The sequence below is a fragment of the Cupressus sempervirens genome, chromosome 9 (assembly GCF_028749045.1).
Source record: "Cupressus sempervirens isolate cs-2001-9-10 chromosome 9, ASM2874904v1, whole genome shotgun sequence".
Lineage (NCBI taxonomy): Eukaryota > Viridiplantae > Streptophyta > Pinopsida > Cupressales > Cupressaceae > Cupressus > Cupressus sempervirens.
Genome location: NC_143126.1, coordinates 708,831,571 through 708,975,749, shown reverse-complemented (window position 1 = coordinate 708,975,749; position 144,179 = coordinate 708,831,571). Strand labels below are relative to the sequence as shown.

General features: G+C 34.1%; 1 protein-coding gene across 1 annotated transcript; it reads left to right on the top strand.

The window, feature by feature from the left end:
• Positions 1 to 67,243: 67,243 nt before the first annotated feature.
• Positions 67,244 to 129,782, top strand: LOC149540689 (medium-chain-alcohol O-fatty-acyltransferase-like). The gene is made up of 7 exons (XM_089799690.1): positions 67,244 to 67,505; positions 69,404 to 70,000; positions 70,469 to 70,541; positions 70,653 to 70,732; positions 70,822 to 71,019; positions 129,149 to 129,286; positions 129,391 to 129,782. Exons 1-7 carry the CDS (start codon positions 67,314 to 67,316, stop codon positions 129,532 to 129,534), a joined length of 1,422 nt encoding a protein of 473 aa, XP_089655816.1. The 5' UTR covers positions 67,244 to 67,313; the 3' UTR covers positions 129,535 to 129,782.
• Positions 129,783 to 144,179: the final 14,397 nt, after the last annotated feature.

Here is a 144,179-nt window from a genome sequence, read left to right as displayed (position 1 = left end):
TAGAATGCTGAGTCAAGGTCATAAGTATTAGGTGCCAAGTTGCCCTAGAAATAGAGTACAATTCAAAGCTCATTAATGTCATATGATTTTATCAAAAGCATTTATGATGACACGACATGCAAAATATATTTTGAGTGTTTCAAATCTGATTATTCTCTAACGATATTTAATTTTTGTTTCTGTGATTTGATTTCCTCATGTGACTAAATCTGAGTCATTAAAATGCATCATCATTAGTACTTTTTCTAGCTCTTTCAAGGACATTTTCTGTGCGAGCATAGATGGCTTATATCATGTTGCATTGTGTAATTTATTGCTTGAGGAATGACATCTTCAATTGTACGTATATGCAAGAGTTCAATTCTATGATCTGTGCTTGTGTTTGTGTTACAAGATGAGTTGTAGGTGGGATATCACTTTGGTTTGTGAAATGTGTCACAAATAGCATTTTGTCATCATGCCAAAGAATTTTTATATATGCTTGCCACCGGCATTAGAGGAAACTGTGTTACCGAGTATTATTTTGGATGAGGTGTTGGACCAAAGGTTTTTAATTTATTCACTCATAGTCTGAAGAGCTATTTGACATATCATTGGTGAAGAGTTTTTATATCCTTCGACACTTCTATTTTTCTACCCATCTTAGCTCATTTCAATTTTCCTTTCCAATGCTATGGATCGCTTGTAGTATCCTGAAATGCTTCAAGCTTTGGCCCATAAGTGGGTCAGGCTATGATTGATTTGCAGAAGGAATCTAATGTTTCAAACTCCAGGGGTATGAATGTAGCTTCTGTGCAGTCGATTGAAAAGAATTTTTGGGTTTCAATTGATGAGGTTAACTTGGATTTTGATTGGATTCATGGCACTTCAAAATTATGTTTTGGCTAGGGACCTATTCCTGGTGGGCTTGGGGTCAATTGAAGGCGGATTTGTGTTTGATTGGGAAGATTTGTAAGCTAAGTGCTAATTGCTAGGATAAGCTTGTCATGAAGATAGTGCTTGGAAAAGTCTAAAGAAATCAATGTCAAGGCACTCTTTGGCTCATCGTTGGCTAGTAGTTGATACACCCCTTGTAATTATTTTCTTAAACTATATAAATCTATTTATATATTAGGGACGATGCTGGGTTTTCTTCATTGAGTCTTTCCTAGTTGACCTCATTGAATCAGAATTAATAAAATATTATAGTGGCTTGCCACTTTTGCCTAAAAAAAAACAAAAACAAAAAACTAATAAATACCAAAACAAGAGTTAAAAGTGGAGTGAGATAAAAATAGGTAAATAATTATCGGGAAGGATTTGCAATTTTCTAGTCAAACTGACAACTTTTCTAGTGAACTGACAACTTTTCCATCAAAATTTCAATTTTTAGGAACAAAGTTCCCACAAATAGCCTATCAGCTAAAAAATGGCTAAATTTTTTTCACTTTTTGATTTAGTAATTAAATAAATTATTTTTTTCTAATAGTTTATCATTAAAATAGTTAACTTTCATTATTTAAGTAAATAAATTAATTTTAAATTATTTTAATTAAAATAATATTAATTAAAGGCAAGAGCCTACAACACAACGATTACTTGTGAGCCTCTCATGTGGGAGGTCTTGGGTTCGAATTCGCTTAGTACATAAAAATAATTAATTATAACAAATAATAATATTAATCTAGGCTTTGGCCGTTTACCATCCAAAAAAAAAATATTAATTAAAAAAAATTAATCATTATATTTACATCAAACAAATAAAAAATATAATCAATATTTTATTAAATTTTTAGAAGAATTTTAATATCTCTAGGAAGAAATTATATGAATATTTCTCATCATTATCTTTACACCTTTAAATAATTTTTACTATTATCTATACAGGTATTTTTCTAGAAATAAATAAAATAATTTTTCCTAGTCTTTCATAATTAAAATAATTAACTTTCATGCATAAATTAATCTTTTTTAATTCTTCACCATTGAAATAATTAATTTTAAAATTTATTAAAAATAACTTTTCTAACCATTATATTTACATATATTTTTCTACAAACAAATCAAAAACATAATAAATAATTTTTAAAAAAATCAATACTTTCTTTATAAAAATAAATTATTAAAATTAATTCATAAATCCTAAATGAAATACAAACCCTTATATTAGATTATGAATGAATGAGAAAGCATAAAAACTAAGTATAAAAAGGCAACATAGTCACTAGTTGCCTTAATTAGTTATAGTATTAAATATAATTAAACTAGCAGCTGCATAGTTTTGTGCTTGCAACAATAAGTCGATAGGTGCATCATCAATAGTTAAAAGTGAAGATTTAAAATATAATCTTAGGTGAATAAATTAGATTATTGATAATTTTCAATTTAAGTAATTTAATATTTACTAAAATCTTTAAAATAGATTATAAATATTAAAAATTCAATTTATCAAATACGAAAAAAATAATCCTTTAAGAAAACCCATAAAAAATCTATTATGAAAAATCAATAAGAGAAATACAAAAAAAAAAAGAAAAAATAGCAATGTCTCTAACAAATATTCTATTGACTAAATAAATTATAGAAAACTAAAAAATAATATTATTAAAAAAACTTAAATAATATATATATATATATTTTTAAAAACTAAAATCTAAATCAATTTTAAAAATCAAAAGTTAAATAAATAGAGATCACAACATGAACTAATGTGGAGATCACAACATGAACTATTGTGGAGATCATAATTAATTAATTTTTTAAATAAATAGAAAAAGAAAAACAATACTTAAAAGTGGAGATAACAACTAATAATAAAAGAAAAACTTTTCTCTCTGCAATTTTTCACTGGTTTCCCACTCCTCTCACAATTTGAATTTGGATGTGTGGTAATGGCTCCTAGGGGCTAGGCCTAGTCCCGAGTTCTTGCTCAGACCTACAACTTGTACTAACCTCATATGCGGTAACCTTGAGAAGTGTTGATGCAAATCGTTCTGATGGTGGGGTGCCAATGAAGTCAACGGTGGCACCAATTTTGGGCTAAGAGGATAACACGAGTAACACTATGACTCTTAGATGGAAGGATGTGGTCCTTGTAGAGAAGTGGACTCATGTCCTGCTAGAAGCCCCTAGGGTGATTAGTGGTGATGAGGGAGTAGAAATTATTGTTCTGGATAGCCTAGTTGATAGTGTCTCTACCAACCTAAAACTCTACCTGATTGGCAGGTTTGTTGCCTTTTGCCCATCGATTGAGATGGTCAGGAAGTGGGTTAGCCAGAGATGGAAATTAAAGGGGAGTGCAACGATTTCAACCATGTTGGGGGGTCTATTATGCTTTAAATTCATGGCTAATGAAGATATCACAATGGTGATGGTCAGGTCTTGGTCATATGGAAAACATATTTTGGTGGTGGCTAAGTGGCACCTAGTGTTGGATCTGGTGAAAGAATTGAATAGGATGACACTAGTATGAGTAAGGCTCCTCGGACTCCCACTCAAATTTTGGGATGAGAGGATCCTTAAATCTATTGGAAACTCTTTTGGACATTTTGTTGTGGTAGATATGGTACCATACAAAGGTCCAAGTTGGTGTTTGCAAGATTCAATGTGAATGTGGCTGTGGGTACTTCCCTACCTAAGTCTATTACTCTGAGCTTGAAGTGGGGTAAAAAAGTGCAACCCATCATTTATGAAAATGCGAGGCTATTTTTCCAGAAGTGCTCTTCATGTGGGCATGTGATAGTTGATTGTAAAAAGATAAATAAGTCGATTGAGGAGAAGAGAACAGGGGAGAAGGAAGGGGTTTCTGTTCCTTTGGACATGTGAGAAGAGGGAGTCACATCTCTAGAGAATGGGATAAGAGAGTTGGAAGGGAAGGGGAAGATGTCTTCACCGTGGAAGGATCTAGAAGATAAGAAAGTTACCCATCAAGGAGAGATGGAGAGTGTTAGGACAAAAGAGAAGGTGCCCCACAAAGGTGAGGGGGCATCTTATAGGACAATGGCTTCTGAGAAGACCTCTGAACTAGAAAGGCAGTAGGAAGGGTTAGAGGAAGGGGAAGTCTTCTGTGAAGAAGAGACTCTACCCTTTCTTCAAGGTATTGAAGAACTACTTAGTACTTCTTCGAGAAATGTGGTGATTGAGGAGGTACTCGAGAATGACATGGATAAGGCTTTCAAGAGAGGAAAAGTGAAAGAATCAGAGGGGGAGGTAGCAAGAGAACCTTGTTGGAGTGAAGAGGTTCCCCTAATTCCAAAGAAGGTTGAATTACTAGCCTAATTAGAAGAAGAGGAAGGGAAGTGGAAAACATAGAGAAGATAGACAAGAGTATCAAAAAATTCTAAGGAGGTATTAGAATTAAAGACGGATGGAGGGAAGTCTAGGAAACAAAGTAGACGAATGAAGTAGATGGAAAGGGAGGTGGCTAGTGGCATTCAACCTACCTTGGAATCCCTAGCAAAGGGTAGAAAATGATTTTTCTATCATGGAATATGATGGGGTTGAAAAGCCCTCAAAAGAAGTTTTCTCTTAAGCAATAGCAATCTAACCTTAATATTGATATCATTTTGATCCAGGAAGTTAAAATGACTATGTCTAATTTGAAAAGTATTACTAGTTATGTTTGGCTAAGAGATAATTTTTGTTATAGTAAAGAGGAGGGGGCATCATGAGGTGTGGCTACCTTCTATAACCCAAGTGCTGGTAATGGAAATTTAATCCACTATTCTAGATATTATCTTATTACTAAGCATAAGAAGGGTGATAAGATATGGAATATTTTCAATGTGCATGCACCTAACACTAGGCAAGGAAAAAATTGTCTTTGGGAGGAGTTGTTTGTCTATCTCTCCTATAATAAAAATACCTTTTGTAAGGGTGATTTTAACTCACCTCTATACCCATCGGAGAAGGTTAGAGGAATGGTGGATTTCAATAATAGTATGAAGGATATGGCTGAATTCATTAATAAAAATGACTTGATGGATATGGAAATGTGTGGAGTGGAGTTCACCTGGTCAAAAAATTAGAAGAAAGTTGACCTTATCCAAGTCAAACTAGATAGACTTTTGGTTTTAGCTAGTTGGGAGGGCCTAACTTCCTCTTCTCTCATAGGATTATCTAGGATGGTCTCGAATCACACTCCCATCTTTTTTAACTGGAAAGAAGAGTCCTAGGGGCCCCAAGACCTTTTAGATATGAAATTATGTGGCAATCCCATCCTGATTTTAGCACTAGGGTAGTAGAGTGGTGGGGGATTTGTGTGGAAGGAATTGCTATGTATAGACTTGCTACTAAACTAGAGAATGTTAGAAGATATGTGTGGCCTTGGAAGAAAAGATATTTTGGTGATATCTTTGAAACTAAGGAAGAGGTGGAAGAAAAGTTAGAAGAGCTTTAGAAAGAAATGGGGGAAGGCCTCGCCTTGGAGAATATGATTTAGGAGGAGGATAAATATAGAAAGGTCTGGAAGGAAACAATAATCAAAGAGGAGACCTTCTGGAAGAAAAGATCCAGGGTGTTATGGTTCAGGGTGGGTGATAGGAATATTGCATTTTTTCATAGATTGGCTTCAATTCATAAAAGGAGGAATATGATTGATAATATCAAAAATTATAACAGTGAGAAGCTCACTAAAACTGAAGATATAGGAAACTAGGCTATAGATTATTTAAAGAACTCTTATTTGGAGGAGCAAAGAAATATAAGGGAAGAGGATAGATGATGGTTGATTAATTTCATGCCTACTATGATCTTAGCTAAAGAGAATGAGGAACTTGCATAGTTGGTGACCGAGGAGGAAGTTCGCAGAGCTATCTTCTCTATGAAAGCCTACAAATCATCAGTACCCAATGGTTCCCCCCCCCAACATTCTTCCAGTACTTTTGGTAATTTATTAAATTAGATCTCCTTCAAGTAGCTCGTGACTTTTTCATAACTGGGAAGCTTCTCAAAAAACTTAATAAAATGTTTATTTCCTTAATCCCAAAGGTCAAAGACCTAGGGGTCCTCTCTAATTTTAGGTAGATTAGCCTATGCAACATTACTTATAAGATTTTCTCTAAAATTTTAATGAATAGGTTAAAATTGATGTTGCATAAATTCATTGGGAAAACCTAGAATGGCTTTGTACTGGGATGCCAAATTCTTGACATTGCCATAACAACTCATGAAGTTTTGTACTCTATGGAGAAGAATGGTAATCTGGGTATGGCTTTGAAACTTGACATCTCTAAAGCTAATGATAGGATTAATTGGATTTTCCTATATGAAGTTATGGTAAAATTGGTATTAGTCAAAAGATTATAAAGATGGTTAAATTGATGTGTGAAACTATCAATTACTAAGTGATCGTGAATGGTTCGTCTTGGGGGAATTTTGATGGGGAGAGGGGACTAAGACAAGGTGACCCTATCTACCCCTCTTTGTTTATTGTGGTTCCTAAAGTTTAGGGAAGGGCGTTCTTGAGAAAAATGGAAGGGGGGGGGGTGATTAAAGGTGTCAAGCCGACATCCACGCTTCCACCCCAGGTGATCCAGTAGTTTGTGGATGACACCTTTCTAAGTGGGGAAACCTTAGTGGGCAAATCAAAAGCTTGGAAGTCTATGTTGGAGACATATGCGGCCAATGTGGGATAGGAAATTAATTTGGACAAAAGAAAAGTTTTCTTCTTTAACACCCCCACTAATATACAGAGAAGTATTGTTAACATTTTGGGGTGTAATACTATTGTGTTGCCAGACACATATTTGGGTCTCCCCTTAATAGTGGAAGATGTAAGCAAAAACTTTTGGAATAGCATTCTGGAGAGGACGGAAAAGAAGTTGATTGGATGGAAAGGTAAAACCCTGAGTAGTGTGGGTAAGCTTCAACTTCTAGTTTCCTCCCTCCAAGGATTACCTGTATATTTCCTATCATTATTCAAAATTACCCAGAGTATGGTAGAGATATTGGAGAAAATATAATGTAACTCTCCTTGGTTGAGAGGAAGTGAGAAGAATAGATTGAGTTTGGTAAATAGGGATAAAAGAAGAGGTGGCTTGGGAGTAAGGAAGATATTTGATTTGAATAATGTGCTACTCACCAAGGTGGGGTGGAACCTGATGAAGGAGGAAGCCAGCTGGTGCAATATTCTAAAAGCCAAGTACTCAAGTTAGAGCATGTATAACTAGAGAAGTACAATAATATTGTTAAAGGAGAGATAAGACACACTAAGAAACAATTAGAAAAGTTATATTATAGTAGTGATAAAATTGATGAGCAACTATATTATCAGAGATCTTGCTATGATCAGACTAGTCTTGGATATTTCATTGGAGAAAAATGAGCAAAGAAATCTCAAGCAAGAAAGGAACTAGATCCAGTTGTTGAAACCCCTGAACCTAAGAAGAATGATCTAGATGATATTGAGCCTAGTCAATCTAAATATGCACCAAAAGAAGTTGAGCAAGTAAGTTAACCTGAGAAACATGATGAACCTAAGTAAACAAAGCAAGTTGTACCACCTAAGGAGGTAAGGTATGGATTCAAAGGTAGATTTTTTCTTTGTAATGAAGTTGTTCATATGAAGAAAGAATGTATAGGTAAGTCATTCAAACCTATTACAAATTTTTATTGTTATAATTTTCATGGTTTTGGTCATAAAGGAGTTGATTGTAAGAAACCTAAATTTGATAGTAATAATAGAAATAGTACAATGTTTAGAGATAATAACACTGTAGGTAATGAGAGAAGGAATTCTAGTGGAATGACATCTAAAGGAGGAGGAAGACCTCATGGAGCAAAGAATCATATTTATGTTACAAGTGTAACAACTTTGGACATATTTCTAGAAATCAAAGAGCACCAATTAATCATAGAAGACATACACAAGTATAGCACCTATGCAACAATTTTGGTCATATAGAAAGATTTTTTAGAATCGACATGAGGAACATCAATAAGAATCCAAATTTCAGAAGAAACAATAACAAAAATGTTAGAAGGAATGATATTAGGAGCAATAGTCAAAAATATGAACTAAAAGAGCATGTGGAATAATTCAAAGAGGTATTTGTCAAAGAAAAAGATCCATCAAGTTCACATGTAGTATTAGAAGAGTAGTATTTTGATGCACCTGATGATAGATTGAAGTCCACTATTATATATGATTCATCTTATTTGAAATAATCACCTTTTATTGAAGATCGAGCATCAAGGTGGTATAACTAAGGATAGAAATTGAGTTAAGAATTGTGAAGTTGATATGGGATAGAAGATGATGCGAAGAAACTAAACGTTAAGTGTGCAAATGATTTGGTGATCACATGGATTTATACAAATGAAAAAAAGTTGAATGGTAAAGAGAAACAACTTTTTACAGATTCAGTAGTTGCACAATTAATGTGAAGATCATTTAACAAGATATAAGTTGTGTGAGCAATATTGTTTGTATCAATGAATTATGTGAAGAGTTAAGGAGAAATTTAACAATTAATTGAAGGAGAATTGAAGTGATTTTGAGTGAGAATTGAAAGAAGCCCTAGTATGCAAAATTGAGTTATTTTCCAAATTTATGGTTGAGTTTCAAAGTATTAATTCTATTAAAATGGAGAACCCTACTATATTTGATGTTAGTGAGAGGCCAAGGTACAAGTTCAAGAAGCATCCCTATGTATCTATGGAAGATGATCCTTAGGAGAATATTCACAAGTTTTGCACAATGTACTACACATAGAAGAAGCCAGGGCATACATTCACTATAAATTTGAGAGTATTGGGGATAATGACATTCATCAAGACTTAGATCTTGTATCTAATGGAGACTTAACACTGAAGCAAGAGTTTTCCCATTTAAATAATTTGAATATTTTCAAGTATATATTCTACACAAAATTCAGCAATCGTTAGTGGAGTAGAATTATCTTGAGTAGAATTCATGAAGGAATGTTTTGGGTAGGAGATATGCTTGGGATGATTGAAAACAATATGAGTCATAAGCTCATTGGTTTGAGAAATGAAGGCAACAACCTAGTTAATGAGAAGAATGTGAAGAAATTGGTTGAAACAAACCTAAAGATAAAATTAGATGGAAGGAACATTAGGATTGATCTTATAACATTAACATATGTTAGGGTTATCAACAAGATTATTTGATACAAGATGAACCATAGTTCTAGAGTGAACTCAATACTATCTGAATTCATTCATGTAGCATATCTGATGACAAAGAAGAAACAAAGAGTAAATATGTGTGAAATTGTGAAGCAACGTCTATTGGACAACATTTAGAAACTAAAAAGGAAAAAGAATACGTTTTTAGGTTTGAAACCCTCCTGACAAACCTATTCTTCCAAGTGATCAGATAGTTCCTTGGTATGCTAGACCATGAATGGGGTACTGATTAGTGTACCGTGGGATTGATAACTCAATACTACAAGAAACAATCAAAGAAGAAGATAACAACAAACATATCAAAGATGATGAAGAATTTCTAAACTACAATGAATCAGAGATTAAGAACTCTACCTACTCTAATGGAGAGATATAAGGATGACATATGTTTCATGGTTGATGTCACATGTATGAAGGTAGTAGAGCCTGGAGTGATGTTAATAGGCCCCATGGGCTATATGAGATTAGATAATAAATTGTAGAAGGGTATATGAAGATTATCTTGGAGTCAGAAAGAAACAAGGAATATCCTAGATGGGGGAATATATGATGAAAAAATCAAGGAAGTTCATAGGCAACTATACAACAAAGACATCAAAAAGAAAGTTGAGAAGAAGGCTAAAACTATACTTAATTAGACTGGTATGAATAGAGAGAATATAAAGAGGTAATCAAAATTGGTATGGAAATGAGAGCAAGTAGACATACATAAGTTTAAGTAGCTACACTTCTAGCAGTGATAGGACTAGTAGAAGGAGTTATTGTAGCAAGACCTTCCTCAAAAATACCAAGTGCACCTTATGTTGTAGTTGCACAGATAAAACCTACTATTGTACAACCAATTCAAAAGAAAAAGGATGAAGAGGAGGTAAATATAATTGGTGAATAATCAATCACTCCTCCAAGCACAAGGAAGTTAGAGAGACTCACCAAGATAAAGCGAGAGGTAGAGTCACTTTCCAAGAAAATAACCAAAGAACTATCTAGTAGGCCAAGAAAGAGAAGGAAAACTCTACAAAAGATTAAGTCAAATGAATTTGATGAAGATTTAGAAGAATTAGAGGCCAAACCTATTGAGAAGGTTATGACTGAAGCTTAAGACAATCAGTAAGAAACCTTGGAAACCAAAGGTAGAGAATCTAAATGAATAGATTATAGATAATAAGAGCTTTTCTTAGTTGAAAAAGGTATTATCTTTTGTACAATGAAATGGATAGAATGAAATTAGAGAATGTAGTTGTTAGATACATGATTTTGGAAAATAAGATGTTTCAGGATATTTAGAAAGACATTCCTCAGGACCTGTATAATAGGTTAATTAATAGAAAAAGAAGAGCATTAGAAGAGGATAGAGGAATAAGGGAAAATTAGATAAGAAAACTCTGTGAAGCTAATACTGATGAGGATATGGAAAGGATAATGAAGGGTATTGAGCCCTTGTTGAGGAACAATAAAATAATAGTTTTGTTGATGGGTGAAAATTATAAGCAAGTGAATAAATAAACTAAGAAAGTAATAGTTAAATTTATGACTTCTATACCCACTATTACCAAACAAAGCAAGGATTTAGGGGGAGAAATACCTATTTCTGAGGAGAAAAGTGCACCTACATCAGTAGCAAAGACAATCAAAGATATTGCAATATCAGGATCATCACTACATATTACAATTGGTACCAATACCATGCAAGTGGATAGTACACAGATAATAGTTGATGATAAATAAGATCCTTTTGAAGATTATGGCATGAGTGTTTTTGAAAATCTCACTAGCTACTCTAGTTCTAATGAAGAAGTACATGAAGAAGAGGAGAGAAGAAAGAGTGAGGAAGAAAAGAAAAGAAAGAATGAAAAGAAGAAAGAGGAGAAAAGGAAGAAGGAATAAAAAGGAAGAGAAAATTAGATGAGGAAAAGAAAAAGAAGGAAGATGAGGAGAAAAAGGAGGAAGAAGAAAAGAAAAGGAAAGAAGAAAAATAAGAGAAAAGAAAGGAAGGAGAAATAAGGATGAAAGAGGAGAAATAAAAAGATGAGAGAGTAAAGCATAACTAGAAGGTTATGATTCATGAATCAACATTCCAACCTCAGCTCAAACATGTTATTATAAAATTTGATAAAGTTGATTTCCATCATGAGGGTGACATTCTGCTACCTATACTTGAGAAAGGAAAGTCTTATATGATAAAAATGCTACCTATTGGATTTGATGATGATAAAAAGAGACTCACATCATCCCTAAGAAAACTATTGGAGTAGAATAAAAAGGTCAAAATTCTTGAGAAGACCTTGAAAAATGTTGTTGAGAAACTTCAAAAGAAAGTCACGACCAAGGTGATAGAATAGGATCTGTAGATAAGAGAAGAAGAGGCGGTGAAACTTTTTGATGAATATTACACTACTCTATCAGACATTACAGTATGTCAAGCATAAATCAATCATGAAGCATAGTTATTTGCCACCACATGCAACAATGTGAGAAGTGATTTGCAAACCCTTGATACTAGCATCAACAAATTGAGAAGATGTTTGGAAGAAGAAAGGGGATTGTATGGACAATACGCTATGTCATACAATTATTTGAAGGATATGAATGATGAAATCAATTCAAAGGTGAATAAACTTCAAAAACTGACATCAACATTGCAACAATTGAGCACAACGATTGAAGATCTCAAGGTCACAGTTTCAAAAGTTTATAATGACATTAGAATCATTGAACTTAGAAAGAAAGGGTAATCAGACAGTTCTCTCTACTCAGAGAACATCTAACATTAAAGGTCAACAATGTGTAGAAGAAGTTGGAAGAATACTTTGCAGCTAAGGCATCTTATGGGAAGTTTGCATATGCTAGTTTAAATGCAATTGAAGTAGCCTCTTAATGATTGTGTGCACTAGTAAACACAATAGAGGCAGTTATAGATACTTGGAAAAAGTAATTTGAGTTTCTAAAGACAAATTTTTTAGATTATTGGTCTAGGATCTCAAATAAAGAAGAGATAACAAATTTTTGACTTGTATATAAATTTTGATAGCTTTGTCATTGATGTCAAATGGGGAGAAGTATAAGGAAAATTGTGTATAGCATATGATGTATGTAGAAAAGGGGAGTAATATATATGAAAAGTATATTGTAATAGGAGTAATAAGGAAAAATGTTTATAAATTGAATTGATCTACAATTTTTCAATTTTGAGATTTTGCAAAGGCCAAAATTTTGTAAACATTTTTATAAACATTTTGGACTTAGTCAATTTTCCCATATGTTGCCATCAATACCAAACAAGGAGATTGTTTTCAATATGGCTACCTATAAGATAAGTTGGTATAATGATGTAGTTATCATTTATTGAAACATATATCCTATGTGAAGAAGGCAGTATGTATAGATGAAGTTCATATAGTTAGACATGGAAAATTGTCTAAGTATTAGACAATTATCAAGTAGAATAGGAATATTTTTGATGTGTATGGATGGAGGAGTAAACATTGGCACATGCACAGTTAAGAATAAATAGTAGAATATGTCAGGATGATGTGTCTAAGTGTGCAAGTTAGTACAAACAATATAAAAGGAGTTATGAAATAATCACCAGTAAAGGCAGTGAATAGAGTAAAATAGAACATATAAGTTTTTGGGTAATTATGGGTTAAATAATTATTATTTTTACAAAATAATTAGGGATGACATCCTAGATGTTAACCCTAAGAGAGAAAGAATTAATTTTTTATTTTTCCAAGCATGTGAAAGCTTGAAGTCCAACTGAGCAGATTTTGTAAAATATAAAGGTATAAAGGAAAGATTGTATTATGCGAAGTATGTGTTAAGTTCTATGCATTAGGAAGTGATATGCAAATTATATTGATATGAATTTTGATATTTGATTAGAGGTATGTAAAGAGAAACAAAACAAAGATCGTATATTGAAGATATCAATAGTAAGAAGTTTTTGTATCCATCTATTTTGTGTAAAGGAACTATATTGTATAATTGCATGTTTGGGAATGGGCTCATCTTGCATACATTTTTTAATTTTTTATACCAACTCCTAATAGGTTTGAAGCTCTTAACAGGGCCTAGTCCTCTAACGAGGACTGAGACACTATATGTATGTATTAGACTATTAATAGGGTCAACATCCTTAACATGATACTTTGGGGTACTATATCATTTTGTGGGTACCATCCCCATCAGGGGTTTCCATTGGCCATGGTTTCGCTAGTTAACAAAATATAGTGTTATGAGTTCTCTTTGTGTATGGTTATTATTGCTGTTAAGCATTGTTAGTTTACTTTCATATGCATGTTATAAAGTTATTAACACTATTCAGTTTTGGTTGCAGAAGTTTGTGGAATATGGATTCACTCCTCCTCCAAGTATTCCATATTTCTAACAACATTAACAATTCTTTTTGTCCCCAAAATAATAGCATCTATATACATCATTTGATATATTCCTGAGCACATAGATCCCAACTCATTGATCATTGAGTGAGTTGAACATTTATTACTCTGGAACTTTGGTAATCTTCATAAAACAATGTATATATTGATGTCATGACAATCATTGTCATGAATATAACACATAAGCATAGAAAAATCTCTCCAACAATGCTAACATAGTCCCCCATAGGAATGTAATCAATGTTCATGCTAATAGATATAAATTAAAGAATCATCCATAACATGAAACACATTATATTCTTTGCTATCATTCCTTATCAATACAGTCTAAATCGATGAATCATTGATATAGTAACTTAACATCTCACTACATAATATTCTCATTACACTACTTGCACATTAATTCATTTTTAACCTCAACATTAATCTTCCATGAAATATTTTCTCATCCTATTACATATTCCATTTTTAATTTTGTAATGATTCTATCATTTCCAAGGGACCATATATAATTAAACATCATTTAGGAAATTTAGCATTTGATTACCTTTTATATATCTATAACTCACATAAATGACTAAATCAAAACCTTCTTCAGGAAACACCTAGGTGAATTGACATGTACATAAAAAATGACTTATAAAATTCCAACATCAAATTTACCTCATGGTTACTTCTTATTATAGTATGAATTCAATTAGCATTTTCTAATAGATTTGCGTAAAGATAAATATGTGACTTTATAACCAAAATAATCACTTAAGTCGACTATTCACAATGCATCCAATAAAGTATCATGACTTTATCATCAAGACCTTATCAACTAGAGTCAAATTTTATAATGTATAATTATGATGAGTCTAATAAGAGGTCTATTATAAAAGTAACTAAGATAGTATAATAGAATAGAATAAAGTCTCACACACTTCATAACATGAAAGAAATAAAAACATTGCAACATGAAGCCTAAGGATCCCCAAATTACCATAAGAATAAAGATACCCATGAAAACATAATGCTTATTAAAGAGCTTGGGAAACTATAAAATTATACCCAATTAACACAGCGTCTCACTCTTCTAATCCATTCTAATATCCTATAGGAAAATGTATTTGAAGAAATAAGATTTGTTTAAGTAACCAAGAGGATGATTCTCACACATCTTACTAGTTGAACTTCATTGCAATACTATATACTATTGGTGAAGTTATTAAAAAAAAATTATACAAAAATTTGTGCTCAATTTTGTAGGCCTTCGAGGCTCTAAAAAAAGGTCAAAATTGATTGATGATGCTCATGTAGTTAGGGCTTTATAGATAAAGACCTACCATTTCCAAAAAGTGATTATAATAGCCAATCAAAGTTGTCATTAAAATGTTATGGCATTTGGAAGTTGGGGTCCCTAAAATTATAATAAAAAATTGTTTTGAACCATATCTACGTGATGAAATGTGAAAATAATTTTTTTTAGGGTTGGCTACCCTCAAGCAGTTAGAGCTAAATTTCTAGAATCTTCTTGGGTAGTTGAAGATTGCACATATAAGGAAGACATTTAAGATTGTCTGGGATAATTCTATGTTGTTTTTTCTGGCTTTGTCTTATATAATATTGTGAGCAAATTTGCATGTGCCTTTGCATATTGTATTTCTTAAAAATTGTAATTCCATACTTTGAGAGATAGTAAGAAGCCTATTTTTTATTCTTGGAAATTATTGTTGATTCTTTGTTTTTCTTATGTAGTTGTAGTATTAAGGGGAGAACCCATCATAACTATACTATAATAGAAAACGATGTTAAAAATGAAAAAAAAATCTTGTCTAAGCATTTTTGGGCATAAGTAATAACATGTCTAGTATACATTTTTGAGAGAAGTGATAGAGAGAGTGATTAAGATGAATTTGTACAATAATCATAGAATGGAAAGAAAAAATTACGTATGTCATCTTATAAATTTTGGGATGTGTTGTATATTCATTGGTGTCATCTAAATTAAGAATAAAAATGGATGATAATAGTGACAAGATTTTATCTATTATATTGAGAAACAATAATCTTACAAATTGTATCAACATATTTACAATAGAGTGATTATGAGCAGATATTCATATTAAAGAAGGAAGAATCATGGGATATAAATTTGAGAGTATTGTCACAAATAAAGAACTATTATCTAATAGTAAAGGATAAAAATATGGTTAGTAAAAACAATTAGAGCTTTGAATTAGATTTCTTTTGCTTCTGGTCTCATCTCTCTACATGTTTTTTAACTCAAGTTATTGCATTTTTAGTGAAACTAGATTTTTAGGATAGCATTTTGGTGCACACAGCAAAAATGGGCCTCTAATTGCAATTTCCTCAGTTGAAATTTCATGGGCACTTGGGAAATGGTAGTTAGTAGGGTCCTTTTGAAGATTCCAATGTTTCAAGACTAGAGGATGTGTTTTGTGATTTTTCTAATCAAGCCCTAGGTCAAGTACCATGAAGGATTTGACCTCTTGTAGCATGTTGATTTGTGAATGGCAGGATTTTGGGAATTAGTGAAGGGCTGAGCATTTGGAAATAAGTTTATTAGTATTTCCAAACCTTCCTAAGCATTGATTTCATTTCCACAACCTGTTTCCAATTAGTTTCTTTCTAAACCAAGCCTAGCTTGAGCACTTAGGTCTGTGTTGCTTTGTGAAGGAAAGGGAATGCTAGAGTGGGGCTAGAACTTGATGCTTTGGGGTTTTAAGTTACTTTGAAAATGGTATTCAAAAAAATAATTTTTTTTGGGTCTTGTTTGAAACTTTTTGAAGTTAGACCCCAAAAACCATTTCAAGTGGGCTTAAAGGGGCTCACAGGGCTACTAGGCCAAATTGGAGTTTGAAGCTTTGTGCAAGTGTATGATTCAAACCAATGGTGTAGTCTATGGTAAATAGGTTCTATAAGATCATTTAACCTCTTAGAACCCTTGGGAAAAAAATTTAGGTTTTTTTCCTAGTATTAACCTAGTTGTGGAAGATTGGTGCAAAACCCATAAAGTGGGCAAGTTTGGTTCTTTATCATTGGATTCTTGGTGAAGTTGGAGAGTGTGTTTCTTTGATACATTGAAGGATTGTAGTGTGTTGAAACCTTGTAATAAGGTTAAATATTTGATATCTGGTTGGTTGATTTCAAGAGTTGGAAACCCATTTGAAGCTTCTTAGTTGTGTTCTCTACATCAATTCCCTTATTAGCCTTTTGGAGAATCCTTATGTTTTGGTGCTTTTGAACTTAGGCAAACCTACTGATTAGGTTCCTTGCCTTTTTTGGGTTGTGGTAACCTCTAATAAGTTCATTATTCATGCTTGTGATAAGTGTCCCAACACTAAACCCTCTTTTTGGGAAATTTGAAGGATTCCAACATTGTTTAATTGCCTAGTGGCTTTCCTTTTAGAAGCTTCCACCATGCACTATTGCATCACAACCTATCCTAAGTGAACTATCTAGGATCCTTAGGTGCCTTCTTTGATGAGTCTAGAATGGGTGCTCATGCACCAATCATCTACTTGACTAGGACATGTTTGGTAACTGACAATCTCCATTTAAACTCAAATCTCCATTTAAAGGTGGTAATGAGCTTTTTGTTGTTCTGTTAAGATCATTAATACATTTTGATGAGAGCTTAAAGGGATCATGCCCAGCTTAAGTATCCTAGCTTCCCAAGTCCTATAAATGCAAGGCCATTGATGAATAGGCATTTCTAATTGAAACATCTGTGGTGTTGGAATGAAGTGCATGATAAGATTCCTTGCCTACTAATGAGCCAATATGAGGCTTCACTTCACATTGCTCTGTGGACAATTCTATAGCACTTGTTACTTCTCTATCTGAGAATTTTGTAGCTAGTAGCCAATTGCTTATTCATTTCCTATGAATATTCATGGGAAACAAAGGTATTTGGTTACATAATAGGTCCTAGGAATCTTAATTAGGGTCCTAGAATAGTCCTAGATGGACCCATTTGACCTAAATATGTAAAGAGCAAAAATTGCTCAAAAGTTGCAATGGTTGAAATTTCTACAAAAAAGTTGCAAATAGAAGTTTGGGAAGTTGTAACTATTTATGCTCAGGTATATGAACATGGGAAACATTTTTTCAAAGGTTATAAGGTTTCTAGTTAGATTTTCATTTTAAAGCAACTTTTACAACTTTTGCAATTTTGCACAAAAAGTGCAACTTTTGCAAAGTTCACTAGATTTCACTTCTAGGACTTGGAAAAGGTTCCAAACTATTAAAAAACAATAAAAACACCTAATCCTAGGCTATCTTGACCAAAAACTCAAAAAGACCCAATTTTGCCTAATTGGCAACTTTTGCTCATATCTTGCACAAAGTGGCCTAGGCATACATATCTTGCTCATATCTCTCTCACAGTTTGTTGTGGGATTGAATTATCTATTCCATTAGCTCTAGGTAGCTAGGTAAACCCTAGCCCCAAGCTTGTCCCATCCTATTGAGTGTTTGAATGTTCTCGGGAAATCCGAACATAAATGTCCCTAAAATCGCTAAATGTCATAGGGCAGCGATATTTGACAGGGCATATCTCAGAGCTCGTGAAAGGTATGGATGCAACTTTGGGTGTCATAGGATGGTGTTTTAGAGGCCTACAATAACCTCTTCCACTTTTTGGAGATCTTATGCCATTTTGATTGTGTGACACCATCTCAGGTGATGTTGAAACTTGTAGTATTGGCCAGTACAAAGTTGCCAATTGTCAAATCTCCCTCACCATTCATCGTGGGATCAAAATATCTATTTTTTTAGCTCTAAGTGGTTGGGTGAAACCTAGCCCCAAGCTTTTCCCATCCCATTGAGTGCTTTAACGTTCTCAGGCATGCCAAACCAAAATATCCCTAAGAGTCACTAAAAGCCATAGGGTAACGATCTTTGATGGGCATATCTTGGAGCTTGTGTGAGGTATGGATGTGATTTTGAGTGCTATAGGATTGGATTTTAAAGACCTACAATAATCTCACTCACTTTTTGGAGATCTTACTCCATTTTTATTTTGTGATGCCATCTCGGGTGATGCTAAAACTTGTAGTGTTGGCCAGTACAAAGTTTCCAACTACCAAGTCTCCATCACCATTCATAGTGGGATCGAACTGTCTATTCTATTAGCTTCAGATGGTTAGGTAAGACCTAGCCCCAAGCTTGTCCCATCCCATTGAGTTCTTGAACATTCTTGGGCATGCCAAACACAAACATCCCTAAGAGACACTAAATGCCATAGGATAGAGATCTTTGATGGGGCATATCTTAGAGCTCATCAAAGGTATGGATGCAATTTTAGGTGTTATAGGACTACATTTTGGAGACCTACAATAACCTCTCTCTCTTTTTGGAGATCTTCATTTTGATTTTGCAATGCCATCTTGGGTGTGTTGAAACTTGTAGATTTGGCTAGTACAAAGTTGCCAACTACCAAATCTCCCTCACCGTTAGTCATGTGATCAAACTATCTATTCCATTTGCTCCAGGTGGCCAGGTAAACCCTAGGCCCAAGCTCCTCTCATCTCATTGAGCACTTGAATGTTCTTGGGTATGCCAAACCAAAATATCCTTAAGAGTCACTAAATGCCATAGGGAAGTGATCTTTGATGGGGCATATTTTGGAGCTCATGAGAGGTATGGATGTGATTCTAGGTGCTATAGGATCATGTTGTAGAGACCTATAATAACTCTTCTCACTTTTTGGAGATCTTATTATATTTTGATTTTGCGATGCCATCTCGGGTGATGCTGAAACTTGTAGTGTTGGCTAGTACAAAGTTTCCAACTGCCAAATCTCCCTCACCATTTATCATGGGATTAAACTATCTATTCATTATCTTAGAGTCACTAGGTAAACCCTAGCTCCAAGCTCATCCCATCCTGTTGAGCACTCAAACATTCTCGGGTATGCCAAACTAAATCTTCCCTAAGAGTCACTAAATGCCATAGGGAAATGATCTTTGATGGGGCATATCTCAGAGCTCGAGCAAGGTATGGATGTGACTCTAGGTGGTATAGGACCATGTTGTGGAGACCTAAAATAATCTCTCTAACTTTTTAGAGATATTATTCTATTTTGATTTTGCAATGCCATCTCGGGTGATGCTGAAACTTGTAGTGTTGGCCAGTACAAAGTTTCCAACTGCCAAATCTCCCTCACCATTCATTGTGGGATCAAACTGTACATTTTGTTAGCTCTAGGTGGTTGGGTAAACCCTAGGCCCAATCTCATCCCATCCCATTAAATGCTTGAATGTTCTTGGGCACACCAAACTAAAACATCTTTAAGAGTCACTAAATGCCATAAGGTAACGATCTTTGATGAGGCATATCTTGGAGCTTGTGTGAGGTATGAATGTGATTCTAGGTGATATAGGACCATGTTGTAGAGACCTACAATAACCTCTCTCACTTTTTTGAAATATTAATCCATTTTGATTTTACGGCGCCATCTTGGGTGATGCTGAAACTTGTTGTGTCGGCCAGTACAAAGTTGCGAACTACCAAATCTCTCTCACCTTTCATCATGGGATCTAACTACCTATTGCATTAGCTCCAAGTTGCTGGGTGAACACTAGCTTCAAGATCCTCCCATCTTGTTGAGCACTCAAACATTCTTAGGCACATCGAACTAAATTGTCCGTAAGAGTCATTAAATGCCATAGGGCAACGATCTTTGACTGTGACAACTAGATATGTCATCTCATCCAATGATGGAGACTCATAATAGAAGGTAAAAGTGTGATCATACACCTCATTTTGAACTTGTTATTTTTTGATGGTAATAAGGTAATCCTTGTTTATAAGGTCAACAAACTTGAGGTCACCTATAAACCCAAGTTGCCTTAGTCCTAACGATTTTTCTTTTTTTTGTTGTTTTTGTTAATAAGTTGACTCAATAAGTGTTTTGAGAGTAATTACACCTTATATAGGTCCTATGTGTTACCAAAAACCACTTGGATAAGTTCTAGGAAGAGTTAGTGCAAAAATTACATTTTGCAATAAAAGTTGTTGACAACTTTTTGGCACTTTAGCAATTTTTTGGAAAACCTTGGAATTAACCTTGTAACCAATCAAACTAATTGGTAATTAGTTGGAATGGATGTCAAATGATGAAAATACCCTCTATGAATTTAGAGGAGGCATAAGGTGTTGGTGATTATTAAGTTTTTTTAAAATGGCGAGGAATCACTGTTGATGTTAAACTTGTATATAGGATCATTGAGTTATTATCAAATATCATTACTTGCTGTTTGGAAGAAGAAACTTGTACTTTTTCAGAATGAAACACCACTTTGGCTGAATGTTATCACTGAATAGAGTTAGTGGAAGACGTTAAGATCTTCTTGGTTGTCTTAATAGCTATTTCATGGGTTTGAAACATAATCACTTCCCTTTGTGAAGAGTTGTTCGAAAATCAGAAAACTACATGTTGTTGCAAAGAAAATATAGTCATAGGATGTTGGAAGATTGTTTTTACTCATAGGATGTTGAATAATCTCTTGGAAGGATGGAATAGATGATAGACTGAAGTTTGTGAGATAGTTATTAGTTGTTCCTTGAAGTGTCTAAGATGTTAGTTTGAAGCAAGAAGTTGATTATGATCCATTTCTCAAATTTGCTCATTTTTCCCTTATTACTTTCCAAGTCTTGAATAGGGAAAGTGTTCAGGTAGTTTTTTGAAGTTGGGTAGAATTTTGTTCAATGATGTAACCAAGTTGGAAAGAGTCTTTGAAGACACTTATGAAGGTGAGAAAGGTAGTTTGCCTTAAAACTATTCTTGTTGTGAATCCACCAGATATTATTGTGAGCACTCTGCATCATTTTGGACGCAATTTACATTAAAATGAAATACATGAAATGTATTTAAAATGTAGATAAGAAAAAAAAGATATATATTATGATAACCAATAATGTCATACATTAACAAACATATAATATATAACCAATAATGTCATACATGAACAAACATATCATATATTAACCAATAATGCCATAAGTCTAATAATGTCATGCATCAAATATATTTCATAATCAAATATAAAATGTCATATATACATCAAATGTATATTGAATATGTCCACTAACATAAAATCCAAAATATATGTCCACTAATGCCTATACATGTGTGTTTATCAACTATATCTTCTCCTTCCCATGAAGGGAAGGAAACAAATCCCTAGAGGTCTTTGGTCATCGTGTGGAGGGAGATGATGGGGATGGTGGGGTCTTCCTCACATGCTCACTCATCCTCTTGTTTAGGCTCTTCTCTAACTCAAGTTGATACAAACAAAGTAGATATGAATCAATAATTATTATACATTGAAATAAAATATGTGTATACACAAAATTAACTATTTTCTTACCACCATCAAAGTCACTCTGTACATTCACCTCAAAGGATCGTAGATAATTGGGTGTAATAAGGCCCTACAAAAATTCAATAAATATAATCACTTATAAATAACATTAAATTTTTTGATACTAACTATTATAAACAACAACTAAAACCAAGAAAATTCTTTCATACCTCAGTTAATGGCTCTGAACTAGCCATCACTACAACAACTCCACGATTGATGAACTGGTGAAGATGAGGAGGAGTCTCAAACATCAATAACTGCATGTCATATAATAAAATTTAAATGTAACATGAAACATGAATCAAATATAATAAAATGAATTAAATTAACATGAAACAAATATACCTCTACAAAGCTCATATCAGGCCTAGGCTCAAAGTCTATTGTGAATGTCAATGGTCCAGTATAGAACTGATGTACATGAATAATTTTTTTTGTCAATCCTTCATATGATTACTTAATAAATATATGTATTAATTTAAATGATTAAATTGATACACACCTCTCGACTCATTGATGAGACAAAAAATGGTGTTGGGGAATTTGTACTAGGGCTGCCAACACTCTTACCCTTAATTTTCAACAATGTCAATACATGCTAATTAATTAGTCATTCACTATACATATGAAATGAAATGAAATTAATTTATTATAATTTTAATTTACCTATGTGTCAATGCCAAATGTCTTGCTCAAGAAATCATCAGCGACTAGCCCATCATCCATACTGTCTCCAGCATGACTGCCAAATGTGCATAAGGATCCACATGGTGTCCACATGTGACCGCAACACACATAAGGCTCCTCCTTAACTAATGGACTCATGAAATGAATGAGGGTTTTCATCAAAGCATTAATAGTCCCTAGGGTGCTAGTCTCTACATTTTCCTTCACAACTGAAGGAATAACCACATGCTCATGCTATGACTTGAAAATAGGTTCCCTAGCTACATTAGGGTCATGACATGCCCCCAACCTCTCAAATGATGAGCCCCCACCTCTACCCTAAGATTATAATATATCAAAATAATTGGAGATCTCCCCAAGGACAAATTCACAATACAATTTCTTTAGTAAATACATTGGAACCTCATGATTATTGTAGGGAGGGGCATCAATGACCATCCACCATCTACCCCAAAAGTTATTTCTAATACCATCATGTATGCACCAATGGATGGGGAATCTTTTAGTTGTAGTTTTAATAGTATCTTGTTCTCTATACTTTTTAAACAATGCACAAATGCTACCTTTTGCTATTTCTTCTTTTTTTACATCTTGGTATGATAGTTTGTTTGCATAATTTGTTTGTTCATCCCTCTTAACATGTTAAATATCCAACTAACCATTAACATAAGCTACATGGGTCATAATGGACTTGAGGGAGGATGTCAATTGTGCTCTCATCGGATTGGTTTGTCCACAAGCTTTCAACCTACCAATGAGCGCTTCTAATTCATTTTTGTCTCTTTCTATCTCATTCATTATGTTGTCTTGGGTGCCAGGAGGAGGTCTTCCAATCAGTGTAGGTTGTGGAATTTCTTGCTCTTGTTCTGGAGGGTTTTGATTTTCATCTTGTGGAGGGTTTTGATCCAGCTGGAGATTCAGCAGTTGATTATTCACATTTCTTGATAAGAAACCAATTACAATCTAAATAAATAAATAAATTTAAAGAAAAAATGAAAAAACCTACAAAATAATGTAAAAACTTACAAAAAAATACCAAAACATATTTAAAAATGCCAAAAAAAGGGTAGAAAACATACTACGTGATTCCAATCTTGAACTTTGGTGACGAGGAGGCATTTTGAGGAGGTGGGTGACAAAATTCTTCAACTTCTTCAATCTGCATGCACGCTATTGAGGAAAATGCAAAAGCCAAATAGAATGATAAAATGAGTTGCGGGTTTGTAGACCATTTATAAAATTTTCTAATTTTTCAAAGCGTGCACATGCTATAGTGTGCACGCGCTTTGCAAAATTTAAAAAAAACACTTTAGGTGTCATGTTTTTGGCACCACAACTTGGTACACATACCTTCTAGTAATCAAGTCTTAGTGTGTAATGTTTAAGTCATCCACTCTTTCTCAATCACATTGTCCCTCTCTCACTCTCTCCATATTTCAAACATAATATGATCTTGTTGGTAAATAATTTAAATAAGAAATCATGAAACTAGATCTCTATTGTTATTTCAACAACTTGTATAAATTAAATATAGATACATTAATCAAATAATAACTTACTATTAGTAATATAATGATAATTGGTACTTTGGGATTTCTTTCTAATTAACCATTTATGATTAAAAAGAAAATTATAGCTAGTAGGAGTGGGCAAATATATGGTCACATCAATTTGTAGTATAAGTTTTTTGTTTTCAAAAGTACGATAACATTATCATAAAAGTACATAAATAACAAATATTCCACACATTAAATTGATTTACAGAAAAACTCTTAAATTACTCAAGAAATGTCATCTAATATTATTCACTATTTTTTTAAGAAAAAGAATACCATGCAATATTATTTATTGTTCTTTAGAAAAATGTCATCTAATATTATAGAATTTTAGATACCATTATCATTTATCAATTGCATCTGTGGATGCTTGTAAAGGTGGATAAGATTGGTTTGTTTTGGTTTGTCCATTGGTTTCTTCTCTTTTTGAGGAAAAATCTCTGTTGACATATTAGTCAAATTTTTTAATTAGAGACCCACACTTAGTCAGATTGTATATAGCTACCAAGTTCATTGTATAGTTCATAGTGTTTTCCATGTGTTTCAGTTGTCATTGAGTTCTACAATTGCTACCGAGTCCTTTGGACAAATCTCAATGGTTACCAAGTAGTCACAGTTACAATGAAGATCAACAGTGTAAACCATGCATCTTAGTGTATGCCGAGTTTACCAGTGCAAGCCAAGCCATGCAGTGTTCACCAAGTTCATAGTGTATGTATTGTGAGTCTAGTGTTAACCGTGCTTTCCAGTGTTAACCAAGTGGCTTAGTTTATACGGAGCTTGAGGTGAGAATGTTTATCAAGTCTTGCCATGTAAATCAAGAGACTCAATTTATATGACAAAGTTTCACAATATCTACCAAGTCACTAGTGTAGACTGAGTTTAAGAGTACTTGGAAGTGATCAATATGGACCGAGCTTCTATTTCTACCAAGTGCATGATGATGCCAAGCGTTGACAATGGATACCAAGTATTAGAACCTCGCTATGTCAGTCTTCAGAACCTGAATATCTTTATTTGGGGCCAACATTGTAATATTTGTAGTAACTTGTATTGTGGCCAACTTTGTAATTTGTATAATTGGATTGATATATATGTATTGCATTGTATCATATCCAAAGTATATGTATGAGAATGTGAAGATGTAAATGCAAACTAAATCAGAGAAAAGCAGAATAAGTGAATTACAAAGGCTAGAGTAGTATAAGGAGTAGTAAAGTCATAACTATCATAGCAAGGTGATCAATACTTAAAGGAATCTCATTCAACAAGCCAAGTTGCAAATTAGAGATCATCTACTATTTCATCCTAATAGGTGGATGAATCAAATACTTTCACAAGGTAGACCTAAAAATCTTTTGTAAATCTCTTTACCAAGTGCATACTTAATTATATGTTTGTAAATCCTTTCACAAGGTGAATCTAGCAGTTCTTATTGCTGCTAATAGGGTAGATCATCAGAAGTGATCAATAGGCTAATTTTATATTGTAGTACTAAAGTTGTGGGTATCATCCCCACCCCAGTTTTACTTTCTATTTGGAAGGTTTTAGGGTCACCAAATCTTTGTGTCACAATGTTATGAATGCTTTCATATTTTTAGTTTCTTATGCATGCAATTAGATGAGATTATATGAAAATTATTATATGCTGATTGAATGGTTGGATTAAGGGTTTAAATTGTTGAAGTTTTAGAAGTTACTGATTCACCCCTCCCCTCTTAGTAACTTAGCTTAGTATTGGTTATTTCAAAAAATTGGTATCAGAGCATTGTGGTTCCCAGAAGAAAGCTTAATAGCTTGAGCAAAGATCAAAGCTATGGAGATATTTAGACTTGACAAAGCTATTGACAATGAGAAGCTAAATTTAGAAATGACCATTTCCCAACTCAAGAAAGCAAAGGAGAAACTCTCTCAATCCTTGAAAAGAAGAAAAAAACTTGCAATTCAAATGAATAATCATCTCTACATTGAAGAAAGAATTGAATACCTTCATTCAAGCAATTCAGATGAAGTCAATGAAGTAATCAAAGAAATCTTAGAAAAGAATGGTTCCCTACAAGAAGCAAGAAAACTAAGAAGAGAACAAGAAATTTAGTTAGTAAGGTTATGTGAAGTCATGGAACAAAGAAATAAGATAAAGAAAGAAATAGATGGAATGAACAATGAAATATAGAACCGATCCCTTTAGCAAGTAGACCTTATTGATTAGCCCTCCAATGCAAATGAGGAAATCATGAGCCCAAGATTTGAAAATGAAAGAATGAGAAATGATCTAAATTTTGAAAAGTAAATCAATGAAAGAATGATAAATGATCTAAATTCTGAAAGACAAATCAATGAAAGATTAAGGAATGATCTAAACTCTAAGAAGAAAATCAATGAAAGAATAATAAAATCTCAAGCAGACATGAATCAATTGAATGAGAAAAACCTCTATAGAAAAAAGGAAAAGCAGGAATTGGAGTTATAGAAGAAGGAGAATCATCCAAGCAAGGAGCTCAAAAGAACCAAAGACCTACTTACAATCACTGTGGTAAGATAGGTCATACATCAAACAAATATTGGAGCAATGGAAAAGAAAAATTTAATGGAAACTACTACAATTGCAATCAGCATGGTCATAGGCTAATGAATGCAAAGAGAAACCAAGATTTGAAGGCAAATGTCATAAATGCAAGAAACATGGACACAAGTCATCAGAATGCAAAACCAAGGTATTGAATCCAACAGAGAAAATTGTGAAAGCAATATTTGGATGAGACTATAACACCTAGTGCAGATGTCATTACTGTGGAGAATTTGGACACATTGGAATAAATTATGTAAAGCATCATTTAAGGAAAAGAGACACTACTAAAAGATGTTTCATTTGTACAAAACTTTGTCATCTTTCCAAGAACTGCATGAATATTGGTAGAATTGAAGATGAGAAGAAGGCAATAGCAGATAACATTCAAAAATAGATGAGACATCAATAGGTTCCAAAGTCTGCCGAGGATACGCGTCCAAGTAATGATGATCAAGTCACTCAAGAATTAGGTGACTCTATCATTTCTACAAGCTATCATTTCTACTTAACTTCTTGTAGCAGAAACTAGAACAATGCTATCAAAGAAGACATCCAAAATAGTTCCAAATCAAAAGAGAAAAATGATCCAAATTAGTATCTAGATACAAAGGGATCACTGAGTACAAATGTCTACTGAGTTATCTTCTCTACTGAGTGAGGTCGGGTCACAAACTCTACTGAGCAAGGTCAGAAGTGATAAAGATGCATATGGTTACTGAGTCACGAAGACTTCGACAAGTGTTCAATGCAAGCATTATGGATGATAGTCTATCAATGTGATGTCGGTCAATCTACCTTCATACTAAAAATTTATGGTGAAATTTTAACAAAAAGCATGAAATTAAAGTCATTTCCTACCATGAAATTTTGAGTGCTATTGTGAAAGTGCAATCTTCAGAGCTTCCAATCAATTTGAGAAAATTTACAATTAAAGTTTTAGAATTCCTTCATACCCTACCAAGTGAAGATGGCATCTAGCAACAAAAAGGTCAAGAAAGGATCTAACATGTTGGTTCATGGAGTGGAGTAGAAAGTACTTGATTTTAAGCTCACTCCTACGATCACCAAAACCCTAGATCTGAGTGGAGCTCAATCTCAAATCCCTCCAAAGGTACTTCAAGTTAACAATATTCACACTCATTTCAAATGTGTTATTCAAGAAATTGGTTCATTGGAAATGGATGATGCCCTAGGTCAACTATGTGTGAATGAAGTTTTGAAACCTAAGCACCAACATTTGGAAACTAAAGGGTTAACTCATATCCCTCACATGCCTTGTGAATTTCAAGTTAAATGGATTAGGTTTATCCTAATCTGGGTGCATAATGGTCAGTTATGGTTGGAGCAACTAGTGTTGATAACAAATAAGATGATTCACCAAATCAATAGCCTCCCAATGCTAGCCAAGGCCAAAATGACAAAAACCCTAGGTCAGGTAGAGTTGGAAAAGAAAACCCTAGTAGAATGGGATGGTAGAGGAATGAAAATAAAAAATGTTTCTAATATTGAACTGAAGTTTGGTATTCATGCCATTGCACATAATATTTATAGCTCTAGTAGGTTAAATAGTGTGTCATGTGAAGCTATGGACTTGGCATACAAGGTGGTAAAGAACAATCTATCATTTGACCTTGTCAAGCTATTGATGAGATAATCTAGTAAGAACATGGAGAGCATAATAATTTCAAAGAATAATCCATGTAAGTTTGGTTCCTTGTTGACTTATCTATTCTTTTATGTTCAAAAATTCTTTCCTTCAAAAGGCATTGTATTATGGAGAAAACATGTGCTTGTACTTTATCAAATAAATGAGTATATTGCAGAAATGGGTGAAAATTATAATAGTATCATGTAGAATTATTTTGATGTGTTCAAAGATAAAATGAACAATAGGTTCCAAATCCCCAAGAAACTAGTTGAAGATTATAAGGATGATGTATGTTTCATCGTGGATTGTGACAAAGTTTACATTCAGGCAATTAAGCCTAGAATTGCATGAGTAAAACCTCTTGGTTATGAGATCAATATTGATGAAACCAAAGATATTATTAAAGCCCTTGTCAATGAGCTAGTTGATCCTAAGGCTACATATTTTGGAACATATGATGAAGCAAAATCCAGGATTAAACTTGAGATAAAACTTCCTCAGGTGGTAAACAAAGGGAAGAAAAAAATTGGAAAACTGAAATCCAGTTCAACCCTTTTGTTAACCGAGGGAAAAGGAGAAGATGAGGAAGTAGAGGATGTGGAAGCAAAGGAGGTAGAATATAAAGAAGAAGAGCTTCTAAAGAAGAAAGCAAAAGTGATTATCACCAAGCCAACTAATCCATCCACTATAGTTTTCACAAGGAGATCTTCAAGGAAGAAGTCTGAAAAGGAAGGAGGAGACATTGTATTTAGAAAACCTCCACCCACCTTCCAAGATAGACTAAAAGATCTAGAAGCAAAGGCATGCATAAAAAATTTCAAATCATTAGAATATGAGAATAGGATAGTAGAGCAAAAGCAAATTGAAGACCCAATGATTAATAAAATGGGTAAGTGGAAATACTCACCAGACCAGCTTGCTTCTCAAATTTCAAATGAGTTATTGGAAAAGATAAAGCCAAGATGGGATTTTTCTATTCAAATTGTCAAAGACATATATGGGAAAACCTTGAGGTAGCTATTACCAAGCATATCAGATGCTAAGGTAAAATAGTCATTGAAGAAAAATATACTCTAAAGTTTAATACTTGTCTAGTTTTGATTAAGGACATTGAGCATGTTGTTAGGAAAGCAAAAAACACTTGGAAGCATATTTATCTATTGCATAAACCAAGTGATTTTCTAGTCAATGTCAAAGATGATGATGATGAAGAAGATAAGGAGAAAGATGAAGAAGAGAATGTTAAAGAAGCAATTCATTTTAAAAATGAAGAAGATGAAAAGGATTAAGGACAAGAGGTTATTGAGGAAGCAAAACCAAATGATGAGGAGACTAATCTAGTTAAAATAGTTGTAGTAGTCATTGCCTCACTTCCTCACTATCCAAGTAAACCAGTAATCACATCAAGTGTGGAGATAGCCCTAGCAAGTTTGATTATGACCATTAGTGCTAATCCAATCATCCAGTCACTCCTTGCTCCCACACAACTTAGCACATCATTGATAGAAGTGACTTCCACTTTATCTACTGACCTACAGATTCCTCCATCTATTGAGTTGAGTACTTCAATTTTGAGCACTTTAGTTTTGACTTCTCTAGTTTTGACTTCTTCAATTTTGAGCACTTCAATTTTGAGCACACCAATTTTGGACTCTTCAGGTAGCACAGGCAGTGCAAAAATTTAATGAAGATACCAAGGGACAAGAGTAGTTAGTGCAAAAAGAAGAGAAGAAATTTGATAATAAAGCATTGGAGCACATTACTTAGTAGATAGCCATTCATCAAGTAGAGCTTTCTACAATTTTGGGCAATTTAGAAGCATCTTGTACAAATGTGTCATCACTTTTTGGAAAACTTTGTGATGTATTTGAGTTTACAAAAGAAATAAAGGACAAATTGTCTAACATAGATGAATATCTGAAATCTAGTGCTCAGCAGCTACAACTTGACCCTAGTTCAAGCTCTGCACATTTTCAAAGAATATGATTTTTGTCAGATATGCAAGCAGAACTACTTAGAGAAGAAGTAAGAATAAGATCCACATTGATTGATATTAAAAATATGATTCTTCCCATCATGGATGCACTATAGAAACATATTGTACATTCAAAAGTCCTCATCCATGACAATAATTTCTCCATTGTAGATCATATGATAGAACTATCAACAGAAGTCCAAATTGCACTTCACACATGCAAAATTTTGCAAGACAATTGGGATAACACCTTGGTGATCATTCTCAAGGTATATTTAGATTTTTTTTATCTCATTTTGGTGTTACTATGTAAATAATTAGAATAAGTCTTTGACATTAATGTCAAAAAGGGGGAGAAAAGATATATTGGAGAAAGCTATGTGTCATGGGGGACTATGTTATGTACAGATAGATATATTAAATATAGCAAGAAGATGTACAGTATATTGTATGAAGGAGCCTTACCATGTACACATATATCCCTTACAAAATCAATTTTGAAAAATCTTAGTAACAATATACTCTACCGAGCTAGTATCACAGGTCATGGATAAAAGATATTCAAGAAACCTTTTTAGAATTTAGTTTTGACTGATAAGTGTTTTTGTCACTAATGCCAAAGGGGGAGATTATTGATATATTAGTCAAATTTTTTTATTAGTGACACACACTCAATTAGATTGTATATAGCTACTAAGCTCATTATATAGTTAATAGTGTTTTCCATGTGTTTCAGTTGTCATTGAGTTCTACAGTTGCTATCGAGTTCTTTGGACAAATCTCAGTGGTTACTGAGTAGTCATAGTTACAATGAAGATTAGTAGCATAAACCATGCATCTCAGTGTATGTCAAGTTTACCAGTGCAAGCTGAGCCATGCAGTGTTCACTAAGTTTGTAGTGTATGTGATGCGAGTCCAGTGTTAATTGAGCTTCTGGGTGTTAACCAAGTGACTTAGTTTATATTGAGCTCAAGGTGAGAATGTTTACCAAGTCTTGACATGCAAATCAAGAGACTCAATTTATATGACAAAGTTTCATAGTATCTATCGAGTCACCAGTGTAGACTAAGTTCAAGACTACTTGGAAGTGATCAATATTGACTGTGCTTCTATGTCTACCAAGTGCATGATGATGTCAAGCATTGATAGTGAACGTCGAGTATCAGAACCTCACCAGATCAGTCTTTAGAACTCAAATGTCTTCATGTGGGCTGACTTTGTAATTTGTATAATTGGATTGATATATATGTATTGCATTGTATCATATCCAATGTATATGTATGAGAATGTGAAGATGTGAATGCAAACTAAATCAGAGAAAAGTAGAAGAGAATTACAAAGGCTAGAGTAGTATAAGGAGCAACAAAGTCATATCTATCATAGCAAGGTGATCAGTACTTAAAGGAATCTCATTCAGCAAGCCAAGTTGTAAATCAAAGATCATCCACTATTTCATCCTAATAGGTGGATTAGTCAACTCCTTTCACAAGGTAGACCTAACAGTCTTTTGTAAATCTCTTTACTGAGTTCATACTTAATTTTATGTTTGTAAATCCTTTCACAAGGTGGACCTAGTAGTCCTTATTGCTCCTAACATGGTAGATCATCAGAAGTGATCAATGTAAGCTTTAACAAGCTAACTTTATACTGCAGTACTAAAGTTGTGGGTATTCATCCCCACCCTAGTTTTACTTTCTACTTGGAAGGTTTTTGGGTCACCAAATCTTTGTGTCACAGTGTTATGAATGCTTTCATATTTTTTAGTTTCTTATGAATACAATTAGATTAGATTATATGAATATGCTAATTGAATGGTTGGATTAAGGGTTGAAATTATTGAATTTTTAGAAGTTACTGATTCACCCCTCCCCTCTTAGAAATTTAGCTTAGTCTTGAATATTTCCAATGATCTCTTCCATGTTTGTCCTCATAATTCAATGAAAATTATAATACTGTCTATAGAAAATGCAATTACAACATTCAAAATTTAATTTTAGGGTGTAGACAACTAAAAGTGTCAATAACCCCTTGGTTGGACTTGAGTCAACTTCTTTCATACCAAAAGCACATAGCTCTGTGAAAAATTAAAATATTTAATGCTTCAAAAATATACATGGTCTATCTTTGACTATTTCAAGTAGCTACCATGATATTTTGAATAACTTTAAACCAAAATGGCTTTCTTTTCCTCATGTGAAAGAATGGGATGCCATACAACTTTTGAATGGTTTCACTGAGTTGGAAGGGATCTACTTTTCATTAGGGAGATCTACTATGACCAACAATATGCAAATGATGATACACCCTCAATAGTTGACGCATATGATAAGTGGTTGAATAAAATGTGATCATTTCTCTTGCTTTCATATTATGTAACTGGTGAACATTTCCTTTATCAACTTTATAATGTAATTATCCATGTTTCAATTTTCAACATATGTAACCTCGGTATAGACATGAAAGTACATGAAATAAAAATGATGATTTTAAATAGAAAATTGCTTCCACCAATGAAATTGGTCATAGACTAGATAATCTTGTAGGCTCATCTATTATTGATCCATACTTAAAAGTTACATCTTTATGCTCTATTCAATAACCCCATTCTACAATTACCAAATACCGAGTTCAACTTTCGGATGGTACACACACTCATTCAACTCTTCTTCTAGAAAAGTATGCATATTTAATTATTGAACAAGGTTTAGCAATGGGCACAATTATTTGTGTAAATGATTATTGTAAGAATTTTCCTAAGGGAAAAATTCACCCAAGAACTAAGAACTCAAACACAAGCACAACTGTAGACCAAAAATGGAGAGAGTATGATCAGAATAACAATGTATCAAATAACTTGATTCAAGAGAACACTAAGAGTGCCTGAATATAAAGGCCTCAAGAGAGCTTCTAGACTGCATAGAAGTTAGCACCATGGTGTGTCATACAACCAAGCACATGTCCACCAGATAGGGATTATCCTCCATTAAGCACGGAAGTAAGTGTGGTGATGTGAGGATAAGTCTACAAGGGTGGGACACATAAATCAGTGTTGTAGACACCATGTGCTCAAATAGAGTTGCATACTCCTGTGTTGTCAACATGACAACTAAAGAGGTGTGCAAAATCCCAAGTGTTTCACAAATAAAAATAATTAAATAATTCAAAATAATTAAATAATGCATTAATCGAAGTAAACTTAAGTAAGTGTAAATAGTAAAGTACTTATTTACACCAACACCCCCCCTTAAGTGCAAGTTAGGGGAATGCCCTTAAGCTTACGATCTAGGATGAAGATGCATAATGGGTCCTGACTACTAGGCCATATTAGGTACCCAAGTACATAATGAAAATACAAATCTCCCATATAGCGAGGAAAGAGGGAAAACCTCATGGGAAAAACCATCCCCTGAAAAGAGAGATAGAGAAGAATGCATCGATGGATGGAGTAATCAAGACCCCCCCATGATGACATACATCCAATATATACATAAGAGAATAAGAGAAAGAAGAGAGACAGAAGAGGCTCCCCCCCCAAAAGAAGAATGCCAACAAGTGAAAGTTGCTCTGATGAAGAAGCTGGTCCAAGAATACAGAATAATGTTCCTCCCCTTAGGAAGAAACAATGCCAAAGGTACAATCCTAAAGATGTGTGCTAGCCTTAAAACCTACTCAAGTATCCCTATACTGATGCTGAATTTCACCCCTTCCAACTATACTGAAAAGAATGAATGTAGATCTGTCAAGGATGTCTGCTAAACCTGTTCAACTACACCATCTGTCTCCTCAACTAACAAAGAGACCTCGACTAATTGTTGTTCATAAGGATCCACAATCATGCCAACCTGTGTAGATTGATCATGTAGAGAATGGACATGAGGGTCAAAGTGAGCCCTCACAACAACTGTAGAAGAATCATCATCAATGAGAAGATGTAAGTCCTCAAGTCTGTCTCCCAAGTCAACTGAAGCTAGAGCTAGAAGATGAGATGTACCATGCTGAGATGGACCTTTCACTGTGGCAATATAAGTATGTGGACTGGATTGATGTGACCTTCTGCTACAACTGTCGACAAAACCCCACATGTCTAAACCTATTGAAGCATTATCGTTGGTGTCACTATCAGTTTCCACTATGTATGAAGTGTGGAGAGGAGTAGAGGACAAGCTCGGAGAACATTCCTCAAAATGAACATCCTTCTCCACAAAGATCTCATGTGTCTCTGGATCCATTAGTCTGTAAGCCTTCATATTGTCTTCATAATTGATGAAAGTACAAGGCCTAGATGTCGGTGCCTTGCAACTCTTGGAAGAAAGGCTAGCCCATGCTGGACAACCAAAGACTCTAAGGTGACTCACAACTAGTTTTCTTCCACACCATACCTCAAAAGGAGTCTTTCCATCTAAGGCTAGATGAGGAGACCTGTTAAGTATGTGAGTAGCACTACTAATGGCTTCAACTTCTAGTGTAGGATCAAGAGACTTGGCCTTTATCATGCAACTTGCCATGGTCTTGAGAGTCCTAATCCTCATAGCTGCAACATCTATCTTGTGCAGACTGAATGTTGGTGAGTTTTGAAGATCAATCCCCTCAATTTTGCAAAATTTCTTAAGTCTTTTGTCAACATATCTGTTCTCATTGTCCACTCTTAATACTTTGATGGCTTTCCTTGACTTGTGTTCAACATGAGCCTTGAAGTCTTGAAGCTTTTGAACTACTTCATTCTTGTGATGAAGGAAGAATACCTAAGTGAATCTTGAAAAGTCATCAACAAATGCAAGTATGTAGCAGCCTTGGCTGACTGAAGTCACTGCAAACAGTCCTGCTAATACCATGTGAACAAGCTGAAGAACAATTGGAGCTCGAGAAGACTTCCCTATATCACACTTCTCCTTGAGATGCATATCCACTGAACAAGATGAACACTCCCCCTTAGAAAAGCTGATGGTGGGTAGACCTTTGACCATGTGTTGTGAGAAAAGTTGCTGAAGAGAGCGAGAGTCAAGGTGACCAAACCGCTCATGCCATAAGTTGTTTAAAGAATTAGAGTGAGTTAACAAGGCTTGAGAAGAAATCTTAGGCACAAAATGGGAGAAGGAATAAAGCCTCCTGTCATCATTGACTTTCCCAACTGCTACCAATGAATCATCTTTTAGATTGTGCACCATCATTGAATCGGGAAGGAACTCAACCTTATGACCATCTCCAAGGTGAGTGATTTGGTAAACTAAAAGGAGATTAGAGCTTAGATTTGGAACATAGAGAACATCTTTGAATTCCCCATCTTCCATTTCTACATGTCCTTTTCCTTCAGCTTCCATCTTAGCATCATCTCCCATGAAGATGTGTGGTACCTTTGACTGCTTCAATAAAGAAAAGTCTTCCCTTGAAGAACCCATATGGTAAGAAGCACCAGAGTCAAGTATCCATTCCAAAGAAGAAGTTGTGTTGGCCATAAGAGCTTGACCTTTACCTCCTTTTGAAGAGGTAGGAGTAGAATCCTTGGAAGTACCTGGCACTTGAATCTTATTCTTCTTGAGTAGGTTTTCTAACTCATCAATTCTTTTGGTTTTGCAATGATGCTTGTCATGATTTGGCTTTTTACAGTCTTGTCATTAGTTCCTTTCTTGTTTGAAGAAGTATTGCCTTGTTGAGAGGAGTCATGTTGTGTCTCAGATTGTGTTTTCTGCTTCCACTACTTTTTCTTGTTGTTTCTTTTTCCCCCTTGACTAGATGTGTGATCATCGTGAGCTACTAAGGCTTTTGTCTTAGATGAATTGAGAAGGCCAAAATCCACCAAGTAGATTTTTCAACAATCAACATGTCTGAAAATCCATCAAAGGAAGGCTTCTGGTAAGTAGATCCCATGGTCAACTTGTGAGTATTAAAACTCAAAACAAAGTTGGCATACTCAGTAGGTAGCTTCTTCAAGATGTGATGTATCAACCTATCATCCTTCATGGGATTTCCATAATCGTTTAGTAGTGCCCTATACTCATTGACTTTGATGAGATAATCCTGAATTATGTCATAATTTTTAGGATCTAAGAGAAGTAGATCATCCTCAATCTGAAATCCCTTTTCTTCATCCACTTTACCATATAACTGTTCAAGTTTGTCCCAAGCTTCTTTAGAGTTTGAACAATTTTTAATGTGGAAGAGAAGATCGCTATGTACACAACTTCTGATTACACCTAAAGCCTGTTGGTCTTGTCTTTTCCAATCAATGATTTCTTTAGCATTAGTAGGTTAGATAATTGTACCATCAACATATAAACTCCTTTTTCCATTAATCTACTCCATGCAATATCTTTCCAAGTAGCATAGTTGCATGAAGTTAGAGGTGGAAATTTAAAACCCATGAAGAAGAAATGAAAGAGCACAAATTAGAGACACAAGAACACTATACACACCCCCCCGCCTTTTCACTCAATCAAAAGACCCCCCCAAAAGAGATGCTTTGGCACTTTATAAGTAGTGCATTTACAATGAGCCACTTGTCAAAATGATCAAAGTGGTCTTTCTAATTTTTCTTTTACAACTACCTTATGAGGCTTAAATCTGTAACTTAAGCACTGTAGCATAGATTTACAACAATTCTTAAAAAGAATCAAAGCTTACAATGCCAAAGAAGGCCTAATTCTGAAAGTGAGAAATTTGTCCACACAACCCTAGAATTTGACTTCAGATCTGGAAAGTAGAAAAAAAAAATGCACTTTCAAAAAAAACAAAACCTAAAAAGGTGATCAGATGTGCCCATATGGAGCTTCTGAAGTTGCAAAAGGTAGGATTATGCAGGTACAGTCACCAAAAAATGCAAATTTTGCAAAATCGGTGCACCAAAACCAGAAAACAACACCACCACTTGAAAATTCAAGAAATTTTACCTGATTTTAAAAAAAATTGCACCTGAATCAGAGTTTGAATGACCAAGATACGAGCTCACAAAGTCAAGCTGCCAAACTGAAAAGCAATCTACAGAGGGGTCTAGAGGAGAAAATCAAGTTTAAATTTGACAGTCAAACGACCATCAAAACAGTTCAAAAATGCCCTGGAATTACATCCAGATGGGTGTCAATTTTAGGCTCATGTATAGGATGATGTCAGCAAAATCTCAGCCCCTAGATGACGTCAGCAGTATGGATGGTACAAATTCTGTACGGGACCGTACGATTGTATAGAAAAAATATGCATCTCTACTGATAGGGCTGACTACGGGGCACTAACATGTGTCAGAGTCAGATGTGACTCGGTGATGACGTGTGCTGATAGTGCATGTACAGTCAGACTGACGTGGCCGTGACTGGGCATAGGGCTGCCGCATGTTGAGATATTATTAGTTGCTGATTTTGCAGTGCCAGATGTCGGATGCCGGATGCGATTGTCGAGCTTTGCACTCAAGATGCCGGAGAGGAGATTTTTGTTGTCGATGAATTGAGGGATTTAATCCCACATTAGTGCGGTGGGAGACATATATGTTGTTTAAAATACAACGAGTGACGGAGTGAAAATAATCGACAAGCTGCCCCCACTGGTTGAGTTGATGGCTGAGCTGGGGTAGTGGAGGTCGGCGGGGCTGTTAGCCGGTGTCGGCGGCAATGTTGTTTGTCGGATTCTCTACGAATGCCAGTTAATGAATGCACCAGTTGTTGGATATGCGGCGTCGGCTATTGTCGCCGCTGGGAACAAAGATTTAATCCCACATTAGATGTGGGAGCGCTTTATAAAAACAAGCTTCGTCAATATGCAACGAAAGAGCTCGTGGAGGTAATGTTGAGGTAGGGCCTGATCAATGTGTGGGCTAAAATTCTGCAGTACAACCTTCTATGGATTTGGCCGAAATTTAGTTGTAGAGAATTATGGCCATGGCCGACAATTAAAATATAAGCCTTGCAAAATAAATACACTTCCAAATGGTAGATCCGAGGTGTCACTGCCCGAGTCTGCTAAAATATTTTCTCTGACTGTGCCCGAACGACAAAAAATTTCTACAAAATATATTGACGAAAATTAAACACAGAGAAATGAAAAATGCAGATCTAAAAATAAATTCATAAATCTGTGAAAAAGATCATACCATACTGCAAATCAGGGCCTCCGAGTTCTGATTTGCAAAAAAATTTGTCCTCACAGTCGACTTTGGGCCAAAGTAGGCATGCTTATAGTCGATTTTCATTGGTTCAACATTCTAGATGCAATGGAGAGGTCAGATCTGGTGTTGGACGCTCCCAATTTCTGTAGTACTTTGGATTCAGGCTGAGGTGATGAAGCAAACAAGAGGTCTCGAACGACTTGTGAAGAGAAAGTCTCTAAGCTCTGATACCATGTAAGAATTTGCCTAAGGGAAAAATTCACCCAAGAACTAAGAACTCAAACACAAGCACAACTGTAGACCAAAAATGGAGAGAGTATGATCAGAATAACAATGTATCAAATAACTTGATTCAAGAGTACACTAGGAGTGCCTGAATATAAAGGCCTCAGGAGAGCTTCTAGAATGCATAGAAGTTAGCACCATGATGTGTCATACAACCAAGCACATGTCCACCAGATATGGATTATCCTCCATTAAGCATAGAAGTAAGTGCGGTGATGTGAGGATAAGTCTACAAGGGTGGGACACACAAATCAGTGTTGTAGACACCATGTGCTCAAATAGAGTTGCATACTCCTATGTTGTCAACATGACAACTAAAGAGGTGTGCAAAGTCCTAAGTGTCTCACAAATAAAAATAATTAAATAATGAAAAATAATTAAATAATGCATTAACCTAAGTAAACTTAAGTAAGTGTAAATAGTAAAGTACTTATTTACACCAACAATTATTCTTGAAAATTGGTCAACAACTTCACGTATAACATTTCTTCCCCACTATCATTGATTGCTTTCTTGCTATGCCATGTTAATGTCCATGCTAAATTATGAAAACCTTTCTTCACATGGTATTGTTGCTTGAAAATATTAAGGTAGTCTCAAATAATACAACCATAGTTGGATCTCCAATTCCACTCCTCCAAATAACTAACTATCATCAGCCTTCAACTTTAGAAGATGCATCAGTGCCCTCTCAACATGTAGATTACTAAGTGTAAAACATGGCTCCATTCGTACCACTCCCCATTAAATAATTGACTCCATACCATAGACATTGGTCCTTTGAGGGTAGAATTTTAGAGAAAACTTCAATCCATGAATACAAAAATGAAAGTAGTAATGGAAAGGTTTTTGGGTTTGGATTCATTGACTAAGAAAGCTCTAAAATCCATGTCACTTGCTTTAATAAATTACTACATGAGTTCTACAATGTTATATTCAACCTGGTTATCTATACAAAATCTCAGGTGGTCGCATCAAATTAACAAATAAAAAATTTAGCAATTCACTAAACCCATATGAAATACACTTGTACATACATTGACAATATCTCCATCCACTTGTCCACACTCTACAATAACAAACCATAACTTCCACTTTAGGAGCATAGATTCACTAGACATGTTTCCCATTAACTCCCTTGTAGAAATCATTGGAATTTGTATCTTTCACTCATGCATCAACCATACAAAAAAGAAATAATATTTTGACCAAGAAATGTACAATAGCAATCAAAGATATGTCAAATCATAATATAGAGGTAACACTATGGGGTTGCCATTGTGAGGTCGGAGGGGAGATAATATTTGATTTGTTCCTACAACCAACCCCACCTATTAGTTTAATCAAATTTTCATGTTTAGTATCATGGAATGGAAAAAAAACTTGATACTACCTTCTCAACATCTATTAAAATCAATCCAAACCTTCCCAAAGCCTTTGCATTACAACTTTGGTATGTAAGTAAAGGAAATGGTCACTCTTTAGTACCCTTGTCAAAAGGTCATATTCCCCAACATGACTTTCAAAATCCAATAAAAATATTCTCTATTGAAAATAAAGTGTTCCCAAACACACCCTATTTGTGTAAAAGCTACTATTACCAAATTGCACTTGGACAACTTTTACTACCTTTCGTTTCCACATAGTTGCCCTAAAAATGGTTATACTTCAACCAACAAATTTTTCTACCCTAAATGTTGCACAAAGTTTTCTACCTTTGAATACAACTATATCCTCAAGATGGGCTTACAAGATGAGATAGGTGATTTGCTAAATACTACTACATTTGAAGGACCATCAAACAATTTGCTAGGGATGCCAAAAGAAGACTTGTAACTTCTTCTAGTAGAACTTGATGCTGCAACATACATATTGGAGTGCATTGTTAATAAACAATTTCTCTTCAAACTTAGCATCAACATGAATCACTTTGGAGGAGAAGAAACAAAGAGCATTGTTGTTATGGCTCTAAAGGGCGTATAGTATTTACAATTAGTGATCTCTATTTATAGTAACATATATGATGAAATTATTTGTATAAAGGCATATTCTTGCAATTTGATCAACAACTTCATGTATGTCATTTCTTTCCCACTATTATTGATTAATTTTTTGATATGTTGTGTTAATGCTTGTTGTAAACTATGAGCTCCTTTCTTCACAAGGCACTCTTGCTTGAAAACATTAAGGTAGTTTCAATTAATGAAATTAGATATCTCTATTTGAAATGGTCATGAACCAATAAAAGAAAATGAAGCTACTAGCCTTGAAGATAATGAAAATGTCATACAAGATAGTACCCTTACTGAAAGGCAAGTGTTGACAGGACTGTACCTAGGCTTGCCTATTCACCTAAATGACCTAGACATGCTATGAAGGGATAATTTTAAATTGAACAATAACTGGGAAGATTAAGAATTGAGTATTCTCTAAAAACATATAGCTACAACATTCATACAATCAACTTGCCTAGCATTTCATGCCCCTCAAATAGCTATTTCGATACAACAAAATGTATTGTTAATAGTGAAAAAGAAGGCTCATGATATAATTGTAGCACATTTGTATTCCAAAACTCAATAATTACCTTTGAAGATTATTTTTTAGGTAACTGCAGGCACATGAATGTCACACCTCATAAAAAACATTTAGGTATGCAATGGTCAACTCAGCTCCACATGGACAGTCACCAATGCTATTACTAGAACCTATAGGCATTGTGACATTCAACATTCAAGCACCAACAATTCATTATGCTCTCTAAATACCAATCAAGGAAATGGCACCCTTGTATGGACAAGCACTTGCAAAATTCCAAGAAAGCCTGTACTTCATTCACTATGTTCTAATAGATGAATTGAGTTTTATTGGACCAAAGTTACTAGGAAAAATTGACACGAGGTTGTGACAGGAATTCTCTACTTAGAGTATAAGTCGGGCCTTTGGAGGATGCTCAGTTGTTCTATTTAGTGACTTAGGGGACAACTACCACCAGTCAAAGACATACCCATGTATGCCTCTACCTCTTATGGTGGCACGCTATGATGCAACTTCCAAACTATTGTTACATTAGATAAAATATTTTGACAAAGTGGAGACATTATTATTCAATTGCAATTTCATGAACTCATATCAAATTTATGAAATGCAACACCAAAAATTGTAGCTTGGAGGCTTCTAATGTCAAGATCAGGCTCCACAATTAGCTTAGAAGAGAACACTCTCTTTCTATCATCCATACATCTTTTCTCCATAAATAAAATGGTATTTCTACATAACAAATACATGCTACACTCTTTAGCAAAACCAATTGCCCTATCAAATGCAAAGAAGCTTAAAGCTTTATCATGTTCAAATCTAGATGAAGAACAACTTCAATCAAAGATCCTCTTATGCACTAATTAAAAGGTCATGCTCTTTGCAAATTTATGGGTAGAAACAAGAGTTGTCAGTGATGCAATTGGACAAGTCAAAAAAACTATATATAATGAAGGTTAAAATCCACCTTAGCTACCTTTATTTGTAATTGTTAATTTTAAAATCTACATTGGGCCAATGTAGGACCATAAAAAAAAAAAAAATTCCAATGCTACCAATATGTTATGGCATTCATAGACAAATACCATTGAAAATGGCATGGGCTCTAACAATACACAAGTCTTAAGGGCTTACACTACAAAAAACAACAATCGACATTAGCAACACTAATTGCCAAGGCCCAACATTCACAACAATATCAAGAGTAGGCAAACTTGTAGACCTCTGTATTCAACCTTCATTCACATTTGAAAGATATGCACAAATGCAACAAAAGCCATTTTTTGTATGATGAAAAGTAGAGGAGATGCGCCTTCTAACATCATCAAATAAACCCCCTTCAACAAAAATAGATTTGGAACAACCAGTTCAAGTAAGTTTGAATTATTTTAAAAATACATATAATATATATTCAAAACTTGCAATTCAAAGTTCAGAACTACAAGATCTTTGTTGATTGAAATTTTGTAAACTACATAGGTTTCAACGAGCTTGCATACTAAATGAAAAGTGAGCCAGACATATTACAATACTATAAAGAAAACATTCTATAGGATGAAATGAGAATTTACAGCAACTTGTTTTCATACTTAGGGAGTAGCAAAATATTCACAAATAAAATTGTGTTATTCTTTGGCATGGAAGAGGCTTGCATCTCAATTGTTGCTCCTTTCATTCCTCGACTTAATTGACAAGGTGTTTGTTTATTACCAAATATACTATATTAAATGGGACACACAATGACAAACTACACATATTGAAATATGACTAATAAAGAAAATAACTCATTATGATATCCTATACAAGTATTAAGAAAGATAAAATTTTACACCTAAATTCTGTGTATCTATTGCACGGTAAGGTGTGATTGCTAGTTAATAACACAATATCAATATTAAGACTATAATGGATAGAACAAGAAATTTACTATTCAATTAAGACACTATATGATAAAACCTTTACAATATATATTTTTGACATGTACTAAAAAAATGTTTTTGATGATGATAACAAGGAAAGTGGGACTTAATACATATAAAATGATAATAATATTTCAATAATATTTTCTTGATATGTTTAAAAAAATTATAGATTAATTTTCTTTGAATTTATTTATGTAATAAAGTCACGAGATTTCTACATTTCATATTGCTTGTATAGTTTTTTAAATATGTAATTTATTAAACTAATATAATAAATATTTTTAAAAAATTAAATTGGTTTAAGTATACCATGCAAAGTTGTGGAGCTTGGGGGACTTATATTACAAATCTTTACTCTGGCACAAGGACATCATAGATGGTTTAATAATATTCAACCCTCCCACTTGAAAGGTGATGTGAATTATAATAATTTTAAAAGAATATAAAAAAGATTCTAAATACTTTAAAAGTATTAAATTTTAATAATTAAACATTGACAATGTATTATATATTTTTTATAATTAATGTTAGTTATCTTAAAATTTAATTTAATTTTTTTAAAAATGTATTTTAAACTTTAGTTATTAAAATATGACAACATATTTATATTTTAATAAATTTAAAATTATGTCACACTTTGAAATTGTCCAAATCTTAATTTATAGCATAATTCTAAAAACTAGTAGTTGCACGCTTTTGTGCTTGCAACGATAAGCCGATAGTTGCTTGATAATATAATTATTTTTAAACATATAATCTTATTTGAATTATATTATTAATAATTTTAAATTTAAGTAAAATAATATTTAATAAAATATTTTAAATAGATTAATAAATATTATTTATTTAAATTGAATTTATCAAATATGAAAAAAAATCATTTAGGAAAACCCATCAAAAAATATATTATGAAAAATTAATAAAAGAAATAAACAATAATAATGTGAAAAAATAATGATGTCTCTAACAAATATTATATTTGACTAAATAAATTATAGAAACTAAAAATATATATTTTAAAAAATTAAAATAATATAAAAAATAATTTAAAAACTAAAACCTAAAACAATTTTAAAAATCAAAAGTTAAATAAATATAGATCACAACATAAGCTAATGTGGAGATCACAAGTAATTATTTTTAAAATAATTTGAACATATTAGATTATTAATAATTTTCAATTTAAATAACATAATATGTACTAAAAATATTTTAAATAGATTAATAAATATTATTTATTTAAATTCAATGTATCAAATATGAAAAATAACTATTTTGAAAAACTCCATTAAAAATATATTATAAAAAATTAATAAGAGAAATATGAAAAAATAGTAACATCTCTAACAAATATTCTATCGACTAAATAAATCATAGTAGCTAAAAAATAATATTTAAAGAACTAAACTAATATAAATAATAAATTAAAATAATTTAAAAACTAAAATCTAAATCAATTTTAAAAATCAAAAGTTAAATGACATGAGCTAATTGGAGATCACGAGTAATTAATTTTTTAAATAAATGAAAAAATTAAAAAATAAAGTTAAAAGTGGAGATAACAGCTAATAAATACAAAAACAAGAGTTAAAAGTGGAGTGAGAATTATCAAAAATGATTTACAATTTTCCAGTCAAACTAACAACTTTTCTAGTGAACTGACAACTTTTCTGTCAAAATTTCAATTTTTGGGAACAAAGTTCCCACAAAAAGCCTCTTGGCTAAAAAATGGCTAACTTTTTTTCAATTTTTTATTTACTAATTAAATAAATTATTTTTTCTATTATTTTATAATTAAAATAGTTAACTTTCAGAATTGAAAAAAAGTGTCAGGCAAAGTGAAAAATTCAAATCATGCGAAATTTGTGAATTCAAATAATGCAAGTAGGTGATTAACCAAAAGGTCTCTAAAAAGCAGAAAATTAGGGCTTTCCAGAACGAATCATCCACCATGGCAAAATGTGAGCAACCCTTTTAGACAAAAATGAAGAATTGATACAAGAAATGGAGGGCAATTCAGGGATGAATTGACAAATTCTTTCACTCCTCTGGCAGGTTTAAACAATAGTGCTTCCAACAGGTCTACAAATCAATACCCTAAGAAGCTTCCTTCAAGCCAGCCAGTGGTTTTTCATAATAAGCTAGAATCAAATATCCACACATTAGAAAGCTTAGATAGGAAAATCTTCATTTTCAATGCTACCAAATATGCAAAACTAAATTTGAATCCCTTTTTTCTAAAACAAAAGGGTTTCAATTTTCATCCACCCACTGTAACTCCTCCACATCAGCTAGCTTCAGCCAAATCGTAGTTGTCTCCTATTTATATCCCACCACATCATAGAGAGAACTCCATAGACCAAGTTAAACAAACCTCCTCAAAGAACCCTCGACTCCACTTTGAAGATTGTGAAGAAAATGTTTTGATTATTAGTAATCAAGAGAGTGAGGCGTGTTGCCAAGATTGCCAAGATTTTGGCCTCTTCGCCTACTGGAATGGCCCCAAAGTAGTACTTCAACATTTGATTGAATGGCTAGAGGACCTTTTTGGCTGCCAGGTAAGTATCTCACTATACTCATAGATTAATTTTTTTGCTTTGCAAGAATGGAGAAATTAAAAAAGAATTATTGAATATTTTTGATTGTTTGTTCAAGGGACATGCGATGAGTTTCTTTAATTGGATCCCTAACTATAGAGAGGATAACTTAGATCTAATTATCCTACATGGTTTGAGCTTAAGTCTTTTCCACCATAACTAAATATCATAGGAATAATTAGAAGAATTGGTAGAGTAGTAGGAGAATTAATTGGATTGGATGCTACTTTTGAAAGCTATAACAATTTAAAACTTCTTATTAAATAGAAGGTTAATAATTCAAACCCCAAACATGTAAAGTTAATCACAAATAGATCCACATATAATCTAAATTTTCAAAGGTATGAGGGCAGAATTTCGGAAATCATCAAACTAGATGATTATAGAAGGTCTTCATTTAGATTTCTCCCAAGAACCTCCAACTTAGAATACTATCTGGTTGAGGTTGGAGCAAGGAAACAATGCTTGGAATAGTAGGAAAATTTGGGTTATCCAATTCTACAGACGAATCTGTAAATCTAAAGATAATTGATAAAGAGGATAAGCATGGCAAGAAGAACTAGAAGGTAGGAATACACGATAAGGCAAATCAACAAGTTAGGGGTTCCACTCTAGCTATAAATAGAGAAGGGTCTTCAAAGAAGGATACAAATAACTTGGCAGATGGATATGAGACCAAGGATCTCTCCTTGGATTAGACAGATCAACAGGATTTCTTAAATTTTGGAAAAGAGTATCTTGTAGGAACAAATAGACAGAGACTACAGAGCATCATAGTGGATGAAAAGAAGCTAAAGAAAAAAGAAAGGAAGCTGAAGAAGAAAAAGGCAATCAAAAGCATTATTAGCAAAGAGAAAATCTAGATAGAAGGTAACATAAAGGATTATAAGGAGCTAGCAGTCTCTCCTAGGAGTTTAGAGGATAAGGCACAAGATCTATTATTTGATGTTACAGTAGAGCAAGGCAAAGAATTAAGAGAATGAACCCTAGTAGGCCAAAGGATAGAACCTTTTGAGGTAAAGGACTCTACTAGAATGGTACCTATCAAAAGATTGACCAAATTTTGGCAAATCCCATCTCCAAAGAAGGATCATTTAGATGGTTTTAATGCTTTAGCAGTAGAAACTCCTGAAGACATTCCTATTCAAGATTTTCAAAAGTTTCGGAATCAAAAAGAGGACAAGAGAAAAGAAATAGAAACAAATCAACTAAATATGGAGGGGTATGATTATATAGAACAATTGTTAGAAGAGCTAAGTAGAGTTTTTGATTCAGATAATGAAGATAAGGATAATATGGCAGAAAAAGAGGAGCTCCTGAAGAAGGTCCTACAACTAGGAGGAGAAAATTATACATCTACAGATCTTAAAAAGGATTTGTAGGTATTTGATCAGGAGGACAAAATGGTTAGTCACACAAAGATGGAAAACATATATGAAGTGTTTGAAGATATAGAAACAATATTTCAAAAAGATCTATTAGAGCAATTGCTTCTAGAACTTGATTTAAAGGCAATCATAGAAAAGAAAGAAAGTTTAGAAAAGGCAATAGTCAAGTGTGCTCAAGAAAATATGGAACACCTGTGTATCTCAAAGTACTTGGAAGGGAATAAATTCCCTAACTATGGAAAGATAGTAGCAAAGAGAGGTAGGAAATCACTCAAGGAGCTTAGAGAAGCATATGGTAAAGCCAGGGAATAACAGAAAATCAGTCAGCTAATTAATAAAGGGAAGGGGAAGAGCCTTCCCACGGAGCCATGAAGATCACAACATGGAACATTAGGAGATTAAATGCCCCTAACAAAAAAAGAATTCTAAAACAAAACCTAAAAAAATTTGAATATGACATTATCCTATTACAAAAAACTAAACTAAATAAAATAGAAGGTATTAATTTAGTAAAAAATTAGAGCAGTAGCATGCATGAATCTATAGGAGCATCTAGAGGATTAGGGTTTATATGGAATCATAGGAAAATTTCTAGAGAAATCTTAATGTCTAAAAATGACTGGATTTGTGGAATGGTAAGTAGTGTTAAATTTAATATTAAGTTTATTTTATTTAATATTTATGGTCCAGTTATTATAGTAGAGAAAAAAATAGTTTGGATAGAGATTAGTTCTTATATGGGAAAATTTCAAAATATCCCAATAATTCTAGGAGGAGATTTTAATACTATTCTAAATCTGAATGAAAAAATGGGGGGAATTGCATGAATCTCTCAGCCCATGAAGGAATTCCGAGAATGGTGCTTAGATCATAATCTAACTGATATCCCTTGCTATAATGGGATTTTCAAATGGAATAATAGGAGGAAGGATTTTGTGTACATTACGGAGAAACTAGAGAGGTTCTTCATTAAAGGAGATCTCGATATCAATAATCTGAACATCCAAACTGAGATATTGCCTTTCGCAAGTTTTGATCATTTCTCGGTTAGATTGGAATTGACCAAACCTCAAAAATGCATTAGAAGGGTTTTTAAATGTGAAAAATTGTGGTTTCTAGATGCTAATTTTTTAGAAAATATCAAAGTATGGTGGTCTCAAGGTGACTTTCTGGGCTGAAAAATGTTTTTTTTTGTATCCAAAATGAAGATGCTTAAAGAATACATTCTTAGATGGAACAAAGATCATTTTAAGAACATTTTTAAATAAAAATTAGAAATTGAAGATAAATTAAAGGAATTAAATATAGAAGTAATTAAATATGGAATGAATAACGAGAGTTATGAATTAGAAAAGGAATTGTTAGCAAAACAAGAAGACATTCTGACAAAGGAAGAAGACTTCTGGAAACAAAAGTCCAAGGAAAGGAGATTGGAAGAAGGAGATCAAAACACTAAGTATTTCCATAACTCAACTATATATAATAGAACAAAGAACACAATAACTAGGATCAAAGGTAAGGGAGGTCAATATACTGATAACCCTCCCAAAATTGTTGAAACTCTCGTAAATCATTTTCAAAAACTTTTAAACAACACAGAGGGATCAAATAAAGTAGAGCAAGATAAAATGCTGAAAGTAATCCGCAAACTGATATCCCCAGAAGACAACAAAGCTTTAAACCAACCTATAATGCTAGAAGAAGTTAGAAGTGTGGTATTTAGCTTGAATCCAGAGAAGTCACTAGGACCAGATGGATTTTAGGTTTTCTTTTACCAAAAATGTTGGGAAATTCTCAGAAGAGATCTTTGGGAGGCATTAGAAGCCTCAAGGAAGGCTGGATCCCTTCTTTCAAAAATTAATCACTCATTTATCACCCTAATACCTAAAAAATTAGAGCCTGGAAATCCTAGTGATTTTAGGCCAATTGCATTGTGCAATACTATCTATAAAATCTATTCTAAAATCTTAGTGAATAGACTTAAGCATGTCCTACCTAAAATCATATCAAAAGAGCAAATAGGCTTTGTATTAGGCAGATCCATTTTGGATGGCATTATAATTATACAAGAAGCAATATACATTCAGCTATTAAGAATAAGAAAGCTTGTATGTTTATGAAGTTGGACATATAGAAAGCTTATGATATGGTTGATTGGCAGTTTCTTTGTAAAACTTTAGAAGCCTTTGGTTTCTCATCTTTAAGTTTATCTCTACCACAAGGATTTTGGTCCTTGTAAATGGGTCACTTGAAGGTTATTTCAAAGTATCAAGTGGAATAAGACAAGGGGATCCTTTATCCCCTTTCCTCTTTATTATTATGGCTAAGGCTTTTGGAAGAGCTATTAAAAAATCTTATATGAATAAAGACATCAAAGGGGTGATGGTAACTAGAAACATACCTAATATCACCCATCAACAATATGTGGATGACACAATCCTTCTAGGAGAAAGTTCGCTAAAGGAGACATCTAATTACAAATTGATCATAGACAGTTACATGAAAGAGTCAGGTCAAAAAGTTAATGAAGCTAAATCAGGAAAAAAAATTCCTTAACACAGAGGAAAAAATGGAAAATCAAATTTGTCAAATAATGGGATACAAAAAGGCATCTTTCCATCTAAGTATCTCGGCATTGATTTAGAAAAAAGTTCAAAATGCCAATATCTAAGTATCTTCGCTGATATCATTAGCCTATATCATTATTGACAATGCATCTTTCCATTTGTCTTTCCAATTGTCAATAAGATGCATTGTCAATAATGATATAGGCTACTGGATAGCTAAAATATCTAAACCATCAATCTGACCTCAAATAACTTAGCAGAATTCTTAGCCTTGAAAGAAGGTTTGAATATTTGCCTTCAGCTAGGTGTTGCTAAGCTAATTATTGAGGGCGATTCTTAGATCATTTTGAATGCTATTAGGAAGAGATCAACTCCAAATTGGATTCTTAACTCAAGACTACAAGAAGTCATCCTCTTACTTGAAAAATTTGAAGAGATTAGAATTTTCCACATCTATAGAGAAGGTAATGTAAAGGAAAATTTATTAGCTAATATAGGGGTTGATGGTAAGCAGTTAGTAATGTATAGATCAAAGGCTATTTCTAGTTAGGTAAAATTTTCATCCTTTCATTTACATTACCAAAAGAAATTTCTTAATTTATTCCAAATATATTTCTAGTAAGGTTTACTTCTATTAGAACTAAGGACGAATTCCAATAAGGTGTTGAAGGTTCATTTTAATCATAGGTTAATCGCGGTATAATGGAATTTCATGCCTTAAGTTTCTTTCACAAATTGTCATTTGAAGCCCGTGAACAAGGATAGAGCACTCATTAACTAGAGTGGTGTATTGCCTAACATGACAGCCCATTTTCATTATTAGGTGGTGATTTCCTGATTTTGGTTTCGAGTAAATTCGAGAGACTTTGATTTAGGATTTGGGTTTCTATTTATATTGAATTGTTGGCAAAAGGAAGGGTTTGTAGCAAGAACATGGACACCAACATTTGCATTTTTCATACATTTGAAGTGAGAATGATGGCTTTTATGGGGAATGTGAAGCCATAACATTGAAACAACATACTTAGACCAGTTGATGACATGACAAGAATTGCTGTCAGTTGAGCAATAGGAGTGTTTAAATATGACCATTCCTGGAAGAAAAATAGCAATGTCATTAGTACTTTTATAGGTTGCATGGTGAGGATTGGATTCAAAAAGTGGGCTATGATTTGTCTATGTCTGAACTTATTTCAATCCACTTGGTGTAAAGGCATAGAGGAGGTGATAATGGGTATTGATGAAAATATGTGTCTTTTGCTCCCTGAAATGTATATGGAGCACTCTCTAGGGAGTCTGATCGTTATCAATATTCCAAGGCATCTTGCTATAGTTATCTGAGAAAAAGTAGCTTTTGAATTAGCATGGCCCAAAATGGAAACCTGTTTCCATTTTTTAATGGGGTGGAGGAAGATAATTCTGGTGTTAGGGAATGGGTGGATGGTGAATTACCTAATAATTCACAAGGCATATATTCATCTAGGGGTTTCGTTTGAAGATCTTAATAGAGTAAACTTTTTCACTCCAAACATTGAGAAGACTAGCAAGGAGAAGAACTTGTTCGAGTTCCCTCTGTCTTTTAAGGCAGAAAATCCAAATGATGTGGTTGAAGTGATCATGATATATTGGAAAAAGTAATGGAGGCTTCAGTGAGGTTGGCCTTTTTTGTTGCCTTTGCTATGATGGTTTAATGCAGCTTAAATGGTTTGAGGGGCCATTTTGTTCTGCGCATATTTTATAGGTATAGCCCTTGTAGTATTATTTTAGGTTTACATATGTATTAATATAGTGCTTATGGTAGATATTAGTATCAGTATCGGCTATTATAATAGCCTCCCTAGTAGTTTCTTTCTGTAAATAGATAGGCTGGACAGGGTGCAAAATTTTTGATTATATATTCTGTATAACTCTTAGTATAATACAAGGTCTACTCTCTATAAAACAATTAGGTGGATTTAAAGATAATATAATAATGGTTAAATTAAGATGTTTTTTATGGGCTCTCTCCAGTGCACTTTTAATGGATTGACAATGAGATGCAAATGATCAATTTTTTATTTTTTAGTATGCAGTTAAGTAGGGTTTGAATCTTTCCAGTTTATGTATAAAGTGGATGGAATTTGTGTCAGGTTCCTAATGGTCCTTGAAGATTTAAATCTTTTAATGCTTGTTTATTAGCAGATTAGCTTGTCGTTCATAGTTAAGATCTCCTTTTATTATGATAAAGAAGATTTATGTGTCTTCTCTATTTGGAAGGTGTGTCTAGAATAATATTTTAAGGGTGGTTTCAATACGATGGACTGAATGTGTTTTACAGTTAATAGTAATGCTCTATATCTAAGTGCCATGGATTTAAGATTAATGAATTTTCCCTTTGATTTTAAGGTGGTATGGTGTCCTCTTTACGATGGAGTTGTAGTATTGTTTTAATTTGCATAGAGGATTCTAAAGGAATTTGTCTAGACATTCCTTTTTTCAGTAGCTTTATAATCAATGCTAATTTGGGAGTATTATCTTTGCAATATTAGATTTTTGTTAATTTTATGCTTAAAATTATTAACTTAGGACCTTTTGGGGTGTTGATCCCTATGCTAACGATTGGTTATCTCCCTATAACTTTAAGATCTCTAACATGTTTGTTTGATAAGTATAGTAGACGAATTATGAGTTTAGCATGAAAGACTTAGATAGCTCAAAGGTGGACTTGAGCAGGCTTTAAAAAAAGATCTTTTAGTCAATATTGATATAATATAGAGGGGTATGCCCCCATAATCTTTGTAATTTAATATTTATAAAGATTTCACTGGGGTATGCCTCTTTTAAAATGTAATAATATAAGATTGGTGTCCCGGGCTAGACTAGAGGTTTTCTTCCTTGTTCTTTCTTACTAGTACCCATTTGAACAGAGGACAAGTATTGTAATTTCATTTTAATTTAATAAAATTTATCAAGGCCTTGGTCGTTTACTGATAAAAAAAATAAAAATAGTTAACTTTCATTATTTAAGTAAATAAATTAATTTTTAATTATTTTAATTAAAATAATATTAATTTAAAAAAATTAATCATTATACTTAAATCAAATAAATAAAAAATATAATCAATAATTTATTAAAGTTTTACAAGAAGTTTAATATCTTTAAAAAGAAATTATATGAATTTTTCTCATCATTATCTTTACACCTTTAAATAATTTTTACTATTATCTTTACAAGTATTTTTCTAGAAATAAATAAATTAATTTTTCCTAATCTTTCATAATTAAAATAATTAACTTTCATGCATAAATTAATCTTTTTTAATTCTTCATAATTGAAATAATTACTTTTAAAATTTATTAAAAATAACTTTTCTAACCATTATTTTTACATATATTTTTCTACAAAAAAATCAAAAACATAATAAATAATTTTTTAATTTTTAAAAAAAATCAATACTTTCTTTATAAAATTAAATTATTAAAAGTAATTCATAAATCCTAAATGAAATACAAACCCTTATATTGCATGATGAATGAATGCGAAAGCATAAAAACTAAGTATAACAAGGCCACATTGTCACTAGTTGCCTTAATTAGTTATAGTATTAAATATAATTAAACTAGCAGGTGCATGCTTTTGTGCTTGGAACGATAAGTCGATAGGTGCGTCATCAATAGTTAAAAGTTAAGATTTAAAATATAATCTTATGTGAACAAATTAGATTATTGATAACTTTCAATTTAAATAACATAATATTTATTAAAATCTTTAAAATAGATTATAAATATTATTTATCTAAATTCAATTTATCAAATTTGAAAAAAGAAAACCCCATAAAAAATATATTATGAAAAATTAATAAGAGAAATACAAAAAAGTAATATGAAAAAATAGCAATGTCTCTAACAAATATTCTATTGACTAAATAAATTATAGAAAACAAAAAATTAATATTTAAAAAAAATTAAATAATAATTAAAAAAAAAAAAAAAAACTAAAATCTAAATCAATTTTAAAAATCAAAAGTTAAATAACTAGAGATCACAACATGAACTAATGTGGAGATCACAAGTAATTAATTTTTTAAAATAAATAGAACAAGAAAAACAATACTTAAAAATGGAGATAAAAACTGATAAAAAAAAAAAGAAAAACTTTTCACTCTACAACTTATCATTGGTTTCCCATTCCTCTCGCAATTTGAATTTGGATGTGTGGGGATGGCCCCTAGGAGCTTGGCATAGTCCTAGGTTCCTGCCCAGACTTGCAACTTGTATCATCTAGGGTAACCCAAGGAAGTGTTAATGCCAATCGTTCTGATGGTGGGGTGATGATAGAGTCAATGGTGGCACCAATTGTGGGCTAGGAAGATAACATGAGTAACATTGTGGCTCTTGGATGGGAGGATGTGGTTCTTGGAGACAAGACAACTCATGTCGCATTAGAAGCCCCTAGGGTGATTAGTGGTGATGAGGGAGTGGAAATTGTTGTTTTGGACAACATGGTTGATAGTGTCTCTACCAACCTGAAACTTTGCCTAATTGGAAAGTTTGTTGCCTTTCACCAATCAATTGAGATGGTCAAGAAGTGGGTTAACGAGAGATGGAAATTAAAGGGGAGTGTAACGGTTTCAACCATGTTGGGGGGTCTGTTCTGCTTTGAATTCATGGCTACTAAAGACATCACAATGGTGATGGTTGGGTCTTGGTGATATTGAAAACATAGTTTGGTGGTGGCTAAGTGGCACCTAGTGTTGGATCTAGCGAAATAATTGAATAGGATGGCACCAGTCTAAGTAAGGCTCCTAGAACTCCCACTCAAATTTTGGGATGAGAGGATCCTGAAATCTATTGGAAACTCTTTTGGAAATTTTGTTGCAACAGATATAGTACCATACAAAGGTCCATGTTGGTGTTTGTGAGATTCAATGTGAATGTGGTTGTGGGTACTTCCCTACCTAAGTCTATTACTCTGAGCTCAAAGTGGGGTAAAAAAGTACAACCCATCATTTATGAAAATGCGGGGCTATTTTTCTAGAAGTGCTCATCATTTGGGCATGTGATAGTTGATTGTAAAAAGATAAATAAGTCAATCGAGGAGGAGACAATAGGGGAGAAGGAAGGAGTTTATGTTCCTTTGGACACGGGGGAAGAGGGAGTCGCATCTCTAGAGAATGGGGTAAGAGAGCTGGAAGGGAAGGGGAAGATGTCTTCATTGTGGAAGGAGCTAGAAGATAAGAAAATTACCCATCAAGGAGAGATGGAGAGTGTTAGGATAGAAGAGAAGGTGTCCCAAAAAGGTGAGGGGGAGTCTTATAGGACAATGGCTTCTAAGAAGACCTCTAAACTGGAAAGGTAGTAGGGAGGGTTAGAGGAAGGGGAAATCTTCTATGAAGAAGAGACTCTACCCTTTCTTCAAGGTATTGAAGAACTACTTAGTACTCCTTCAAGAAACATGGTGATTGAGGAGGTACTCAGGAACGACATGGATAAGGCTTTGGAGAGAGGAAAAGTGAAAGAATCGGAGGGGGAGGTAGCAAGAGAATTTTGCTAGAGTGAGGAGGTGCCCCCAATTCATAAGAAGGTTGAATGACTGGCCTCGTTGAAAGAAGAGGAAGGGAAGTGACAAACATAGAGAAGATAGACAAGAGTATCAAAGAAATTTGAGGTATTAGAGTTAAAGACAGATGTAGAGAAGTCTAGGAAATAAAGTAGAAGAACAAAACAGATGGCAAGGGAGGTGGCTAGTGGTAGGCAACCTACCTTGGAGTCCCTAGAAAAGGGTAGAAAATGATTTTTCTATCATGGAATATGAGGGGGTTGAGCAGCCCTCAAAAGTAGTTTTCTCTCAAGCAACAACTATCTTACCTGAATATTGATATCCTTTTGATCTAGGAAGTTAAAATGACTATGTCTAATTTGAAAAGTATTACTAGTTATGTTTGGCCAGGGGATAATTTTTGTTATAGTGAAGAGAAGGGAGTGTCAGGAGGTGTGGCTACCTTTTGGAACCTAAGTGTTGGTAATGAAAGTTTAATCCACTATTCCAAATACTATCTTATTATTGAGCATAAGAAGGGTGATAAGATATGGAATATTGTCAATGTGTATGCACCTAACACTAGGCAAGGAAGAAATTATCTTTGGGAGGAGTTGTCTATCTATCTCTCCTATAATAAAAATACCTTTTGTATGGGTGATTTTAACTCACCTCTATACTCATCAGAGAAGGTTGGAGGAATGGTGGATTTCAATAATAGTATGAAGGATTTGGCTGAATTCATTAATAAAAATGACTTAATGGATATGGAGATGCATGGAGTGAAGTTCACCTGGTCAAACAATCGAAAACGAGTTGACCTTATCCAAGTCAAACTGGATAGACTTTTGGTTCTAGCTAGCTGGGAGGGCCTAAATTCTTTTTCTCTCACAAGATTACCCAAGACAATCTCAGATCATGCTCCCATCTTTTCTAGTTGGAAAGAAGAGTCTTAGGGGCCCCAAGACCTTTTAGATATGAAATCATGTGGTAATCCCATCTTGATTTTAGTGCTAGGGTGGCAGAGTGGTGGGGGATTCGTGTGGAAGGAGCTGGTATGTATAGACTTGCTACTAAACTAGAGAATGTTAAAAGATATGTGTGGCCTTAGAAGAAAAGATATTTTGGTGATATCTTTTAAACTAAGGCGAAGATGGAAGAAAAGTTAGAAGAGCTTCAGAAAGCAATGGGGGAAGGCCATGCCTTAGAGAATATGATTCAAGAGGAGGATAAATATAGAAAGGTCTGGAAGGAAACAATAATCAGAGAGGAGACCTTCTGGAAGCAGAGATCTAGGGTGTTATGGCTCAAGGCGGGTGATAGGAATATTGGTTTTTTTCATAGATAAGCCTCAATTCATAAAAGGTGGAATATGATTGATAATATCAAAAATGATAACAATGAGAAGCTCACTAAAATGAAGATATAGTAGAGAAATATAAGGGAAGAGGACATGCGATGGTTGATTAATTCTATACCTATTGTGATCTTGGTTGAAGAGGATCAAGAAGTTGCACAATTGGTGACTGAGGTGGAAGTTTGCAGAGCTATCTTCTCTATGAAAGCGTATGAATCCCTGGGACCCAATGGTTCCCCCCCAGAATTCTTCCAACACTTTTGGAATGTTATTAAATTGAATCTCCTCTGGGTGGTTCATGACTTTTTCAAAACTGGGAAGCTTCTCAAGAAACTTAATAAAATTTTTATTACCTTGATCCCAAAGGTTAAATACCTAGGGGTCCTCTCTCATTTTAGGCCGATTAGCCTATGCAACACTACTTATAAGATTTTCTCTAAAATTTTGGTGAATAGTTTAAAATCAACGCCACATAAATTCATTGGGAAAACCCAAAATGGGTTTGTCCTAGGACACCAAATTCTTGATGCTGCCATAAAAACTCATGAAGTTTTGCACTCTATGGAGAAGAGTGGTAATCTAGGTATGGCTTTGAAACTTGACATCTCTAAAGCCTATGATAGGATTAATTGGATTTTCTTGTATGAAGTTATGGGTAAATTTGGTTTTAGTCAAAAGATTGTAAAGATGGTTAAATCGATGGTTGAAACTATCAATTACTCGATGATGGTGAATCATACATCTTGGGAGAATTTTGGTGGGGAGAGGGGACTAAGATAGGGTGACCCTATCTCCCCCTATTTGTTTATCATGGTTTCTGCAGTTCTGGGAAGGGTGTTCTTGAGAAAAATGGAAGGGGGGTTGATTAAAGGTGTCAAGCCAACATCCACACTTCCACCTGAGGTGATCCAACATTTTGTGGATGACACCTTCCAAAGTGGTGAATCCTTGGTAGGCAAATCCAGAGCTTGGAAGTGTGTGCTAGAGATATATGTGGCCAATGCAGGATAGAAAATTAATTTGGATAAAAGTAAAGTGTTATTCTTCAACACTCCCCCCAATATACAAAGAAGGATTGTTAATATTTTGGGGGTGTAATACTATTCTGTTGCCAAAAATGTATCTGGGCCTCCCCTTAATGGTGGAAGATGTAAGCAAAAAATTTTGGAATAACATTCTGGAGAGGATGGAAAAAAAGTTGATTTGGTGGAAAGGTAAAACCCTGAGTAGTGTGGGTAAGCTTCAACTTCTAGTTTCCTCCCTCTAGGGATTACCTGTATATTTCCTATTGTTGTTCAAAATTACCCAAAGTATGGTAAAGAATTTGGAGAAAATACAACATAACTTCCCTTGGTCGAGAAGAAGTGAGAAGAATAGGTTAAGTTTGTAAATTGGGATATGGTTTGTAAACCTAAAAGAAGAGTTGGCTTGGGAGTAAGGAAGATATTTGATTTGAATAATGTGTTGCTCACCAAGGTGGGGTGGAACTTGATGAAGGAGCAAGCTGATTGGTGCAATATCCTGAAAGCCAAGTACTCAAGGAATCTGAAATTCTCTCATTGCACTTGGAGAAATGAAAGATGGTGTAAGGTGGCTGGTGGGTAATGGTAATCAGATTAACTTTTGGGAGGACCCATGGCTTACTAATAAACTATTGGCAAGAACGAAGTATGGGTCCCTTTGGAACCACCTCTAGGAGTATGGGGGTATGGTTGTTGATTTTATTGGTCCAGGGAGGAAGTGGAAAAGGTGGAGTTTCAACATAATGCTTTGGTTGGAGGGGACGTTATAGAAGAGCTAAATGCTCTGCTAGATGGGTACAGAATCCTAGGGATGGATTAGAATGATGAGTTCATTTGGAAGACCACTTTGATAGGGGAGTTCTCTACTAAATCTGACTACAAACTAATGTTTGATAAAAAAAATTGGAACCTAATGATTGGGGGAATATATGGTTCAATCATTTAATCCAAAAGAATAATATATTTTGGCTACCATCCATGGGAAAATTCTCACTATTGATAACCTAATGAAATGGGGTTTTCAACTATCCAATAGATGCTACTTGTGTAAGAAGGAGGAGGAGAATATTACTCACTTGTTCCTTCATTTTAGTTATGCTTCTAGTGTTTGAGGGAGGCTTTTATAGAAGCTGGAGGTGAACTGGGTGTTTAACAAGGATTTGGTGCAATTTTTGGAGAATTGGTAAGTCCCCTTTTCCTACCCCCTCCTTTTCAATTTGTGGAAGGTTATCAACCCCCATGTTTGTTGGGAAATCTAGAAGGAGAGAAATAATAGATTGTTTAGGAATGAAGAAACAAGTGAGGAGGTTGTCGTGGACAAGATCTACAAACTTATGATTGAGCATATGAGCTGCAGCAAGTGGAGAAAATTGGTGTTTCCTCCTAGAGTGTTGGATGTTAGAGTGGCCAAGGGCTAGAACTTGGAAGAGGGGATGATAAAAATTGATAATTCCAACCTGTTGGCTAGGAAAAGGACATGATGGAAACCTCCACTTGTGAATTGGTTTAAGCTCAATTTTGATGGTGCTACCAGAAAGGAGGGTGAGGAGGTATGGTCAAGGATACTAAGGGTAGGAATCTATTGGCATATTCTAAACAGCTAGGGAAAGTGTGTAATAATATTGCAGAAGTAATGGTTATTTATTGGGGTTTAAAATTGACAATGAGTGTGGGATGGAGAAATGTGGAGATTGAAGGCAATTCAAAAATCATTATTGAAACTGTTAAAGGTAACATGAGGGAAGGATGGACCATTAAATGTGTTATAGAAGGCATCCGACACTTATTAGTTATTTTAAACAGGTTTGATTTGAATCATATCTTTCACGAGGGAAACAATGTGGCAAATGGGATGATGACATTAGGGATAAAGGTGAAGGGACTAAGATGTTGGAAGTAATTAAATGCCTTGCCAAATTGGGTAAGTGATTTAGTGACTCAAGAAATTAAGTATGATGAATCCTAGCTGGAGAATTATTTAAAACTTTTGTGACTTGTTGTTGAGTTGGTAGATAGGATAAAGTTATGAAGGATAGATGGCAAGGAGTGATGGAAATGGTACTATTAATAATGAATTCACATGGCCTGAAAAAGAAAGAATTTTGAAGTTTGAGATGAAAAGTTTTTTAATGATTTTCTTATGCATGTTCTCATATGCTGTTATGAGAAAAGATTCAAATTTTAAATGGTTAGTGTGTATTGGGAATGATGGAAAAGATTGAGCGAAAGATAGAGGTGGCTGACATGTGACATTAATTCCTACAAGGGATGCTACTATAATTAATAGCAATAATGGTCATCAGGTTTGCTTAAGGGATATTATTTTTCTACCTAAGTGTGAAGTCATTCTTAGCAAGTGTTTTTGGGATTGGAAGGATGAGAGAGGCTTAGGGAAAATTACAAAAATGGGTGATGACCTTATGCGAATTGAGTTGTCCGTGATAGAGGAGAATGTCAAAAAGTCGTTGGTGTGGTATATGCTGAAGGAAGGTGGCTTCATTCCATTTATAGAGGCACTAAATGTGCACAACGAAAACTACTCTTTGCAGTTTGTCAATTCTTGGGAGGACTGAAGAGTAACGATAAATGGAATCTCATTCCACATTTTTGAGGAAGTCATCTCCCTGGTGATAGGTTTGGAAATGAAGGGAAGGAAATGGAAAAAGGTTACTAGGGTGGCCAACAAGGCGAGTTTGGAGCACTTCTTTTTGGAGGGGGAGGAATGAATTCAGCATAGATGTGGTTTTATGCGGGAGAAGCTCCCTAAGCCATGGAATGAGGTTTGTTTGACATTGATGAAGTACTTAACTCTGGAAGGGAGGTATGGTGTTTGCTATTACTACCACTTTCCTCTCCTAAACCATTTTTGCCACTGTGATATTATTTTAAGTCCATTTTTTCTATTGCATGATTTAGTGGATTCAGTAATTGATGTGAAGGAAAAAATGAGGAAGGGTGTTAATTATACCATTTTACACCAAGGGTTAATGTTCCAGCCATATCAATTTCACTTGTCCCTAGTCCCCTCTAGGATTGTGGAAATTGATATTCTTTCCCATCCAAAACCCTAGCCCCAACTAGTTCCCCTTAGGATCATGGGCCCCAGTACCCTTACCCCACAACCTTCACCTAGTGGGTTCCTTATTGAATTGAAGCCCAACCCCCAAGAAAGAAAGGGAGATAGGATAAAGGGAAAGAGAAGGAACTAGAGGAGTTAGAGGATGAGGATAGAAGGGGTAGGAGGAGGTTAGATAAGTCCAATGCTAAGAGGAAGCTCAAAGTAGGGGCCTTGCTAGACAAGGATTCAGATTTGGAGGACACGGGCCGTCCCAAATGAAGGATGAAAGAGAAGGCATCAAATTTTGGGGAGGGGAGAATGGAGGAGGAGGAAGAGGAGATTTTGGATTCCTCACGGTCTGGCTCGCAAGGAGGGATGAGGGAGAAGAAAGAGGTGTCACATGTTTCGACCACCATTGGGCTGGGGTGTGTGGATCTAATCCAGGACCAATTCCCTGATATGGTGGATAGTGTGCCCTCTCCCATAACAATTTCCTCCCCTGTTAACTTTCCTCCCAAGGATAATGCTAACCACTTGAATGTGCATGATGTCACTTTGGTGTAGGCAGACCATGTTCCTAGTGACATGCAGGAGGTCAACGTGAACATCAAGAAGACGGCTAGCAATGAGGTGTGGCAAAGAATACATGTGCTAGAAAAAAGGATGCATCTTTTGACAAAGTTCACAGTCAAAGTGACACATGCAACTTTCACTACACTTCACCTGCTCAAAGATATGGAGGGAGATTTGTCAAAGGAGGACTCTGAATTACTATTTGACTTCCTTGTGAAAGATTGGGCGAACATCCTTCTGGGGAGGAAAGAGGCTAAGATTCCTTAATGACTTTCTCCTTCTAGTTTCTTATGTTATTTATATGTTGGTTGTCGAACTTGGTTGGGTTTAAGGCTGTTATGCCTTTGTTTATATATTTACATAGCTTTTCTAGTTTTAATACAGACAGTTTGTATGTTAGGCCTGTTGATACTCTTTTAGTTATATTTCCAAACTATATGTTTTTGTTTTCTAAGTGGTAGGGGGTAGTTTTGGTTGTTGGTAATCTGCTGGTAGTAGACTAGTTTGATTGTTAAAGGGCCAACCCCCTAATTTTGGCTGCTTTTAATTCAAAAACAACTAATAAATATCAAAACAAGATTTAAAGTGGAGTTAGATATAATGGGAAGGATTTTCAATTTTGTGGCCAAACTAACAACTTTTCTAGCCAACTAACAACTTTTTCGTCAAAAATTCAATTTTCGAGAACAAAGTTCCCACAAATAGCCTATTGGCTAAATTAACAAATATATATTGAATGAATTATATTAGTTTAATATATAACTCTAAAATAATTAGTAAATCTATATTGTAAAAAATGAAAATTTATACTCTATTAACTTATTATTAAACTAAAGCAAAAAAAAAAATACTTTAGTTTTAAAACTGTCTGAACTTTGACTGTGGTTGGCATCAATATTTTAATTTTTTAAAATCCTAGTTGTGTATGATGTACCAAAGGAAAAATCCTAAGACTCTACCAAACACAAGAATCCTGTCGTTAGTTTGATAGGTGTTAATGATACTCAGAAATAATAAATTTGTTCTTATCACTTTTTTTTTTCAATTGAAATAAAATAAATAAATACCCATGACCAATTAGAAATTAGAAATTTAATTGGTATAATTGATTTAAAAAATATGTGCACAAAAACTTTAGTTTGTAACATTGTAATTTTCTCATTAGAATTAATAGGACTAATGAAAACATTAGTTCAATAAGACAAGGACTAGCAAGTGCCACGTAGTGAAATGTACTTGTCGTAATAGTTAAGGAGTTAATTCTAATATAATAATATCTCTAACAATAATTATAAATTAATTTTAATATCTTATTTAATTTAAAATTTAATGTAAAGGAAATGTATAATAGCTCTTAATAATTATTAGTATAAGTATAGAAATATTTACAATCATGTACAAATAAATATCAAAACTTTAGAAATATGTCAAGTGGAAACAAATAATGAAGTCTAATATAATGCATACATCAATTTTATATTAAAAATTCAACTTACAACAAATTAAGGAAATATGTAGCAAATCAAAATTTAAAGTTCATTTTTTTAATCTTAAAATTCAAATTCAAAAAAAACAATATGGGGAGCCTCTGAGAAAAGGGCTCCTATAACACCAAATCAAATCGGCCAATCATAATTGAGATAAATATATTTTTAAATTTTTTTAATTATAAAAAAAAAAAAACTTTAGAAAACTTTTTAAATAGAAAAATTATTAATTTTTATTGGTTCATGAATAGAGAACTAATTACTAATTCTAGATGCAATAAGTACAATAAATGCTTATCTTAAATCATAGTTACTCTACACATAATAGGTACTTTGACAAGAATATATATTTAATATATAGATAGATAAACTAATCTAGCGCTTGCATCAAGCTACAAGGTTAAGCTAATAGGATATTATATATAAGTTGAATATATTGCAAAAAAAATTAGTTTTATATAGTCATATTTTATGCAATACCAATAAAGATTAATTTAAATGAATAAATATTAAAGTTAATATTTAATAATAATGATATGTCTAGTTAATATTTCATGATATATGGTACGTTATTATAAATAAAATGATTTCTTATAAATCACAATAGTACTTAGTTCAATTTTGCATTTAGTGGAACACCAAATTTACTTCATTTCCATTAAAAAATGTAATTGATAGGAAATATTTGTGTAAAGACATCCACGAAAACTATTGTAGATTTTCTCTTCACCGAGGAAACTTGACCTACAAGCATAGGCTTATCTAGAGACTAAAGAGGGAATTTATGTGGGTGAAGGCTGAACACATGGCTAGATCACTAATTGATCAGCAGTAAAGAAACATTATTGGCAACTTCAATCCTCCAAATCAAATTTCTCCATCCAATGTCACATTCATTGATTCAGTGAGTGATCACAAACATATTGGGATTAAACATTGAACACTAAATAATAGATATTAAAGTTTAAAATATTTGAATCAACAAATAAGAAGAGCTTTGTAAGAGCTTGACTCATTGCCTTGTGTTACTAGGGATTTATTTTTTGAAAATAAAATGGAAAATAGATTATCAAATATATGTAAAATAGAGAGAATTATTTTTTGACTTTTTTTTTTTTTCATTCTACAACTAACCTCAAATATAATATTGTATTCTATTTCATAAATTTTGTCGCCATCACATTTTAATCAAATTACAAAATATGACAATTTTACATTTGTATCCATCAAAAGTTTTTTAGTATCAATTTCTTTATGAGAAAAAAAAATCATTTATTTTACTGTAACTATATATTTTAAAAAATTAATAGATAAAAATTAACTGTTGCAATGCATGATTGGGTCTTCAATTAGCAGCCTCTTAAACATATTCTGTTATTGCAAGTTTTTTGGTTTTTTTCCCACTAGTTTTTCATTGTTTTTCATGCACAAGCTATTATTGTTATTATTATTTTTTGACATCGCTACATGATATGTTTTATTGCAAATTTCAAGACTTACCACATTTTTGGTTAAATTTCTTATACATCTTATGAATGTTAAAATTGAAATTGAATAATAATAAAATCATAACATAAAATAAAGATCAATTATATTAAGTTTTTAGGAAAGAGCCTACAACACAATGATAACTTGTGAGGCTTTCATGTAGGTTTTGTAGGTTTTGGGTTCAAAAATTTGATCATTTACCAATCTATTAAAAAAAGGATCATTTTTTATTCAAATTATTTTTCCAAATATAAATTTAATAAAAATGAAAAAAAAAAAAAAACATTCTCATATTTCTAACAATAAAATTATTTTTTAAATAATGTAATAATGTCAAAAAAATCTATTTTGAAAAACACTATATTTTTTAAAGTAATATTCTTAAAAGTGCTGAATAGTTTTATGGCAAATGATTTCTAAAAATGCAAATTTCGAGATAGAGAGCTTCTTAACTAATATCAATACACTCAGTGAGGGTTTTAAGCAATGTATGAGGAACTACATTCTTTGGTGACATTTTTGGTGGTAGTATCCGAGAGCAAGGGCATGGGAAAACTAGTTGAGTACTCTGAGTTGAAATATGAATTACGATTAGCTAAAAGTTTATTGGAAAAAACTATAAATAATTTTGAACATCAAAATTGGAAAACATAAAATAGACTAAATTTAACCATTCAAGTTAGTGTTAGGATTTATAAAGATAAGTTTGTTGTTGAGGATTGAATACACCTTATTTAAATTTATTAGAGATAAAAAGTAATTTTTTAAAATATTATATATGCTATACTCTTATAAATCCATGTAACTGAGTTGTTAAACCAACTTAAAAGAAATGCTAGTAGTCATTGTAGTACCAAGAAACCAGTAAAAGACTACTATATAGACTTTACTCACAATTACAAATTAAATTTAAAAAATATCTAAATAAGGCAATGATGGATGTTTTGAGCCATATTGAGTAAATGTTTTGTCCTGTCCAAAACCTATCTCTTTTTGATAGAAATCACAACCCCTATAAGATCAACAACAAAGTTCTACATCCTTCAGTATATTATTTATCTAAATTTGTTATTCTCTTAAGAATACTCTCATCTATTATTATATAAATAATTGGTAAAAATATATTTTCCGTTAGACAATGCAATGAACATTTAAGAATCTCAGGAATTTCTTATACTCATATAGACATGTTGCAGAAGAATTAGACCACATAAATATCCTTGTACATATGTAATATATGAATGTGCAAACCATCAAGTATTATTTAACATCAGATTATCCTTTTAGTAATAAAGCTTATAAAAGGCTCAATACATTTTACTATTAAGAAAATCATATTACACTGTGTCACTTCTGAAAACCAAAATAAATTTAAATTTCTAACTAAGAGCACTGCTTTGTCTTCAATATAGGTTCCTCATAGCTTCTCTCTCAAGCCTCAGCCAAGCTCACTTTATGCCTTTTGTTAGTGAGACGAACATGGGGATCACTTTCACTTGTTACCTTTTGACGGTGCACCAATGGGTATCTATATTACTATAGTTTTATTTGTTTTGGAAGAATAAAAGATTATGAAACTGTCTTGTTACTGAAATTTGGCTTACAGCTCTTGTAATTATCAATATCTTCTCGGTGTACTTGTTTCATATTTCTAAACTTTTCTATGTTCATAAGTTGCACTAACCTTGTTGCACTGTCCTCAAAGAAGAGATGTTGCTGAGTATACTATGCCGTTGTCTCTCCAAGATAAGAGCTTCATCAGCGTCCCCCACGTAGCCTACACTTGCATGCTGCCCTATTAACACGTGAATAGTCTAAGAATTATCAAAATGGTTCTGGATTTAGCGTTATTTGCCAGTATTCGTCATTGTGAATGCACATACGGGGATTGGTATTCCATAGTAGATGAGCGACTGATGGTATACAAATTTGAGGTCAGTTTATAAATTAGCAAGTCGATTACTTGGTATGGAGTTTGAGTTGGCATAATATTGCTTCTGCTGCTCAGAAAAGATGAAAGTGAGACCAACTTTTCAATTGGTTGATTACTCTTAGTTGTTGATTCATATGCGGATTGATTCTGTGTTGCTTTGGTGGGAAATAACTTCAGATTCGAGGGACAAATCATCTTTATGCTGATTAAGACTTCGACTGGAAATATTGATTCAATCAACACCTTATATATGTCACTTTCCATGGCAACGTGGAGCTTATTTGAGCCACTGGCAGCTTTTTTATGTCCCTGAGTTGAGCCATCAAAACTATAGCTCATTCCTCTGCTGGGTGATTAGCATAATAAGCAACAATTTTTCAGTTTATTGCAGCTCTGCTTGTAAGTGAAACACTACTTCTATTATGGAAACTATTGTGTGGGAAAATCTGATTCCTTTATTAATCAATTTAAGGCAACTCTTATGAATGTCAAAGTACAAAATGCTATATACCTTTCCACACTCATGCATGTAATCTGTTTGTAAGTGTAACAACCGTCAGCTTGAGGCGTGAAGAGAAACTAATTCAACATGCCAACAACCATTATTTCCCGGCAACAGTCCCCGTAAGAAAGTTTCAGATTAGAAGCAGGAGCGTCGGACTTTTCCGGTGGGCTTTGCCCCGATGTAAAAACCTATCGGCTAATAAATACAGATGCAAGAAATTAGGAGGTGAAAAAAATTAATGGTACACGTACCATCTTCATTAAAAGAATTTAATTTGATTCATTTCTGTAGTTCCAGAAATTAGGTGTCAAAGTTTGTTGATGGACAATTGGTTGTTTCAATGCAAATTAAATGGGCTCAACTGTCTATGTCAGATTAAAATTTCAATGCAAGTTTTAATGCACATGTAAGAGATGATCATGAATGTCTGACAGTGGGTTGGACAGAGTTGTTAAAGGCTGGATGGCTGCATTTTCTCAATGTACTCTTTCGTTGTGACTCAATTAAATTTCATTCAATTATCCTATCTACTACACTGCATTTATGCGGGCACAAGGTTAACAGTTTACCTATGTGCGGAGCATTTCAGAAGCACAGGTGACCGACATAGCGACATCTCGGTGTTACAGAGTTGTTCTTCATCAGCAATGGAAGCAAAGCTTGTGAATGGGAATAGCGGCGAGGCGGTAAGTCCTTTAGGCCAGGCTTTGAGTACTTCGCTTCTCTCGATAAACGTTCTCGCCTTTTTCGAGATGGAGCAACCTATTGATGTAGTCATCGCCAAGAATGTCATAAACGACGTTCTCCTGCCAAACAACTCCCGTTTTTGCAGCATAATGGTACGCAGTTTCTTTGCATGAAATCTTATTATACTTGCTCTTGGCAATTTGCATTCACTTTTCAACCAATCACAAATACTTTAATTATTTTTAAATCATTCAAATATATCTTGAGTTTTTAAATTTATTTATTGTTTCTATATAATATAGAAATTATATGATTGGATGATTTGATTTTGTGTTTATAAGTTTTTTTTGGAGGGCTCTCTCTATTGAATTTGCTAAATGTTCCCTACAAACAAACAAAATAATTTAATCTTATTTACATATTACACATTATTCTTTGTTCAATGAAAAATATGAATAAATAGACATGAACAAGATTGGTTTGATTTAAATATATGAATAAAGGCAGTTTGTATGGTTTGTGGTTATTTGTTATTACTTTTAAAAATTTATGTTATTATTTTTTTAATGTAATTTATATGATTGCACTATTAACAAATATTAAATTCATTTGAATCAATTATATTAGTAAGTATTGGTAATTTTTTAAATATAAACGATCCTTCAAATAAATCTTACGATATTTTTATAGGAAAGAAAATAATTATAGCAATTTAATATTTATATAACTTAATATATAAATAAATATTATTAAATATAAAGAAATAATAAATCAAATAGAAATATTATATTACTTTGATTCATGTATTTTATTAAGTTTTATTTTTATTTCCTCTTTGTAAAAGGAATTTTTTAACCCTTTTCTAAAAATGATAATATTTTGTGTTCTAAATGAAAGATGACTTTTATTTCTATTGTGTTTGACATCAATATTAGAAAAGTATTGGTTGGGCTTAAACATCACGCTCTCTTTTTCACTTCGTATTTCTTCATTTTTGGACAGTTTAATGATGTTGCTTGTTACTTTTGAGTAAATTACACTTTCACATGTCTTTAATTCTTCTTTCTGTGTCCCATTTCAAACCTCTTTCAATTTTCACTTCTCATTTCCTCTATTTTTGAAAATTTTTGATGATGTTTTTGTTATTTTTGAGTGAAATTACTTCTGATTTCCTCTATTTTTTATGATTTTTTTAAATTTTTGAGTGAAATTACATTTTCACATGTCTTTAATTTTTCTTTTAATTCTTCTTTTATAGGTGTGGGATATACTTCTATTTCCTTAAGGATTTTTTTTTTGGCATATTCTTAGAAAAAAATTATAGTTCCTATTAGCAATATTAATTTAAGTAGAAATATTAAATAATTTTGTTGTATTAATTATTGACAAGTTTAATCTATTATTTATTAATAAAAAATTGTAATTTAAGTTGGCACACTCCTTTTGTATATGAAAATCATATAATATATACACAATAGAATTGATAGATATTTAATTCAATATAATTTGACAATTTCATTTATACAAACAAATATATAAAGATAAAATGATAATTTTTTTTATTTTCCAACATAAAAAAACATAATTAATAGATTTAAAATAAAACTATTATTTGTTTGTCCCTTATTTCTAACTTTACTTTATATTTCTAGTATTAAAATAAAATAAGAATATAATTATTTATAACTAGATAATTATATAATATCATTTTACATAAACAATATATTAATTAAATAACATATTGAATTATGATATGAAATTTCAATTAAATAACATAAATTTTTCTTGGATCAGTTAATGGTTTCATTATTTATTGTAATTAATTATTTTTATGTGTTAAGTGATTTAGTTACCGTTGTATTGTACGCTCTTGTCTAAATTAAATAACATATTGAATTATAATGTGAAATTTAAAATAAATAAGGTCATAGAAGAATTCTTCTGAACCATTATTCATGAAAAATGAAAAAATAAATTTGCCTAAATTCTACTGGCAATATCATATTTTTTACTCACATTAATTTACAATATAGTTGTTTTTTGATGGCAGAGTGAAGACAGACATGGAGTGCTGCGTTGGGTGAGAACTGAAGTGAATGTGGACGATCATGTGATTGTTCCACAGTTTCCTCCAGGCCAAACTGAATATGATGAGTTTGTGAATGATTATATTTGTAACATACACCTTACTCCTCTTCCTCAGAATCGGCCCCTGTGGCAGTTTCATTTAATCAACTACAATACAAGCAAGGCGAGGGCAACATGCGTTGTACGTATGCATCATGTTCTAGGCGATGGCACTTCTCTCATGTCTTTATGCTTTCGCTTTGTCACCAGAGCAGACGATCCAAATCTTCCCCTCACCTTTCCTTCCTCCAAATCTCTGCCTAACAAAGCAAGTCCACCATATTATTCATGGCTTTCGCCCAAGTTTATCTATTCTATATTGCAGAGACTATTTGTGCTTATGCTTGTTTTATGGTACACTGCTTCTGACCTCATTAGCAGCTTACTGAGAATGACGTGGATGAACGATAGCAAGCTACCCATTCGAGGGCCTCCTGGGGTGGAGATGCTGCCTAAAGTTATGAGCCATATCACCTTTCCAATGGGAGATGTCAAAAAGATTAAAAATTCTATTGGCGGGGTAATTTTATTCATCTTATATATTTTCATTGTTATATTGCTATTATGATTAATTTAAATAATTTTTAAGTTGAATTTATTCATTCATGTAACCCATCTTTTATGAGAGCAAATGGAACACATTAGAGTGCACATAGGTGAAGCTCTTCGATACTCCATCTCAAGCGCACTAACGTTTGAGCTGGAGTAATACTTGAACAGGTCTTTATGAACATTACTTAGAAACAACACGTACCAAAATATTTCATTCATTTTAATAAAAGATGAATTCATATAAACCACTGCTCATAAAACATGAATGAAATATAAGATTAAGTTACAGATGAATTCATATAAACCATTGCTCATAAAACATGAATGAAATATAAGATTAAATTATGTAACTTATTGTAAGAAATATCTCGTACTTAAATTAACTTTCTAACTCATTCATTATGCTCCGCTTATTTGTGTAACATGCTTTCTACAGAGAGTAAATGATGTGATAATGGGCGTGATACTCTACAGTTTTCAAAGATACTTGCAAGTTACTCATTTTCATGGTGAGAGTCCCGACCATGGAGATATTAAAACATTACATTATGATTGCGAACGACTTAATCGCACATTGGGTATTGATTTCCAGATTAAAAATAATGGCGTGGTGTTTGCAGGAGGAAACAGTAAAGAAATGAGAATGTCAAGAGTATCAGGGCTTGTTGCAATGAATACAAGAGTATTGTCAGGATTGAAGGTCGTATGCAATCTATCTTATATGGGCTATTACGAAATATTGTCTTACAGACCAACCATAATAGACAAGATCTTATTCTCGTGATGCAGGATATGAAAGAAATGCTGAAACCTGAGAGTGAAGCACCGTGGGGAAACCGCTATGGGTTGTTACACATACCTATGCTCACTGCTAATGGGGGAAGTCCATTAGATTTCGTGCGAGAAGCCAAGAAAATCATGGATCGGAAGAAAATGTCCCGTGAAGTGTTCCTTAGCAGTCGACTACTGGGTTCCATGGGGTGTAAGGTATGCGAATTTCAATAGCTTTTAAACCATGAAGAGCTACATTAGTGCATCGAATTCATTTCTCCCACCTTTCATTTATACCGTCATTAAATTGCAGTTGAACTGTTTTCGCACTTTAAGGCCGTCACTTCCAACAAAACTGCTGTTAGACTATTTTACGTGTAAAGACTGGTAGTTTGAGATCCCCATTGTTCAAACTTTTACATGTGTAACACCATATTAAAGATGAAAGCATTATTTTTGTTTAGGGCATATTAGATTATTAGATTTAGTAGTGTGATTTGTAAAATCAGAATTATAACAAGAAGAAAGATCAGTTCAAGGACTGCAGGAACAAGAACCATTTGACAACAATGGAATCTCGTTATATTGACATAATGAGGTTGATTTTGAAATTGTGGTATGTCAATGGCAAGATGTTCCTTTCAAATTTCATACCACAATAGATGTTTATGATATCCACATCATCAAAACATAGATATATGGCGCAAACATAGATATAGGGTGTGTAATTATTCAGAATTAGAAGAACCCATTGTACTGAAATTGTTATTAAGTTGTATATATGTATAGAGGCTACGCATCAACGTGTTAAAGCCTACTCATCATGGTGTTAAAACTTTTGTATTTGAAGACGAGTACATGAACACAAGCATAAAAAGAAATTGAACTCAATATGAAAGAAGTTGTAAATGCACCCAAAACGTTGTTCCAAATATGAATAGAGTAACTTGGATCCTTTAACAAGGCACACTATTACAAGACAAACATGGGTGAACATGTACATATACACTCTAATCTTCAATTATGAGAAGGGGATACACTCTAATCTTCATAGTATAACAAGCAGCTACCTTGGTGATCATCTACTATCAAATCATTGGCTTCCTAATCTTGTCATGGGGGCCAAGCCTAAAGAGCGATGAGCACTAGGGTAGCCCCAAAAACTTTAGCACTAGCTAGACGCAAAGATCACTTTTTCTCAACCTCATCCAAAATCTTCATCCAAAATCTCCACAAAAGAAAGACTTGAAATAATTGAATGAAGACTTTTGACAATGTTGGAATGTCCTCAAGTGAGTTAGACATGCACACAACATAGGACCAAGTTGACTTTACTCGAGGAAAATGTAGGAAATGTACTATTCACATCTACAATTATAGTAGTGATAAACATACGATAAGATATAGTCTCTTCAATTATAAGCATGATTATAGAAAGAGATATCATTACAATAGATTTATGATGGTAAAATTTGGATAGAAGGAATTATTCAAACTTATTTAAAGAGATTGAGTAGATGCTTTTTAATTTTCCTTGGCAAGCCTAAGAATCCCAAAAAAGCTAGGATGAGGATCAAAGGATGGGGCAAACTGATTAGACATAATTTTACTAGACACTACTTATATGTACACAATATGTTGATGAGTTGGGAGAATGGAGGGGTTTCGAGAAGCTAAGTGATAAGTGTGTTATGGGGACAAAGAGATGAATACTTGTACCCATTTAGGGAAAGCCACACTACCAATTCTCAAAGAAGTGATAAATAATATTAAGGGTGAAGATAGAGTATCAAAAGTGATAAATAGAATGGCCCCAACAATAGGTAGGAGGATGTACTGATACAAAAAATTATAGACTCAATTGAAGATTCCCTTGCTTTTTATTAGAGTAGTTAGAGGAACATAGGGTGTCATCAATAGATGGAAAATGAGTGGCAAGGAAAATGAGCGAGCATTCAATGGCCTCTTTCCCTTACTATAGATAAGAAGGAAATGGATGTCTAAAAGGATAGAAATATCAAAGGGAAGTCAAACCTTGGATAACATTAGTGGGAGTATCATTCCCTTATCTATGCTAGAAACAAATAGTGGGGTTGACTTATTGATCTATGAAACAAATAGATTCTTAATCATTTGAAAGCCTTAAATTAATACTATATGCAATTAATCATATGATAATCTTAATAATATTAGACATATGTGCATCCAAGAATAGATAACATAAAAAGTAAAGCATATGAACACATTTAGCAACTTGACGTGTTGTTTTCTAGTGGAGAATCTTTAAGGGTGACAAACCACTTTATGAATTCCTTTATTATGCCTCACTTGAAAAATGATGCCTTATAGAGCATATATTAGGGCCTCACTAGCCAAGTTAGTTCCTTACATATGATACAATAGGGTGTCACTATCCAATGTAATGCCTAACATAGCATATAGTAGGGCCTCATTAGCCAAGGTAATGCATCACATAACCAAAATACCTCGCTTAGAAACTTGCGTAAGTACCCCCTTCCTAGTCACATAGTAAAAAAAAGATCGTAACATAGATGGATAATTTGTTTTCCATACATAACATTAGCTACAAAATATCACCACATAGATCTTGTCTTTATTTTGTAATGCTTTCCTTTACAACCTTCTCCCATCAAAATAACAAAAACTATTCTTTTCAAGAGAACATACTTAGTATAATTAGTATGACTCCTTCCTGCAACAACCATGAAAAATCCACCATCATATAAATGTGTCTTCCTATACAAATTACCACATGTCTTCTATCTTGTTGACATTGTTCAATATCTATAATTACTAGTGTGTCACATGAATTTATCATTGCTTCAAATTTTGAAATACTTTCCATTCTATTCATTAATGTTATCTGCACTAACTTCACAATAGCATCATATACACATCTATATTTAATACTTTTATGTTATTAATCCTAGAACTTTTACTCCTGGAGAATAGATTGGATCCAAACAAAAAATTTACAACAACATCAAATACACTTAGATATATGTAATACTTATATGTTATCAATCCTACTTATACTTCTTACTAATGCATTGGATCCAAAAAAATTTTATAATATAAATATGACAAAATCTTATGTAGTCTCACTCATAAATATCAAGAAACCCTCATTTAAGCATCACATAATGAATGTTTCTTCAAAGTAAACATTTATCTTTAACTATGCATGTAAAAATATAAATGTATATTAAAAAATCTTTAAAAAACAAATGAGGATATATGATAACATCACACTATCACTATTAGGAATTTCATAATCGTATAGTAAAAAATATTCTTGTCAATTTCTCTCCACAAATCTTTCAATAATATTTATTAAATGAGTGGTGCCCTCGTCATAGATTGATCATCTTTCCTTTACGTATAGAGTCCCTTATTTTCTTGAACAAGCCAGTTCAACTCATTTTGAAGGGAAAGCTTCATGATTTTTATATCCTTTCTTTACACCTCTTGTCCTATCCATTGGTCATCCTTTATGACAAATACAAAGTTCTATTTATATTACCAAAATTGACCTATTATTATCTCATGCCCTTTATGTTTAAAAACATTTGATATTATGTAATAAGTTAGTCCCTTATAGATTTAAAAACAACACATGCACCAAGATCTTAGTCTCCCTTATTGAGTTATTATGTAGGAGAATCATGTGTGTAAGGGAAATTTTAGGAAGTTTACCATTTTTAGTAAGTGGTAGTTTGAGCTCAGAATATTATGTTTTCTTCTCTAAAGGTTCATTTTTTATATTATTAACTTGTTAGTAAATTTTCATTGCAATATCATGTACTTTTGGGAAGTTATTGCTTTTTTTGGTATTAATAGCAAGGTATAAAAACTTTAAACTAAGCTTTTAAGGCTTCAGAGGCTTTGGAAAGGGGCCAAACCTCAACTTACTAGAGCGTCCATGAATCAAGCATTGTAGAGATCTTTTTTGGCATTTTTAAATGACTTCATAATAACCAATTAAATAACTAGTGATGAGTTATAGTCACTGGAAGTTGTGCTACTTGAAATCGAAGAAAACAAATTTTTTCTTGTGTTCTAAAATTTGTTGGGGCATAATATAATGTAATAAAATATAAATAATAATATCTTAGAGTTGGTCAACCTCTAATTCTAGGGCTAAAACTTCTAAAGCCTTCTTGGGTGGTGGGAAATTCCCTATATAAAGAAGGCCATAGGGTTGTTTAGGACAATGTTTTATAGGAGATTATGGTTCTTCCCTTAGAATATTATGAGAAAATTCTCATGTTTCATTAGATACTCTAGTTTTTAATATTATAATTTTATTTTAATAGAGATAATAAGAAGACAATTTTTTTTCTATTGAATTTTTATTAATAGGGGAGCACCCTTCAACTTATTTCCTATGAAGTTTATTTTCTTGAAACATAGTTTTTTGGAAAGTAATTAATTATGATGGAATGTATGTTGTCATTTATAGAAATACTACAAGATGCTAATGATTCTTAGGCTTACACTCAGTTTTGGTTTGGGTTTAATACAAAAAATGCCTAAGTATAGTTTAGGAAAATGGTCAACAGATGTAATGTTTTGATCAACGAGCTTAGCTGGATAAGTAATTTTGGCCACATATTTTGGTTAATGATAAAATAGAGTTTTTATATGATACTAGAGTTACTATTTTAGTTAGCATATTTTTTGGTTGGTCAATATTAAGGCATGCTTATATCAAAGAGTAGAGGACATAAGATAGAGATTGAGCATTTTGGCCAAAGGAACTAAATTTTCTTGTAAATTCAATTTATTGGAAATGTAGGAATAATATCATATCCTAGATCTTAACCCTTAGTTAGCAAGCTTTGACCTTCATTTTTGAAGGAGTGTTATATGTTTCATCCTTATGGTTGACTAGACAATATAATTATAAGGGTGTATAAAAAGGACAATTGCATTATGTGAAGTATGCTATTTGATCTAGTATTGGAATGTACATAATATGTAGAAGCTTTATTAATGATTATATGATGCTATTTTGATGGTTAGATGCAATTAGTTATTTCTTGGGAAAAATCAAATGCAAGACACACAAAGGACTAATTGAATATAAAAGATATTAATACAATCATTTTAGTATTGTATCTATTACTTGTATAGATCCAATATCTTTGTAGAGTATCGAGCTCTATTTTAATATAACTCTTAATAAGGTTGAGACCTCTAACAAGGTCTAGTCCTCTTATAGTTCAACTAATGCAGTAAATGTATGTAATGACTCCTAAAATGGTCAAATATTGTAACAAAGAACTTTTAGATTAGTGCATTATTGTGGGTACCATCCTTACTGGGGTTTCCCTTGGCCAAAGTTTCCTATAAAGCAAATCATAGTGTTCTACGTTTCTTATATTTGTGTGGTTTACATTTTAGTTTACTCATTGGTGTATGCATATAGTTAAGTTTTGAAATATATAGTTGGAGTAAAAGTGTTGCAATATTGATTTACCCATCCCCACCTCAGTATTGTCTATTTATATAACAATTAGTATCAGAGCCTTATTAGTTAGAAGAAGTTTAACAACATGAGGAAGGTCCTAATGGATACTCATAATTTACAAAACAACTTTGAAAAGGCACTAGAAGATCTAGATTAATAAAATGAAGAAAAAGAAAGATTAAAGATCAAACTTAAAGATGAACAAAATTACATTAAGAAGCTTAAGTATCAGATCGATATCTCAAGGAAAAATAGAATTTAGAGCTAGAAAAACAAATTAAGGAACCTAAATCAGATAATAAGGAAAATATGGTTGCAAAACTCAAGAAAGAAAACTGGCCACTCAAATATGAACTTGAAGTCACACCACTTCAGCTGGCTAAGGTATCTAAAAAAGAAAAAATCACAAAAGGAGAAATTTGAAGAAGACATGAAAGGTAAACTTAGTGAATGCAAAGATTTGAATTGTCATCTTGCAAAGGTAAAATATGAACTTGATTATTCAAAGATTAAGTACATGGAACTTGATAAATACACTATTGTTATCAAGGGTGAAATTTTTGAGACTAAATGACATCTTTAGAAGTTATATTCAAGTACTGGGTATGTGCAAGATCATGGTGTACCAAACGATGGCCTTAAGTGGCAGTGAAAAATCAGCAAATCAGGTTTATGTCAACTTGACACATAATTTTGAAGTGGTTATGGACTTTATATCAAAAAGTTGTAAGAAAATAATTTGTAGAAAATTGAATGTAGTTTCTAAACTATAAGGCCTTATCAGGAGAAAAAAATAATTGATTGGTCAAAAGTTTGAGTTTTAATGCAGTACTAAGAAAATTTCAGGGTGAAAATAAAAAGTAGGTGTATGTCTGACCACCTTAATCAAAACCAAATCATAATATTTTTTTAATATAATTATAGATATGAAAACTAGACTCATGCTCAGATGTGACGCATATTTTTTGATATTTTTATTCCAAATAAATAATTAAATATGAATTTTCTACCAAAACTTTTTTGGATTAAAAAAAGTCCCGTGTCTGACCACCCTAACTAATAGAAAATTTGATCAAATTTTTATTTTTTTATTTTTTTCTTATACTAGGCGAAGTATAGAATGTGACGCAACTTTTAGATTTAAAAAATGTTATACCGTTTGAAAGTTATAGCTATTTTTCATTCAGTATGTCAATCAGCACTTTACAATAATCTTCATTGATAATTAACAAATAAATACTTATCGAACTCAGAATTTGACAGAAATTATATTGATGGAATCTAGAGAGCGATATTAAAAAATCCATTTCGTTTCATTCAATTTCGATCAAACTAACATTGTCAGACGGCTACCCGAAGTCTGAGTATCACTAAAACTCTCTATAAACACGTCTTTAGGGTTGACCGGGCAGGCTTGGTAAATACCAAGCCTGATCGGATATCCGATTTCAAATCGGATATCTGATTTGACATCGGATATCCGATATGGCTCAGTAGTCAAATTCCAAAAATCTTCAAATTTTGGAGGGAAATTCGATTTAAAGGTTCTAGTTTTTTATTTTTAAATTATTTCACTTATATTAATATGTAAAGGCATATTTTAATATATTATATATATAATAACGTAATGTAAACATTAAAGATATAATCTAGTAATATATAATAATATCTTATGTTAATCTTATTATAATCTATAAATATAATATATATTATTATTATTTTTACTAAATATAATAACGTAATTTATATATATATATAAAATACGTATTATATATTATTATATTAATATGTATAATAATATAATATTTATATAACAACGTAATATTTTTATTAAATATAATATATATTATAAATATTATTATATTAATATGTATGTTATTAATATATTTATATAATAACGTAATATTCTCATTAAATATAATAATGTAATATGTATATATATATATAAAATTATATTGATATGTATATTATTAATATATAAGAGTCAAAGGGGGTCATAGGGTGAACTATAACCCTCTTTGACCCATTAAATGATGATATATGTCTCTAGGGGTCCTAGGACCCCTAGGGACATATGTCGTCCTTTAATGGGTCAAACGGGATCCCTTTGACCCATTAAATGACGACATATGTCCCTAGGACCCCCAGGGACATAGCCGAATCGTTCATAACAGTCAAAGGGGGTCATAGGGTGACCTATGACCCCCTTTGACCCATTAAAAGACGACATATGTCTCTAGGGGTCCTAGGACCCCTAGGGACATATTAGAATGGGTATTATGGGTCAAAGGGGGTCATAGGGTGACCTATGACCCTTTTTGACCCATTAAACAATGACATATGTCCCTAGGGGTCCTAGGGGTCCTAGGAACCCTAGGGACATAGTCGAATCGTTCATATGGGTCAAAGGAGGTCATAGGGTGACCTATGACCCCCTTTGACCCATTAAATGACGACATATGTCCCTAGGGGTCCTAGGACCCCCAGGGACATAGTCGAATCATTCATATGGGTCAAAGGGGGTCATAGGGTGATCTATGACCCCCTTTGACCCATTAAATGACGACATATGTCCCTAGGGGTCCTAGGACCTCTAGGGACATATTCGAATGGGTAATATGTGTCAAACCCTATGACCCTCTTTGACCCATTAAACGACGACATATATCCCTAGGGGTCCTAGGACCCCTAGGGACATATTCCAATCGTTCATATGGGTCAAAGGGGGTCATAGGGTGACCTATGACCCTCTTTGACCCATTAAATGACGATATATGTCTCTAGGGGTCCTAGGACCCCTAGGGACATATTCGAATGGGTAATATGGGTCAAAGGGGGTCATAGGGTGCCCTATGACCCTCTCTGACTCATTAAATGACGACATATTTATCTAGGGGTCCTTGGACCCCTAGGGACATATTCGAATTGTTCATATGGGTCAAAGGGGGTCATAGGGTGACCTATGACCCCCTTTGACCCATTAAATGACGACATATGTCCCTAGGGGTCCTAGGACCCCTAGGGACATATTTGAATGGGTAATATGGGTCAAATGGGGTCATCAGGTAACCTATGACCCTCTTTGACACATTAAACGACGACATATGTCCCTAGGGGTCCTCAGACCCTTAGGGACATATTCGAATCGTTCATATGGGTCAAAGAGGGTCATAGGGTGACTTATGACCCTCTTTGAACCATTAAACGATGACATATGTCCATTGGGGTCCTCGGACCCCTAAGGACATATTCGAATCGTTCATATGGGTCAAAGCGGGTCATAGGGTGACCTATGACCCTCTTTGACACATTAAACAATGACATATGTCCCTAGGGGTCCTAGGAACACTAGGGACATATTCGAATCATACATATGGGTCAAAGGGGGTCATAGGGTGACCTATGACCTCCTTCGACCCATTAAACGATGGTATATGTCTCTAGGGGTCCTAAGACCCCTAGGGACATATTCGAATGGGTATTATGGGTCAAAGGGGGTCACAGGGTGACCTATGACCCTCTTTGACCCATTAAACGACGACATATGTCCCTAGGGGTCCTTCGACCCCAAGAGACATATTCGAATGGGTAATATGGGTCAAAGGGGGTCATAGGGTGACCTATAACCCTCTTTGATCCATTAAATGACGACATATGTCCCTAGGGGTCCTAGGACCCTAGGGACATATTCGAATTGTTCATATGGGTCAAAGGGGGTCATAGGGTGACCTATGACCCCCTTTGCCCCATTAAACGATGACATATGTCCCTAGGGGTCCTAGGACCCCTAGAGACATATTCGAATGGGTAATATGGGTCAAATTGGCTCATAGGGTAACCTATGACCCTGTTTGACCCATTAAACGATGACATATGTCTCTAGAGGTCCTACGCCCCCTAAGGACATATTCGAATCGTTCATATGGGTCAAAGGGGGTCATAGGGTGACCTATGACCCTCTTGACTCATTAAACGACTATATATGTCTCTAGGGGTCCTACGACCCCTAGGGACATATTCGAATGGGTAATATGGGTCAAAGGGGGTCATAGGGTGACCTATGACCCTCTTTGACCCATCAAATGACGACATATGTCCCTAGGAGTCCTCGGACCCCAAGGGACATATTCGAATGGGTAATATGGGTCAAAGGGGGTCATAGGGTGACCTATGATCCTCTTTGACCCATTAAACGACAACATATGTCCCTAGGGATCTTAGGACCCTAGGGACATATTCGAATCGTTCATATGGGTCAAAGGGGGTTATAGGGTGACCTATGACCCCCTTTGACTCATTAAACGACGACATATGTACCTAGGGGTCCTAGGACCCTTAGGGATATATTTGAATCGTTCATATGAGTCGAAGGGGGTCGTAGGGTGACCTATGACCCCCTTTGACCCATTAAACGACGACATATGTCCCTAGGGGTCCTAGGACACCTAGGGACATATTCGAATTGGTAATATGGGTCAAATGGGGTCATAGGGTAACCTATGACCCTCTTTGACCCATTAAATGATGACATATGTCTCTACGGTTCCTAGGACCCCTAGGGAGATATTCGAATCGTTCATATGGGTCAAAGGGGTTCATAGGGTGACCTATGACCCTTTTGACCCATTAAACAATGATATATGTCGCTAGGGGTCCTAGGACCCCTAGGGACATATTCGAATGGGTAATATGGGTCAAAGGGGGTCATAGGGTGACCTATGACCCTCTTTGACCCATTAAACGACGACATATGTCCCTAGGGGTCCTAAGACCCATAGGGACATATTCGAATGGGTAATATGAGTCAAAGGGGATCATAAGGTGACCTATGACCCTCTTTGACCCATTAAACGAAGACATATGTCCCTAGGGGTCCTAGGACCCTAGGGACATATTCGAATGGTTCATATGGCTCTAAGGGGGTCATAGGGTGACCTATGACCCCCTTTGACCCATTAAACGACAACATATGTCCCTAGGGGTCCTAGGACCCCTAGGGACATATTTGAATCGTTCATATAAGTCAAAGGGGGTCATAGGGTGACCTATGACCCCTTTTGACCCATTAAACGATGACATATGTCCCTATGCGTCCTAGGACCCTGGGGACATATTCGAATGGTTCATATGAGTCAAAGGGGGTCATAGGGTGACCTATGACCCCCTTTGACCCATTAAATGACGACATATGTCCCTAGGGGTCTTAGGACCCCTTGGGACATATTTGAATCATTCATATGAGTCAAAGGGGGTCATAGGGTGACCTCTGACCCCCTTTGACCCATTAAACGACGGCATATATCCCTAAGGGTCCTAGGACCCCTAGGGACATATTCGAATTGGTAATATGAGTCAAATGAGGTCATAGGGTAACCTATGACCCTCTTTGACCCATTAAACGACGACATATGTCTCTAGGGGTCCTAGGACCCCTAGGGACATATTTGAATCATTCATATGGGTCAAAGGGGGTCATAAGGTGACATATGACCCTCTTGACCCATTAAATGATGATATATGTCTCTAGGGGTCCTCGGACCCCTAAGGACATATTCGAGTGGGTGATATGGGTCAAAGGGGGTCATAGGGTGACCTATGACCCTCTTTGACCTATTAAACGACGACATATGTCCCTAAGGGTCCTAGGACCCCTAGGGACATATTCGAATGGGTAATATGAGTCAAATGGGGTCATAGGGTAACCTATGACCCTCTTTGACCCATTAAACGATGACATATGTCTCTAGGGGTCCTAGGACCCCTAGGGACATATTCAAATCGTTCATATGGGTCAAAGGGGGTCATAGGGTGACCTATGACCCTCTTGACGCATTAAAAGACGATATATGTCTCTAGGGGTCCTAGGACCCCTAGGGACATATTCAAATGGGTAATATGGGTCAAAGGGGGTCATAGGGTGACTTATTACCCTTTTTGACCCATTATACGACGACATATGTCCCTAGGGGTCCTCGAAACCCAAAGGACATATTCGAATGGATAATATGGGTCAAATGGGGTCATAGGGTGACCTATGACCCTCTTTGACCCATTAAACGACGACATATGTCCCTAGGGGTCCTAGGACCCTAGGGACATATTCCAATCGTTCATATGGGTCAAAGGGGGTCATAGGGTGACCTATGACCCCCTTTGACCCATTAAACGACAAGATATGTCCCTAGGGGTCCTAGGACCCCTAGGGACATATTTGAATTATTCAAATGAGTCAAAGGGGGTCATAGGGTGACCTATGACCCCCTTTGATGCATTAAACGATGACATATGTCCCTAGGGACATATTCGAATGGGTAATATGGGTCAAATGGGGTCATAGGGAAACCTATGACCCTCTTTGACCCTTTAAATGACGACATATGTCTCTAGGGGTCCTAGGACCCTTAGAGACATATTCGAATCATACATATGGGTCAAAGGGGGTCATAGGGTGACCTATGACCCTCTTTGACCCATTAATCGATGATATATGTCTTTAGGGGTCCTAGGACCCCTAAGGACATATTCGAATGGGTAATATGGGTCAAAGGGGGTCATAGGGTGACCTATGACCCTCTCTGACCCATTAAACGACGAGATATGTCGCTAGGGGTCCTAGGACCCCTAGGGACATATTCGAATGGGTAATATGGGTCAAAGGGGGTCATAGGGTGACCTATGACCCCCTTTGACCCATTAAACGATGACATATGTCTCTAGGGGTTCTGGGATCCCTAGGGACATATTCGAATGGGTATTATGGGTCAAAGGGGGTTATAGGGTGACCTATGACCCTCTTTGACCCATTAAACGACGACATATGTTCCTAGGGGTCCTCGGACCCCAAGGGACATATTCAAATGGGTAATATGTGTCAAATGGGGTCATAGGGTGGCCTATGACCCTCTTTGACCCATTAAACGACGACATATGTCCCTAGGGGTCCTAAGACCTCTAGAGACATATTCGAATGGGTAATATGGGTCAAAGGGGTTCATAGGGTGACCTATGACCCTCTTTGACCCATTAAACGACGACATATGTCCCTAGGGGTCCTAAGACCCCTAGGGACATATTCCAATCGTTCATATGGGTCAAAGGGAGTCATAGGGTGACCTATGACCCTCTTTGACCCGTTAAATGACGATATATGTCTCTAGGTGTCCTAGGACCCCTAGGGACATATTCGAATTGGTAATATGGGTCAAAGGGGGTCATAGGGTGACTTATGACCCTCTCTGACTCATTAAACGATGACATATTTCTCTAGGGATCCTTGGACCCCTAGGGACATATTCGAATTGTTCATATGGGTCAAAGGGGGTCATAGGGTGACCTATGACCCTCTTTGACCCATTAAACGACGACATATGTCCCTAGGGGTCCTCGGACCCCTAGGGACATATTCGAATCGTTCATATGGGTCAAAGGAGGTCATAGGGTGACCTATGACCCCCTTTGATCCATATGTATGATTCGAATATGTCCCTAGGGGTCCTAGGACCCCTAGGGACATATTCGAATCGTACATATGGGTCAAAGGGGGTCATAGGTCACCCTATGACCCCCTTTGACCCATTAAACGATGACATATGTCTCTAGGGGTACTAGGACGACTAAGGACATATTCGAATGGGTATTATGGGTCAAAGGGGGTCATAGGGTGACCTAGGACCCTCTTTGACCCATTAAACGACGACATATCTCCCTAGGGGTCCTTGGACCCCAAGAGACATATTCGAATGGGTAATATAGGTAAAAGGGGCTCATAGGGTGACCTATGACCCTCTTTGACCCATTAAACAATGACATATGTCCCTAGGGGTCCTAGGACCCTAGGGACATATTTGAATTGTTCATATGGGTCAAAGGGGGTCATAGGGTGACCTATGGCCCCCTTTGACCCATTATACGACGACATATGTCCCTAGGGGTCCTAGGACCCCTAGGGACATATTCGAATGGGTAATATGGGTCAAATGGGGTCATAAGGTAACCTATGACCCTCTTTGACCCATTAAACGATGACATATGTCTCTAGAGGTCCTAGAAAACCTAGGGACATATTCGAATCGTTCATATAGGTCAAAAGGGGTCATAGGGTGACCTATGACCCTCTTGACCCATTTAACGACGATATATGTCTCTAGGGGTCCTAGGACCCCTAGGGACATATTCGAATTGTTCATATGGGTCAAACAGGGTCATAGGGTCACCTATGACCCCCTTTGACCCATTAAATGACAACATATGTCCCTAGGGGTCCTAGGACGCTTAGGGACATATTTGAATGGGTAATATGGGTCAAATGGGGTCATAGGATAACCTATGACCCTCTTTGACCCATTAAACGATGACATATGTCCCTAGGGGTTCTCAGACCCTTAGGGACATATTCGATTCGTTCATATGGGTCGAAGAGGGTCATAGGGTGACCTATGACCCTTTTTGACCCATTAAACGATGACATAACATATTCGAATCGTTCATATGGGTCAAAGGGGGTCATAGGGTGACCTATGACCCTCTTTGACCCATTAAATGACGACATATGTCCCTAGGGGTCCTAGGACCCCTAGGGACATATTCGAATCGTAATTATGGGTCAAAGGGGGTCATAGGGTGACCTATGACCCCCTTTGACCCATTAAACGACGACAAATGTCTCTAGGGGTCCTAAGACCCCTAGGGACATATTCGAATGGGTATTATGGGTCAAAGGGGGTCATAGGGTGACCTATGACCCTCTTTGACCCATTAAACGATGACATATGTCCTTAGGGGTCCTTGGACCCCAAGAGACATATTCGAATGGGTAATATGGGTCAAATGGGGTCATAGGGTACCCTATGACCCTTCTTTGACCCATTAAACGATGACATATGTCTCTAGAGGTCTTAAGACCCCTAGGGACATATTCGAATCGTTCATATGGGTCAAAGGGGGTCATAGGGTGACCTATCTTGACCCATTAAACGACGATATATATCTCTAGGGGTCCTAGGACCCCTAGGGACATATTCGAATGGGTAATATGGGTCAAAGTGGGTCATAGGTCTCTTTGACCCATTAAATGATGACATATGTCCCTAGGTGTCCTAGGACCCCTAGGGACATATTTGAATCGTTCATATGAGTCAAAGGGGGTCATAGGGTGACCTATGACCCCCTTTGATCCATTAAACGACGACGTATGTCCCTAGGGGTCCTATGACCCCTAGGGACATAGTCGAGTCGTTCATATGGGTCAAAGGGGGTCATAGGGGGACCTATGACCCCCTTTGACCCATTAAATGACGACCCTCTTTGTATTATATATTATTATATTAATATGTATAATAATATAATATATATATATAACAACGTAATATTTTTATTAAATATAATATATATTATAAATATTATTATATTAATATATATGTTATTAATATATCTATATATTAACGTAATATTTTAGGATATACTATTTTAGGATAATAATTATAATATAAATAAACACTAAATATTAATATTATTATATGTATAGTAATAATAATAATACTATTATAGCTATAATAATAATATATATTAATACTATATATTGTAGCTTAATATAAATAAACACTATATATTTACACTATTATATCTATATTAATAGTATTAATACTATTATAGGTATAATAATAATATTGATACTATAGGTATATTAATACTATTTTATATTAATATTATTGATATTTTATACTAATACTAATATACTATTAACTTAGTTATAAATTAAAGTCGTTTGCCTCCAAATATTTTCATAATATTAATATTATTGTGGCAAAGGAGGGAAACCTTAGCAAGTTTTCCCCCCAAAAGTCCTTTTTCTATATCGGATATCCGATTATACTGGCATCAATTTCAAATATTTGACTGTCCCTATAGACCCGACAACATTACTTTTTTACCTCTTTTTTCACGAGATTTGTAAAAAGTCGTGTTTTGGGGCCCAACCAATCGAAAAGAATTTGAAAATATAACCTTAGGTGTTTGAATTTGTCATCTGAATGGGGAGCAGCAGTCGTCGAAAGAATAAACGTAAAAGGAAGATATCCAATGAAGACATTGCAGCATATAGGGAAAAGGACAAAATGAAACACCGAAAAAAAAGACAAGGTATGCTAAATATCAATCAAGTTGATGATGAATTAATCAATAGATCAAGGAAACCATTTAGTGAAAGAAATTCTTAGTATGCATATCATAGACCATGAAGTTAGAAAATACCAATAGCTCTAAGACCAAAGAGCCATTTTAAGTATGTTCAAGCACTAGAGACATAGAAAATCAAAGTCAATTTATGAAACTCCCCTTAGCAAAAAATGCAAACAAATATTTGCATTTGACATTTTGACTTGGTTGAAAAAGTTTGACAATAATTGATAATATTGCAAGCTTGATGTTCAAAAGAAATTTTTTTTCCAAGAAAGATAGTCACACATGGAGTAGTCTTCAAACAATCATCCATCATTTGCGGCCACCCCGTACCGAGGAGTCTCCAAGGTGCTCTAAGTGCATTTGGAGGTTGATCTTTCGAGGGTCATAACATAGAGCTCGTGAGGGCTATTGATGAACTGTCAAATGCTATAGGATGATGATCCTGAGGCCTAAAATAACCTATCTCATTTTTGAGAGATCACATTCCGTTTGGATTTAGCACAGCGATCTCGCTCGATGCCAAAACTCGCAGTGTGCCTCAGTTCATAGGTGCACCACAACGTAACTTTGAAACCGCTGATCTTGGCATCGAATCGTCAGTGCCATTAGCTCCGGATGGGCAGGTGAACCCTAGTCACACCCTTTTTCTAGCCACGAAGACCATCCATCATTTGCGGCCACCCTGTACCGAGGAGTCTCCAGGGTGCTCTAAGTGCATTTTGAGGTCGATCTTTCGAGGGTCATAACTCAGAGCTCGTGAGGGCTATCGATGAACTGTCAAATGCTACAGGATGGTGATCCTGAGGCCTAAAATAACTTATCTCATTTTTGAGAGATCACATTCCGTTTGGATTCAGCACAGCGATCTCGCTCGATGCCAAAACTCGCAGTGTGCCTCAGTTCATAGGTGCACCACAGCGTAACTTTGAAACTGCTAATCTTGGCATCGAATCATCAGTGCCATTAGCTCCGGATGGGCAGTTGAACCCTAGTTACACCCTTGTTCTGGACATGAAGACCGTCCATCATTTGCAGCCACCCCGTACCGAGGAGTCTTCAAGGTGCTCTAAGTGCATTTTGAGGTCGATCCTTCGAGGGTCATAACTCAGAGCTCGTGAGGGCTATCGATGAACTATCAAATGCTATAGGACGGTGATCCTGAGGCCTAAAATAACCTATCTCATTTTTGAGAGATCACATTCTGTTTGGATTCAACACAACGATCTCGCTCGATGCCAAAACTCGCAGTGTGCCTCAGTTCATAGGTGCACCACAGCGTAACTTTGAAACCGCTGATCTTGGCATCGAATCGTCAGTCCCATTAGCTCCAGATGAGCGGGTGAACCCTAGTCACACCTTTGTTCTGGCCATGAAGACCATCCATCATTTGTGGCCACCCCGTACCGAGGAGTCTTCAAGGTGCTCTAAGTGCATTTTGAGGTCGATCCTTCGAGGGTCATAACTCAGAGCTCGTGAGGGCTATCGATGAACCGTTAGAGGAGACAAGTTCATAAGGATGGAGTGGCTTAGTGTTTTTTCTAAAATAAGTTAGTGGGAAGGCTTTATTAGAGGGTCTTGGCCAAACTAGTGGGGTGTTTGCCAAAATTTCTTGTTTTATTTCTACTTGGTTTTGTTTTCTTGTTTTGTGCTTGAGTGGGAAGGGAAGAGAAGTCCAGGGTGAAGGGCTTAAGTTGGGTTCGAAAAATGTATTGAGAACCTTGGAGTATGGGCTCCATTGTATGCCATAACATTTCATATCTTGCTGGGGGTGATAAGGAAAGTATGGTGTAGAAAGGAAGTTTGAGGAGTTACAACTGATGGTAGTGGGTTTGGAGGAGGAAATGTGGAGGCCCCGAGAGGGCATTAAATGGTTCATTTATGATAGCCCCGAGAGGGCATGAAATTTGGTGAATTATGATAGCCCCGAGAGGGCATGAAAATTGTTTATTGCAAATATGGTTTGGTATGGCAAGTCTCCATTTTAGAACACACCTTCACCCTATGTTTATGGTTCCATCTGTGAAGCCATTGTGAAATAGTCTTGGGGGGAAATTGTTCAAGTTTGAAATGTAATGTTTATGCATTGAAAGATTGTATGTGTATCCCAGTTTGAGCCTTGTTCCCTAGCGCGGGGGTGGTCTCTTTGAGGCCTATGGTTGGGTGGAAAGCACCCATGGTCCTTGTTATTTTGTTGTGTTGCATATGTAGATTTGTGTCCAAGGGAGCAATGGAAATGGCTTGGAATTATCATCTTGCAGATTGATGTTGGATGAGAAAACTTGACATTGTGCCCTCATTTGTGAAGGAGGATTCACCAGCTTGTTCATGTTCTCAACGATCATGTTGGACAATGTTCATGCTACTCATTGTCCATATCTTTCAATGTCCATGTTCCTTATGATTTTGAAAAGTCCCTTATGTTGCCCCATTGTGATGGAAGGAGATTGTATCATTGTTACCTAATGTACGTGTAGAAGAAAATATTGATAAGGTTGTATATGCATGTTTCATTTGGAGTTTATATTGTTATGAAAGCATTGGTACGAGTCACAGATTTGCTTTGACATCATTGTTATCATTTGAAAATGTGAAAGAAAGTTTTCTCCTTGTGTTATTGTAAATGACTAGTTGATAATAACAATCCATAGATGTTATGTGATACCATTGATTGTATAAATTTAAAACTTAGTAGATTGCTTACAATCTTGTTGTGCACTCAATAATTTGGTGAGGAAGCAATGTTGATAGATAATGAGGATATAGTAATATACTAATTGTCACATTAATATATATTGTAATGATTAATGAATGTGTGTACATTGGTAATGAGGATAATAAGTAATTCTGATCCCCTTCCCTTACATGCTAGAATCACGACCTAGTCCATATGATACAACTGACAGACCTTAATAGAATATTAGTATCAGAGGCTTGTTAGGATATGAATTACCTCACTAATTTATGAGTGTTGTATCTTGAACTTGCTCGTTTGACTCGTGACGCTAACTTGAACTAGACTGTCATCCAATCTATTTGAAAACCACCTGTGACTAAAATGTTAACACCTTCACACTATTCACATGAGTCTTGAACTCCTATTCAATGATAACCTTGTTTTACAATATGTAATTTCTTATGCGACTTCATAAGCTTTAAAAAAAAAAAAAATTGTTGTGTTTTTACTAGTAAAATTTAGGGCATGACACATGATCCACGATAAATTGAACAATACTAGATACTAAATTAATATGTATATCATTGTGCACGTAAATGATAAAAATATATATCAAAACACATGTATCCATAGAAAAAAATTTACACAAATATATATCAAAGATCATGTATCCATAGACAAAGTACTCAAATATATATATCAAAATACATAGATCCATATACAAAATGTGGCTGATCCTGCCATCAGAATGTGTATAATATCAATGTTTCTATATAAAATGTGGCATATGCCATCTCAAAATGTCTCATGATTCATCCTACGAAAACTATACTATCCTAGGGTGCTGGTGGATGATCAAAATGCAGCCTCTTCGCTGCACTAGGTGGATCAGATGCCTCCTACATAAACAAAAAAGGAAAACCCAAAGTTAGACTACTAAATTTATATGATTCTACGTATCTAACATTGAATTACTCAAATGCATAATGATCTTTTCCGTATTGGAGATTAATACTATCAAAATTTCATAATAAATACCTCTCTCGTCAACCTCCTGCGCCGGTCAGGAGTCCTCTCATATGCCCTCAGCAATGCTGGTACCTCTGTGATTGTGGGCTGTATATGTTCAAATACCTTTGTCAGATGAATCTACAATTTAAACTATAACATTATAATTCATAGCATGCTAAATTTATAATATATTTAATCATGAATTCAAACTACAACTTACTATTGTAGGCTCCTCCTCAGGAGTGAGTGGCCACGTCATCAAATCTACATAACTGTCCCGTCGAACCTCATGTGCACTAGGAGTCTCCTATGAGATACAAAATAGTAGTTGTTAATATCATGAAAATTAGTTTTGAATTTATTTATGAAGATAAGTGATGCAAGAGCATCCCATGCTCATTAGGGGAACATTGAAGATCCAAGGCATTACAGAGGTCATGGAACATCTCTTGAAGTTAATTGGGCAATCCTTGCACCAATTATGGCTCATGGAAGCATACAAAGTTATAATGTTGGACTCATATGTGGAAGAAAGTTGTAATTGGGCATGAGATAGGATTTTAGGATTTCATATGGTAGATGTGTCATTTGATAGGTTCATGTAGGTTGTCATGATCATATCTTGTCATTAGACAAGTCAAAACGTTCTAGAATTGAGTTTTGGGGTTTGAACAAGCAGGCCCTAGTTTTTAAGCCATTTTAAGGAGGGTTTTGAAGTTTGGGTGTTTAGGAGTGTGACCAAGACCTATAATCTTGAAAATCCTTAGTGTGTTGGTCCCTTTGTTGAAGCCTTTCCTCCTTGTGTGTCCTAGAGTTGAAAGGTACATAAGTGGTGTCCAGAGATTTCTTGGTGAGGAAAGAAAGAGAATCAATGAGTTGGCCTTTGGGAAGGAAGAAAACTTGTTGTGAAAATGCCTCCTAAAAATCAAATGGCTAGAGAACTTGAAGAATTGAGAGAAGAGTTGGCAAAAGAGAAAAGAGAGAGGAGAGAACTTGAAGCATCTAGAGTGAGGGAAGAAAGACAGATGAGAAGAGAGAGGCTGAAGCTTATTGCAAGGATAGAATCCTTAGAAAAGGAAAGGCAAGAACCTAGAGGAGAAGAGGTTAGAGGAAGAAATCATGGAGAGAACCATGAAGAAGAAGAGGTTGGTAATGCAAGGCAAGAGCATGAGACAACAGATGATCCTGAAGAAAGGAGATTTATGAGAATCATTAAGGCAGTACAAGGTAATGGTGGGAAGAACCATATTGATTTTCCAATATACCAGGGTAAAATGGATAGTGAAGAAGTGCTAGGGTGGATAGAGGCCCTTGAGAACTACTTTGATCTTGAAGACATAGAGGCAGATAAGAAGGTAAAAGTAGCAATAACAAGACTGAGAGGAAGATCACTCACTTGGTGGACTAGTGTTCAAAATGAGAGAGAGGAAAGGTGGTGCAGGGCACCTAACCTATGTGGCAAGGGGGAACAACTATCTCTATTGCCGGACACCTTGCCACTCCATGAAAGCGAGGATTAAAGTAGATTAGGAAGTTGGAATAAAGGTTTGGTCCATCTTTTACAAGTTGGTCTATGTTTTGTAATAAAGGCACATGTAAGGCCCACAAGAATTTTGGTGTGGTTATAAACCAAGTGACTCCATGGGACCAAAAGGCCTTAGAATAGGGTATTTAGAGTCTAAACAGTATTAGCAAAAAGTGGTTGTTTGTTTGTTTTATGGTTGGGAACGCCTATATGGTTGTTCCAATGGTCATGTAGACCTTTATATATGTTGTTTGTTTGTTTTATGGTTGGGAACGCCTATATGGTTGTTCCAACGGTCATGTAGACCTTTATATATGTCATATGTGATCTCAGTTGAAAGGGGGAGATCAGAGTGTACGGTGGTTTGGAGAAAAAATAATAAAAACTTCAATTTTCTGGAAATTTACTTAGTTGCATTTAATAAATCCATATGACCAATTTTGAGTCAATGGAATAGTTTAGAAAGTTAGGGAATGCATAAAAAATATAGTTTGAAATTTGAATTTCAAATTCAAACGGTCATATTAGTTTTGGAGGGAAAGTAGTAATTTGGTATTTTTTTGATTAAATAAACCTTTGTAACCAACTTGGTCGATTGGACAGGTGCATATAAGCCTATTTAAGTTGTAATGAACATATGCAAGACATGAATCATTATTGGTACGGAAAAAATCATAGAAATTGTATAGAACAACAATCATACTTTCCTCTGCATCAATTAAAAAAATAAAAAATAAATGATACTTATACATACAATGGGGCTCTCTGTGCGAATGAAAATCCCTGATGATCTAGGATGCCGAATCTGTACAGGCTCATCGCCAGTAGCCACACCCTATATACAATAAATAATGTAATTAAATGAGATTACCACAAACATTTTACAAGAATGCATCAATATTTAATCAATTAGAAAACATCTAATTACCTTTCCTTTGTCAATGCATGCTGGCTCACCCCCCGCACTTTGTCCCCCCGGGGCAGGTGGTATCTGCAAGATAAAAGAAAGATTAGCAACCATATATGCTACAATATCAAATAGAAAAAAGAAATGCGAACACAACATAATGTACCGTAGATGCCTCAAGGTCAAATGAAATGGCCGAGAGTGTAGCATCATCTATCTGTTTGAGCTCCTCCTCGGTCATCAACTAAACATGAATGAAGATCACATACATGTAAAAGTCAGTATGGCTTAAAAATTAAAATTACTGTATTATAAAAATTAACTTTAAATCACATATGTCATAACAAAAAAATGTATACACGTACCGACACCGAAGGAGTCCATGCCTCTACATTCCCCTCCTCTCTCGCATCAGGGTCTGTAGCCTCTGCATGTGCGTCTTGTGTATCCTCGTCTAATACAAAGTGATACTCAGGAAGATCACCTATGGGACCCAGGCAAATATTCTTGCATGTAATGCAAGTGTGAGGCACACAAATGTGTGATGAGCTAGCCGATGATGAACTAGCACCAACATCATCAACACGAGGAGGCAAGACTGACCTAGCCTGAGATATCATTAGGCTACTCAGCCTATGAATGGCTCTGATGGTCTGAGAGCTAGCCTCTGCCATAATATCTGGATGCTGCACTCGAGGAGGGGGGGAGATATCAGGGGGGGGGACAAAAGTGCCAAGTTTCTTCCGCTGGGAAGAGGGTCTATCTTGAGGAGCTCCTAGTCCTAAGCCCATGTTGGGCTTCATGCTCCAATAGTTCACTTTAAGTTTCAACACAAATTCTGCATATAATTTTTTAAGGAAATAAAATGGTATGTCTAAATTGCCATGTGGAGGGATATCAAAGACCATCCACCAACGATCCCAAAAATTTGCACGTATGGCGTCATTTGTGCACCTTTTAATCGATAGTTTGGTTTTTTTTGGGTCAACTGATATACCCATTTTTGGGTTAGCAAAAAGGCTTGCCAAATCGTCTTTGGTTATGTTGAGGGCCGCGACCTCATCATAATCCAAACCATCATCAAACATCTGGTGCATTTCATCACGCCAACGAAGAGCGGCATTTTGTTGGTTTGTAAGAGTTTCAATGTTATCCACTATGGTGTTTAACGTGGATAACATAGGAGCCAGTGCAGGTACATTATTGTATGTTCTATGCAAACTTCTCAACTCAGTGAGATTTTCATTTATCAAATCCTCGATTTGAGGAGGGTTTTGAGGAGGTAGAGGATCATTTGGTGGACGATTTTGTGGGGATTCTGGATCGTTTGGTGGTGGGTTGCGAGGAATATTATTCCCTGCCTCAGTGTCATCATTTTGATCAGCCATTCCTATTGAATTGCAAAACGTAATATATATTTTAAAAAAATCTAAATTTTAACCATTTTTGTCAAAAAAACCCTAGATTCAACTAAAACAAACAAAATCTTGTTAAAATCTATTAAATTTAGGTTAAAAATGAGTCAGGGGGGGGGGGGGGAACATACCTGATATCTGATATCCGATTTGCTATCTGATATCTGATTTATTATCTGATATCCGATCTGACTGGCCCAAATTCGTGTGAAAATAAGGGCCGCGGGTCTGTGATTTTGTGTTTAATCCATGCACAGGTATCGGATATCCGATATTATAATATATATAATATAACATATATATTACATTTTATATATTTTTATATTATATTTTATATTTATTATATTAATTTACTATATATTATAATATAAAATATTATTATTATACTATATTATTATAATTTATAATATATTATACTTTTTTATTATATATTATATTATAAGATATTACTTTTTATTATTATATTATATTATATATATATATATATTATATTACATTACTATATATTATAATATATGAAATATTATATTATATTATTATAATATAATATGTTATTATTATAGTATAATATTATATGATTATAATATAATAATAATAATAATAATATATTATAGTATAATAATTATTATAATAATAATATTATTATATTATAGTATAATAATTATTATAATAATAATATTAAATAATAATAATATTATTATAATATAATAGTATGATATATTATTTAATATTATTATTATTATTTTATATCAATAATAATAATATTAAATAATATATCATACTATTATATGATTTTAATTATTAGTCGGATATTGGATTTAAAATCGGATATCCGATATGATATCGGATATCTGATAAGGCTCGGCTTAACCTTCCAGGTTTGGTTCCTGGATAGGTAAAAAAAAGTCAGAGCGGATTTTGAAGCGCTTTTAGGCATCTTCAAACTCTTTTTTTTTCACATCGCCACTTTTTGGCACACCATGATCCTGCACATACCCTACTGATAAACATGATGAGAAACTAATGTAGTAGAAGCCTAAGGGGAAAATGACATAAAATAGTTACATGGAAGGAGAATGTTCTAAGGATTTAGAAAACATAGTTGAGCAATATCTTATACATGATCATGTTTACAAAAAATAGCACACTTCTATAAACCATTACACTTGAGAAAGCCCATGGAAGATATAGTTTCAAGAAGTAACTTATAGCTTCCTATCTATGACATGCAAGAGCTATGAGATTATGACTCTCAAATGAGCCTAGCTAAAGCAACCCTTGCAAAGTCACCATAGAACGAAAGATTCAAAGAGTAGAGGCAAGAATGCCAATATCAAAGAACCAAGAAGGAAATGCAAGCTAGCAAAGAGTTACAAGAACCACCTAGTTAAACTACACATGTGTGAAGCTATGCATTAAAGGAAAGGCTAAGGTAATGCAAGTGGAAGATGCGTGGAAAGCAAGTGCTCCAAAATCTACCAAAATAGGCTACACTTCTCTAAACCATTACACTTTAGATAACTAATGGAAGAGGGAGTCTCAAGAAGTGACTTATAGATTCCTATCTATGACATGAAAGAGCTATGAGATGGTGTCTCTCAAATGAACCTAGCTAAAGAAAACCTTACAAGGTGCACCATAGAATGGAAGATTCAAAGAGTACATGCCAGAATTCCAATATCCAAGATCCAAGAATGAGATGTAATGGAAATGAAAAATACACTATAATGAAATACAAGACAACAAAGAGTTACAAGAATCACCTAGTTGAACTATGTGAGTTGAGCTATGCATAAAAAGAAAGGCTAAGCGAAAGAAAGTATGAGAATCCAAGTGAAAGATGAGTGCAAATTGAGTGCTCCAAGTTCTCTAAAATCATCAAGAAAACTTGCATCATAAAAATAGCATGAGAGTCTAAGAGATGAGAGAGTGATGAGAGAGCCCCCTTTTAAGCATAAATAGACGATAGAGATTAATAGGTAAAATCAAGGGCAGAGAATGAGCCTTGAGTGATCCATGTGTAGAAGAATCTCATCTAAGAAAGATCAATGGATATTTTTAAGAGGAAAAGTATGTGTGGATGAGAATTAAAGCTATTTTGAAACTAAATATTCCTCTCACATAAAAAGTGTGCCCCTCATGTGAGACAAAAATGTCATTCTTTTATTTTTTAAAATTAGAATAATGCTTTTCATGTACACACTTATGATAAGTGAGATTATGGGGATTTTATTTAATTAAAAGGAAGAAATTTCTTTCAATTAAATAAAAGACTTACGATATAGTGGTCAAACCATAGGTTATAATCTAATAAATAATAGAATGATGATTTGATTAAATATAGGTGATGGATAAATTATGCAAAATTGCTAGAAATGGGGTTGATAGTCTAGAAGACCATTTTTGGGTGATTACATTTTCCCCTCTTTGAATTATGTGTGATTGATCTTGAAACACATTAAGTCAAAGAGTGGGGAATCCAAGCTAGCAGTTGATAGATATATATGAATCTAAAGAGCAAAGCACACATAGAGATAGTTGATCCTGGATGTACAATCAATAAGCAGTGGAGCTAAACATTAGGAGGGGGATAGATCTAGAGAAATTGGAAAAGGTCAAGAATATGCCCTAGAGAGATAGATATATCAAGAGAAAATAGAAAGGTCAAGCATATGCTCATGAAAAATAGCTAGATCAAGAGAAAATGGAAAGGTCAAGCATATGCTCATAAGAACATTAGAAATTGAGATAATAGAATTAGTTTGTAGTGGTGAAAAAGCAATGATAGAGAATTTCTGCCCTCTTAGGATCAAATTTGAAATGAGGTAGAGGGGATGCAAAAATAAGATCGATCAAGATAAATCAATATAAGAAAAAGTCCATAATGACAAATAAGAGATTAAGACTAAAGAGTGATGACAAGCAATGATAACATGCCACAATTTGACTAGGTTTGACCAAGAAATATAAAGCATGAGAATTAGGTCAAAACTTGTTGAATGATAAAATGAAATAAAATGAAATGAGTAATAAGAGTAGAAGAGAGTATAAATGATGAAAAAAATGGAGGAATGAAGATTGCCTTAAAAAGATTCAATTAAGCCTCAAAAGGTCAACCGACTATGTAGAAGGAGAAATGAATTTTAAAATGGATTTTTTTACCACCAAGATGAACCTAAATTTCAATTTTGATCACAAAAATGAATCCATGATGTCAAAATTAGGTAAGTCTACAATTTTTGTGCAAATTTGAGAAGTTCAAAAATTAGGTCAAGATGATATTTAAGGGGCCTAAAAGGATAAGATTATATATGATGATAAATATAACTCATTGTGGTGACAAGAAAGAAGAGAATGATGACATGACAAGGTCAAAAGAGATGAAGTCATGGTTAATAAGAATCAAGGAGATGAATGTAGTTGACTAATCCGTTCATGAAAGATAAAGAACTCTCTTAACACTCAAAATGAAAAAATACAATATAATGAACCCTAAAATGCAAGCTATTATGAAAAGGGGAAATTTCAAGGGTTATATAAGTAGGTCTTAGTCTTTATCATCGAGCTTTATTGGGGATATTGAAAGATCATACAATCATCACTAGTATGAACTGTGTAAATATGAATATGATCTAAATTGGATAAGGATGTGGGAACCCAACCTATGCATCAGAGATATAAAAGTCAAGATGATGGTGCAATTAGATTCCCTAGGTTTAGTGTAACAAGATTGTGCTCACATTAAGATACACAATGTTGAGATGATCATAAGCACACTCTTGTGAGAAATAGAGAAGGAAATAACCTTGAAGATCCTAAGTGTCAAGTGGGTAAAGAAAAAATCTCATGTCACCTAAGATCTAACAAAGTACACCTATAGACATAAATCAAAGGAAAACATGCCCCTTGCCCCTTGATGTCTAGTTTGATTATTCTCAAGATAATATTATGGTGGAAACACTCATAAAAGAAATTAACACATCCATCACACAAAAAAAAATAAGCCAAAAAGTATGAGCCAATTTTTAGTTAAGTGCATGTCTAATAGTCACATAACTATCTTTTTAGGACATAAGCCTGCTAGTGAGACATATTGCAATACCCTAGATTGTAGCCAAAGTATCCAGTAAGTGTTGAGAAATACTCAATGTCAAGGAAGAAGTTGACACATGTTGTTTAGAAAGATACCAAGGAAGCCCTAATGCAGCTAAGAGACCCTAATAATCTATATAGTTTTTTCCCCTAGATGTAGAAAAGAGCTAGTTCCAAGTTGAGAAAGGGAAAGCAATATGAGATGGATGAGCTCAGAGCACAAACTAACATTTTGATAAACATAAGTGCAAGGGTCTCAAGTAACACCTATTTCTAGGTTTCTACTACTTTAAATGATTTTTTATTACTTTTTAAAAGTATTTTTGAGTTATTTGATTTTTTTTGGTAATGCATTAAAATGCATATTGCTACGTTTTTACTAAGATGGTCATTTTTTTCAATATATTTTCTACTTTTTAGAATCTTTTCAGCATTATATATAATTTATTTTGGATTTTTGCACGATCATAAAGTATGTACAAGCATTGAGCAACGAGAAAATTAAGCATAAAACTTCTTCATATGTAGTATGTTGATGGGCTTGAGGATAGTAAATAGAGGACCAATGTTGTTTACTCTTGGATTTCTTGCAAATTTTGAATTGTCCTCCATTATCAGTGACTATAGAGGTGGGAATGCCATAGTGACAAATGATATGATTTAGGATGAAGAGAGATACATGATTCCTTATAGTAGTAGAGGAAGGGACAACTTCAATCCATTTAGTGAAATACCCAGTAGCTATAATCATTAACTTGTGTCTATTGAAAGAAGTAGGATGTATCTTGCAAATAAAATCAAAGGCCAACTTTTGAAAATGACACAAGGGTATGACAAGTTAAGTGACTTAACATCAACTTAAGCCTACAAAAATCCCCTACTCAGAGTCACACATGGAAGCAATTCAAATTAATGAAAAATAAAATATACACAAGGTTGGATTCTAGGCTTTTATGTAGGTATAATTATTAAATATTAGAACACATGCCCAATTGTGAGGCCTTTCATGTTACAACCATATACAATGAAATTATGAAGACAGAGTCCAAGCTCACATTTTGTCTTCTTTCCAAGCTTCTATGATTCTTCTACCAACCCACTAATGTGTTTACTCATCTGACCAAGCTTCTTCTATATCTAGCTAAGCCATAAGTCGACTAGTCAAGCATTTAATTACATCATAGGTCCCACCTTGGAGATGTAAACCAAAACCAAAGAAAATATAAACATGAAGTGATGCACATTTAATGGGAGGCTCAAATGTGTCTCGGGAGTTTGTTGCTAACATTGTAATATGCCAAGTCAACAATGGAAACCACACCAAAGAAAACATTGCATGAAACAAGAACTACAAAGAAAAACCAATGAACAAGGCTTGTGCACTTACGAGGAGGATCCAAGGTAGGCCCTCCACATAACATTAATTGCACATAGAACAAAATTCCAATTAGTAACACCTACTTTATGAACAATAGACTGGTACATAAAACAAGAAATTTTTTTGGTTGAAGTAAGATTGCTCCAAGACCTGAGATGCTCCTTCATCAAAAAAGGCCAAATGTGATAGAATGAATTAATTCACATCTAGGATCATAAATTAGGTTACCATGGAGTTGAAACTTCTTGCATTACTTAGCATACCACATGGAATCATCTTGCATAGTAGGCCAATAATAACAAGTCCTAAGTAGTTTTATAGCAAGCAAAAAGCCATTAGGGTGAGACCCACAAATGACATCATGAATTTCAGATAACTCTCGTTTGGACTTATCCTTCTCTTAGAACCTAAGTAGCATTCCTTATAGACCCTTCCTACACAAGTCACTAGAGATGAGGGTATAGTGGGAGATATTGTGAATGAATTGACATTTTTTATTGTGAGTTTGATTATCAGGTAAGATTTGGTCACGTAAGTAAGAATAGATAGTAGCATAGAAAGAGGTGTCATGACCAAAAATAATACAAATGACTTGGTCATTAGGGGAATTATAGGTAGGTTATGGTAGTTGTCCCAAAAATTTGTCTAAATTGAAGAAGTTGGAAAAGGGAGATAAGAAATGTAAAAGACGAGAACTTTGTAGAGCACTTGAAGAGCATTTATGAGGAACATATAATAAGTTATAAATGAAGAAATGAAAAACTTTGGAATATATAGGAGAGTGAAGAAGTATGATTCTAGAAATTTTAGAAAAATTAACATTTTAGATCTAATATAGTATCATGAAAGGAGTGTTAAAGATGAGATCACTTAATCACAGTAGAGCATCCTAGTAACCACTTTAGCTACAAAGGCTATTGAGTATATATCAGATAGTAATCTTGACAGAAGCACAAGGAACATGACATATGAAGAATATATAGTCAAATGGAAAGGATGATCTACAGAAAATTCATCATGCTTGATAAGGACATGATAAATCATTTTGATTTTTCTTTGAACACCTTAAATGTGATAGGGTAACTTCTTAAATTATCTCAGGTGTCTGGGATAGGAGCATCTTGGGTGTATGGAAAATCTTGCATCACCCAAAAATATTTATGTTTCTGTCTCATTCAATAAGGGTTGTTTCAGTATAGAGTTTCTATTTGTGGAAACTTATTACTTTTAGTAAGCTAGTGATATGAGCTCCAAATGTTCTAATTTCAAAAGTGGAGGTTCATCTTAGATATAAAAACTTGTAGTGCCCAAAATTTTAAGAGTAAAACACAACTTTTTAAAAAATATGAATCAATTGTTTTAAGAATGGAAACCTATGTACTTGAAATATAAAAGTAATACATGATATGTTGCTTTTCCTAATACTTGGACATTTAAAATCTATAACATAAGTGAAATAAGATATGTTTTTTTTTGGAACTTTCACATAGCTATGCACAAGATTACACACATATTTATCACAATTATAGTTCCTCTCTTTATTAACAAATAAATCTCTAGCCCATATACCTTACTTGGAATAATATAAAGTTACAACTTGGACTTCTTTCCTTTACATCAACATGGGCTAATAGTTCTACACATAATACATGACTTTTTTTTTCTTCATATAACATGAACTAAATCTATAACTATATAATTTCATTAAAACTACATGACTCAAAGGATATATAATACAAAATAAAATTTTCTTATACCATTATTGCATGCATATTGAGCCTAAGCATCCACTTAAAAAAAAATATATATTTTCATAACTTCCTCTTTTTTAAACTTGCACTCTAAAACACAAATTTGCAAATAGAAACCATCATAACCAATGATCAAATAATGTTGAGCATCAATTGCCATATAATACATGTCAAGCAATATGATAGTTAGTGTCATGTAGCCTATGCATGTCAAGTCACTTAGGTTCCAAGCCAACATAAGGAGTTGAGAAAGTTAGTATGTTCTGAGTGACATAGGTGCCGAGTAGATAGTGTGTGCCAAGTTGTTCAAAAGTTGAGTGACAACATTATGAACATAGTGATGGCTGAGCATCAGAGCCTTTAGATGTCAAGTGAACAGTCTATGACATAGTTGTTTGTAATGGCACAAACTACTATGTAAACCATTTTTGGGCTGACATATACATTTTTTTACAATTGTAGAAGATAAGGACCGAGTCATATTGTAAATCCCTATGCACTACATGTAACCAATCATATTTAGGGGGTGAATTAAGAGGCAATATGGATCTACCACGACCATTGATTCTAACCTAACCCTAGTCCACCTATGTTTACTTAAGGAGACAAACCCTAAATAGTTTTTAGAGAGGAGAAGGTGTGTGAGAGACAAATTCTAAGTGCAGAAAGAGAATTCATGGTGACTATGGAGGTTATGGCAATAATATAAATTATAGAATCAATTAGAGAGAATGGAGTAGAGAAGAGAAAGGATAGAGGAGACACACTTGATCAGAAGGATCAAGGATTCATCAGGAAAGAGAAGATCTAACATAAAGCAGTGATGTGCTAACCAAAGGATCATGGTGTTGAATCATTTTAACAGGTGATATAGAGAAAATTTCCCAATAGAGTATCCTTAATAGGTTTTGTAGTCTTGACAGGCTCTTGTAAATCTCTTAACCGAGTGAACTTACTTAATTGTGAGTGTAAATCCTCTAACAAGGTGAGACCTCATAGCCTTTGTAGACTTTGATAGGGAAGACCCTTCATAGGGTAGATCATAGTTTATGATCAAACTCATTATAACCTTAATTGGGTACACTTTACAACTATAGTAGTGAATATTTGTGGGTGTCATTTCCACCCTAGTTTTACCTTCTCCTTGGAGGGTTTCTAGATAACCAAATTTATTATGTCATGTGTTAAATTTGTTTATGTTATGGATGTAATATGTAGTTAGCTATTTCAGTTTACATGCTAAATTATGAGATGGATGTCTGGTGAATGTTTTATGATTAAATTTTTGAAGTACTAATTCACCCCCTCCACCAAAGTTTACTTTCCCATTGTTATTTCCAACAATAAAATAATTCCTTCTCAAAAATTTTTCTATTAGGAGACTTTGAATTCTTGTTAGAAGATTCTAACTCTATAAGGAGTTATGCGAACCCTGTTAGGAGTTCAAAGGAGGACACCAAACCCACAATTCAAATAGCCTAAGATCATCTTCACTAAATAATCTTCAGGAATAATTTGTCTAAGTTTTGAACTGTCTAAATAACAAATTCTTTTCCTATACAGTTATATGGAATCTTGTAGTACATCCTCAACATCAATCTTTGCTCAAAATTTAGCCATATTTGCATTCAAGTTCACACGACACTCTCACTATTCAAAACCACAAACACACTACACCTCAAGGAAATGACCTTTCCTTTATACCAAGTTATAAAACTTGTATTGAGTCATACTTGAGGCTTTCTCAATTTACAGTGAATAATATATGACATCCTTAAGATATAACAATACACATTACATTATAGTTAAAAATCTTCCCATAACAATTTTTTTTTATTAGATAAATAGTTTTTATAGGGACCCTGAAACCCAAGAGTTAAAACATAAACAAGGCTGATAATAAGTGTTAAAAGCCTAGCAAAAAAACAAAAATCTAAGGGCTGATAATAAGCACTAGGCCCAGCCAAACAACTAAGGCCATAGGAAAGGCCACATTGTTATATTACAAAATGAAATAGGCAAAAGCTAGGACAAGAAGCCAGACAAAAAAGGAATAGCAAGAAAAAAGGACAGAAAAGAGCTAATCCTCGTTCTTTCTTTCTAGCTCATGCATGACCTGGGTAGCCTCGTAGGCCATCTGGTTCTCCTTAGCCTCCTACTAATGAGTCCTATGTACATCCTGGTCCAAACAAGTGTAACTGATTCCAGTGGAAATTTCAACCTTAGATCTAGCTTTCTCTTGGCTTTCCCATAACATTTGTTACAATACTTGACTTACAGAAAATAATATGCTAAACAATATTTATAATTCATGTTAAACTGCATATTTGAGTTCTCCCTCTAGAACATAAAATCTTCAACATGTCTCTGGCCATCCTCTAAACATTCTTAACACAATTCCATCTTAGGTAAAAGATAAAGAAAATTTACTAATACTGTCTTTCTAGAAACTCTCTCTGAAAGCTACCTTTACAAAACATCACAAAACTCTGTCATAACTAAAAAATTATTTCTTAGCAATTAACTATAACATCTGTATACATCATTGAATATATGTCTAGGAGTACACAACTCAACTCGTTACAAACCAAATACATCTACCTTTATAATTCTTTAAATCTTCACAAAATAAGGTCTATCTTGACATCAATGAAAAACATTGTCATGAATATAACACATAAGCACTAAATCGTGTCTCCAACAATGCTATGATACCCCCCACATAAATATCCCCAAAATTGATGCTAACAAAATGAACTATTCTTCTTCTTTACCAACACACATTCTTTGCAAATCATATTAGTAGATTTCACATTCTTAGGTATATCTCTAATTGCAAATGTTGTACTCACCTTCATAGTGTTATCAAAGTTGATATGACAAATTCTCTTATGCCATAACCAACTATTGTCCACTTTAGCAACTAAACATATCATTTTAGTAGGGCTCAACTGAAATACATTACCTCTTGTTCTTGTACCAGTACCAATTAATGTGTCATTTTTATCATTGATAATGCAAGTCTTCTTTGTAGACTCAATTGATATCCCTCATTTTCAAGCTACTCAACACTCAAAAACATTATATTTTAATCCACCTATAGTAAACATCCTTAGTTTTGGTCTTTCCATCAAGAGTAATACATCTTTTTCCTTTTATGTGGCATGCTTCCTTATTTCCAACTCTAATTGCTACTCCATCATAACTATTGAATTCAAAAAAATTGTTCATAGGTCTAATCATGTTATTAGAGTAACCACTATCTATACTCCAATTATTATTTTTCTTCTCAATCTATGATACTAAGGATTTTTCTTCTTTTACTTTTAGAAAAATAAATTCAACACTTTTTTCTCTAATAGAAACAAATCCTATCCCATAATCCTCATTGTCACTATCATTTTGGAATTTAACTATTTTAAAATCAAGCTCATCATCCTTATTAACAAAAAAACAATCTTTAGGTATTGTTGACTTGTGGGGCTTTCTAGGCTTAGATAATTTTCTCTCTTAGGATATTTCAAAGAATAATGACCCAATTCTTACACATGTCCAACAAACAAGAATTTTGTTTCTTTTAGGGTCACTCTTCATAAGTAGGTCAAGTCTTATTCTCTTCCTCTTTCTTTGTTTTACATCAACTAGAATAATCACTACTTGTACTCACACTTCTTGTTACTATAGGTTTTTTTTTTTTATACACTAAAAGCAATTTCCACTCTAGGCAATCCTTCATTCTATTTCATCGACAATTCTGATGTCTAGAACCTTCCAAGAAGAGTTTTGGTGCAAGAGCACCTAACATTGAAATGAACACTTACAAATTCATATGGAAGAACCATGAAGGAATTTACTAAAATAAGACTAATAAAGTCATTTCATGATGTACTTGGGCTAATAATGCCATTTGCAATTCATTTGGAGTTGTTTTGCATCAATGTAATTATAGTTTCTAATATAGGCAAATATGGGCTAATATATCAGTTTGAGGGTAGAAGTTAGAATTTAGTTAATGTGTTGTGTTTATAAAGTACACAAATGATCCTTTTAATTTAATTTGGAAATACCTAAATATTAAAATGCAAAAATAAATGTAAGTTGTCAAGTTAACAACTTAAGATTATGGGATTAGACCGACTAAAGGTTGCTTTGTAGTTAGATTATGGGGTGGTTATTAGTTCCAAGAAAGGAATACATTTATCTATGACTGTAATGATCAAATTTTGGTAGAGGACAAGGTGAATGATAAGTTGAAATCAAGTAAAACTAAGTTTTCAAGATTTTCCTATGTTTTGATAGTTATTTGGGTGTTGTTTGCATCATTTGTTCATACTGTAGGACCTTTATTTTGTAGGATATTTTTGTATGGAATATTAGAGCATCAAATCCTCCATAATTTCTCTCTATGGAAATTGATTTGGTTTAGTTTTGATAGAGATATTATTATTGAAATCAAAAATGACCAAAACCCTTGTTCAAGAATCTAAGGGCATACAAAAATCTAGTTTTGTATTTTTTTTTGCATTAAATAAGGAATTATTCTAGGCCAATAGTAAGTAAAAAATATGTATTATATTTTTCTAGAGGTTATAGGAACCAACCATGTAGCTGGCATGTTTTCTTGGTGGAGAAAGAGGTAGTTGTTGGAAGGAATGAATGATTGTTTCAAATCTAAAAAATATAGTCCCAATGCAAGGATCATATAGTACAAACCAACCATTGGATCATGCCAATTCCTAGATATATTGTTAAGGATCAAATTGCACCAAAAATAAATGGTGTGATTGAGAAAATTTTGTCTAGATCGAAAGTTACAGACATTTTTTTATGTGACTATCCAAAAGACTAGTAAGTTCTAGTTTTGACTTTTAAAACTTGCAATCAAGCTTTGTCCAAGGGAATAAAGAAAGGATTTTCCATGAAAAATTTAAGAATAATTTAAGGAGAAGTTATTTTACATGTGCAAGGTCTTAGAAAAGATAGAGGACCCAAGTGATTATATTAAATAAAGAAGTTGCAGAGTCTTTTCAAAGTGTCATAGCAGGTGAACAAGGTATGAATATTTATTTTGTTTATTTTGAATGTTGGTATCTAGTGAGTCAAGTTTATGGATAGGTTATAAGAAAAGCCCTAGGAATTGTTAAAATGTCTTCTTGATGGTTGGTTGAATAAGGCACCATATAGTTAAATAATAGATTTGATAGATTTTTCATAATACTATTAGGAAATTGTCAAGTTGGAAATTTTGGGAAAATTTACGAATGCTTATCACTTTTAGATTAGAGTTGAGTGGGTGTTCTATATTTAGAGGAGTGGTGGTTCTTAGGAGTAAAAGTGGCCATTAATAAGTGTAAGAATTTGTCTTAGGCCATAATTCACCCAAGACCAAGGAACTCAAATACAAACACAATAGTAGACCAAAGAGAGAGTATGCTTAGAATGAGAATATATTCATTCAATATGCCATATACAAGAACACTAGGAGTGCTTGTATATAAAGGCTACTAGAGAGCTTCTGGAATGCATAGGAGTCAACAACATGATAAGTCATACAACTAGGCACATCTCCACTAGATATGGATTATCCTCCATTAAGCACAGAAGTAAGTGCGATGATGTGAGGATAAGCCTATAATGGTGTAGCATGCAAATCAGTGGTGTAGACAACATGTGCTAAATTAGGAGTATGAATAACTATGTTGTCTACATGACAACTCAATGAATGATGCAAACTCCAGTGTTGTAGACACCATGTGCTGAATTAGAGTTTTGTACTTCTGTGTTGTCAACATGACAACTCAGAAAGGTGCACAAACTCCTAAGTGTCTCACAAAATAAATAATAAAATAATGCATTAACCTAAGTGAACTTAAGTAAGTGTAAATAATAAATACTTATTTACACCAACACCCCCCCTTAAGTGCAACTTACGAGAATGCCCTTAAGCTTACGAAATCTAGGATGCAATGCATGATGGGTCCTGGCTACTAGGCCATATTAGGTACCCATGTACGTAATGAAATGCAATCTCTCATAAAGCAGAGAAAGAGGGAAAAACTCATGGGAAAAAACCTCTCCCAAAAAGAGAGATGAAAAACACACATACAATGTATGGATGGATGGAGTAATGAAGACCCCCCCATTACAACATACATCTAGTATATACATAAGAGAAAAATGAGAAGAGGAAGAGAGATAAAAGAGGCTCCCTCCCCCAAAAAGAAGAATTCCTACCAGTGATTGCTCTGATGAAGAAGCTAATCCAAGACTATAGAATGGTGTTCCTTCCCTTAGGAAGAAACAATATGAAAGGTACAAATGAGACGCTTTCGCTATGTGTGGAAAGAATCACATGGATAAGTGATGTCTCTAAAACTTGCTCAACTGGTTGAAGAACCTATCTCAAAGAACTGTATGTCTCCTTAGCTGATGAAGAACCCTTCTGCAATTGCTAATCATAAGTATCCACAATCATTTCAACCTATAATGATTGATCATGTAGAGAATGAACAAGAGGGTCAGATGGAGTCCTTGTGACAACTGAAGAAGGTGCTACTACATCAAGAAGAAGAGGCAGATCATCAATACTGTCACCCAAATCTATCACTAATGTTGGACCTGGAAGATTGGATGTACCCTATTGTGTTGGACCTATCACTGTGGGCATATATACATGTGGACTATACTGATGTAGTGACCTCTCGTTACAGTTGTCGATAGAACCCCACGTGTTTGAATCTATTGAAGCACTATCATTGGTGTCACTATCAGTTTACACACAGTATGATGTGCAAAGAGGATTAAAGGACAAGCTAGGTGAACTTTCCTCAAAGTGTACATCCTTCTCCACAAAAATATGATGTGTCTCTAGATCCATCAGTCTATATGCCTTCACACTATCTTCATAACCAATGAAAGTATGAGGCTGAGGTGACTGTGCCTTGCATCCTCTAGAAGATGTGTTTTCCTATGTAGGACAACCGAAGACTCTAAAGTGTGTCACAATAGGTTTTCTACTACACCATGCCTGAAAAGGAGTCTTGCCATCTAAGGCTAGATGAGGAGACCTGTTAAGAATGTGAGTGGCACTACTAATTGCTTCGACTTCAAGTGATGGATCTAGAGACTTGGCTTGTATCATGCAACTTGCCATAGACTTAAGAGTGTGTATCCTCAAAGCTCCAGCATCTATCTTATGCAAATTGAATGCTAGTGGAGTCTGAAGATCAATGCCCTCAAGTCTACAAAAGTCTATAAGTCTTTTGTTCATAGACATGCTTCCATTGTCCATTCTTAGAACTTTGATGGCTTTCCACAATTTTTTTTCAACATGAGTCTTGAAGGCTAGAAACTTGTCCAACACTTCATTCTTACTATGAAGAAAGTAGACCCAAGTGTATCTTGAAAAGCCATCAAAGAAAGTTAGTATGTAGCAACCCTGGTTGACTGCAAAAGGACCTGCTAATACCATGTGAACCATTTGTAGAACACTTGGTGCTCTTGAAGACTTCACTTTCCATAAATTCTCCTTTGGATGCATATCCATTGAATCTGTTGAACATTCACCATGGGAAAAGTCAATTTGGCGTAGACCTTTGACCATTCTATTTGTGCAAGTTGTTGAAGGTAGTGGAAGGAAAGATGTCCATATTGTTGATGCCATAATTTCATTGTTGAATTTGGTTGAGATAATAAGGCTTTTTAAGGAGACTTGGGCACAAAATGGGAGAAAGAGTACAATCTTTTGTTATAATTTAGTTTCCCCACTACAACCAATGAGTTGACTTTTAGACTATGCCCCTATACTGAGTCTATAAGGAACTCGACTCTATGTCCATATCCGAGGTGAGTGATTTGGTAGATTGATAGGAGATTTGAACTTAGGTTTGGAACATAGAGAACATCTTGAAACTCTCCATTTTCCATCTCCATGTTTCCTTTCCCTTCAACTTCCATTTGGGTATCATCTCCCATGAAGATGTGTGGTACCTTTGACTGCTTCATTTAACAAAAATCCTCCTTTGAAGAATCCATGTGATAGGAGGCACCTGAATCAAGTATCCATTCCTTTGAAGAATTTGAATTTGCCATGAGTGCTTGCCCTTTGCCATTTGAATCTAAAGAAGACCCTTTATCCTTGTAAGCATTAGGTAGTGGAACATTATGTTTCTTCATGATGTTGGTCAACTCATCAATCTTTTTAAGATAACACTCATGTTCTTCATGACCCATTTTCTTGCAATAGGCACACTTTTTCTTCTCCTTATTGTTGTCCCCCTTCTTATTTGAATTTGAGAAAGACTTGCCTTATTGATTGGATTGTGGTGTCTTTTTTGCATCTTCTAATTTGTTCTTCCACTTCTTTTTCTTACCCTTTCCTTTACTTGAAGATTGTCCAGCTGAATTTTTAGAACCCTCATTATTGGCCACCAATGCTTTTGACTTAGGTGAATTGAGAATCCCCATTGATTTCAACTTCTTTTCTTCTATATCCAACAGATCAACATATTCATCAAAAGTGTCTTTCCTATAGGTAGACCTCAATGTAGTCTTCGAGGTGTTATAAGAAGAAACAAATGTGGAATACTCTGATGACAGCTTGTTATGAATAAGATAGATCAACCTATCATCTTTGATAGAACTCCCACAATTAGTAAGCTTTGTCCTTAGTTCATTCACCTTAATGATGAAATCTTGTATAGAATCAAATGAATTAGGATCTAAGGGGACAAGCTTATCTTCAATTTTGAAAACATCCTCTTTAGACACTTTATCATATAGGATTTCAAGGGTATCCCAAGCTTCCTTAGATGTAGAACACTTCTTAATTTGATACATGATATTGTCATCAACCCCCAAACATATATCACCTAGGGCTTTCCTATCCATTGCCACCCAAGTTGAAATATCACTTGCTAATACATTATCACCTATTGGTTTAGGAAGGGTACCATCTACATATTGAGAAACTCCATTGCGCATTAAATGATACCACATTTGATGGACCATTTAGCATAGTTATGTGGAGTTAATTTTGGAAACTTAAAATCTTCCATAATGTAGAAAATGAAAGAAAATTGTAGAAAAGAAGAAATACAACACCAAGAACACCCCTCCTTTTCACTAAATCAAGAATCCCCCCTGCCTAAAAATAGATGCTTTTGGCACTTTATAAGTAGTGCAATTACAATGGCCACTTGCCAATTTTTGGCCTACGTGGACTTTTGATTTTGCTTGTTGCAACCTCTTTAAAGATTAAAAATTTGGAACTTTACAATGTGCTACAATTCTAAAGCAATGCAAAGCAAAGAAAGACCCTATTTTTTAAAGTGACACTTTTGTCCACACAACCCTATAGTTTGACTATAGATCAGGAAAGTAGACAAAAAAAAAGCACTTTTCAAAAAAAAAGAACCTATTTTTGAGTCCAAATGTGCCTGTACGAAGCATTTGAAGTTGTAAAATATAGGATTATGTAGGTATAGTCCCAAAAAACATAAATTCTAACAAATTTGTGCACCAAAACCAAAAAAGAGCTATACCACTAAATTTTTTATGAAATTCTACCCAATTTCAAAAAAATCACACTTGATTTGGAGTCCAGATGACTAAGATATGACCTCTCAAAGTCAAACTACAAAATTAAAAATCAATCTGGAGAGGGGTTGCATTAGCAAAAGATCGGGTTAAATTTGATGGTCATACAACCATCGTAGTAGTTCAAATTTGGCTTGGAATGATTGTTAGATGGTTGTCAAATTTAGGCTCATGTATTTGATGATGTCAATGACCCCAAGCCTAGGGATGATGTTAGCATGATGTCATGATGACATCACATCATACAGAATTGTATGAAATAGTACAAAAAATGATGACAGGTTTGGCTGACTGGGTGTACAGTCAAGACACGTGTCTACTGAGTTAGGTACATAATGGGTCAACATGGACTATACGGTTGCCAAGGTGGACTACCACATGTTTTCTTATGTACATTTGGCACTAACTTGGAGCCACATAATGTTGTATGATGGGCTTATGTGGTTGATGACTATATTTTGCATCAGACACCATGTAAGCGGTGACTATGCAAGCACTGCAGGAGGATGTGGAATTCCTACAAAGTTAGATGCTGAGGTGGCTAGTTAAAATCTGCTGCATGGAGGAGGCTTGGAAATGCTATCACTGTGTATCATAATGGAAATGTCACCGTGTGGTGGGGTATTCTTGCTATTGGGTGTCGTTGGCGGCACTGTAGATGTTTGGCTGGAGTTCAAAGAAGATGACACCAAAAAATTGCACAGGTGGCTGAGTTTTTGAAGAAGATGGCCCTAGTTATTTTGAAATCATCCCACATGTGTGGGGTTACAAATTGCAATGTAGTTGAAATAGAAGGGGTTGCAGAGGTAATAACAAAGAAGCTCACTAGAAACTGAAGGGTCGGCTAGGTGTCAATGTTGTTAGGTGACTCGACAAATATGCTTGCCACCAGATTTTTGACTATAGGGCTCTTTGATAGATTCCCTGCTTGTTGGATTGAGCCTGATGAAGTTTGCAATATAGCACACCGAGTGAACAGTAAGGAATATATGCCTACGATTAAAAGAGTATTCCTTTGAAATTGTAGAGCTGGGATTTGACTGCCTAGTTCTGCAATTTTTTTTTCTCTAATTGGCCAACTAATAGAGAAATTCTAAAAATTTGAAATTTGAAACATAAAATTGCTGAGATTAAATAATTTAGATCTAAAAATAAATAATCAGATTGATTAAATGACCATACCCAATTTGCAAATTGGTGCCTTCGGGTGCTAGTTTGCAAAAAAAAAATTGCCTCACAATCAACTTTCACCCAGCATAGGCAAATTTATAGTTGATCATCACCGAATCAATGTTTTGGACACAATGGCGAGGTCAGATTTGGCTCTAGATGCTCTCAATTTTTGTAGTACTTTAAATTTGGGTCGAGTTGCTGAAGCATGAACAGTCCCAAATGACTATGTGTAGAGAATCTCCCTGAGCTCTGACACCATGTAAGAATTTGGCTTAAGCCAGAATTCACCCAAGACCAAGGAACTCAAACACAAGCACAATAGTAGATCAAAGAGAGAGAATGATCAAAATGATGATATATTCATTCAATATGCCATATACAAGCACACTAGGAGTGCCTATATACAAAGGACTCTAGAGAGCTTCTAGAATGCATAGAAGTTAGTAACATGATAAGTCATACAACTAGGCACATGTCCACCAGATATGGGTTATCCTCCATTAAGCATGAAAGTAAGTGTGATGATGTGAGGATAAGCCTACAATGGTGTAGTATGGAAATCAATGGTGTAGACATGTGCTAAATTAGGAGTGCAAATAACTATGTTATCTACATGACAACTTAGTGAATGATGCAAACTCTAGTGTTGTAGACACATGTGCTGAATTAGAGTTGCATACTTCTGTGTTGTCAACATGACAACTCAAAAAGGTGCGTAAACTCCTAAGTGTCTCACAAATAAATAATAAAATAATGCATTAACCTAAGTAAACTTAAGTAATTGTAAATAGTAAATACTTATTTACACCAACAATAAGGCTTGTCATGAATTGTGTGTTTTTTGGCTCATAAGTTATCTCTTTGATGTGAGTTTTTGAATGTTGTTACAAAACAAAAGAGGAACATCCAAATTTCCTATGATGTTTGATTATTTCCACCATTCCCATTGCATAAAATTAGTATAAGAGAAAGAGAGTAGATCTTAAGTTTTGGATTGTTGTAGATTGAGATTTGAGATTTGAAGACATCAAGGAAGAAAAAGATGCAACAAGAGAAAGGTACAGTCGAAGGCATCCAATGTTCAAGACAAAGCTCAAGTGTAAGGTGAAGCTATGTCAAGTTATTATTGACAGTGGTCCATTGTACGATATAGTTTTGGTAGAAATGGTGGATAAATTAAATCTTACAAGAATAGCACATGAGGCACCATACCGATTACTTGGGATATATTATAATGTATGTGTTGATGTTATAGAACAAGCATGTGTTCCATTCAATATTGGACCATATTGTGATGATATTGTATGTTATATTTTGTGTTTGAGAGATATCTTGGGAAGAACATGGTAATTTGATCAGTCAACCACATACAATGGTAGATAGAACACTTATACCTTCAAACAAGATGGAGTGAATTTTGTGTTGAATCCAATGCCCGATAATGATGCATCATGACTAATGACAAGAAGTCTAGCATTGATTGAAATGATAAAGTTCCCAATACATGAGGAATAGGAAGAGGAACTAAAATAATGTACTAAGGAGGAGGAAGTATTGAAGCATACAACCATACAAGATGAAATAATATGTGAAGTTAGGATAGAGATCCTAACTAACAAGGAAGAAAAATATGCATTGGAAGAAAGATAGAATGTAATACAACAAGAGACCACAATGATAAACAAGTTTTAGAAGTGGAAGCAATAATTAGAGACATGGAAGATGATAAAGATAGGGAAGAAATAAAAATGTTTTAGTATGTTAAAAATACAGTGATGATTGGGACACAAGTTCTAACAAAGGAAAGTTTTCCATTAGATGGGCAAGAGCATATAATGCAATGGATAAATAAAGAGCCTATGAATGAAGAGGTCCAAGATGCTGGTAAAGATAGTACAAGGTCAAGTCTAGAATGAATTGAAAAGGAATAAGTGATTGTGCTTGGGACCATGGTATGTCCCTTGAAGATGGAAAAGGGTATCATGCATAACAATACGCCTATGACAACATGTTGTGAGGCTAAGGATTTAGCCTTCAAGATAGATGACAAGTTGAGATGCCAAGAGGAATGGCATGAAGAAGAAGTTCAAATTGTGAAGTCCAATTTTTTTGCAAGATAAGAGACCATAGAAAAGTTAGTGATAGACCATGAGAAGTCCAAGGAAATGGTCCTCTCTCCAAGTAAGTAGAAATGGCATGAGGAATAGAAAGATTTTTTAACAATAGGTACATAAGAGGAACTTGATTTATGGGAAGAGTATGGAGCCATTATGAAAGAATGAAAAATTAATTATGGTGGTGAGGCTCAAGATAAAGAAGCCTTGCAAGTAGAAACTAAGATGATGGTGATAGGCCATGAAAGGGATCAAGAATTTATGTATTCTCCAAGTAGGGAGAAATGGCATGTTGATGATGATAAGAAAGATGAGTCTTATTTGGAAGAAGATTTGATAAAGATGCAGAGGTATGGAACAACATCGATTCAAATTTTAATGACGTTGGCAAGCAATGAACAATATATTCTATACACACCAAAATCAATATCACAGAATTCATCTCTATCTAGAAACCTAAAAGAACCTTTCATCAAATCTCTATCAAAGGTTAGAAAGATAGAATCATTGGGCATCTTTATCTATTTCATCATGTGGTCATACCAGACAATACACTCCTTAACAATCTTAGGGGCTTGAATGGCCATAGGGAATCTTGTAGCTTCAACTAGACCACTCTACTTGAGTCTTTTTGTGACTAGGTGAATTGGCTATGAATTTAATCTTCTATGAATATCACATAGATCATAGAAATGAAAAGAAGTGTTCATTAAATCCTTCAATTTTCTCACCAGACCAAGTAACTTGTTTTGCATCTCTGTTCTTAAGGCCATGAATTACATAAACTCAGAACAATTTGTACATAGAAAAGAATAGTGTTGTTTGTAAGATAACATGAGAACAACACCAATTAGATCTTTTATTTGATTCAAATAGAATTGTTACCTTTTGAATCTCCCTCATCACATGAGTGAGGCATGAAAAAGATGAGTAAATCATGCCAATTAGGATAATAATGACTATATTTGTCATTAATATAGTGGGTAAATGGCTCTATTTGAATTAAATCTAGCTTTAAGAGTGATCTGTACTATTAATTTCATAAACTTTCACCTTTTGAGCTCAAGCATTGCAGAAATGGCACTTTTTCAACACTTACCTATATTCTGGTTCAATAAGAACTAGAGGCCTTGAGGAACAACAACTACCTCTTTAATGAGTTGGAAAAATGAGAAGTTTTTCACCTTTCACAAATATCTTCTATAATGTTTTGGGCACGTAGCTTTTTGGTGCTTTCCTGACATCTTCAAAAACTGAATCTATCTGCCTTTGGCTGAGTAAATAGTAGTCATACTTCTTTTCCAAAACCAAAGGTTTCCTTCTAACTCTTTACTTCTTTATAATTCTCTTGAGTGTAGCACATTCGAAGCATCTCCGATAAATATTCTCTCTTTAAAATGAGCCTTCACTTTGTTTCTCTTTGCATTTTTGGAAACATGCCTTGTCTTGTGCTATTTGTCAAGTGCGTGGTCAAAACCAAAATTTTACAATGGGGTTATGGTTTAACTAAATTTCTCAATTTTGACTATATCCAAGGATTGAGATTAACTTGAATAACCACAATATAGAATAGCTTCATTCTCCAGATAGTTCAATTATACTCTGAATGTTTCTGAGCATCGCTAGAATGCAAGACTTAATTATATGTACCTGATAGAACCTCTCCAAACTCCCCTTTCAGAAAGTAGGGACCACGGTGCGACAATGAACATTGGGTAGCAATAGGGGGAAGCTTTCAAAATAGAACTACCAATTACATAGTGCAATTCAAAATGATTCAATATTGCTTAATATCATCCCAATTTCTTTGCAGAGTGAAATCAACACAAGATATCACAAGAACTCCATGGATTTAATCATCTCAGGAAAAGATGTGCATGAATCCATTATGAAAAACATTGCGTGGCCAAATTGAATGATTTCAGAAGTTCTTTAGCTACACCAAGAAAACTCCAGAATTCTTCCTTATCATGCTTACAATCTTCCAAATTACTCAAAAAATGTAAGTTAAGCACATAGAACTTACTATTTGACCTGATCGGTGTGTTTCGAAAAACTATGTCTCGAGGTACATTGCCTAAGCTCGCGGAGCAACGAAGGTGTTTATCCAATGTGCACATATTTTGATAAAATTCGTTCATCTGATCTACTGAACACTTCAGGATCTTTGCAAATACTTCACAGAGGCAATCTCCTTCAACTCAGAGACCTGAAAACTCCATAAAATATGATTTTGGAAAATTGGATATGTGGCTCCACAATGGCCTTAGCACACTGAGAAAGAAAGTTTCTAAAATATATCATGGACCATTGAATTAGGCTTCTTCATCAGTAAATAGTTGGTCAAGATCATTTCTTTATTAACTCTGCGATCAAATCATATCTTTTTAATACTCGGGCAAATCTACGGCTCCTGCGCTCCCACTTTGGATATCTTTCGAGCACTTCTTCATGGATGTATGCGAGCCATAAAATATACCTAATCTTTAATTCTATATCTTCCTTCAAATCTTGGCGCGGTGTTCAGATGCTCACCCCAGGGCATTCCATGATTTTCCTTTGATTTCTTTGTGGCTCCGCACCTTCGTTCCACCTTAGCTTTATTTCCACTGTAGATCTTCATCTTTGAGTGCTCATCCGATGGCTGGGGTTAGTGGGCCATGATCTTAATAACTTCAAGAAAATCAATGATTCTCATATTATTGTTACCCATATTTGACGGTCAGTCTTAAACATCACACACTAAGGAAGAAATTAAGCTTGGAAAAGTAAGTCAAACTTTGACTATTTAACACTTTTACTTTAGGAATGAAGCCTTAGTGTGTGATGTTTAAGTCGTTTGATATTGGGACTTGCATCGTAGGTTCACGGGATAACGAAGACCATAGGATACGATCTCAATTCAATGCTTCCCTCAACTAAGGTTGGGTCAACTTCTAAACATTGAATACATGGAAGCTATTCATTGGTGCATGACCTTAACAAGATTCCATCTTGAATTAAATCTTGGCCATTGATCCCACCTTCTATCTATAGTCTACATCATATGAGGCCGCATCCTTAACTTGTATGAGATCTACAGCTCCCGTTGCATCGAGAATAATAACTGGCTTACAAATTTTAATAACGAGTGATGAGGATTCATTAGATAAAGGCATGAAGAGCTTCATTGCAGAGCCAAAATAGAGGTTTACCAAAATTTCCCAAAAGTATGTTATTTCATAATTTTTTCCTTTACACAAGTTTGCCTTTTATTCCCAAGAACATAAATTTCATCTTTTGAAGTACAATCCGACAATATCACTTAGAACATGAATTTTGGTTAGATATTTGTTCATATGCATGTTGACTTGATATAAGCTTTTTAAGAGGACGAATAGAAGTAACAAGTCTTCTTCTCACCAGGGAAAATGCATGGCACTTCCCTTCCAAAACCTATAATCACCTAGCTTGACTGATATACATTATTTGTTCAATACTCGCATTAGAAAGCTTAGAGAGGTAGATTGAAAGAAGCCCCCTTAAGGTCTATTTAGATTTGGATATCAACTCATTTCCATTGAAATATGATCAAACTAGAAGCTTGAAAAAGGGAGACTGAAAGTTTGGAAACACATCCTTAACATGATACTTTTGGTTAGTGGATCATTTTGTGGATGTCCTCCCCATCGAGGTTTTCCCTTGGCCAAAGTTTCCCTAGTTAAGAAAATATGGTGCAATGAGTTCTCTTTGTGTATGGTCATTATTATTGTTCAACATTGTCAGTTTACTTTCATATGCATGTTATAAAGTAATTAACAATATTCAGTTTTGGGAAAAAAATTGAAGAATACTAATTCATCCCCTCCCCCCCAAGTATTCCCTATTTCTAACAATTGGTATTAGAACTCAGTTACTCTGAAGAGGCTTAATAGATAAGATCCCTATGAATACTGAATAATTACAAAGGAATCTTGAAGAACCTCTTGAGCAGATTGGTCTTTTTATTGAATAAAGAGATAACTTTAAAGAAAGGTATGAAAATGAAAAAGACTACATTGGGAAATTGAAAGATAAGATTGATCATCTAAAACATAAAGTTGAATATTGTTGAATTGAAACTAAGTTTGAAGAAAGATACTAGTAAGGTTGAGTTAGATCTCAAATTTGAAAGTGTAGATCTTAGATCACATCTTACCAAAGTGACATCTAAAATTGAATCCATCAAATTAGAGCATGCATAACTAGAGAAGTACAATAATATTGTGAAAGGAGAGATAAGGCACACTAAGAAATAGTTAGAAAATTTATATTCCAATAGTGAGAAAATTGATGAGAAACTATATTATTAGAGACCTTTCTATGATCTAACTGGTCTTGGATATTTCATTGGAGAAAAATGAGCAAAGAAATCTGAAGCAAGAAAGGATCTAGATCCAATTATTGAAACCCCTGAACCTAAGAAGAATGTTGTAGATGATATTGAACAAAATCAATCTAAATATGCACCAAACGAAGTTGAGCAAGTCAACCTGAGAAACATGATGAACCTAAGTAAATAGAGCAAGTTGAACCACCTAAGGAGGTAAGGTATGAATTCAAAGGCAGAAATTTTCTATGTAATGAAGTTGTTCATATGAAGAGAGAATGTATATGTAATTCATTCAAACCTATTACAAATCTTTATTGTTATAATTGTCATGGCTTTGGTCATAAAGAAGTTGATTGTAAGAAACCTAAATTTGATAGTAATAGCAATAGTAGAATGTTTAGAGATACTAACACTATAGGTAATGAGAGAATGAGTTCTATTGGAATGACATCTAAAGGAGGGGAAAGACCTAATGGAACAAAGAATCATATTTATGCTACAAGTGTAACAACTTTGGACATATTTCTAGAAATTGTAGAGCACTACTTAATCAGAGAGGAAGTACACAAGTATAGCACCTATGCAACAATTTTGGACATATAGTAGGATTTTGCAAAATGGACATGAGGAACATGAATAGGAATCCAAATTTCAGAAGAAACAATAACAAAAATGTTAGAAGGAATGATAGCAGGAGTAATAGTTAGAAATATGAATTGAAAGAGCATGTGGAAAAATTCAAAGAGGTATTTGTCAAAGAAAAAGATCCGTCAAGTTCACATGTAGTAGTAGAAGAGCATTATTTTGATGCACCTGATGACAGATTGAAGTCAACTATTATATATGATTCATGTTATTTGAAATAATCACCTTTTACTAAAGATTGAGCATTAGGAAGGTATAACTAAGGATAGAAATCCAGTTAAGAGTTGTGAAGTTGATATGAGATAGAAGATGATGCGTAGAAGCTAGATGTTAAGTGCATAAATGATTTGGTGATCATGTGAATTTATACAAATGAAAACAAGTCAAATGGTAAAGAGAAACAACTTTTTACAAATTGAGCAGTTGCACAATTAATATGAACATAATTTGACAAGATATAAGTTGTGCAAGTAATATTGCTTGTATCAATCAATCCTATGAAGAGTTAAGGAGCAATTTGACAATGAATTGAAGGAGAAATGAAAGAAGCCCTAGTTATGCAAAATTGAGTTATTTTTCAAATTTTTGAGTTATTTATAGTTGAGTTTCAAAGTATTGATTCTATTAAAATGGAGAATCCTACTATATTTGATGTTAGTGAGAGGCCAAGGTACAAGTTCAAGAAGCATCCTTATGTATCTATGGAAGATGATCCCTTAGGAACATATTCACAAGTTTCGCACAATGTACTACATGTAGAAGAAGTCAGGGCATATGTTCACTACAAATTTGAGAGTATTGGGGATAATGATAATCATAAAGACTTAGATCTTGTGTGTAATGGAGACTTAACACTGAAACAGGAGTTTTTCCATTTAAATAATTTGAATATTTTCAAGTATATGTTCTACACGAAATTTGACAATCATTAGTGGTGTATAATTCATGAAGGGATGTTTTGGGTAGGAGATATCCCTATGATGATTGAAAACAATATGAGCTATAAGCTCACTGGTTTGAGCAATGAAGGCAACAACCCAGTTAATGAGAAGAATGTGAAGAAACTAGTTGAAACAAACCTAAAGATAAAATTAGATGGAAGGAAGATTAGGATTGATTTGATAACATGAACATATGTTAGGGTTATCAACAAGATTATTTGATACAAGATGAACCATAGTTCTAGAGTGAATTCAATACCATTTGAATTCATTCATGTAGCATATCTAACGATGAAGAAGAAACAATGAGTAAATATGTGTGAAATTGTGAAGCAACATCTATTAGAAAACATTAAGAAACTAAAAAGGACAAAGAATTTGTTTTTAGGTTTGAATCCCTCTTGACACATCTATTCTTCCAAGTGATAAGATAGTTCCTTGGTATGCTAGACCAAGAATGAGATATTGATTATTGTACCATAGGATTGATAACTCGATACTATAGGAAACAATTAGAGAAGAAGATAACAACAAACATATCAAAACATATCAAAGATGCTGAATAATTTCTAAACTACAATGAAGAAAAGATTAATAATTTCAAGTACTCTAATGGAGAGATATAAGGATGACATATGTTTCATGGTTGAAATAAATGTCACATGTATGTAGGTAGTAGAGCCTAAAGTGATGTTAATAGACCCCATGGGCTATATGTGAAGATTATCTTGGAGTCAAAAAGAAACAAGGAATATCCTAGATGGGGGATATATGGTGAAAAAATTAAGGAAGTTCATAGGAAACTATACAACAAAGACATCAGAAAGAAAGTTGAGAAGAAGACTAAAACTATACTCAAGGAGACTGGTATGACTAGAGAGGAATATAAAGAGGCAACGGAAATTGGTATAGAAATGAGAGCAAATAGACAAACCTAAGTTTAAGTAGTTACAATTCTAGCCATGGCAGGGCTAATAGAAGGAGTTATTGTAGCAAGACCTTCCTCACAAACACCAAGTGCACCTTATGTTGTAGTCACACAGGTAAAACCTATTGTTGTACAACCAATTCAAAAGAAAAAGGATGGGAGGAGGTAAATATAATTGGTGAACAATGAATCACTCCTCCAAGCACAAGGAAGTCAGAGAGACTCACCAAGGTAAAGAAAGAGGTCGAGTCACCTTCAAATAAAATAACCAAGCAACTATCTAGTGGGCCAAAAAAGAGAAGGAAAAATCTACAGATGATTAAGTCAGATGAATTTGATGAAGATTCAGAAGAATCAAATGAAAAAACTATTGAGAAGGTTGTGATTGAAGGTTAAGACAACCATGAGTAAGAAACCTTGGAAACCAAAAGTAGAGAATCTAAATGTATAGATTATTGATAATAAGAGCTCTGTTTAGTTGAAAAAGGTATTATCATTTGTACAATGACATGGATATAATGAAATTAGAGAATGTAGTTGTTAGATACATGATTTTTGAAAATAAGAGGTTTCAAGATATTTAGAAAGACATTCCTCAGGACTTGTTTAATAGGTTAATTAATACAAAAAGAAGAGTATTAGAAGAGGATATAGGAATAAGGGAAAATTAGATAAGAAAACTCTATGAAGTTAATAATGATGAGGATATGAAAAGGATAATGAAGGGTATTGAGCCCTTGTTGAGGAAAAATAAAAGAACAAATGGGTGAAAATATAAGCAAGTGAATAAAGAAACTAAGCAAGCAATAGTTAAATTCATGACTTCTACACCCGCCTTTACCAAACAGAGCAAGGATTTAGGGGGAGAAATCCCTATGTTTGAGGAGAAAAGTGCACCTACATCAGTAGCAAAGATAGCCAAAGATATTATGATATCATGATCATCACTGCATATTACAATTGGTACTGATACCATGCAAGTGGATAGTACACAAATAACAATTGATGATAAATAAGATCCTTTTGAAGATTACAGGATGAGCATTGTTGATAGCCTCACTAGCTACTCTAGTTCTAATGAAGAAGTAGATGAAGAAAAGGAGAGAATAAAGAGTGAGGAAGAAAAGAAAAGAAAGAATGAAAAGAAGAAAGAGGAGAAAAGGAAGAAGGAAGAAGAAAGGAAGAGAAAAGTAGATGATGAAAAGAAAAGGAAGGAAGATGAGGAGAAAAAGGAGGAAGAAAAAAAGAAAAAGAAAGAAGAAAAATAAGAGAAAAGAAAGGAAGAAGAAATGAGTAAAGAAGAGGAGAGATAAAAAGATGAAAGAGTAAAGCATAACTAGAAGGTTGTGTCATTCATGAATCAACATTTCAACCTCATCTCAAACATGTTATTACAAAATTTGATAAAGTCGATTTCCATAATGAGGGTGACATTCTTCCACCTATACTTGAGAAAAGAAAATATTGTATGATAAAAATGCTATCTATTGAATTTGCTGATGATGATGATGATGATGATGATAAAAAGGGACTCACATCATCCCTAATAAAGTTGTTGGAGAAGAATGAAAAAGTCATAAATGTTGAGAAAACCTTGGAAAATGTTTGCTAAGAAACTTCAAAAGATAGTCACGGCCAAGGTGATAGAGCAGAAACCTATAGATAAGAGAAGAAGAGTTGGTGAAACTTTTTGATGAATATTAAACTACTCTATCAAACATTGCAGCATGTCAAGCACAAATCAATCATGAAGCATAGTTATTTTCCACTGTGTGTAGCAATGTGAGAAGTGATTTGTAGACCCTTGATACTAGCATCAAATGATTGAGAAGATGCTTGAAAGAAGGAAGAGGATTGTATGGACAATACACTATGTCATACAATTATCTAAATGATATGAATGATGAAATCAATTAAAAGGTGAATGAACTTTAGACACTAGTTACATCAACATTGTAACAACCGAGCACTATGATTGAAGATCTTGAGGTCATAGTTTCAAAAGTTCATAATGACATCAGAATCATTGAACTTAGGAAAGGAAGGGTAATCAAATGGTTCTCTCTACTTAACATTAAAGGTCAATAATGTGCAGAAGAAGTTGGAAGAATACCTTGTAGCCAAGGCATCTTATGGGAAGTTTGCATACATTGGTTTAAATGGAATTGAAGTAGCCTCTTATTGATTGCGTTCATTAGTCAACACAATAGAGGCAATTATAGATACTTGGAAAAATTAATTTGAGTCTCTAAAGACAAATTTTGCAGATTTTTGGTCTAGGATCTCAAATTAAGAAGAGGTAACAAATTTTTGACTTGTATATAAATTTTGGCAGCTTTGTCATTGATGTCAAATGGGGAGAAGTATAAGGGAAATTGTATATAGCATATGATGTATGTAGAAAAGGGGAGTAATATCTATGCAAAGTATATTGTAATAGGAGTAATAAGGAAAAATGGTTTTAAATTGAATTGATCCACAATTTTGCAATTTTGAGATTTTGCAAAGGTCAAATTTTGTAAACATTTTTTATAAACATTTTGGACTTAGTCAATTTTCCCATATGTTGCCATTAATGCCAAAGGGGGATATTGTTCTTAATATGGCTACATGTAAGATAAGTTAGTATAAAGATGGAGTTATCATTTATGGAAACATATATCTTGTGTGAAGAAGGCATTATGTATAGATGAAGTTTATATAGTTAGACATGGAAATTTGTGTAAGTATTAGATAGTTATCAAGTAGAATAGGAATAATTTTGATGTGTACAAATGACAGAGTAGTAATTAACACATGCACAATTAAGGACAAATAGTATAGTATGTTACGATAATGTGTCTAAGTGTGCAAGTTAGTACCGATAATATAGATGGAGTTATGAAATAATCACCAGAAAAGGCAGTGAACAAAATAGAATAGAGCATATCGATTTTTGGGTAATTATGGGTTAAATAATTATTTTGTTTACAAATTATTAGGGATAACATCCTAGATGTTAATCCTAAGAGAGAAAGAATTAATTTTGTATTTTTTCAAGCGTGTGAAAGCTTGAAGGTCAACTGGGTAGATTTTGTAAAATATAAAGGTATAAAGGAAAGATTGTATTATGCAGAGTATGCGGTAAGTTGTATGTGTTGCAAAGTGATATGAAAATTATATTGATGTGAATTCTAATGTTTGATTAGAGGGATGTGAAGAGCAAAAAAGCAAAGATCAGATATTGAAGATATTAGTAGTAAGAAGTTTTTGTATCTATCTATTTTGTGTAAAGGAACTATATTGTATAATTGCATGTTTGGGAAATGGGCTCATCATGCATACATTTTGTAATTGTTTATGTACTAAATCCTAATAGGGTTGAGGCTCTTAATAGGGCCTAGTCCTCTAACAAGGATCGAGACACTATATGTATGTATTAGACTATTGATAGGGTTAACATCCTTAACATGACACTTTTGGTTATTGGATCATTTTGTAGGTACCGTCCCCACTAGGGTTTCTATTGGCCAAGGTTTTGCTACTTAACAAACTATGGTGTTATGAGTTCTCTTTGTGTATGGTTATTATTATTGTTAAGCATTGTTAGTTTACTTTCATATGAATGTTATAAAGTTATTAAGACAATTCAATTTTGGGTGCAAAAGATTGTAGAATATGGATTCACTCCCCTTCCTAGTGTTCCATATTTCTAACAATATTAACATTTCTTTCTATCCCAAAAATAGTAGCATATATACATCGTTTGATATATTGCTGAGCACATAGATCCCAACTCATTGATCATTGAGTGAGTTGAACATTTATTCCTCTAGAACTTTGGTAATCTTCACAGAACAATGTATATATTGATGTCATGACAATCATTATCTTGAATACAACACATAAGCATAGAAAGATCTCTCCAACAATGCTAACACACTCTCCCATAGGAATGCAATCAATGTTCATGCTAATAGATATAAATTAAAGAATCATCCATAACATGAAACACATTATATTCTATGCTTCCATTCCCTATCAATACAATCTAAATTGATGAATCATTGATATAGTAACTTAACATCTCACTACATAATATTCTCATTACACTACATGCACATTAATTCATTTTTTACCTCAACATTAATCTTCCATGAAAGATTTTCTCATCCTATTACATATTTCATTTTTAATTTTGTAATGATTCTATCATTCCCAAGGGACCATATATAATTAAACATCATTTAGGAAATTTAGCATTTGATTACCTTTTCTATATCTGTAACTCACATAAAGGACTAAATCAAAACCTTCTTTAGGCAATACCCATGTGAATTGACATGCACATAAAAATGATTTATAAAAATCCAACATCAAATCTACCTCATGGTTACTTCTTATTATAATATGAATTCAACATTTCCAATAGATTTGCGTAAAGATAAATATGTGACTTTATAACCAAAATAATCACTTAAGCCAACTATTCACAATGCATGTAATAAAGTATCATAACTTTATCATCAAAACCTTATCAACTAGAGTCAAATTTTATAATGTATAATTATGATGAGTCTAATAAGAGGTCTATTATAAAAGTAACTAAAATAGTATAGCAAATTATAATAAGGTCTCACACACTTCAAAACATGAAAGAAATAAAAACATTGCAACATCAAGCATAAGGATCCCCAAATTACCGTAAGAATAAGAATACATATGAAAACATAATGCTTATTAAAGAACTTGGAAAACTATAATATTGACCCAATTAACACACCATCTCACTCTTCTAATCCATTCTAATATCCTATAGGAAAATGTATTTGAAGAAATAAGATTTTTTTAAGTACCCAAGAGGATGGTTCTCACACATCTTACTAGTTGAACTTCATTGCAATACTATATACTATTGGTGAAGTTATTAAAGATTTTTTATACAAAAAATTGTTCTCAATTTTGTAGGCCTTAGAGGCTCTAAAACAAGGTCAAAATTGACTGATGATGCTCATGTAGTTAGGGCTTTATAGATTAAGATCTACCATTTCCAAAAAGTGATTATAGTAGCCAACCAAAGTTGTCATTAAAACATTATCGCATTTGGAAGTTGTCGTACCTAAAATTATACTCAAAAATTATTTTGACCCATATCTATGTAATGAAATGTGAAAATAAAAATATTTTAGAGTTGTTTAGCCTCAAAGGATTAGAGCTAAATTTTTAGAACCTTCTTGGGTGGTTGAAGATTGTACATATAAGGAAGACTTATAAGATTGTCTGGGATAATTCTATGTTGTTTTTTCTCACTTTTTCTTATACAATATTGTGAGAAAATTTGCAAGTGGCTTCACATATTGTATTTCTTAAAATTGTAATTCCAAACTTTTAGAGATAGTAAGAAGCCTATTTTCTATTCTTGGAAATTATTATTGATTCTTTGTTTCTCTCATGTAGTTGTAGTATTAAGGGGAGAACCCATCATTACTATACTATAATAGAAAAGGGTGTTATAAAAGAAAAAAATCTTGTCGAAGCATTTTTGGGGATAAGTAATAACATGTCTAGTATACAATTTTGAGTAAATTGATAGAAAGAGTGATTAAGACAAATTCATACAATAATCATAGAATGGAAGGTAAAAATTATGTATGTCATCTTATAAATTTTGGGATATGTTGTATATTCATTGGTGTCATCTAAATTAAGAATAAAAATGGATGATAACAGTGACAAGCTTTTATCTATTATATTGAGAAATAATAATCTTACAAATTCTATCAACATAGTTACAATAAAGTGATTATGAGAAAATATTCATATTGAAGAAGGAAGAATCATGGGATAGAAATTTGAGAGTATAGTTACAACTAAAGAACTATTATCTAATAGTGTAATGTCCCCATTTTAGCAGTTGACCAAGTGTGTGTGCATTAGCCTTGTTCTACATTGTCCCGAGGGCTAACAAAGGGTTTAATGGGATCTTGGAGTGTTTTGGCCTAGTCATTTCCAGTTTGGGCCAAAATGAAGTTGATTTACTCAATTTTAGGCATACTTACTATTTTTAGTAAGTCGACAGGACACAGTGCAGGTCAATTTTGGTGATTGGATTTGATACTCCTCGGTGAGAGCTTTTCGATGAACTATCACTCGCATTATTTGGAGTTTGATTGCTAATACATTTTAATGCCTGAAGTTTTATTAAAGTAACGTCTAATTTAATTGTAAAATATTAAAGTGTTACTTTAATATTTTTTTTATGGGGATGTGTAACCAAGGGAGACATAAGGGGTATTTTAATATATGTTTTATATACTACACATCTTTTATCCCACATTGCCCATATGAGTTGAGCGGACCCTTAGAAATAGAATAAAAGGAAGCATTTGTGGCTTCATAAGGTAGGTTGAATATGAGAAGAAATTGGTGTGTGAGTTGCAGCTCCGTTCTTGGCATTTGAGGACAATCCTCTCTTGTAACATTCTAGATGTCATTCCCTTGGAGTTTGGCCTTTGGAATTCTTTGTTATCGGCTTCATTATCAGGCGGTTTAGTTGCATTTTCGGCTACAGGCAGATTTGGTATTTTGCTCATATCTTCTTCACTACTTGTCTGACACTTATGCTGCTTTGAGGGAATGATATTACGAAGGTAGTGGACTGATTGAAGGACAAAGCACTGTAGCAACAAGTTCGAAAGCATGGGCTGGAGTATTATGTCAATAATGCTGAAGTAATCAGTGAGTTGATAAATTTGTGATGTATTTGGTTTTATGAATTCTGAAAATAACATTTTATTGGCAGCAGTTCATTTCCACTTTGCATATTATTGTAGTTTCTTTCTTGTTTATGTTGTATGATACCAATTACATGCACAAAATACAACAAACAAATAAACATTGATTTTCGGAGTTATAAGGGGTTTAAAACATTAAACGGAGAAATAAGAGGTTGAATGCAAACTGTTTGACATAATTTCTTTCAGCAATTTGGTTTAGTTTTTTGGACATTCAGGGGTGCCCATTACAAATAGTAAAGTAGAACAAGATTGTTAGTGAAATCAATTAGGACCAAACACTCCACAATGAAATATTGTGCAAGGTTAATCCTCAAATCATAGATAGAATCCTTCGCCAAATGTTATTAATGAATCAAGCCCTTCTTTTGTATCATTGTGTGTGTGTGTGTGTGTGTGTGTGTGTGTGTGTGTGTGTGTGTGTGTGTGTGTGTAAGGTGATAGGAATTTGGATTTGAGCTTAATTCTTTATTTACTCTTTCATGATTCTACATATTTTGATGAAGTTGAGGAACACTATGTCAAAGCTATAGATGAAGAAACTGATTATATTTAGCGTAATCAAATACGAGAGCTAGTTGAATAGTTGAAGGAAATAATTACATTGATGTCAAGTAAGTTATGTAAAATGAAATTTATTGCTAAATGCAAAATTAAAAAGTATGAGACTCAATTAGTAGCAAATGGTTTTGTAGTATGGAATATAGAACAACAAAAAAATTGTTCTAAGTGTTAGACTTGATACTATTATAACTATTTTAGCTATATTTGAACAAAATAATTAGAATGTTTTAAATCTTTCCTAAATGGTTCCCTTGAAGAATAGTTTTATTTTCAACCAACATCTAGTTGTAAAATTTATAGGCATGAAAGTAAGTGTGTGAATTGGAAAAAAATAGTTTATGGTTTTAAATAGCACTTAAGGTATTGTGTAGTCAAATTGATTCATTTTTTGAGTAAGAAGTAATAATCTAATACTTAATCTAAAAATATGTTTAAGAGTTAAGTTCTATTTTTTTTTTGCCTATATGTTAATTATTTAATTTTTACAATTTATTCATAAACATGGCCAAGATAGTTATGATGATAAAATTGAAATGATTGGTTAAGTATTTCTAGATTAATAGTTTTAGCTAGCTATTATTAGACCATTTTCATTTTCTATTCAACACTTGTAATTTGCATCCCATATCTAATAAAACTACTAAAACTCGTCCATTTGATTTACATACATAAAGCTTCAACTATTTTATGTTTTATCCTTAATGAAATCTTCTCTATATATAAACATTATGTAATATTCTTCAGTAAATGATAAATCAATTTTTTGAGCATTTGTAGAATACCCTTTTTTGTGTTTTAATTTCACATTTTCTACTTGCAATTATGTATTGCAGACATCTACTAAACTATTATATAAGACTCTAAACAATGCGACATTAACAATAACAAATATGACTGGCCCAATGGAGAAGATAGCCATGTTCCAAATTCCAGTGAAGAACATGTTTTTCTCAATATCTGGTTTGCCTCAGGTAAGCTATTTTCCATCTAGAAGAAAATAGTAATCTATTTCGAATGATGTTTATATCAAATAATCTTCAAGAGTGGCATTTTGTTTTTTGGGTTCTGTTTACAGACACTTATTTTGACAGCGGTGAGCTATATGAATAAAATAAGGCTGGATGTGATTGGCGTCAAAGGTTATGTAGATTGTGAGAGTTTGGCAAACTGTTTTAACGAGTGCTTTGAAGAAATCAAGGAGGCATCTAATGCATTATAGACTATCTATGGCCTTGTCTAGACATTGATAATATTCTATTGTTCTATTTCAACCTATCTATTTCTAATTTTTATAAGAAACAATTATAAACTTGTTATTTATAATTTAATTATTGTTGGATAGTGTTAGTGAAGACTATGATTTTTTAAAATCTATTTCCTATATAATATTAGCATATCATTTGCAAATTTAGTATTAATTTTATGTCTATTTTCTAATATTCTTTATTATAATAATTATTGTTTCTTTATTTGATTTGTAGAAACTAGTTAAATGAATTATATTTGTAAATAAAATAGCTCATAATTAGGGGCACATGTGTTTTAAGAACTAAGTTATGAATATTAAGTTATAATCATGATATTTTTTGTATTTCAAATTTATGAATGATAAAATTTATTTTCTAATCAACACTCACATGTACTCAAAGACGTGATGCTCTTTAAATCCATAATTGTATAGATTCTTGAATTCCATGAAAACAAGTAATGAGAAGTTTATATTCAAAGAAATAATTTTTTGCATGTATCTCATCACACTACCAAATATGTGAATGAAACTACAGAGAAATTAAGACATATTATCACAACATACAAAAGGTATGAATATGATAAAGACTTGAATACAAGATGGAGGTGTGTGGGTTTTTTTAAAAATTAACTATATTTATAAGACACATATAACATTATTGTACCCATCTTAGAATCTTTGATCCATCTATTTGGATGCATAGAAAATACCACTTTATGTGTTTGAACTTATTTACTAGCACTTGCACCTTTGAAGGGTGCAAGGGTTATGCCCATAATTATATATATATCAAATGTTGTTATTGTAGTGTTGACATGGAAAGTTTTATCATAACATTTTGTGTGAAAAGCAAAACATTTGTAAAATAGTTTTATCTCTATTATTTTCTCTTCCTTGTTACCCATGGAATACACCCTATTAGAATTTTCCTTTCTCAAGGTTCATCCTATATTTTCAATAGTTTATCTTCTTCACAAGTTTTGCTAGTATCTTTTCACCTTTTTCCATCAATAAAGAGCTTTATAGGTTCTTGTCAAAAATGACTTGTACTTTGATTATCCTCATGCAAAAGAATGGGTTCTAGAGTCTTGAACATTGACATTATTACTAATGAAGTACAAACTATTTTAGTGGTTCCTATCATGATATGAGAGATGGAGTCTAGGAGTATTTGACCTATCAAAATTGTAGATTTGGGATACTTAGCCCTTCAAATGGTGCATGGGAATATTAGTTAGAGCCACCATTGAGGTTGCATAAGTTTTATAATGCTTTGCCCAAGTTCCATCTTCTGCCATTTTTTATAATATTCTTCAAAATTCATGCCATTGTTTTGAGAAAATAAAGGATCAAAGTATAAAAGATGCTCCATAATGTACTACTGTACCTGACCATGATAATTTGAGTATTGGTCTTGATCACCTTCAAGTTTATTTGTTGTGGCTCTAAAAAATAATTTCCATCTAGTAGAATTTTTACCATTCTCATCCACAATCCATTCAATTGATCCTTAATTTCTTCCTGGCTCTCCTTCTCATTCTCTTCTTCATCCAAGAGGATGCTTAATTGAGATTGTTTGTCTTCTTTCCTGATAGGTATTTTCGACTAAGGAAGAGACTGCTCCATTAAAAGAGTTTTGTAACATCTATGTATGATGGATAATTAGATGTATAATTCAATTTTACATATAATCCATAGGTATTTATTCCAAAAGAGCTTAATGTTATAATCAATTATTCTGTAATGGTTTCAACCTCAGTGTTGATTATCAAATTCATTCATGTGCAGTCTTAGAAAATATGAAGATGATCAGTTGTATAATTCATTTAAATGCAACCCTATGTAATATAAGTTAGATGAATTGAATTTTATGAACATGTAGCCAATATACCACCTCTTAAGGTGTAGGAGACAAATAATTACAACTTGAAGTCATGGAAGAGCTAATGTCAAGGCTAATACATGTTTAGTAAGTTGTGAAAAAAAAAGTAATAATATATCTTCTATATATAGAAACAACTTATATGTCCTTTGCATAATGTGAGGAGCATGTGATCCCATGCTTATGATATATATACAAGATTTTATCTGAGGCACTAATAGATATAGTTTCTGATGTCTATCATGTTCATGTGCATGTTTAGTTAAATTGAGGCATTTCAACATTCATTATCCAAGTTTTCATGAGTGTTTACCACACATAGTGCTACGAAATAAATTTACTTTCATGTATGTAGATTTAATTTGATTTTGGAATGTATTTATGTCCATTACTTTTTCTTAGTTCATTTTAGCATTAATATATGAGTAGGCAATTAAACAATAGGTTTCTAGTAAAAGGGTGTTCATATCATTATCTCCAAGAATACAAGTCAATATTAAAATAGCTAAATTTTCATTCATATTTCACCTCTAGCATACCAATTTATGTAAGAATGCAACTTCACACCCTTAGCTTTATCCGAACATAGATTTCTATCATTCTATTTCCCTAGACTTGTATAAATATAAGCCAAGTTTTGCCATGAGTCAAGCTCTAGAGCTCTATTGTCTCCAACCTATCCAATAAGAAATTAAAAATATATCATAGTATATCTAAGCTAACAAGTTTTAATCTTCTTTCATCCTATCAAAAAATATAATTGAAAATAATTTTCAAAGCTACATTTATTTATTTTTGGATCTAGAATTATTAAGGATGCCAAAAAATATTCTTTAAAAAGACGAAGATGTGTTGTGGACCACAAATTTGGTGCAGTGCCTCACACAAGGAACACTTTTCTTAATTTGGTGGGTGTCTTTGGTTATACTTGTGCTATAGTGAATGTGGGATAAATTTTTTTTATTGACATGTAATTGGTTGAAGTCTAGGTTAATTATTATTTATTATGATTAATTATTATTACATGTTAATCTTGAGCATACTCGGTGTCATGCCCAAAAATTTACAAGGAAAAATATAACTTAGGATTCTCACAAGAAGGAGCTAACCATTGCCAATTAGATTATTGAATGGTCAAGAGTTTGAGATACCTAACAATTATGTTTATATAGTTGCAACATACCCTGAAACCTTAATCAAAAAAATCTTAACTAGGTTGGTGGAAGGGTAAAAGCACAAACCTGTGTCACCCTTTTATAAAGGAAAAGGCTAACAAAAGTATAACTATTCATCTTCAATGACATAACACTGGTAGTATTATTTAGAATTTGATAATGAAGTAAACTAATGAAATGTGTAGAAATGGATGAAGTTTAGGATTATAATTTTTAATAATTATTTAGAATAAGAATTGATATGTTTTCCTAATTTTTAAAGATAGTTTTTTACTTTCGGAAAAATATTGAAAATTAGGGGTCTAGTTCCCACCACAAACAAGATGGAAATAAACTTATTTGCCTTCAATCTTAGATTATGTTATAGATACCATATATAGCTAGAACAATCAAAAAGAAAATTTGGCTTTAGACCTATATTTTATCTTTTATAACAATTCAAATTTCAACTCACCTGAAATTGATAGATTTCATCTCCCACCACATTTTTCAAAACAAATCTACTCTAACCAAAAGAAAAATTATACATTCTTGAAGAGGACTCTCTCCTCTAGAATGTCATGTGATTTTATTTTATTTTTTGCTTCCTCAAAATTGACATCTTCTCGAGTGTTAAAATACATACTTGTAGATTTTTTTAGTTACAATATACTATATCTAATTAAAACACTAACAAAATAATTTTATTTCTTTAGTATTTGGATACAAAATACTATAAAACATGAATTTAATAGAAATTTCCAATTGGAAAAGTGTGAGACCATATATAACTTAGCTAGAATTATTTTTCTAGATTATATGTTTAAATAAAATTAATTCTTAGAAAGAAATACTCAAATTTAGTCATTCTGATAAGTTATACTAAAAGTTGACACACCTTTGTACTTTTAACTGGAAGGACCTATCGACATATATGATTAGTGAATACAACAACATGATTTTAGACATGAAGGACTCAACATTAAAATCTTTGATGTTTGGTTTCATTAGGGATTACTAAACGTCATGTTAGGGTATTCAATTAGGTATGAACTAGAATTCTGCATCTAGGGTATGATATCAATATTGAAAGTGTACAAGTACCCATATTACTCACCATGTACAAGTAACATGATTAATTCAACTTATTAGGATATTGAACTTGAGTATCAGTGTACCATCTATTAGATAAATTATTATCACCTCATTTCCATAATATCAAGTTTTTTGGTGTAACTCGAGTAGCTTACCTTCCCACAAGATATGATATATTTGATCTATTTACCAATAATTCTAACTCCAAGATGTTGTGTTCACTTAATTCTAAGATCAAAACCCCTTCTAGAATCACTTATTCCTAGCTAATGTGGTATATCAAGTGATGTCTTGCTAACTTACATAATATGATTTATAGCTAAAGATCACAAATAACAAATCAATCACCAATATGTATACCTACGTTTACATGATATAGGTATCTTTTCTTTATTACATACTACCAATCCCAACTAAAATTCGCTTATACTAGTCAATATAATTATCAACTAGTTGATAAATGTATATATGTCACTTACAACAATCATGACTTACATCATTTAGTATATATTTATATTTTAGTAACATTATGATAGAAATATATATATATCTCTGTGTGTGTACTTACTAAACTGAATATCCCGTTAATACCAAACTAAACTCCTACATAAACTAACCACATTCATTATCCAACCCAAACTCTAAATGAAGTAATCTTACATCAATCTACGTCTTACTCTCTCAAATAAATAAATTCACATATTCTATACCTTAAGCATGCATTGATTTACTTTATTCTCACACTTTTTTCTTCTTCTTCTTTTTTTGTTTTTTTTTGGAAGAAGGGGTAAAAATTTATTCAATCAAAGACAAATTACAAAAGGCCTCAGGCCTAGACAACTAGAACACAAACCCAAGAACAATTAAATCTTATCCTTTCCACTAACTGCTCAAAAGTCCCAATATAATCAACAGGAAGATCATCCCTATCTGAAATATCCCAACCAACTCCTTTCCCCGATGCCCATTTTGGCAAGACATCAGCAACTCCATTCCATTCCCTAGGAATATGACAAAAGGAGATCCAATCCAAAAAGCTACTCAAGTGAAGAATCTCTCTAACAATGGAGGCAGTTTTCCAGTTAGAGTCATTCACACTTCAAATGGTTATTTATCATATCCACAACAATCTAAGAATCTAATTCACACACCATTTTCCTCCAACCTAGAGAGAAAGCCTGTTCCATAGCCTCCTTAATAGCCAAGGCCTCCATCATGTTATTGGAATGAACTCCTTTGTCAACAGAGAACATGAAAATAACATTGTGATCGATATCTCTCCCAATCCCCCCCGCACCAGCCTGGCCAGGGTTTCCACGGGAGGAGCCATCTGTGTTAATTTTAAGGATTGCATTTGGTGGAGGACTCCATCTCCCCACCCTACAAACCTTTCTCTTGAGTGGCTGAGATCTCTTACCACTTGTGCTTCCCCATCCTTTGTCCACAAATCCCAAGTTCTTGACTATACTAAAGTCACCGAGATCCACTAGCTCAGTCATATCATACTTAGCATATATAGTCTCCTAAAGTCTACTTAGAATTAGCTACCACATTTTAGTGACTCCCAAACTAAAGTTATAGAAAATTTGATGATTACATTCCAGCCAAAGATTCCAAAGAATAAAAGTAGGTCCAACAACCCAAGTCACCTGGAGGAATGAACTTTTCGTGGGGGGTTTGCCAAGGTTATCTCAAAATTTAATAAGAGATTCAACATGAATGCATCCATGACACCACCCCTCCCACCAATTATGCCAGATTTCTCTAGAGAGAGGGCATAAGAAGAATAAATGAGAAACATCCTCTCCATTCAACATACAAAGGGAACAAAGAGAAGGACCCTAAAACCCTCTTCTTTGGAGATTATCCCAAGTAAGACATTTCTTTTGAGCAACCAACCATGTAGAAAAAAAATACATTTTGACCAAAAGAATTTATTCCAAACCTTCTTCCACTAGGAAACCTCTTGAACTTCATTGCATTGATTATCTAGCTGAGCATAGCCTTGGGCCACACTAAACTTTCCTTTAGGACAAGGACCCAAAGCAAGGATGTCTTCGCCCTTAGAGGAACTACACAACCTAACAAAGAGAAGATTAGCTAGCTCAACCCAAATCTCTGAGGAGCCCACCAAGGGCCATTCATGTGGATCCTTCCAACTAGCCACATCCATCAATCCACACCACTTAATAGTCTTGAAATGAGCTACCTTGGTCCATCCGGTAGCAAAAAAAATCTGACATAGAGGCTAGAGGTGGGGGTAGCTAGAGAGAATGGGAGGATGGCCATCCCAAGAGTCCTGCTAGAATAACACACTCAATCCCTCATTACATATCCAGAAAAGGCCCTCCTTGATAATAGGGGCACCCCTTTTAAGAGTGTCCCAAATAAAGGAACCCTTTCCATCTGGCGTTAGCCTAGGAATATCCTGGTACTCCACAACCAGGAAGTACTTTTGGGCTAGAATCTTAGCCCAATCTTGATCTTGATTCTTCCACCACCTCCAATATAATTTTTACACTAGAGCCTTGATGCCAAGAGCCATACATTTAAGGCCTAGCCCTCCAACAAACATAGGCAAGAAAACTGTGTCCTAGTTGACTAAGCTCCATTTGGAAGAAAGAAGGTCACCTAACCAAAGGAATTATCATGACAAAGCATCAAATTCTTTCATAACTCCAATGGGAGGAGTTTGCACTAGACACCTATAAACGGGAAGAGCCTGAATCACATTCTTGAGGAGGATAACTCTACCAGCAAAAGAGAGCCACCTAAGAGTCCAGTGACTCACCCTGCTATGAAATTTGTCCAAAAGACCCTTGCCAATAATCTTTTAGCTAAGTCCCCAAGGCTAATGGTACTCCAAGATAGATCAAAGGAAGAGATCCAACTTGAAACTTGAGAATCCTAGAAATCTTGAGCTGAATCGACTGAGAAGTATTAAAGAAATAAATAGATGATTTACCTTCATTAATTTTCTGTCCAAAAGTTTTTAAATAAGTATCCAAAATCATTCTAAAGTTTCTTGCCTCATTAATAGTAGCCAAGCCCATTGGTCTAGTATCATCCACAAATTGGAGGTGCTTATACGCTGGAATATCATTGTGCCACTTCCATCCTTGGACGAGCCCCTGTTCTACTTGAAATTTTATAAATCTGCCTAAGCTCTCTGCCATAATGATAAAGAAGTAGGGAAAGGTAGGATTCCCCTGTTGAAGTCCCCGAGAAGCAGAGAATAGATCAGTGGGTTGTCCATTAATAAGAATCGAAAAGGATGGAGAAGTCACACAACTGCGAACCCAATCCATCCATTCCATATCAAATTCGAAAGTGATAAGTACATGACCTAGGAACTCCCAGCTAACCCGGTCATAAGCTTTAGCTAAATCCAGCTTAATAAACATAGCCTTTTCCTTAGACATGGCCATAGAGTGAATAGCCTTTGAAGCAATAACCACCCCATCAAGAATCTGTCTACCACCAATAAAACCTCCCTGTTCCTTAGAAATCAAAGTGGCAAGAAAAGGCTTGAGCCTTTCAGCAATTAACTTTGTGATAATTTTGTAAGTGAAATTACATAAAGCAATAGGTCTAAACTGATCCAAACTATTAGCCCCATCAATCTTAGGAATGAGAGCCAGGAAAGTAGCATTCAAAGACTTGAGCATTTGTTTATTTAGATATGATTCCTAGACAACTTCTAAAAGATCAAATTTAATAATCTCCCAAAATTCCTAGAAAAATTCAATGAGAAATCCATCAAGGCCCAGAGTTTTACCTTTCTTCATGCCAAAGACCACCTTCTCTAGTTCTTCAAGCACAATAGGCCTTAGCAGATCCCTATTCATACTATTGGACACAATTCGAGGAAGGCAATCTAAAATAGTCCTTGTCTCCACCACTGAATTAGGTTTCTCCTTAGAGAAGAGTTGAGAATAGTATCTAATGGCCTCTAGAGAAATCGCTTCTTTGGAAAAAAAGTTGATCTCTAGAAGCAAAAACAAGAGAAGTGATAGAATTTTGAGACCTGCGAGCCTTAACTATGTTGTAGAAGAAAGAAGTGTTTCTATCTCCCTCCTATAACTAGTCCACCTAAGACTTTTGCTTCCAAAATATTTCCTCTTGAAGCTCCCATTCCTCTACCTCCCTTAGAGCTAAGGACTCTTCAAACATTAAATCCAAAGTCATTCCTTGATCCCTAATCTGGTGAGTGACACTATCTAGCCTGACCTGTGCCTCCCTCAACTATTCTTGGAGGTTCCCAAAGCACTATTTATTCCACTGTTTTAGCTTGAATTTCACATGTTGAAGCCTGTTCTCAAAGGTGTACATGGAAGTACCAAGAGGAGGCATGTCCTCATACCACCAGGCTATCATAAGTTCTTGTAGGGAGGGATCCCTCAACCACATTAGCTGAAACTTGAAAGAGGGATTCATAGAATTTTTGAAAGGAGTGACAGAGAGCTTAATAGGCTAGTGGTTAGAGCCTCTCCAATCAAGAATTTTTGATCTAGTAGACCATCTAATATCCAGCCAAAAACAAGAAACCAAGAACCTATCAAGACTTTCCGAAATAGCCTCCATCCCACTCCTTCCATTATTCTTGGTGAATAAACTAGAACCAAGTTTAACATCAATAAGATTCAAAGAACCAATATTATCTCTAAGCATACTAGAAGAAGGGCCCAATTGAGCAATCTCACCCCTTTTTCCTCTAAATTAATGACAACATTAAAATCTCTAGCTATAATCCAAGGAAGGAAAGGATCCAAGGATCAAAAAAATATGATATGTGACCACATAAGAGATTTACCTACCAAATCACTGGGAGCATAAATATTGGAGAACAAGCATCTTTCACCTGTCTCAAAGTGAGAAGCCATAAAAGAGATATAAGACCTCCTCGAAATCCACCATAGGGGAGTTACCTTCTTGGGATTTTAGAGACAAGCGAGACCACCCAAGCTCCCTTGAGCACCCACTACCTGCCAGCTACCATGGGGCCATAACTTTGGCCCACAACTTTCCAATACATCAACTATAAGCTTAGTTTCCTAAATGAAAATAACATATGGAGAATGAGGCTCTATCAATCTACAAATAGCCTTTTGTCTAGGGATACTATTCAACCTCCTCACATTCCAAGAAAGAATAATCATTTAGAAGACTGTGAGAAATGAGAGTCAATGGGCTTCATAAACCTTGCCTCAACCAAAGTCTCTCCCATCATCTTCACCTTCTCCTGATCTATCTTCCTTGCACTCTTAGTAGACTTCTCTGAGATCCCTTTTTTAAAGGGCATTTTTTGTAAGCCTAAAGTCGACGTAGCTTTAGAGCCTTTTGTGTTATTAGGCCTCCCTTGCTTGCCAAGAAGGTTAGAAGCTATGATATTTGGGGCATCATAGGGATGCAACCCACCAGGAATATCACAGCTTTTCTCCTGAACCAATCCATCTAAACAAGTTGGCTAACCTTGTTCTTCTTCAAGTACTTGGGCTATATTCACAACCTCCTCCATCAAGGGTCCCTAAAAAGAACCATCACTTGGGGGTATCTCTACTGGTATGGCTTCCTCATGTACCAAATTCTCTAGAACATTAAACCTGTTAAAAGTGCCATCAATTTGCCTATCCATCCAAGTTCTCTTTTTCCCCTTTCCTTTATTACGTGGCTTCACTAGGATAAAACCCACCTCATCCCTAGAGGGACCTTCTGGCATAGGGGCCTTACCCTTCTCCTCCTTAGGGGTCAGCACAGTGGCCATCAATGATTGAGGAAACTTATTTCGGGGGCATTTGCATTGTAAGTGCCCATACTCACGTCAAATCCTACATCTAAATGGTAAAGTCTCATAGTCCAACTATTGAATCCATGAAGAAGGGCCTAAGCATATTTCCATAGAATTAGGCAGTGGATTATTCAGATCAACCTCTACAGAAATTCATGCATATGAAATTACCTTTCAATCTTGGATTTGTGTGGCTAACCCAACTGATTTTCCAAGTAGAAGTGATATCGAATGAAGAATATCCTTTCTCCAAAATTCCAAAGGTAGTCATGGAAGCCAAATCCACACTGGGACTCGAGATGGGATCTCCTCAGTAGAGTTGAACCCAATGTGCCAAGGTTTGATGAAGAGTCTAATCTAGTTAAAGAAGTATGAGCCCCCTTCGAATATCTTGTTCTTGTTTGACATATTTGAGAAAATAACCATAAAGTAGTTGTTGGCCGCTAGAAGAATTTCCATATCCCCTTTCGAGTTCCAAATCCCATGATTCCAACACAAGAAGAGAAAGCTGGAGGCCCAAAAATGTACAGATGAGTGCATGCTTGGCCCAGTACTCCACATCCTCAAAAATCTTCTTTGGTTGGATAACCAACACTGGTCGATCATCAGAATGCTTCAAACACCCATTCATCTTCTTAATACGGACATAACTCTTTGATGAAGAAGCGTTCAACCCAGATGAGAGATTGTCAGTCTAACCCCTAGCCCCTCCCTACATCAAAATAGAGGGATCAACATCTCCATATTGGCGAATAAAATCTGAGATGCATTGATCTCCAATTGCCCCATTCCCTAAACCAAAGACCCTAACCCCAAGCTGAAACCTTAATCAATAATCATAGCCCCCTATTGTGTACCCAACACTGCCATAGAAAAGGACCCACTCTCCACGACCAGCCCTAGTTAGCACCGACCCCAAATAGCTACCAAACACCCCCCAAAATCTGTTGCAACACCTCTCACTCTTTTGACGTTGCCTACAAAAACACTCACCTCACCTACAATCGAAGAAATGCCCTCAAGCGTAGCACACAATGCCTAAAACAAACATGCTTCATTCTCACACATATTTACTCCTATTTATATATTTAGTTATTTTCTAAATTATGTATATAAATATACTTTTTAATATTAATTACTTCCATAACTACCTAATATTAATATTCTTAACACTAATGACACACTCCTCCTACCCCTTCCACCCTTACTAAATTACCACCTTACCAAACCCATGCTAATAATTCCTTAATTTATAAATTCTCCTTTTGTTTGAATCCCAACAACTCTACATGTCTAGTTGATCTCCCATGCATCCATCTCCTAAATCTCATGTATCTCCCTAATACTACCACTTCGTTATCACTACACCACATACTATTCCCTTTTTAACTTCCTAAAATGCCTCTCTAATTCTATGCACCCTTTCCTATGCTTTTCCTTAAGGTCTCCACTCACTTCCCTAGGTACATGTTGGCTTGTGGGCCCCTCCCAAGCCACTCCTTCCTAAGAAGTCTACTCATTCACCAAGGCTTGTGCTAAAAACTAAACACCTTCACCCTTTACTCTTGCACATGTCACAGTGAAAGCTTTGGCTCGATGGGTAGGTTGACTTGGATGAAATAGTGTGAAGGCAGTGTGAGATGGGATACGTGGAGGAGATGTGATATAATTATTTTATTGATCTACTTATGTAAGAAGATGCTAGAGTATATTCTATTTGAATATTATATTGGATTGTAATAGACAGAGATTATTTTTCCTACTTGCCATATGAAATCCAGAGAGTGAAAGTGCATGTATAGGCTGTAATGAAATAACTTGCACAATAGAAGAAATAATATGAAATATTATATAAATATTTGATAATAGCTGAGAGTAATAGGCCACTTTGAGGGTGAAACCTCCAAATATCTCCAATGAGAACACGCTTCACAATATGATGATGAAATAAGACTCATAACCTATATATATCTAATTATGCTTAGGTTGAATAGACACAACCCTTCATAACACCTAGGCTGACCGACCTACTTAAATTATAATATAATAATGATAACATGACTTAATTAAGGATTAAGATAGCTGCAAGTTGACTATTCATAACCCTATATACAATAATATGAAGGGTGTAGCATGCCTCCTCTCTTGAAAGAAGCATTGTCCTCAATGCTAACCATGTGTGGATTCTTTTGAATGAACTCCTCATCCTCCCATGTGGCCTCTTCAACTAGTATATTATTCCATTGGATAAGATATTGAGTTAGGGTTTTGTTCCTCAGCTTCTTCATGCATGTTTGAAGAATGCACTCTAGTTCCAAAATTATTTTTCCTTCTTCATCAAGTTCTGATAGTACTATTTGAATAGGAATATTTTGCCCAATTACCTTCTTCAAACAAGAAACATGAAAAACTGGATGTGTCTTTGTTGTTGGTGGCAACTCGAGCTTGTAGGCAACACTACCAAACTTTTGCATGATTTGGTATGGTCCAAAATATCTTGGAGACAACTTATTATTCTTTTTGTGTTGCTTCATTGAAATATGTTTATAAGGGTGCACTCTCAAGAAGACCCAATCTCCAACTTCAAATTTTCTTTCACTATGATATTGGTCTATTTATTGTTTCATTTGATTTTGTGCCATAGCTAAATTCTCCTTGAGTCCTGAAAGTACCTATTGTTTATGAAGCAAGTGATCCTCTACTGGTTGAAATCTTGGTGACACCTTTAATGATGATGTGATGGAAGGAGCATGATATCCATAAAGTGCCAAAAATGGAGACAATTTTGATGAGCTATGAAAAGAAGTATTGTACCACCATTTTGCAAGAGGTAGCCAATATAACCATTGAGATTGTTTTTCTAAAGTGAAACAACATAGATATCCTTCCAAATATTTATTAACCACCTCAGTTTTCCCATCTGATTGCAGATGGTATGAAAAAGATGAAGCCCCTAGCATTTCCTCAACAATTTTTTCTATCTCACTTTTTTGTATGTGTGCATACCTATAAGGCCTAATTTTTGGTGGTTGATTCCCTAGAACTAGTTGCATGGCATGGTCTTGATCCCTCTTAAGAGGAATTCATTTAGGCATATCTCCAAGAATCACTGAGTGATGATCAATTATTGCTTGTAAATCTGGATGAGTAAGAACATTACATTGAGAGACTTCTAATGAACATAGTTGAGCCACAAATCCATCTGCACCTTTCTTAAGAAGTTTTTGCATTGATGAGAGCCTACCATCTATGGGGATTTTTCCTTCAATTCCCTTAGCTCCACTACCTTTCCTTGTGATTGAAATCACATGAATAGTTCTTGGAAGTTCATCTCAATTGCTCCCAATGTAGTAAGTCATTCTACTCCCAAAATAATATCTACTACACCCATGGATACCACATACATTAGGGTATCAAGTTGATAATCTCCCATGGATAATTTGATGCTACTTTGTTGAACAATTAGTTGTGCCCCCATCTACAATTAAAACTTGAAACTCTGGGGTTGGATATATAAAACTATTTAGAAGAGTTGCTAACTTTTTGTTGATGGAATTATGAGTACTACATGAGTCGATCAACACTGTTACTTTTTGCTTCTTTAAGAAACCCACTACCTTGAGAGTTTGTGGTGCACTAAAACCTGAGAGTGCATGACAAAAAATGATTGGTTGAGAATCATGTGATTCCTCACCTGACTCCCTATCCTCCTCTAATATGGGCTCATCCTCTTCTTCCTCACTTGGACCTTCAATATAGAATAATTTCTTTTCACTACATTTATGTCCTTAACTATATTTTCTATCACAATTAAAACACAACTATTTTTCTCTTTTCTCCTCAATTTGTTGTGGAGTCAACCTAGTAAGTTGAGGAAGATAAGGTGTTGAATATCCTTTGTCTCTTGTCACATTAGCCCCTTGCTTAGAAATTAAGAACTTCTCCTCTACCCTGCATGCCAATATAAAAGACTCATTTACTAAACTGGGACAAAACATGTGTACCTCATGTTAAATGTGATCCTTGAGACCACCCAAGAATAAATCATTCAAGTTCTCTTCTGTAATTGTATCCACTCTTAAGGATAGATTTTGGAATTGTTGAATACAATCCTTAACTGATCCTATTTGTTGAAGCTTAGCAAGTTGGCTAAAGAATTTTTCTATCACACTATTGCTATATTGTGCTAGGAGTTCTTTTATAAAAATTGACCATGATATAATGAGACCCTTTTTCCTCCTATGAGTACAAAGCCAATTATACCAAATGAATTAATTTGGTTCTAGATATAAGGAAGCCATTGTAACCTTTTGTCCATATGGGATTTGATGTATTTCAAAAAAAAATTCCATTTGATTTATCCATGTTAGAGGATCCTTGCCATCAAATTTGTGCATATCCATCTTTGGAAAAAATTCCTAGATCCCATAGGATTAATAAAATTTGTGTCATTATTAGTTGACTTGAAGGTTTCACCTTGATTGTTTGAGAGCTCCTTCCTTGTTTCATTCATATAGGTGTTGAATACACTTTGTATATCTGATATATCTCTTTCTAGGTCACACATATCCTTCTTAACCTATTCCTTGAACTTACTAATTTTTTCTTTGGGCTTACTATCCTCTGTTGCTTCCCAATCTTGATCAAAGGATTCCTCCTATGTGGTAGAATTCCTTTTGCCTCTTGTTGGAGGCCC

What these genes read in the sequence shown, in the direction of transcription:
- LOC149540689 (XM_089799690.1), top strand. Translation starts at nt 67,314, where the DNA reads ATGGAAGCAAAGCTTGTGAATGGGAATAGCGGCGAGGCGGTAAGTCCT. An exon ending in GCAAGTTACTCATTTTCATG is followed by an intron (nt 70,542 to 70,652) that starts GTGAGAGTCCCG and finishes TGGTGTTTGCAG; the next exon opens with GAGGAAACAGTAAAGAAATG. An exon ending in CAATATCTGGTTTGCCTCAG is followed by an intron (nt 129,287 to 129,390) that starts GTAAGCTATTTT and finishes TTCTGTTTACAG; the next exon opens with ACACTTATTTTGACAGCGGT.